Below are 139,523 nucleotides of genomic sequence, written 5' to 3' on the forward strand. Positions count from 1 at the left end.
ATTAAAATGTTTAAAATAGGTTGTATTTTTTTCAATGGTTTATTGTGTCACAGAATTACATTGTTTTGTCTTGATATTTAAAATAAATAATAGTGTACACACTGTGTGTGTATTTATATATATATATATATATATATATATATATATATATATATATATATATATAACCAACACAATATTGTAGCAGAGTTGGTGCAAAGACATTTGGAGGGAGAGAACCGTAGCTTTGCTAATCAGGAGCACAGAGAGGTGAAGCCTGTCCTATTATAACCATGATGTATTGAAACTTTGATTGATCACCCATTAGATTAAAGAGAAAATATAATCCCATCGTATGTCATTCATCTGTCGTTCAGCATTTTTGACTAGGTAGCATCTCACTGTTAAAAGCTCCATTTGTAATCCAATTACCCTCCAGTTGTTAATTTGGCAGTTTGATTTCTCACTCTCACTTGTTCAGGAGCCAAAGTCTATTTGTGCGCGTTCCAATGAGCAACAAGCCTTTTGAGATGAGAACCTAAATAAAAGCATCTTGGTAAATACCTGTGTAGTGAAATAACATGATTGAAATTTACTTTGTGTTTAAAGTCGTTTATAACAATAAATAAAGATTGAAAAAGTTTTCAGTCGCTATTTAAAAAAAAAAAAAACAATACAACATATTCCTCGTATCACTTGCCAAAGTTGGCACAAAAGTTCATATTGTGCATATTTGTGATGGTAATTCTCTCAAAAGCCTTATGAGGAGAATAACTTGGCTTAAAGAGACTAGAAAAGCTGTCAAACGTTTAAATCCCCACCACCCACATGCATATTTTTACTACGGGCATAAATTATCTTCTCATATCACACGCTTTTTCACTATCAGATTAAAAGAAACTCTTGGCAGTGCCAATGATTAAATATTAATACTTTCAAGCATCAGGCAAAGCAGTACACATTTGATTCCAAACAAGCCAATGAATCCACAGGGATTTAGAAACTCCTTATGAAATATGGATAATAATATTCAGCTATTAAAACATATGTATGATTTAGATGGCTGAGCCTAACATATTTGAGCAATATAAAATGTAATTTAATTTCAATGTTTTAAGTTTTTTCTTTAAGAGGTTTGGTGGAGTCCAATGATGTTTGTTTATTAAAGAAATGTATTTATTTAAATTGAGTTTTTCCTTCATGTGAAGTTAAATAAGCTTACAGTAGGTCATTATATCTGTAATGAGTCTGGGTCACATTTACTTTGGGGACCATCCAGACTTTTTAAAATGTGGGTTACTGTTTATAGTATCTCACTTAACCAGTGTGGCTTCATAGCCTTTCTGCTATTTTCAAGTTTCTGATAAGCAGAGAAATGTCATTTTTATCACAGGTTATTTTCTTTATTTCTTTATTTTAACTCTGCGTTTGTTGATTTAATTTACTTTAGCGCGAAGTTCATCGGCTTAGGCACAAAAAACTGTTTAGATGAAACTGTAAAATATGAACGTCACAATCAAGTTGTTAGTTTAAACTAAGTTCAGGGACCAAATATGAACCAGTTTGATTTCAAGTGGGTGACACATTGGCAGAGAAAACAAGTAATTTCAACGTTAAAGTGTCCAAGTTTGCAGTTCTGCATATACTGTAAGTGATGTGTAGATTATGTAAAGCATCAACAATATCCAAGCAATAAGTGACACATCAGTCCCTGCACGATCTTCATCTTCATTTCCTTGATTTTCTCAAGACCAAACTGCAAATGTTTAACTCCAATGTCAAATCCACCCTATTCTACGGCTCAGAAACATGAAAAATAACCACCAACATAATCAACAAACTCCAAACATTCCCCAACCACTGCCTCCGATGCTTGCTAGGTATAAAATAGCCCAACACCATCACAAATACCAACTTGTGGGACCTCACTAAACAAGAAACAATAGAAATCCATATTAGAAGATGAAAATGGAACTGGATAGGCCACACACTAAGAAGACCAAATACCTCAATAACAAAACATGCTCTAGCCTGGAACCCGCAAGGCAAGAGGAAGCAAGGTAGACCTAGAACCACCTGGAGAAGAAGCACAAAACAAGAGATGAATGTGCAAGGGCTGTCCTGGAGGACACAAGACCGCAGAGGATGGAGGAGTTTCATCAATGGCCATGTATGTTCCCAGAGAACTTAAAGGCCTAAAGTAAGTAAGTCTCTACTATGTTGACTTCTCTGTAGTATAAATATGGCACAAAGGAAAATTAGCCCACCACTTAACTACGTCTGTTAGAAACAAAAGTAGAAGCAGAAGTTGGAAGCTTGATGTCAGTCCAACATGGAAGAGATGATGAAAGAAAATGCTTTAATACCTGATGCTGATAACTGATAACTGTAACTCCCTCTAACTTTTGCCCAACAAAGCTATCCTTTGCCATAACATACCATGTAGTTCCTCTTGTCCATTTTTTGGTCACTCTTGACAACTTTTGGCCCATTTTAGTCACTTTTCACTCCTTCCTTGTCATGTTTTTTTGCCACTTTTGGACTATTTTTGGTCACCTGTTACTCACTCGTCAAAAAAAAAAAAAAAACAAAGCGGACCGGCCCGGCCCACTTTGGGTCGACGGCCCCGGATCTTTCCATACATGTTCCATATATGTTTCTTAATGCAATAATCCTTTGCGGGGGCATTCACAGGAAGACTCAAATTCTGATCGTTGTTTGGACTATTGGAGGAGATTTTAAATTTCAGAGCAAAAACACATACAAAGAATGAGCAATCCTCACAGAAAGACCAATAAGGTAAAAAAAATAAATATCAAAGAGTCTCAAAAGCAGACATGACTTCGAACAGACAGGGCAGAAGGTTATTGAGCAATCATTGAGTTTGTGGGCTTTCAAAGGACACAAACTGACTTTATCTTCATCGAACCAGGCACAAGCTTGTTGCATTCTACAGATAAATCTTAATACCTCAACACAGTTCAGACTCACTTTATCGTTATAGTTCATTTAAAGTTTTCTTATTAAATTGATTTTCTGCACAAAAAAATGCCCTCAATATGGTCTGTTTTGGTGGAATTTTCAAATCCCATTAAGTCTTTGTTATTGTATACAGTATACTCTCATTGTTGATTGTATTTTTTGTATTAAACTGTTAAGACTTTTGCCGTGAAAAGTGTCTAATGATGAAACTCCATTCTGCAAATTCATCTACTAACCAAGTTTTCCACTGCTTCAGCAATTGCCTCCAACTACTCTTTGTGAATCATTTACAATTTTTTTTTTTTGCTGAAACTTGGGTAGTTCTCATATTTAAATTGCTACTTAAACTCGAATTAACGCCTGTTCGGATAAAAGCCAAAAGGATTGATGAATATCTGATCGAAATGTCAACTAAATGCTCCCTTGTTAGCATTCAAACTCAGAGGTGAAGATGAGGTGAATCTCTCGATGGGTTATCATTGTTTTTGTTTTTTCAAAGATAGAAAACTGGATCATTATGGAAAAGTCACCTCATTAAAAGGGAAAAAATAACAACTTTGAATTATTTTGGCCTTGCTTAGCAACTTGTTTGTTCCGAACCAGCGAGGCTCTTTGTCTGTTTGTGGATGTCGAGGGACTCGTAGATTTGGTTACGTGCAATTACTGATTTGGTATTCAATAAAGCAGTGAAGCAATAAAATGGCTTTGTGTTTTAATCCACGATTAATTCTCATGAATATTAGATCAAGAAGTGATTTTATACTGTGGGGATAAAATAATGAAGGACTCATCCCCAACAATAGAAAGCTCATAAGAGATGGCTTAGCTCAATTTCTCTGCAGCTGCTTAAGGGATGCCCATCATATTGTGAATATAAATAGAGCTTTAGGTAATATATAGCCGTCATTTTCAGCCTAATTTTAAAGGATTCAGATATTTTTAGATCAAAGTTATGAAAATGATGAAGACATAATTAGAAATAATTGACAGCAATGAGTGTTTTCCCAACAGCCTGATGCAAAAGATCATAATTGGTTTTGAAATCAAGAAGAAAAATCTTCTGCAATGATGGAGAAATGAATCAATCTGAAGAATCAATGACACAACCCTTAAGAATAACAACCCTAAAGAATACTTGAGAATTACATTTCAGATAAAAGTGGTTTTGGAGCAAACACTCACTAACCCAAGACACAAAATTTTCAATCACTACTTTGGGTAAAAGTAACAGACATATCTGTTAGCGAAGAAACCCTTATCTGAGATGTAGGCCAATAAGTCAAAGACTTGGAGGAGTTTCTCGTTTTGAGAGGTTTGATTGGAGATTGTAAATCAGAAACACCCGAGCTCAACAAGTTCAACAGCGTAATGCTTGTTTAACACCTTTTGTTTCAGGCGACAGTTGAGATAAGCAGATCACTTGAATGTTAAGTGTGAAAATTACACACTAATCTAGAGTCAAGGACTCAGTGAGACCAAAGCCTACATTAAGAATAACTGTGTGCTAAAAAAGAAAAACTAATAGATATAACCAAAATGAGACCAGTCAGTAGTTTTATTGTGTGCTATTTAAAAAAAAAAAAAAAACATTCTGCACCTTTATTTATGTAAAGTATATTGAATTTCCTTGTTTATGAAATGCCAATTCCAAATAATCCTTGCCTTACTTGTCCATGTGCTTTCAGAACTGATCCTGGCTATATGCGAACAATACAATTGCATAGAGATGTTGGAAATAAACCACAGCAAGCAGTGACGAGTGTTTTTTAATTTTTCTATGGTATCAAAACTTTAAATAAACATATTCAAACACTCAATATCTGTTTTGTTTATTGAAAAATAGATGGTTTTCTTTGTATTCTAATATTCGTAATTACTCATCTTGCTTGAGTGGCTCAGCTAAGATGTTCTTTTAAAAAAATTAAAAAAAGTAGTAATGACTGCATGTCATTTAGCCGTTCAAGTTTTATAGATTGTATTAGATTGTGTAGTTTGTCGTGTGTAAAAAACAGGCTTTTTAAAGGGCTACACCAGGCGTGCTAAAGTACGGTCATGAACTATGGGGCGCCGATCGTAAAGTTGAGCATGCTAAAATAAAGAGCAACTTTTTGCCACATTTAGCAACAAACCATGTTTAAAAAACGTATGTCATTTTTCAAATGTAACTTTTGACCAGATTTACAGCAATATTTGTGACATTTGTGATATTTGCTCTTCTCGCATAAATATAATGTCAACGTTAAATCTAAATCTAAATGTGAAATGTTAAAACTAAATGCTAAATGCTAAATATCAATGTTACATTTAAATATAAATGGTAACTCTAAATGAAACACTTAAATGTAAATGTTAAATCTAAATGCTAAATGTTAAATCTAAATGAAACATTTAAATGTAAATGTGTAATCTAAATGCTAAATGTTAAATGTAAATGTTAAATCAAAATGTTACATTTAAATCTAAATGTTAAATCTAAATGAAGTTTTATTTTGGTACTTCAGGCAAATTTATATTTCACCAGTGACATTTAGATTTAACATTTAACATTGAACATATACATTTAAATGCAACATTTAACATTTTATTTTACGAGAAATGTAAATATCACAAATTTCACTAATATTGCTGTAAATCTGTTCAAAATTAAAGTCAAAAAAGTTGTGGTACTAAATGTTGCTGTTTATTTTAGCATGCGCCCCATAGTGGAAAGCACCTATCCTGCACAAAGTGTTATTTTCTACCCTATAGCCCCCCACACCTGATAGTAAATCTGTATCTTATCATCAGGTATTCTGTTGCGCTACAGATGACCCAAACATTAGATCCAGGTGTGTTAGAGCAGGGAGACAACTAGAAAATGCTGGATTGATGCTCTCCAGGACTGCACTTCAGCTCCTCTGGGCAACGCAATCCGACATGAAAATTAATCAGTGATACATTCCACCTATTTTATTCAACATGTTCTCGTACACCTGGTTGGAAATCCCTGCTCCGTCTGAACCAAGGATTGGCTTTTACCCCAATGAGTTATCCGTCTGGGCTGTTGATTAAACAATCCCATCCCTGAAGTGATTAGCCAAAAATAATTTACCTGGCGAGCTATTCTTGATTACAAGTCACCCATCTTTGAAATTTGGAAGTGGCTAGAAATAAAAGCCGGGGATAACCGTGTACTTTCACTTTTATCTCCCTGTAACGTTTTGCATCCTCTAGCTCCACCTGCTTGCTCAGTAAAGCACAAAGTTGATCATTAAAAACACTCATTAACAAACACGCTGCATTTGGGATTCCAGCAGCAATGATCACAGTGACTCCCAGGCGTACACGTTTTTTTTTATTTTTTTTAATTATTTGACTAAAATTATGCCCTGTTATGGGAGGTTCACCCTTCTGTTGGTTCAGTCACACACCAACTAATGACGCTAATGATGCACACCTGCTAGCGTGATTATCAAAATAAAGATGTGGCCCATTTCTGGATCAACAAGAGGGAAATTGCAAGGCACACACGGGCTGTTGAAATAAACATTTTACAATACAGCAAAAGTATTGTTCCAGCCTCATAGGGTTTTTATATTAAATACTGTATTTCTCAAGCAAAGTTTTTATGACTCTTTTATTACATGTAATAAGCTTCGTATTCACGTCGGCTTGTTGTTGCTCACTATAAAAAAATACAGTTTTTGCATCATTTTCAGTGGAATCTACTATTTGTGTGCAAAACCTTATGAGAGCAAACATACTTTTAATGTTCCAATTATGCCTGAAATGAACCTTGATCAAGGGAAAAAGAGTTGTTGTTGTTGTTGTTGTTGTTGTTGTTGTTGTTGTTGTTGTTGTTGTTGTTGTTGTTGTTGTTGTTGTTGTTGTTGTTGTTGTTGTTGTTGTTGTTGTTGTTGTTGTTGTTGTTGTTGTTGTTGTTGTTGTTGTTGTTGTTGTTGTTGTGTGCGCATATTTAGCGAAGTGCGAGTTGGACATTGTCACAAGTGAAAAAGGAGTGTTTCCACCAGGGTTGGGGTCATTTATAATATTGATTGCATAACTGATAATGAGTTACAATTATGGCATATTTAGAATTGTAATTGTGCTTTTAAAAATCTGTTGCTGTCGTAAACAATTAAATTGCAATTGAGTTTTGATAATTCCCTTTGTAATTGTAATTTCCATGAAAATTTTACAAAAATTGTCAATTATATCACACAAAACTGGGGAACCATGTTACAGTTCTATCCATATGCCGTTATTATGAATACATACATACATACATACATACATACATACATACATATATATATATATATAGAAATCAAGCTTTCCTACATTTTACCATTTAAAAAAAAATGAAATCGAGGGGTATGACACAAATAACCCTCAGATGCCCTCACCAAAAATATCAAAACCAATATTTTCACTGATTAAGAAGCCTAACAAGGTAATCAATAAATAGAAAAGAAACTACGTGGTAGATATATATTTTTTAGTGTATTTTACAGCTGATTTAGGACCTGTTATCATAAGAGATGCTAACAGAAAGCTAACACAAGAGTAAGGTTAACTTTTATCTGGTTAGTTATTTCAGGCTCAGTAAATGTAATTAATTGTAATTGAACTTTAGTAATTGATAGCGTAATTGTAATTGACTGAGGATTAAAAAAATAATTATAATTGAATTGTAATTGAAAAAAATGCTGGTCATTGTAATTGTAACTTAATTGTAATTGAACATGAGTAATTGAACATGTGTAATTGAAAATGTAATTGTAACTGAAAAATGTAATTGAACCCAACCCTAGTTTCCACCTTAGACCTACGGAGAGAAGCTTTACTGTTGACAAACTTCTCACTTTGAATTAAACAAATGAAATAAGATGATACTTGTACTGCGCTTTCTCAAACTAACTACAACAAACACGCATTTTAAAGTAAAGGTTGTGTCCCAAATTCTAGTGGTCACACAAAGTTTTGTAATGTTAATGCTATTTGAAAAGAGCAATCCACAGGCCACAAAAGCTGGGAAACCTTCCCAAAAAGCTCCCAGCTCTGGTTAGATGTGGTTATGGTTATTATGGTCATTAATTCTCTCTCTCTAATTAGGTCAGAAACTGACTTTAGACCTATAAGATCGCCAAACCACAAAGAAAAACTCTCAGCGAAACAGTCAGGTGAATAATTCCACCCGCCCTTGTTCTGTCAGTGGTCCCAGCTGCAGGTGAGACTGGTCAGCATGTTCTGTCCTAATTACCAAGAACCAAAGGCCCAGATGGACTGCGACTCTCAGGTCATTATCAGCACAGTTCATCTGCATCGAAAAGGAAACAGGACATTCACACACACACACACAACAGTTTGAGCAGCACGAATAGAACTTTAGAACTCAGAGGCAGTTGGTCCGGTGTTAGATGGGACTGTGTATCCTTCCAAGTCATTAGCCCCCGACTGTCAGTGTGAGCTGAAAAAGTGGAGGTGACATGTTCTTTCCAGTTGTGCCAGATGGGCTGCTGCCTCGATTGACAAGACATTAAAGGTTTGAAAAAGTGAGAGGACACACTGAAAAATCCTTTTATGCAAGCAATTCCAAAGAAGGAAAGGTTTAAACTTTTTCTTTCCGGATTGTCCAAAAGGATTATGTTTGATAACCTTGCCTGCAAGATGGATTCTCCTGGTGTTCACAAACACCAGAATCCATCTTGTGCTGCTCCCGCCTTTGCCTTTCAAACCCAAACCAAACCGGTTCAAACCAATTGTTGTGGTTTAGGGCAGGATATCCGGGTGTGACGAGGGCAGAAGCGTGAAAGCGAAACTTGCACATGCGCAGTTAGAGGAACTAACTGGGCTACCGCTATTAGCATAGCTCCGAATCAAAATAGAAAGATGTTGACGCAGGATGATGAACGTGTGGAAGCTGCTATAAACTCCAGCATTTCCTTTTTGAAAGATCAACAGAGAGAGGCGTTTTGTGCGTCTTTGGACAGTAAAGACGGCAAAGTGGAGCCTTGTTGCTCTAGCAGCGTCTCTGCGGCACATGCCGATGACGACGACATCATTTGTTACCGTGTGATTGGCTAAAACAAATCATGGTGGACAGGCGCTTCGTCAAATCACCTTCAAGCATTCTGTTCATGTGCCTCCCTGGTTCCGAAAGGATTCACGAGACACAGACCCAGATCGATGTGGAGAACTCGAGTTAGAGGGAGGGGCTACACATCAGTCTGGCTCTCGCCAGGTTATAGGTTTGATTTACGATTTACCTTGGGAGGATTTTCCATTTTCCATTCTCCATCAATACAATTGGATAAGAATTTTAGGCATTTAATATCAATATACTTTGATTAGTTTTCTTCACATGTAGTTGCTTTTATTAGTCATAGTCTCATCTTCAGCTGAGTTTCCATTAGCCTTGGAAATGCGCAAAATCTAAATGGCACAATAAAAACTGGTAATGAAAATACCCGAATTCGAAAAAAACACTCAAATATTGCCAAAATGTTTTTACGCTTTCATGAGGAGGAATTTCAGACGTTGCGATATTGAAATGAGTCGCAAAAGCGCTATGGAAACACTTTTTTCGCAAATACATGACACAGAACGTGACGTGCGTGGTAACATGACATAACGTACATGGTCACATGACCACTTCTCTCCAAGAAAACATGGCGCGGTGCGTGCAGACAGAAGAGGAGACCGGGACATTACTTAGCATTATACTTAAAAATTATAAAAGTTAGAAGGAGGTTCTGAGCGTCCATCTTTCTGCAGAGAAGTCTCGAGGTATGAGATTTCACAGGTACCTCGACTGATGTTCGGGAGCACATACTGGCGTTATGTAATCCTGCAACTCATGAATACTCTTCAAACACTTTGATTTTAGAGGGATTTGTTTATTTGTAGAATTGTTGTCCTAGGCTTAGACTTCAACACGCCAATCCTTGCCATTTATCAGCCAATAACCATTGCTACCATTTACCATCACTGTTCATTTCATTGACAAAAGATTTTCATCATAGTTTTCATCGGCTACATCATAGGTGAAAATAGCTGGGTAAAATCTTGGAAAACAAACCCTCAACTCATTCGTCTTTGAGTATCTCAAAAGGAGTGCAACCCAATTTGAGAAGCACTGGTGTGGGGAATGAGTGCAGACTGCATGTGGGAATAAAATTATTTGGCAAATTTGTACCTCTAGGCCTCAAGCGGCTGCTTCAGCTCTGAAATGAGTTAAGTTGGCTGGAGCTCTAGGAAGGACGACCAAATCTTCAAACCCTGGACATGTTACAGTACTGCATTACTAACTCACCCAGTCCTTTTCTATTATCTTTAGCCACTCCCCCTCCAGCTCACCCCACTCACCTGAATCATACCTGGCCCTCATTAGTAATCAACCCAGTAGAAAATCACTCACTTATTGCCAGATCATCATTGCAGCTTGTCTTAGGCTGTGTTCGAAATGATATACTCTCTACTATGCACTACAAACTCAATGACTATCTACATATACTATAAGTATGGTTAGGATGATAAGGATGATGAGCATTCCCACCTCCAAGTTTCCCAAGACACATTTCAAACCTACATCAACAAAAAGCAGAAACACACTGAGGCTAAATATCTGTTAATTTGCCACCTTTGAAATTTCAAAAAGCATTTTAAGCGAGAAAGTGACCAAGTAGAATATCAAAATCTGGTCACTTGATCCATTAAACTCGCGGAAACGCATTTTATGAAGACATTTTGGAGATTTTCGGAGACCCGCTACTGACGGTTAACTTCAAAACAAGAGCCCTATTTACAAAAGTGTTAAAAAAAACGAATGGAAGACGAGAAAAGAAGCTTTTATTTTGAAAAGGAGATGTTTGACTTTTAGCTTGAAGCCGGTCAAAGGATGATTTTTCATTCAGCTCGCAATGCATCATGGGGCGACTGAGTATCACTAGTGTGCCCACTGTGCATACTTCAAAAATGTCCCAATAGAGTATAAATCCAGGTATTTCTTGCGTACCCAATATTTCCATACCATCTAATGTGAACGCACAACATACTAATTTAGGTATGTGAAAAGTAGTGAAAGCAGGGACTTGTAAAAAAAGTAATTTAATACAAAATAAGATATAAAAATTATATATATCGATATAGGCAATATTGCAATTTTCTATATCGCCAAAGTAGAAAACTCGATATATCTTGAATCTTGATATACTGTATCATCAAGCCCTCGTTGCAATTGAGTCACACCCTTGTGACAGAACAAATATGTTCCACAAATGCCAAAATAGTGCAAATATGCCGACAGGTTTGCTTTTTATAAATAATGTGTGTGCCTTAAGCACATATTAAATTAAGTCATTTATATTTATGATGAGAGATGTATCATAGTTCCAGCAAACAAATTCATCTGAAAAATAAAGAATGATTTTAATATCTCGAGTAATTGTATTAACAGATATATTGGGGATATGTTTTTGTTAAGCATTTGTTTTAAAAAGCGAAATTTCTGCCAAAAGTATCAGTTGTATCAAGCTCTGATTTCACTCAGTGTTACAAAATAAACGCCCTTGAGGAGAGAAGCTGACAAAAATGTTACTTTTACACAAATACCACACAGGACAGGTGGGAAATTTCACAGCCGGAAATGTTCAAACTGAGAAAAGTGTGAAGTATGAAGCATTCTCACAAAACACATTGAAGTTCATTAAATCCCATGGTCGTAACAAAAACACAACCAACAAAAGGTGTGATATCACTGACGGCGACAAATTCAAAGTCACTTCTTCAAACTCAAACAAATATAAGAATTTACTTTACCAAGCGCAACAACACAGTCTTGAGGTCGTAACTGTTTAATCGCACCCATGTGCAAAAACACTCTGCAAAAACCTTCAAGTAAGCAGCTCGCTTTCTAAATTGAGGAATATAATGAGACCCTGACTTCCTCCCCACCTGCTACCCAACACACAACCACACCTGCACGAGTGCACCAACTACTGATGGAGGTGTGGGTTTCTCTCCCTCATGTTTATCAGGTCTAATTAACAAGCAAGCTTCTCACTAGAAGGGTTGCTATCACATCAGAGTGTTTAATTAATATTTGTAAGCAGCAATGCGTAGTGGTGTGTTGGGATGTGCATTTGGGGAAAAAAATGAAGAAAACGATTAAACAATGCAGGCGGAAAAAAGGAAAAGTGAGTTGCTCGAGGTTATTAGATTTTTTTTAACAAAAAAAAAAAAAAAAAAAGTGTTATCGAGCCACTAATATCCAAACAAAAGGTATGCAACACCTCACTCATTGTTGGAAGTCTGAGATTAAAGAGTAATAAACCCCCCTGGTTTCTCCTGACCTGCCACTAGGAGAAACTTAAAAGAATGCCCTGATTATGGGCGGGGCCAGGGTTGGGCTCAATTATAATTGTAATCACATAATTGATAAATAATTACAATTTTGGAGTAATTATAATTGCAATCTAAAAAATGTGTTGCTGTCATAATCGTAATTAAATTGTAATTGAGTTTAGATAATTTAGTTTGAAATGACATACTACAATACATATGCAGTTAAATGTGTTTCATATCAAGCTTTCCCACATTTTAACATTAAAAAAATATATATACTGTATACTCACAAAAAAGGTTCAGATGGCCACACCAAAATGATTAAAAACCTATATTTTCATTGATTAGGAAGCCTAACAAGGTAACCAATAGATAGGAAAGAAATGACATGGTGAATATTTGTTTTTAGTGTATTTTACAGCTGATCTAGAACCCGTTAGCATAAGAGATGCTGACTGAAAGCTACCACAAGAGGAAGGTTAAGTTTTATGGGGTTATTTATTTCAGACTCAGTAATTGTGATCAGTTTTAATTGAATTTTAGTAATTTATAACATAATTGTAATTGACTTTCTGAGGACAAAAAACGAAATCAAATTGTAAGTTAATTGTAATTGGAAAAAATGCTGGTCTCTGTAATGATAATTGAATTGTATTTGAACATGGGTAATTAAAGACGTAATTGTAACTGAAAATTATAATTGACCGCAACCCTGGGCTGGGCTCCTGGAGCAGTTAAGACACGCCCTGGCTATACTATAAAATCTCCAAAGAAAAATCTATGCTATGCTAGCTACTCAATCCCCACTATACTTATACCCCACTCACTCAGTCCAACCTACTCGCCACAGATTGCAGAGTCGACTGGGGCTAATCCTCATAGGAGGGGCTGAGCCAACAGTGACACACATGGTCCAATGACGCCACAGAATCTCGTTTTTAGCCAATAGCCAAATTCAATTGTAATAGCCAGGTTTCAACCCATAAAGGGCAGTCACTATACATTTTACAAGAAAAGACACCAAATTTCAATACTTTGACTAAAATAATGAGAGTTGTTCCAGGATCAATCAACGGCACTTCTTAATGGCCAAAATTGGGGTTTAGTTACTCTTGAAATGCTCCTCTGTGTGTTCACTTTTTGGTTTGACTTCAACATGGAAACTTTCCCTATACATAGCATGTCAGCCTTAAACAATTGACATTTTAATTTCTCTTCGGCAGGGAGAAAACCTTTAGCTTGTTGTTGGAATTATAGAAACCATGTTGGGGAGCCAACTTTCAACTCTTTTTGTGTCACTTGACAGAAATTAATTTCAGATTGAATTTTTTTTTTTTTTTTTTTTCATGTTTCATGTTTCACAAAGGAATCCATAAAGTAGACCCTACATGTGGTATGAAAAAAACAAATGGTAAAAAAAAAAAAAAAAAAACCGAAACAGAGTGAATGAAAGGAAAACAAAGAGAAAAAAATGATGGGATGAAAAGAAAAGCAGTGGAAAGTGTGTGAAATAAGTAATAACCAGCAGTGTACTTGAGGGAACTAAGCAACAGGAGAAAAAGTTCACATGCATGCTTGTTGGTAGATATAAAAAGCATGATTATACACTCTTTCAGAAAATAGCAGGATTTCAACAGACTAATCATTGACAAATGCATTAAGTAGCGCTTTCTCTCTTCAATGCACCAGCAAGGCCAGCACTGAGTCAATTATAGACTGTGTAGAGAAAAATAAAACATCAATTGTTCATATGTATCAACCGTTGACCAATCAAACTGTCACTGCATTGAAAGAAATCTGCATTCTCTCTGGGCAAAAGTATACAATAATAAAAAGTTATTGCAGACAAACACCTGATTTCAATGTGAATATGTCACCAAACCAAGTATACCATCATAAACCTGAGAGCTCCGCCAACAGGCACATGGAGTCGCTCCATTCTCCTTTATAGCTCCATTTGTTTAGTCATGAAAGCAAATTTTTGAAAATTGACACTTGCCGTAACAAGCATCTGTTTTTGCCATCTGTCAGTGGCCAACATGAATATTCAGACAGGAGTGTGTTTGCAGGCTTAAGTCCTCTTGCCCCGCTCGGTTTGGTGAAGAGAATCATCTTGACTAGTGGGACAGGTGGACGTGGGGATTAAATCTTCAAGCCTCACCTCGTTCATCCTCCGTTTTATTTCATTTAAGTGGGTATAAGCTAAACAAAATCTCTAGTTTGTGTTTTCACTACTTCATTTCCTTTAAATCTACGTTTCCGACTAACTCAAGTTCTTTTTCCCAACAAGTTAATTTCCATCCTCCTCCTCCTCCTCTCTTCACAGCCCCCTACAGCAAGGGCAAACCATGAATAATTCAAAGAGGTTGTGGGATGATAATGGGAAATTAGAGGTGAGCCTATGCGTAGCTTGTGCTGGTGTCAGATTTGTTGATTCATTCTGGCCAGGAGACAACTGTAAGACCTCCTTATCCTCATAAATTATGTCAATAAAGTGACATTCCTGTTTAAAGCTGTGAAATGCAGACGAGTGACAGACGGTTTAATGATCCCCGGATGATGAAGTCATGACTGTCTTTCATGTGTTATATCAACATTAAAACAACCTGCTATTGGAGGAATCAGTCAAAAGGGAAAAAAAGGATGAATATCATCTGCTGCAGCCTCTAGATGCTTGATTCACCTGCGAGGAAACCAAGGCTAGTTCACTTCATTAAAGTGACATATTTGGCTATACTTTAAAACGTTGCCTCTCAGTATTAAATGATATTCATCGTTTGTGGCCGTACCCGTCTGTCATTGTCCAATCTCGTCAGATCTCGGAAGCTGGGCAAGGCCGAGTCTGGTTAATACTTGGATGAAGACCACTGAGAATTCCAGGTGTCACAGTGGCCACGTTTACATTGGAGTAATTCAGAGTAAAAGTTAAATCCTCTTCAAACTGACCTTGTAAACACTTAATTCTGAATGCAAATCCGAATTAGGTGGCTGGTTTATTTCGATTTTAATTCGGAATTAAATAATTCCATTATCTTGTAAACATTTAATTCTGCTTTAAGTTAATTACGGTCGTTCTGCGCATGCTCGGCCAGTCGCGATGAAGCTCAGGTGATGACATAATCCAAGAATATTTATTTTAATAAGAGCCTTAAAAGACATGGACAAAAAAAGGTTTGTTGTGTGTTTTTTTCCTGATAGACGTGAATAAGTCACGTTGTCCCCCTGTCCAATCTGAGCATTCCTAACCCACAAACCGAATAAACCAGTTTTCCATGTAAATCTCAATTTGGAATTACTATTTCCATGTAAACACAAAGCAGAACACTTTAATTCGGAATAATTTAATTCGGAATAACTAATATCATGTAACCATGGCCAGTGGGGTGGCAGGTGCTCAGGTGCAAAGATGAAAATGATCTAGAACCCATTCATTCTGAATAAAATGTTTTCTTGTGTGCATACAGATCATTTTTATTCTTTTAATTATATATTATTCCTCAACAGGATAGGTATAGTTGAGAGACAAATGTCACTGTCGGCTGATTTCACTGTAGTTTCACCTGTGGCTACAATAGTAGCTTACCACCACTGTGTGTGAATTGAAGGAATAATGCAATGCAATGTAAAGCACTTTGAGTGTCTATAAAAGGTGCTCTATAAAATCCAATGCATTATGAGTAACACAATTTTATGGGCAGAGGATTTTTTCTAATTTACAGGATTTACATTAGCATCTCAAATCTAAACTTTAAACTATAAATAAATAAATAATATATCAGTCTCGACAATGTTAAAAATCCCATGCTCTTACTCTTCTAAACTTACACAAAGTACACACATTTATCACAAAGACTGACCTGATTTGAATATAAATGAAATGATTTTCCTTTAATGCATAAATGCAGCAAATACTTTATTGAGAGGATTTAACTGATTAAAGTAATACATTTTGTGTGAGTGTTTCTGCAGTTATCTATTATATATACTGTTATAATAGATATACTGTTTGTACATCCTAGTGCAGCTTCGGTTATTATTAATGCTGTTTTTCTGGCTTCTATCAGCCGCTTTACTGAAATGATTATTCACATTCGCTCAATAAAAGTTTTAGATAGCAAACTGCAGTTCTACTCAGTGAAAATACATTATTTAAGCATCACTTTGTTACTGTGCTCAACAACAGCACCAAAGAGCAAAAACACTCTGCAAATGGCTGATGTAAAAACTGATTTTAAAACGTGCCTAATTGTGCACACAGGTCTTGTTCATGTTTACTGTCCTCAGAGGTGACAACAGAAAGTAAATAACTTATATTTTTTTTTGGTTTTTTTATTTTTTTGCTTTTAAATTGATGAGTTGAGTCAATTGGCTGCCATTTCAGACTTCAGGCAAACTCATTCACATTCCTTTAGGGTTTCATTTACCTTACTTAAAGTCTAAGCTTTGCAAATCCATCCAGCTGGAGGTGAGCGGCAGTGCAGGCATCTGTCAGTAGCAGGCTGGCCACCGTCCTGCTGGATCCAGTAGCGCTAACCAGCAGCAGGGAGGCAGACACCAAGAAAGTGAGCACACACGCCTGTCCTCAAAGGCATCATCCTTCAAATGTAAAGATTAAGTCCTTATCTGCTCAAAGAGATGACAGTCATGCAACATACAGATAAATAACCAGCAAAAACACATTTGGGCAAGCACGCACTTATCAGAATCAGAATATATTATATTTTCCAGGCACAGTTTAGAACAGTACAAGGAATTGAACTTGGTAGTTGCAGAGGAAAGAACACACATCAACACACAGCGGCGGCCATTTTCGGCGCCATCTATCTAATCTCTTCTCCTTTTATCTTGAACTTGTGTTTGCTTATTTTTGTTTTTATGATTAAAAAAAAAAAAAAATAGACTTAGAATCATTTGTTTCTCAGGCATGTGACATCTAAAAAGCTTTTCCATTTTTCTCCCATAGCTTTATCTATATTTGAATCTATAACACAAGCCAACTAAAGTTATAATACTGTAGCTCTATTTCTATTTATTACTTAAACAACAAAATCACAGCCCATGTGAAGCAAAAGCTGTTTTAACTAAAAGACATACCGGTCTTTGACAATAGTTTTTATTTTCTTTGAGGAAACACATAATGAGCTGTCTGTTTTACTACTACATAAAGGATGTTTTTTCTGCATCTGTGAATGTTAAACTACAAGTATTTATAATTTGTTTGTATGAAAACTACAAACCAGTGTCTCTCTTTTATCTAAGAACATCATTTTAATAAGTTGAAGCACAATGAGCTCAACAAACGCTCAAGTACTGTATATTGGCTTGTGGTTTTTTTTTTTTTTTTTTTGTGAAACAACTCTGACAGCTTGTCATTTCATTATCATAGCTAGGGTCTTTAGAAGTCTGCTGCCTCTTTAGGTGGTATACCTCTAGTTTACCATGTGTGATGTACATGCTTCAGCAAGTGCAAATGAACACCTGAACACACGAGACTGTGAATTCTGGCGTGCTGTGAACATCTCGCTCTTTGCTGCATCATCAGTCAGTCTGCTGTCATTTCAAAACACTTCCTTCTGTTTTGATGCCTTCAACAACTCTAGGGGGTTGAAAGATAGATTTCCTAACTGTCTCAGGACACATCACTGCGACGCATGTTAGACATAGACATCTGTCAGGATACGAGATTTGGGCTTCAGGGTGGGAACACACGTGCATACAGATATAGACACATGCAAACTAACTTCTGCTGTGAGGCTCAGCCGGTGATATTGAAAGAGAATTACAAGAAGCAGAACTTCATCCTTTCTGGTGTGCACAGTGACTTTTTGGCTTCGGCTTTGTTCGTGCAGGGAGAGGGAGTTCCTATACGTTGCCGTCACAACCTCTGAATGAACTTTTCATGCATAGATTTGTGGCAGCACCACTGCATCGCCAGCAGAGTCACAAAACAATACAGACATCATACGAACACTCATATCTCACACCTGCAACACTGCTCAGGTTTTCATCTTTCTATAAGCTTTCTGTCAAAGTCAGCATGTACAATGTTAGTCATTCCAACCCTAAAACACTATCGCCTGGCGATTTCCACCTGTGCAAACATATTTGCATGAATTTCATCATGTTGCATTTTTCTGAGTGTCATGGGTCTCTGGGTAGCTTCAGCATTGTCTTTGACGTCTTGGAAAGTGTGGTATTTTCCTTTCTCAAAATTGCGCTTTTTCCTACAGGCACATATTTGGGTGATTTTCATCCTAACCTATGCTAAATTATCCTTGCAAACAAATCACTGTGGTGCACTCAGAAGGCAACAGTTAAAAGGAAATTTGAATAGGGATTGAAAGCAAACGTCAAAGAAAATGCTCATCCTACCTCGGGACTCATAACTAAAATTATTAACACCATCACCGGGTGAATTTTACCAAATATAACAAACCCAATAAAAAGTACTGGTCATAAAAATATATTACTATTTATTGTGTACATTACATTGGGTACTACTCTAATTTGTCATATTTTGATACTTTTTATTGGGTGTATTGTGATAAAATCACCCGGCCTTAGTGATGGTGTTACCGGATTTTAGTATTGTAGAGTAGCTAGCCGTGCGATCGGACACATCGACTCGTCATGTGCACTAGGAAGCCTTGGCTGCCAATAAGTCACCAGTATGCTTTCCCTTCTAAGCCATTTTTGCCAGACAGATCTACAATTGTATGGTTTTCTCAACAATCATATATGTTATTTTTACAATTTCCTAACACACTATCTTCCAGGTGAAAAAAGTCATATAATCCCAGATATGACCAATCAACTGAAAGTTGTCTTAATAAAGTAAGAAAAGTGGTTTTTCTCACATCTTAAAATTGTTTAGATGAAGTCAAAATCTAGTACAAATCTGAAGTCCATCAAGCAAAGCTACTCATAGGAAAATTACAACTTCAAAAACAATCCAGTGAATAAAACAGTTTCTACTACTTTAGATAGTGAGCGAAGACAATCAAGAGATGAGGCACACCTGAGTGAAAGCAGGAGGGAGTCTAATCACTCTCACAGCACACGCACGCTTACTGACAACATGGGGTGTGATGACACAAGCAGGAAAAACTGGAACCACTAACAAACAAAATGACTACGCGTGGCCAACTGAAAAAAACAAAAATAAAAACAAAACCGGCCGACTCAAATATACAAAGTGAAAGAAAAACTAAACAAAGGTTTGAACATTTCACCTTCAATATACAAGATCGAACACTAGCTAAACACAAATATAAAAAATAACCACAAAACTGATCCCCACATAGAAAATATATCAGAAACCCAAAAACAGGGTCACATCGTTGACACAAGGCTTTAAACCCAAAATGACTAAACACTAATAAGTTGTGAATTCATTGTGTAACATTTCTACAAATATTTGCAATTGCTCAACCTTGATTAGTTGAAATGATTGTCAACTGCAGATGTACTTTTTTTACCTTGATTTGATTGATGATCGATATTAGCAAACACTCCCAAGTTCTTTTTGTTTTGTTTGGATTGTATTTGCTCTGTCAGTAGCGGGTTGTCGGCTGTAAGCATTTCATCACTTATCAAATATCCTGCAACAGTGAAATTAATGCAAAATGACATCATTCAGGCTGCGTTTTGAACATTAAAGCTTGCATCAGTGACAAAGAGGGAAAAGGACAGAGCGAGAATAATGTCCACAGTAAAATCACATTTATTCCCATATAAAACAACCAATCTAGATTTAACCATACATTTATTCTCTTTGGTATACCGCCCAGCTTTCATGAAACTTAAATTTTAAAAAAAACGTCAGCATTGACCTCTGAGCAACAGGAAAAAGTCTGAATCATCTAATTCTTTTTGCTCTTTACTACAGTCATGGTTTAAACATAAAGCCTGCTCAAGGATATTTTTGTACCACTTTGGAATATTCATGCATTGAGAGGAGGGCTCATCAAAATGTAGAAGTAATTAATCTAATAAGCTCGAACATGATTTCACTGGACAGTACATTAAATCTGTCCTCTTTTTTCTCCTGAGTGAAGCAGGAGTAAAGAGGCCTGCTGATTATTATTCAGAGGGATATTATTCATGATTTTGAAGCATTACAGATTTGAGATGAATATAGATGAGGCCAATGTGAAACTGCAGTCAAACAATGCCTGTCCTGGCTGCTTTACTGGTACTTATTGTGCAGGCATTCGTACTGAAACATCTGTAGGGACTCATTTATATTTCATCCGACATCTGGAGTTTCACGGTCATAGATCTTCTTCTTGCCGTCGTGCTAAAGTTTAGCAAATATCTTTCTAAGGTCACAAAATTAGGGATAAGATAAAAATAAAAAATGTTAAGCTCTTCTGTCTCTCATTGTTGGAACAGACTGCCTACGTCATGAGTTTCATTAAATACAATTAACGCCCAAAGTTATTTAAACTTTAAGCTTTGCCCGAGGCTTTCGGAGGAATTAAGCAAATACCCTCAGTGGGCTCCTGCAGGAGCTCGCACTGTTGATCTGTAATTATCTTTTTTTTTTAACTCCTTTCTGTTTCCTTGGTATGCATGTATTGTAATGAGAATGGGACAGTCAAAAAGGAGTCCGCAATTCAGTTTTTGTTATTCCGGGCAAATGGTCCTTCTATCCTGAGAGTAGTAATTACATTCTGTAATTAGAAAAAGGAACAAAAAAGTCAAACCTCTGTAGCAGCTGAAATCCTATGTAAAAATTCTGACCAATCCCTGTTTTTCGCCCCGAATGGAAAGAACCAATCAGATGCCTCATGTCTCATCCTGCCCAACCCTGCCCTCCCGCCTCTGTCTCTTCTTTCTCCTGTCTCCTTGCTCACTTGTCACGTGACACAGTTTCTGAACTCTATTTATTATTTATTTGATTTGGACATCACAACTACATTGGACGACCCAGATGTATTATTAGTCTTTTTGAATTTCTGCTAATTTGTGACCAGTGATGGGCAGTAATGTGTTACTGTAATCTGATTACTTTTCCAAAGTAACGAGTAAGGCAAGGGATTTGAATTGAAGGAACAATAATTAGATTACAATTATTTTCCCACAAGCAGGCTGCATTGCTGCGTTACTAAATTAAACCGTCTCACTACTGTTTGTTGGGCGTCTCAAGTTTTCATTAAACCCCGTCTTTTTTTTCTTTCTTTTCTTGCATTATAACCCAGTCGGCCATCGTACTCTCAAGCCAATGATTCAAGCGGTGCGACATAATTGATAAACAACACACACAAAAATGAAGAGAGCTTGTCCAAGCAGCTTGGAAGTACCAACATTACTTTGAGTTTGACTCCGTAGAAGACGACAACAACATTAGCGTTCGTTGTGCACTCTGCGTCAATTAATTCCACCTTAAATCTGAGTAAGAACCTAGCAAGCTGGCACGAGAATGTAAGAGTCAATGAGAAAGCCCCAGATCAACATCAATTCCACCAAGCCAAATTTCCGAGGGCCCTGCTTAATAGGTGAAAATAGATTTAAGAGTGACGGGAGTTATCAAATCAAATCAAATCTATCTTTATTTGTCATTGCACGTTACAGAGCAACAGAGCAACAAAATTACGTTTCAGTTTCATCCCGTCCAAGAAACATGAAAAGACAATCACATATAACATGGGAGGACAGAACTGTGGGTCGCCACATTGTCAAAGACTTAGCACATGTGGGACGAGGGGGGAGAGGACATGTGGAGTGGAGGATTGCAGCCAGCCGCTGGGGGGGCGGGCAAGCAGCCGCACAGGCGCATTGCCTCGCCCCTCCTGTTGCCATTACGTGGGAGGGAGGGAGGACGGGGGGGGCAAAGAAGGCATTGAGTCATGATCCCGTTTGCTTCATCTCTGCACAGTTCAATCCGTCGTCTGACTTTAAACGACGTTGGATAGATGTGATTCAGAAACAAAATTCCCAGGTGGTGGCAGTGATGGGAAGAGAAGGAGGGGGACAGAGCGTCATTCTGCACAACCATCCTGGAGAATAGAAATATAAACCAGTCTTGAACGGCTGTCTGTCTTGGGGAATCAATGTAGATAACAATTGTTTTTGTCCAGGCTAAGCACAATTTCTGTCAGCCTTGAGTCCGAGTCTCGGAGCAGTATATCCAATCCAGTATAACTGCTCCCCAGGGATGGGTTAAATTGCAGAGGACAAATTTCAGTATATATGTGTAACAACATATATACATGACGAATAAAGGCTTACAGCCCAGTTTAATTTAAGTTAATATGGTGGCCCTTTGACTTTCAAGCCAAGATGTCAACTTCTCCAAGTTAGATTCCATCTCGCGTAGACGTTAAAAAGTTGCATTTTGCTTAGCTTTGAGTTTGTTTACCGCATTAGTCTGAGTGTTAAGAGCCGTGCACAATCCGTCAGTAATGACTGGCAGCCTTCCCAAAACAGCTGCCAACATTTTCCGAATTTTGCGATAAATCAGAAAACTGCCATCTCCGATCAGCAGCATACCTGTTTTCATAATTCCAATTATGTAGATGTCTTCCACGTCCTCAACGGAAAGGATAGACAGGCACACAGTCCTTTACGTATCCCATGAGTCCATCGTGTATCTGGCAGCAAACATCACATCAGGACTAGCAGGCACTCCTCTGCCCATTGTTTTTGTCGAAAAAATTTGGTCAATTGAATTGAGAGACCAGCTGATCAATTCCAGAATTTCAGTATTGGATAGAGATGTAGAGAAAGGCTCCTATTAGATTCTGACAAAAGACAGTACAAAACAAAGGAGCAGCAAGCAGGGCAGATAAGGGGAGGGAGAGGGAGTGAAAAACGCATCCGCCTTTGTTGAGAGCAAGTTAACTGACTATGCTTGGCTTTATTGTCAAGGATGTTTTGCCAATTACCACCGTAGACTCCTAATTATTCCGACTCATCGTAGAAAAAATACCGGTCAAATCTGGTGTCCAGCTACCACAGAGAAAGTCAAAAATATAAGTTATGAGAAGAAAGTGTTTTAATTTGTCAAAAATTGGTTGAATGTGCGGTAAATACGTTTCAATGTTCAACAATTTTCTTCAAGTCAGAAACTGTTGCATTTAATTTCAGTTTTGCCTGAGCATAGTGTCAAACTTTTGAATAAAACAAGATTTTATTCAATGTTAAATGTGGAACATGCCAAGTACTTTGACTAACACTGGTGGTGACACTTTTCTTTCTCAGAAATAATTTTAATAATGAAGCTCATCTATCAGGTCAAAAGTTATTCAGGTGTAATGTTTATCTTGAGAGTCCGGCACATTATTTTAACTGTCCTTCTGGAGGAGATACTGAATGTAATTCTTCTACGCTCACAGCTCTGAGTGCTCCAATGACCCCAAGGACCACTGTTGCCCTCACTCATTATCCTCTCCAGCTCGTCCTTCTGCCCCCGGGGCTTCTCTAGTTTCCCACGTTCCTTCTTCCTAATGGTATTATTGCTTGGAACTGTCACGGTCTGTCACTTTTTCTGCTGGTTGCACGTCTGGCTGATTGGCAGCGAGACATACCCATCAGTCTGGATGTGGTAGTGCCACAATATCATTTTTAACACCTTTAAAGGTGTTTCACTTAATGACCTCAGGCCCATCGGCACCAGATGACATAATACACTCTGAAAGCTAACCAGTTAGCTTTCAGAGTGAACCTTGCCTTCCTGCTTCTTACACACTGATTTTTGGGCTGGATTCTTTTTAGTGGCACTGTGCACAGCCTGCTTTTGGAGTCAAAAACAAATCATCTTTAAAGGTGCAGTCTGCAACTCTTATAAAAGTGACTTTTTGTCATATTAGCTAAAGCTGTCACTATGTAAGGACAGTTTACATGAAACTAATAGTTTGTGTGAAAAAAAACAGGCTCATTGAGCCCCCCCTGCTGCTCCTGCAGCCTTTGGCAGATTTCCAGAATGCACCGCGACCGAGCAAAAAGAACCAATTAGAGCCAGGATTGTGTTTGATGGACTGTCTGACAACTGTTGCTCACAGGCCCCGCCCCTTTCCCGTGCTGGAGCGCCGTCTTTTTTACAGTGTATGGTCTGGAGGAGTAGAACGTGGAATTGGTGGCTTTTCTGCTAGAAAGGTAATTACTGCTGCTTGATTTACATTATGTTTGATTTGTAATTGTTTCACTAGAACATTGAGAGAGAGAAACGCTGCAGTAATATGCATTTAACAGAGCATGTTAAATTACTGTGATGTTACTGTCGGACTAACGTTAGCTTGTTAGCTCCTCTGGGGGAGGGACTTTAGAAAGGGCAAGAGAGCTGCGGGTAGGGAGGGGGAGAGAAGGATCTGAGAGTCGCGGACTGCACCTTTAATCTTTTTTGTTCTATTCAATTATCCCAAGCTGAGAAATCATTATTACCATCAATTTGCAAGTTATCAAGTTTTTGGTCCTGACACCCTAATATTCACTACCTTTCTAACCTAAAAAACATGCAGAGGATCAAACCTTATTTGAACATATGTAACAATAGAATTTAAAGTAATTCAGCCAATCTTTTTTTTTTCCTTTACCAAGATTAGATTATGTAAAGCAAAGAAATATCATACAGTATCACATAAATTACGCTACATTTAATTAGCATATTAGCACCTAGTTCCCCTCCATCTTTTGTATTTATATTTACTGTGGGACTCTGGCAGCTCAATTACTGCAGGTCAAGGCCCAACGCTGGGGAAAAGAGATTAACTCTGAGCGATTAGATGAGTGCAATTTTAGATTAATGTTTATTATCCCACTCTTAAGTCTTTTCCTAGGGCTGAAGGAGTGAAATGTGTATGTATATTCAACGCTTTACCATCTAGACATAAAAATACAAGAAAACTATAATGATAATTCTAATAAGGGCATTCCAAGGTGCACCATTACTCTCATTGTATTCATTTACACAGGAGGTCGATTCTTACCCATTAAAAGCTCCCACGGTTCCAGTTCAGAAAATGTGAATACCAAACTTTTGCGCTTGTAACAGATATTTGATTAGACTGTTTATTTGTGTTTAAACTTGTAGTTATTGTTATGTTTTTGTTTCTGTGTAACTTGTATTTTCAAACTTAAGCGCACAATAACAGATCTGTTACAAAGGACTTATATTTTCAAACACTTTCATCTTCTAAGAAGACAGTGAACTATAGTTTCCCTAAAATGAAACAACTTGTTGGAAAGTTGCTGAGCATTTGAGGTTGTTTGTTGGTGGGGGAGATGTCCTGTTTTCTTTTCAATACAGATAAACTGTCAAGTTCTGAGCTGAGATGAGGGCTCTACTATGGTAATGGATTGGTGGAGCGCTTGCTTGGTTTCTCCAATGTACATGTCCGTGCACAGTATTTTGTTCAAAAGATGAAGCAGTTTTTGTGTTATGGAGTTCGCCTAGAGTAAAATCAGGTTGAAGATTTCTAAAGGACACAGCAAAACTATAGAAGGAAAAAAAACTCATACATTTCCAGATATGCGTCCGATGTATTTCTGAATCTATGTTGATTTGCAGTTGCACACATTTTTTCTGTTGTTTGACTATTTGGGGATGTGACAATGTACTTGATTGTGTAGATGGAGACAGAACTAGGGGTGTACCGATCCAATATCGATATCGGGCCGATATCATCCTGAAAGCAAATATCGGTTGAAGGTTAAAATGTATGTAAACAATTGGTTAATAATAAATGCTTTGGTGCCGTGTATTACGTTTCATCTGATTGGTCGGCTATGATGTGATGCCTTTGATTGTTGTCTGGTCATTTCATTTTTTTGTAGTTTCAAAATGTCTGTTGATCATTTTAAAACTAAAAATAAGAATTTGCTCAGTAATTATTGGGTTTAGATATATACTCAAAAAAATACAAGTACCCATAAAAGGAACTCAGTTACAGTAACGTGAGTACTTGTAATTCATTACTTTCACCTTTGCTAGTGTTTTTTTTTCCTATTTAAGTTTATAACATGAAAACTTGCATTTTGCATATTTATACATTAAAAAGTGCTTTAAAGATGGCTTTGCTTCTTAATAACATATCTTCCTAGTTATAAACTTTGATTTCATGCTCCCCTGACACACTAATCCCTTTGCACCGTGAGCTTCTTATCCACTGAAACTGAACATTTCTAACATGCAACATGAAAGCAGCATCTCGTGATGTAATATCACATCTACCCAAAGCCATGTAAGCTCCAACAGTCCTTCATAGCAGGTACGGAATACTTTCTGCCCAATAAAAGGTAGAATTGTTCCGTCAACCATGTGTGTGTAGCGGGAGAAGAGATGAGTCGTATTTGTGTTTACATCAACTCCACATGCCGTCTCCACACACTGCCACACTACGCCACAGATTAACTTAATCTCATGTCACCACTGCAATTGTATGTCACTTGAAGAAAGCTCATTTCAACCGAGATATTTCTTTTTCAAAAAAGGGATATAAAAACCATCTAGGATTCTTTGGATGCCTGTGACATCCAGCGGTACAGTGAAATCCCTCCCAATGCTTGCATAAAGAATTGCTTGGAGGTTGTGGGTCCTGCGGTAAATCTGTATAACTATCCCTCTCATGCTGTTTCTTTGCACTTCTTACTTCATATTGCTACATCTACAATCCCAGATTGCAATGCTGACCGTGGTGCCATATTTTTTGCGAGTGTTGTTATCTATAGCTGGTCATGCTATAACATTTGAGATGCATCAATTAATTCTATGGTTTCTATATCTTGTTATCCCAAGTCCTCTATTTCTGGTTGTCCAAACTTTTCCTCATTTCGATCAAATTCGTTTGGAACAGCCATTCTATTCAACTTTTTTATATTCAATTCCCTTTTACCACATTTACCAGGACATCATTTTACACGGTAGTTATCTATCATGGACAGCGGTCTGAACCACATGACTCCAGAGCTGTGAGAGGGTCATAAGTCTGGAAGTAGGAGGCATGTTTCAGTGCTAAGAGGGGTCAGGGAAACAATGAGCATTGAGTTCATTGTGATAGGACTGCAGATGGTATGCATAAATTCAAATTCAGAGGTAATCAGAGAAGTGCGCTCATGCCATCATTGTGGGAAACAGGAATGAGTCACTGAAATGCTTGTGTAGTTATTTTTGCATCAGTTAAAATTGATCAGATATTCAAGGCCATAATAGTGGAGTTATCTCCATATATAACAGTGAAAACAGGCATCAAGTTCTACTTGTTCTACACACAAGCTACATATGGGTTAGTCTGACAATACTTGGTATGATATTTTTACCTCTGCTAAGGAGGTTGTATTTACAGTATTTATTTGCTTGTTTGATTGTTAGTTTGTTTGTTTTACTGTTTGCAGGATTATGTCAAAAATATTGACAAATTTTGAAAAAATCTTAACCAAAAATAGACCTTAAAGCTGCTATCCAGAGTTTCTGAGAAACGTCTTGATGCCCCGCCCCACATTCACGTTGATTGACAGTCACAAAAACAGGAAGTCGAAGCCTATTGGCTGGGCGCACTCGGCGATCGTTTCCATTTGTGTAAGGGTCTTTAGGAGAAAGGAGGGACTTACTGTATATACATTAATGTATATGAATGACTACCGGCAGTAGACCATAGTAAAAGACTAGTTAGGTATTTTTTCGCATTTCAAAAGAATCATGAATAAACATAGATTTCTCAGAAACTCCAGATATCAGCTTTAAGCTATGGATGATTTCATAACATTTTGGAGGAAATGTGGATCAATACTCTTATTCTAGCTCATCATCATTGGCAAAATTCCAACACTTCATATCTAAGGGTATGAAATTTGTTTTGTAAGGTTGGTTCTTCAATAACCCCAACAAGTTTCATCCAGATCGGATCTAGATTGCGCATTTCATGGCAATTTTTTGAAAAAAATTTGGTGCCCATACATTTGGACCTACTGTATCGTTATTAATGGAGACATTTCTTCCAAGCCTTTAAAGTTTGAATGATCATGGTCAGTTGTCGCACTCACTCATCCAGATAACTGCCAATATCTGGCAAAAAAGAATATCAGGTGTTTGGCGAAGGTTTGTTCTTCATTTCTAAATCATTTTGGAAATTTACTTTTTTTTGCTTTTGGTTGTATGGTCGCCATTGCATATGAAATATTCCTTAATTCAATGCTGTGAACTTTGCTCTGTGCATTATGTTCTCTGCCGTCTGACATCCATTTAATATGTGATTTACACCGCAATGTGCAATGATACCCAACCTTTAGGGAAGGGTAGAGCCATCATTTATCATGTGACCCAATGTCACACACATCCATTTTGGCCACATGTCCTTGTCCGAGTTTGGGTTAACAACGCTGCAGAGGTCACTAAGAAACATATTTTCCAACTAATTTTGACTTTGTCGTTTTCCATGTGTTTTTATAAAGTATGTGATGTGAGGTCTAAGAAGTTTTGTGAGAAATATGTATTCGGTGCTCAGACATGCATTAGTCTACTTCCACATAATGTCAATTTAGCCACTAATGAATCCTTTGGTGAGTCATTTTATCTCACAGACCTCCGTGTGTACATTTCAATATGCAACTGAGCTCACACTCTAGGCTGAGTACATAATCAGGAATAAGGGTGATCTCATTTTGCTTAAAGAACCAAGATGAGGGTCAGCAGCTGAATGATAAACACTGGATTAGCCGTGATAACGGAAGGTTGATGATGATAAAACCGTGAGGTTTGCTGTGATTGTGGAACACTCTGGATGTCCTGTGAACAATCTGTTCGTCAGCACCAACGACGGCATCTAATCAGGAAACAGACGCCGCTAGGTACCAAGAATTATTCTCACAGTATGCATTTTTAATTTGGTATTTAAATTTGTACATTTTGGCACACCTGCCTAGGTTGAGCACAATCCTATTTGAAGGCCAGCGTGTGCTTTTGTTGTGTGTATAGATCCACTAACCTGAGCCAGATTAACGACCGTCTTCCTTTCTCAGCAAACCTACACCTGGCAGCTATTGTGGATGTACGTGCTTGTCTGGGCTGTGAGCACAGCTTAGCAGCGTGGGGGCTTCAAATGATGAGTTTGCGAGGGAAAAGAGCATATCAGCTGCCGCGACTGCACGATGTCATGCAAAGCTTTTCTGATTGTTTTTGTTCACTGGGAGAGCAGACGAGATGCGAGTGGAATCGAAAAGTGGATTCTTTTTTGTGAAGAAAAGTTTTCTATGAGACAAGTGTTTTAGAGTTTGTTGGTCTAAAGCTGGTGGGGGCTGCATCTGTTCATCACATTACAGTAGTAGTAGATGATGTCACTTTGTTATTAGCCGTGTTTTTTCCAATAGTAGCTTTATGAGCATCATAGAGTAGTATCAAATATAATGATCTACAGTTACTTGTTAATCAATGGTCTAAACCAGTGATTCCCAAACTTTTCTCAGTCCCATAAACATTATCAAAAGCTAATTCTAGAAAGAAAGAAAAAGTCAATGTAGACGCCATTACAATGGGGTCACGACCCAAAAAAGGTTGGGAACCATTGATGTAATGTCCTATAAAATGGAGCCCTACAGTAAAGTTTGTCTCTGAATTGTACCTATCTTATTGAGAAATAATACATAATAATGAAATAACAATAAAGAATTTAGGGAATGTAAATTGGTAAAGAAATGTAGATCTCGTCATATTTGTGCTTTTTTGATGAAATTTTGTGTAATTTCTGGCAATGCATGGAGGCTCCATTCATAGTCTAGTTTCCAATTTTTTATCTATTTTTTTATTCATGTAGCCCCATGACAATTTGCGTACCCCCCTTTGGGAACCTAGTAGGGATGGGAATTGATAAGAATTTAGCGATTCCGATTCCATTATCGATACTGCTTATCGATTCGATTCCTTACCGATTCTCTGATCGATTCTCATTGGGTGAGGGAATTAAATAATGGATTTGTTTGCTTTAACTCTTTATTATATTATCTTTGTCTCTTTAATATCCTGCAGGGATATCAGCTCTCTTTTAATCCACCAGGTATATAGTGTTTTCACTGGAAAATAATAAATACAAAAGCGCTGTATAAATTTGATGAATTATTATTATTATTATTACAACATACGACACATTTTGGCTACAAACATTTTAAAATATTTACAGTGCTCCTTTTGAACTTGAACAACTTGATCCAAAACTAATTCAGACATAAAACAAATCATTCTTCTGTAAAAAAAAAAGAACATATTAACCAAAAGTACAGCTGTGGAGCTCAGAAAGAACCGGTTGTCGATTCCCATCCCTAGAACCCAGGGTCTAAACCTCCTTTGTACAGCTTTGGAGGATGAGTAGTTCTGACACCAGCGAGGAGCTCAAAGTAGAGTTAGTGTTCTACTAGTTTAGGCCTCTTGTGTTATGTTTTTGGCCATATGTGCCTGTTTTCGTCTCCCTCTTGTGGCTCTTTGTTTTTCTTTTAGGCTTGGTCCTGGTGGGGCGTGGACTCCAAGCAGGCACACCTGGCTCCAATTACTCATCACTGCAATACAAAAGCCTCAGACTCACCTCCACTCATCGTTGGATTGTTCCGTCTATGTTGCGGTACTTCTGCTCTAGAGATGTCATGAAGTCTATGCCTTTTGCCAAGTTTTATTTTTGATTCTGGACTTTTATTCCTCTAGTACCCGAGCCTGCTCTGGAGCCACTCCCAGGATCAAGCCAAGCCAAGAGGACACTTTTTGTTAAATAAATTCACGTCGACCCACACTTTGGGTGTTGTTTTTGTTTATGGGTCCAACTTAACAAACTCTAACATCTTGTAAAGATTCCTCACACGTTCATGAGGTTTTCTGTGAAAGTCCGTCTGGGAGGAGACCTCAGCGATGGCCTCGGACACGAGTGTCAAACTAATTTTAGTTCAGGGGCCAAATACTGAGCAATTTGATCTCAAGTGGGCCACAGATTTTATGCAGGAAAATTAGTAATTTCAACATTATCGTGCCTTAGTTTACACATTTACGTATATGTAAAATACTAAATATGTAAGAAACCAACAACATCCACGCAATAAAAGATAGATATCTGTTCCAATAGGATCTTCACTTTAAATTTCCTAGATTTTGGGACCAAGTTCTATTTAATTGAGGGAAATGTTATGTAATAAATTGAGGAAAATTGTTTTTCATTTTTTTTCAACATTTAAACATTATAAATGACTGCAATCATGTGATATAAGCACCAGAAAAACTGTGAACGCCTGTAAATATTGTTACGTTTCATTCACACACTGATTCGCGTTTTCTCCGGGCCGAATTGGATGCTCCAAAGAGCCGAATTTGGCCCACAAGCCTCGAGTTTGACACAAGTGGCCAAGGACATACAGTAACTGTGAGATACTTACTCTTTGCTGATCTGGGAACATGTTGGAATTTTCCCAGAAGAGTTAGTGACAGCGATATGACAATGGATTACTTATGTTTTTTTTTCTGATTCTATTTTATAATTTGTAGCTCTTTCTATCATATATTTGATAATTAGTAAAAATGTGATTGTGTGTATTCATATATTTTCCACAGTAGGAAGTTTCATGAGATACAGAACAACACAATTAATTATGACAAGATAAAATTATTACAATCCAGTCCAGGATTAGAAATAAATATGTCAGGGAAACTTATTATTGTTATAGTTATGAAAGATCCAGGTCAGGGAAACACACACAGGGAGGAAATGCAAGTATTAATGAAGTCACAAAAAACTTGTTATGAGGGATTACACCATATTTAGAAAAAAATTAATACAATCACTTTAATTAACTCACTGTCAAAGTGGCTCACTCCATGTCTTCATGTCATCCCTTTTCTTTTCTCCATCATATTTGACATTTTCCCTCCCAAGCTTTCCCTCTTTTTGTCCCGCTAGAAAAAGATGAAAAGGGTTTTAAATGGAGGTTCAAATTAAGCAGCGTGCGGTGGATTCATAAATGAAGGAGAAGGATGGAAAGAGGAACATGAAGGAAGTGCACATGCTATTCGTGGAAGGAGTGTAAAGAACATCATAGTTAGGGAAGGAATGGAGAAAAGAGGATCACAGTTCACAGATGAGAGACACGTGGGAAGAAAAATGAAAAGAGAAATTTGGACAAAAGGAAAAGGCAATTTGACAAACGGAGCGAGAAGAAAAGAAAGTTGGCAAAAAAGACAATTAGGAAAGGAAAGAAGTGCTTGCATAAGCAGAATGAGAGCAAAGGATGGAGTTTAAGGAGAATAGGGAATGGGAGTTAAACTAAGAAATACTGCAAAATGCATTAAGGAGGTATGAAAAAGAAGGGAATAACTGAAAACCAGGAAAGACTTTAAATAGTCAAGAATAGGAGTGAGGAAAATATCATATAGGGCACCGATTGTAAAGTTGCAGATGCAAAAATAAACAGCAACTTTTCGCAACATTTAGCGACATACTAGGTTTAAAAGCAGATGTAAAATTTCTGTTACTTTTGACCAGATTTACAGCAATATTTGTGAAATTTGTATATGGTCTATGTTAATCTTATGTTAAAAGAGCTTTTATTTTGGTACTTCCAGTAAATTTGCATATTAGCTAAATATGTATTTCACCCGTGACATTTAGAAATAAACATTTAACATTTAGATTTAACATTTAAATTTAACATTTAGATTTAACATTTAAATTTAAATTCAACATTTAAATTTAAATTTTACATTTAAATTTTACATTTAGATTTTACATTTAGATTTTACATTTAGATTTGAATTTAACAATTAGATTTAACATTTATATTTAACATTTAGATTTGGATTTAACAATTACATTTAACATTAGGATTTAGATTTCATATGTAATATTTAGATTTAACACTTAGATTCATCATAGACATATTTTTACGAGAAAAGTAAATATCACAAATATTGCTCAAAATCTGGTAAAAATGAAATGTAAAAAAAAAAAAAAATCACATGTTTTTTAAATGCGGTTTGTTGCTAAATGTTGAGAAAAGTTGCTGTTTATTTTACCATGTGCAACTATACAATCGGTGCCCCATACTATCAAGATGTGGTTACTTGGAAAAGTGTCAATGTTTTTTAAGGTTACACAAGGACACATCTTTCATAATACTTCATTAGTCCAACGATGGAGGAATTTAGTTACATAGAGGAAAGAGAAAAACAAACAACTTCAAAAACTTGGAGACTTTCAGGGGAGCCATGAACACATGTATACACACGCATGTGTATTATTGAAATCAGCGTAAAGTACTATTGGTTACAGAGAATAAGGCAGAACATATTCCAAACCATAATCAATTGTCCGACCTGTTTAGAATCGCATTATTTACTGTTCTCACTAAAGTGACTAAAGTTTTTCAATCACTCATGATATCCATTTCCTACTTGATGTTGCTCGTATTTCCTGGATCTTTCATTAAATCTACTAAGTGCTCCGCCGCCTGACTAAAATGTTTGAACATTTCCGGCTTGTGTTTGGCTGCCTCCCATTTGGCATGAGTAGGATGAATAATGTCTGTTAAGAAATGCATAGGGACTCTAAATCTCTTAACAAACTGTCCTCAGTCTACAGTATATAAAAAAGAAAAACAGCAGGTCCCAAAAAGAAAGATAACATCAATTATTGACTGTCACTGAAAATGCTCCAGCATCATTATTGCATCCAAATACATGATAGAGTGAATATACTGTACACTAAAAGCAGCACAATTTCTGAAAACATTTTGATTAATTTAATAAAATTGTGTCAGTCTTTTTTATGATCAGAACAATTTACCACTTGACAGATTACGTTAGGGCTGCTCGATTACAAAAAATTATAATCACGAATATTTTAGTCATAATTGAAATCTCGATTATTCCATCGACTATTTGTCAAACAAAAAGTTATTTATTTTTTGTACAAAACAATGTAAAATATATTCTTTAAACATAATTGAATCCTTTAAATACTAAAATCAAGTTCACTTTTGCACAAAACAAAAAATAGTAAATATATATATATATAATTTGTAATAATAAATAAAAAGGTGCAAAGTATTAATCAAAATATTATTAAAGTATGAGTGCCAAGCTTTATTCTTTATAGATATCCTAAATTGTGGAAGTTGGTCTTATTTAGCAAATAAAACAAATGTATATTTAAAAAATATCAAATTTTGATTCATTGCCCGGCCTTAGATTACCTGGTGTTGGCTAATTTATCTGCGTATGTTCTTGTTACACTGACAGCAAGAATATTATGAGAGACAATCCTTTTTTTATTTCTTTTTTTTTACTTTGTCTGCACATGCTTTTGAAAGTCACTATACACTACAAGAAGTGCAATCTTTTTAAGACAACAATGCATGTTTTGTTTAGAAAATGAATGTATTTTATTGCATAATCGTGTCCATCACCAGCCTTCCCTAAAGAAAGGTAAGAAACACTTTATTAAAGAGAGGATAAAAAAGAGAGGGCAGTGTTACACTAGGTGAGGGGGAAGGGAACAGGGAAGAGGGAGTCAGGGTAGGAACATGGAAGGAGTGGGGAAGAGTTGACTGTTTTAAAGTGAGAATGAGATGTGATGTTATAGTTGTGCATATTGTGCTTATTGTGTTGTGTAATCAGTTCAGTCAGTCTGGTGACAAGTGTGGAAAAATTGAAGCGGGTGACACAGCACCCAGCTTTAGTATAATGGTGGTGGCCGTGAACAGAGGGAAGGAGTGAGTGGTTATACCTACAACTGGTATTTGGGATCATTGTGTCTATGGTTAAGCCCAGTATGAGTTTATCCCACAGCCTAAGACATGCCAGTGCGTCCATGACCAATGTTTGTGCAAGAACCGCTTCTGCGAACCCCAGCACCTACCCGGGCCCAAAGATGCAGCCAGGCCGGCAGAAACAACGGGAGCCAAGGAGCCCCAGGCCACCGCCCGACGACCGAGCAGCCCCCCCAGATGGGCCATAGATCACAGGCCGAGAGGCAGCCTCCACCCCCCACATACACACCCGAGAAAACCCCAAGGAGCCGACATCCAACGCCCCAGCACCCAACCCTCCTAGGGGAGGGCCCAAAGAGCCCCCCGCCTAAGATCCCAGCAGAGGAGCAAAGCCCACGCCCAGGATTCGGCCAGAACCACGCCCCCATGGGCCACGCAAGCATATTCTAAATGAACTGATGACAAAAATGCCAACTAATTTTGTTATAGCTATAAAATTGCCCTGTCAAATTTGTATTTAAAAAAAACTTCTGACAATTACAGCGTAATTATAATTGCAAATGTATCTTATCATAGTAATCTTAATTGAATTGTAATTGAGTTCAGATCATTTACTTTGACAATAAACTGGGGAATCATGTTGCAGCTCTATGGCTTACACACGTGTAGTTAACAATTATTAAACTATGTTTCATATTAAGTTTTCCTACAAATTGTGAGTGAATCTTCACACCCATACAGGTAGTAAGGGTTATAGGAGTTAGGGGTTAGTGGGTTAGACTTAGAACATAATTTATTTAAAGTAAAAAATGAAAAAAAAAAAACATTTAAATACGGAAGATACAAAGAGTAACAATACTGTCCCGATGTTTTGTACAAATAGTTTATAGCTATTGCTAAATTCTATCTCTTGTCCCTATTTGGGCGTTGACATAAGACATTATAATCAATGCACTAAAATGTTAATGTGAAGATGCTAAACTATAAAATACAAACACAAAAGCACATACAATCATCACAACAGGCCTATGAAAATACATACTAGATTAGTAAAGCACTTTGGTCCCATCTGGGCTGTTTTTGAGCGCTATATATATAAAAATTCGCAAAATTGTAATTTTACTAACTTTAGTAATTAGAAAATAATTGTAATTGACTTTCAGGGGAAGAATTTAACTGTAATCAAAAATAATGACGCCACCGTGATTGTAATAAAGTTGTAATTGAATGTGGATAATTGAATTGAACCCAACCCTGATATTCACTTTGAATGTCAGTCATTTCAGTTGTTGCCGCTTGCCGACACACAAACAAGGAGACAAACTGATATTTGGAGCCATTCCTAACATACAGTACAGATCAACTACGCACACAATATGCGTATATACTATGTTTTCCTCCATCAGCCAATACAGGGTTTGACAGAGTGAAACACCAGCTCACATGAGTCAGTACATAAACGCAAACATCATCCCATCTCCATCTTCTATTCAGGCTCTTCTTGCCTCTTCTCTCAGTTACATCTTCATTCTTGATATTGACAGTCTCTCCAAATATCTCCAATTTTCTTTTCAGCTTCCTTTATTTCTTTCTAAAATACATTTTCTATTCTCTTGTTTCAAACTCTTTGCTTGAAACATCTTTGTTGGCCTGAATGTTTGGTCAAGGTGGTGGATGTAGGCCTATGCCATCAATATGCAACACTGTTGTTTTCTGACACAATGAGTGTATATCCATATTTATAATGTATATCCATATTTATAATATATCTACTTCAGTGTGAATATGTCAGTGTAGGTTTTTGAAAGTTTCTTTTGAAATGACATACCCTTGATTCTTTTAGGTCATCGAAGATTTGAAAAATGTTCTGCCATAATGACCTGACATAAACCACACTTATTCTAATGAGGTCATTTATTAGGTTTAATGATGCGTTCATTGGTGTGTAATAGAGTTGAAGTTGTTTTTGAATGATTTCATGAAAAAAAAATATGACACAAAGCAGTTAACGGTTAATCTGTTTAGTTTCTGCAGGTACTGGTGTAAACGTGTCACACAGGAATACTGATGACATAGTGTAATAATAGTGCACCGTGCATGTTATTTGTTATTGTAATTTGATTTACTTATGCAACTGTTCTTGGTTTGGGTGTTCTTGCTCTTTTAAAATCTTTGTCATTTTTCATTCATATACATTATGTACTGTGTTTTCTATTTAGTTATTTATTGGTTTATTTAACAGGGACAGAGTACATTAATATCAATACTGAAAATATACCAGAATTAGCCTAAAGGCTATTTTTCATCTGCAGTCCCTGGACAGAATGTTCCATTGTCACCCTAAAATAATGCCAATTAGACAAATTGAAGTAAATATACTGGGTTATATTTCTCTTTTAAGCATTTTATTGTTGATTATAAATCTTGTTTATTGTTTAATGATTGTATTGATTCCTAAACTGTTTAATAATGCAAAGCACATTGATTTGCCTTGTGTATGAAAAGCACTATACATGTGCTAACTTTTAATACTTGTGTAAAATGTGTCCGCATTGTCCACAAAGTAAACCATGTTGATGATGCGGTTGATACAGAAGACGAACATCTGTTGCCATTTTTGTAAAGCAAAAATACTTCTTGCTATGTAACGTTAGCACCTGTAAGCACCTGGCTTCACTGCAGCTGGTTTGCTCGTATAAAAATCACTATGTTTGTCATGCAACAGTGAGTTGGAAGTATTACAGTGTTAGTTTAACGCACATTTACTGCTGATTGCTTACTTGGTATTCACAACAAAGAGAGAGAAGCTGCTTTACAATGTTCCATTAACAATAAACATGCAGCTCATGGCCATGAAACCTCTGCTTTAGACAGTCGGTCATGTTTGAGCTGCAGTAGCAATTTTACATCCGTAACAGTTTGATGGATGCCACTAGAATGTCCTTGATGGTCATATAAAGAAGGGTTTCAAACACAAAGGCTGTAATGTAACGGGAATCGAGCCACAATCCCTCCCAGTGAGGGCTAGACCACGAGAGCTACTACAGCCCTGAATAAAGTATTCATATCCTTGTCTGATGTCCTATCAGACTTCTTGTATGCACTTAGCCATCTAATGTGCTAATAACCAAGTTTAACACTGCACACAGCCTAATATACAACATCCACACTGGTGTAATCATTCAAAACTAATAGCACTAAAAAACAAACATGCAATATGCATTGGAAAAGATTAACTTTACTTGACGATCTAAGAGGAAACATCTGGATGTGTCACACTGGATCTCCTAATTCATTATAAACAATGGTCGAACTGTTTTGTTAACAGTTATTTCTAATTGATGGCGGAATTAAAATGTGTCCAGGACTTTTTGTATTATTTTTTATTAATAGTGTAATACTACAAAAATAAATGAAAAATTAAAGCTGCATTATGTAATTTTTTTGGTGTTATTTGGTCAAAAATCCATAATCATCTTTGAGCACATTGTAATCCAAAGTGTTCTGAGTGGACAGTGAATCTCGGCTCTTTCTCCTGGTTCTAGAAATGAGCTTTAGAAATATAAGAGCGTGATGCTGGACTTCAGCCAATCAGAGATCTTTCTACCAACAGGGTGATCCATGAGCTGTTTTAAGCATTACTATTGCTTGCTGAAGCTTATCGTCAAAAGTCGATGCATTTTGGTAACGCAAAAGGAAAAAGGAATACTAAGGTGGAGAAGCAACAGAACAAAGGTACAACCATGTTCAGGAGGAACAGAGTCCGCGGAGGTCCCTCTGACTCGGTGTGTGGGCGCGATCCGCTTTCAGTCCAAGTCAGAGAGAGATAGTGATAACAGATGGGATAAATAGCTTGTAAAACTAAGAGAAACATTATCTAAGGTGGAGACAGAGAACAGGCACATTTCATGCTCAGTGTGGAGTGTGTCTGCTCTGATCAGCTTATGTGTGAGCCGCAGCTGTGAGCCGCTTACTGTCCTCACAGCAGCGAGTGATACGTGCTTTCATATCTCTAACACAACAGAATACTCTCCAATAACACAAGATAAAGTCCCGATATTTGTTACTAGTCTCTATGGAGAAAACAGTCGCAAAGAGTTTGACAGTTGTGCGCATGCACGCAAGCGTTGCCATGAAGACCGGTGAGTTTAGTTCAGGAGGGGAGGGGGGAGCATCTCACGATTCTGCAAACTGCAGCTTTAACATATAAATTCAATGGTGTCATTTATTTTTTTTTAAATAATTGTACATTTTGACAAACCTTTTATTTTACACAGATGCCTTTGTGGAAAATAAATTAAGTTCCAATTGTGCAAGATTTGGTCTCTTCCTTTTTAAGCTGATATATGAGATGTTTACTGTATGCAAGTGAACCGTGGCAAGATTTATTACCAAAAATAAACAAGGGGGGTGAAAGTAACTAGTAACTTTTACTTTGAGTACTCTTTCATTGAGCTACTTTTTACTTGTACTTAGGTATTTTATAATGACTTACTTGTACTTGAGTACAAGTTCAATCAAGTAACAGTACTTTTACTTAAGTAAGATGTATCAGTACTCTTTACATCTCTGTGCGTATATATATATCCCATTGACAAAACCAGCTGTATACATTAAACTATTGATAGTAAATGAGTATCAGACACACTGGAGCACTAATAGAGAAAACAAAATGAATATTTCCCTTTTAACTCACTGTCAAACCCCATTTGCAGGCTGCTGTTTACCTAACTCCCTTTAATAGTGACACCTGTCCTTAGGAGACCAACTCTTGGCTCTATTCCTGTTTCTGACCCGCATGCTCACAGCTTTACAAATGTCAACCCATTTCTCCAACAAATTAATTCCATTATGAGCATCTGCCGTTGGCTTATAAGTCAGCCACAACAGCTTTCCTGTCAAGTCCAAACCAGAATAGCCTAATTTCTTATTGACTTGTGTTCTTTGATATCAGCTTTGCTATTAAGAGCTTATATGAAGCACTTGTTTTGGAATTAGTACTAGGGATAGACCGATATGGATTTTTTTAGGAATTAGTAATTTAGGAAAATTACACAAAGATGAAAACAAATGGTAAGAGTCTCAATAAAAAAAAAAATGAACATTTCCTGAAATTGACAAAGGTGAGGTAGAACGACACCAAGTAAAAAATATTTAACAAATATTAAAAACAGGTGATGTAGAACGAGAACGAGTAAAAAAATATTTCTCCTCTCTGTAAATAATGTGGATCGGCGAATGCAGCAATATTAAATTCCTGTTGATGGAGGGAGCACGACACGTTCTACTAATATTGATATTTGTACTGAATTCCTTTTTTATACACATCTGTGTAGTCTGCTCACTGGGCTTTTCTGAGAAATTGGAAATTAATAAAATAATTAAAACCCCTGTATAATAATTGAATAAAATATACTTGTACTTCTTCTCCCGTACCGCAACGGTATGGTACCAGGGAAAAATATAAGTCAATTTTTTTTTTTACAAACAAGATAGATATTTTTATGTCAGTGGAAAAAAATTAATAGCAAAGTAAATCTCTGTGCGGTAATGTGAAAAATGGAATTAAAGTCTACAAATAAAATGTTAGGTCCAGACACAAAAAAGGAAGCATCAAAACTACCAAACCTGATTGAATAGTGGTCAAACTAAGTTTGACTCGCACGTGGATTTGCACACTTTAAAAAGGATCATTAGCATGAATTTACTACAACAATGCAGTAAAAACACAACAAAGAAAAAAACTACTTAACTGGCTTTAAAGAAAGAAAGTTTGATTAAAGTGCTGCTGTATGTCGATGACTGGATGAGTTCTATGCTCAGGTGAGACAGTAAGATTCCTTAAGAGAAAGAAAATGCTGTGAAGTTCACTGGAATTTCATTTAATTTCAAATAAATAATGAATAGTTGCATAATACAAAGGGTTATAATAAGAAAGCGACTGGAATTAATTAGCAACAGTGAAACAATGACAATAGGAATTGAGGATAATACTCTGTGAGCAAAGACTGTCTGGGACCGAGAGCAGATTAGAGAATGATTAACTTCTTTTCAGAGGCAATTTATCTTCAAGCACGAGTTAAGAACACACTCTGATTGCGTCTGCAGTCTCACATAGCATCCAGCAATCTGGCACCGAGCAAACTAAATTGCCTAAACTCAAGTCTGATACACATCCCGATCGGTGGTAATTAAAAACGAAAGATGGGATGTTCAGAGACAGACCGAGTGTGCAAATCAGACCAAAAATAAACAAATAAATAAAAAAACATGGCTGCTGACTCTGTTGAAGGCCAAATACTACTGAAATTTTACTGCTAAAGTTTGTGCACTGTGTACATGCAGTAGCTATCAAGCTCCACTCAATCAATATGGCTTATTGATTTTTCACCTTTCATAAAAAACAGAAATATTTTTAAAGGTAAATGTTTCATTTAAAGCTTCGCCATACCTTTGATATGAAAAGAAAAACACAAAGCAATAGAAACACTAATAAGTAGGAAACGATTTCAAATAATAATAATAATAATAATAATAATAATAATAATAATAAAGGAAAATGCAGGAAAATAATTCTCGCAATGTGTAGCTGCCACGTCAGTAACAGTACAATATTTATCTTGTTTGTTACACAAAAAAAAAAAAACTTTGAAGTTTCACAGGATAGGTTGTCAGTTTTTCTCCCTCATGATCCCTCCCTCTCCGTCTGCCCTTTGTGTGTGTGTGAGTTTATATATATACATATATATATATATATATGTATATATATATATATAACTGTTTCATCATCTCCTGCTGCTTATGCTGAACAGTAGTGGTCCTGGAGAGCCCCTATCCTGCCTGCCCTTACCAAAAAGAAGTATACCTAAAGTGCATTTTACTAAGTATACTTAAGTAAGAGTTTAAGTATATTTTTTTATGAGTACACTTACCAAATATACTAGCAGTATACTTCAAAATGTGCTATTTCAGTACTTCTTGGGACTAAATTTGCCTAATTTTAGTTAACCAAAAGCTTTATTTCATACTGCAAGTAAACGTATAGGTATATTAATACTATACTAGATTTAGTATACTAGAATATAACCCACTTTCATTTAAATGAGCACTTTTTGTTCTAATAAACACTGCGGTACACTTTATTTCACGAGACTTGTTACACTTAACTATCCCACAATCAGACCTGTGTTTTGTTTTCTTTTTTAATAAAAAAGTAAGAATTCACACCAAAAAAAATGTGTTGCATTTTATCGCTATGAAGCCATTATGGATGTGGGGAGAAAGGTATTTATTAGGCTGCAATCACTAAAATCTGCAGTTCACACGATGAATATACTTAAAGGTCATTTAAAGACTTGTACTATATCAAAAGTTTGAATGCAAGTATGAAGTAAATATACTTGTACTTTATTGTATACATTTCAGTGTACTGGAAGTATGCTAAAGTGATGCACTTTTAAGTGCATCTCTGATAAGTACATACAATGTAAACTGAAAGTAGACTTTTTAATTATTAGTATACTCTAAGCACACTTATTTTTCATAAGGGTGTTTTTCATACACCTGATTGTAAAGGAGTAGCTGGATTTCTTCTCACACTACAGAGATAAGAATTCCAGTATAAAAACATTGAAGCCATAAAAAACCCATTTTGGAACAGAAACATTTTTCTGTATGTTTTAATTGCAACAGAGACCCTCGAACCTGCCTCTACCTCTACAGGCCTGATGCCCTTGACTCAATTTCTTCCATATTTTCCCATCACTGGCCCTTCATCCAAACTCCCACTGCTGCGTGACTGCCATCAAGTGATAAAATGGTTTTCTGTGACCAGAGCGAGCCCAGGCTGTTGTTTTACTGTTTGGGTTGTAGCAAAGCAATAAAACATTTGGAGGTAACCCCTGCTGACAGTGAGCTATATCTAATAGCCCTGTCACTCCGCTGCCAAATTGCTTGGTGCATTTTTATTTAGGACTCGTCGAGAGTAAAAAACGGGCAGTATAACAGACACAGACAGAGGTTCAACCAGTAAAACAGCATGAGTGTACACGGTGCACGTCCTCCAAGTGGAACGCTTGGTCAGTGTTGACTAGCATTAGTAATAGCAGTGTTTGCAGTGCTGATAGTGAACATTTTTAGCACTGAAATTGTTTTAAAAACCTTCTTAAAACTTCGATTTGGAAATTAAACATACAACAACCCTTGTTAACCTGGACTGATTGGCTTACGTACTACTTGTTTAGCATAAAAATAAAGACTTTTATTACCTTTATTGGCAGATCTGAAAATGATGTTGGATGTCCCATGATCTAAACCAGGGGGGTCAAACACATTTTAGTGCAGGGGCCAAATACGGAGCAGTTTGCGCTCTAGTCCACAGATTTTATGCAGGAAAACAAGCAATTGAACATTATTGTGCCCTAGTTTGCACTTCTACGGATACATAAAATACAAAATATGTAAGAAACTGACAATATTCTAGCAATAAGTGATATATATATCAGTCCCAACAAGAGCTTCACTTTAAACTGTACTAAAGTCTTTTTTTGTTCATTTATTTTTTAAACAAAATTTTAAAAAAACATGGTTCAATCTGTTCATACTGTTTTTCGAGGCTCGTCTTCAATTTAAACACATAGTATTTTCTGAGCTAACTATGACCCTAAAATTCAAAATCACTTTTTGATTCAATAAAGAACCAAGCCAAATGCCATCAGGACAAAAAGAAAGAAAAAAAAATTCCCATCTTCATGACAAGGTCACCCAAGTTTTCAGAAACAATTAGCTCCTCTAGCTGCGGAATGTACGGTGAAAATAAAATCCCACAGGAATAAAACTCATCAGAATATGAATGATGAGTCAGATTTTCACTGGTTGAGACTCAACGGTGGCACTTTCCCAGCTCGACTAAATGGAAAGAATAGATAAATAGTAGTGTGAATGTAGGATTCAGGGTTGATTTAATCAGACAAAATTAGAAAATGTGCACAAATTCTGACATTTTTCTTTATTTTTTACGTCTTTTTTACCCAAAGAGTTTATGTAATGAAAATAAAGGATCCTGATTCTAAATAATCGTACATCAGTGAGTTTTATTAACGTATTAAAACTATGGTTCCCATATGTCCCGTTTTTGGGAGCTTAACAGCTTCTCTCATCATACATTTTGAAACATTAACAAGCTATTGATTCGCTGTCGCTTCGCAGTAAAACATGGATTAATGAGGCTGTTTCCCAGCTGGGAAGTTGTTGGTTCAACAACTCTGATTTGTTTTTTATGGTGGTATTTCTGCTTCCACTCATAATTTTTAAAGTCTTTAAATTGACCATAAGAATAAATGTTTGCGGTCCTGTGATTGTCTGTTTAACCCTGTCTGGGCCAGCTACGTTTTAGCGTCTCAGGATGTGAGTCTCTATGTGGAGGTACATTATTAGCCTGTGCAGGTGAATGGCTGTACACTATCCACAACAGAGTGTGAGCAGAAGAAATACATTGTTTTCCGTCATTGATTATGAACGTATTCACTCTACAGAGGTTATAAATTATACGTAATGGCATATCATGTCAGTACAAAGTTGGGAAACATTTGTTGACTGTGTCAGCTGCTGCATTTAAAAGTTTTTGCTTTTAGTTCACTGGCGCACTAAGCAGATAAGACAACTTTGAATCAACTTAATAGATCCATTTGGGCACATCACACGCTCTAATTTGATCAGAATGCAACTTGACATACCTGATCACTATCAATTAAGCCTGGAAACACCAACCTGGGACGACATCTGTGCTCCAAATCCCAACTTAGTGTGAAATATTGTTTGTATCGTTAGCTTTAAAGTTATTTATTTATTCATTGAACATATAAAAAAGTGCATTTTGGGTAAAGACTTCATCAAATGTATAGTATTTAACACCCCCTTTACAACAGAGCAACCAATTTGATGTAAAAAAAAAAAGTTACTAAACCCAGAGGTTTAGAATGATATGCATCTGGGGGTAAATTATAAAATCTCCAATGAAGAATCTATGCCAGGGTTGTCAAACTCATTTTAGTTCAGGGGCCAAATATGGACTAGTTAAATTTTAGGTGGGCCGCAGATTTTAAGTGGGAAAATGAACAATTCTAACATCAATTGTGCCCTATTTTCTAATATTAGTCTGTGCCGGATCTTCATTGAAAAATGATTCTTGATTTTGTAACCAATTTTTGTGTAATTTAGAGGGATTTTTGTGGTTGCAAGATTTGTGGTCAAATTGAGAGTTCTTTCCACGATTTGCAATTAAAAAACACTGCATTTATTCAAACAAAGGAAAACTGCAAGCCCCTAAAAAAATTGTAGCGTTTCTTATACATTTCTGGATTTAAGATATCTACAACTAGATTATTTGTGAATTTACATAATAATTCATGTTTTTTCTGTCATTTTTACCGTCTCCTGCGGGCCCAATAGGATGCTCTAAAGCTGTGTTTCTCAAATGGTGGTACGTGTACTACTCCTAGGGGTATGCAAAATTTCTGAAATATTAAAATAGATTTTTGAATTTTTCTAATTACTACTTTTTAAACAATCTTAAACAACTGTGTTTCTATACTTTCACTTAGTGAATCTAGTTAAAATAAAATACAGTAAAAAAAAAAAAAAAATTATATATATATATATATATATGAGCTCAAACAGGATTATAAACTAATTCTAGAAGAAAAAAAATGTTTTTAGGGTTGCCAGAAATTCTTGATATAAAAATGGAGCTACGATTCAAAAAAGGTTGAGATTACAAAATTAGAATCTTTAAAATGTCACTAGTTTATTCCATTATTATGATCAAAATGTTGGCGTCGGACAAAGGAAGTACTTGGATTCAGAAAGCAAGAGAGCCACTGCTCTAAAGGGCCGGATTTGATCTATGCTATGCTAACTACTTACTCAATACTCACAATATCTCTCTACTCACAATTCTCTCAATCCAACATATAATCCCCAGAGATTGCAGAGTTTGCAGGTGCTAGTTTTTATAGGAGGGGCGGGGCCAACAGTGACGCGAGAAGCCACCAAAACATCACAAACAAAATTGATTGGAATATCCAGATTTAAACCCCATAGAGAGCAGTCACTCTTACATTACATTACTAAAATCAAATCAACAACACTACTTCATACCCAAATAAATTTGTTTTCAGTGGGGTTCAGTTACTCTTTAAAATCCAGTATTTCATTTCATTTATGCACCCTAAGTAAGACAAATATGTGTACTACCCTGTTGTGTGTGACTCTAGAATCTCTAAGAACTGCATATTAAAGTGTTATCTTTGCTTTCTCCCTGCATTTTAAAAGCCTTAAGGTATAATTCTTCAGTCAAAGAATGTCAGGATGAAAATGTTTGTTTGAAATCTCTATTAACGCAAAGGATATACCTACACACACACACACACACACACAAAACCACACACTAAATAGGCTGCTATTAAAGGCCGACAGAGGGAGATCAAAGTGCTTACATGTAGAGGAAATGTATATGATGGACGTAGGGGAAGAGAAGTAAAACACATGATTAAATGTACGAGACAAAGAGGGATTTCTTCTCTTGTAGAGGCAGAAAACCGACAATGATAAAGATAGGTAGAAACAACCTAAGACCAAAACAACATGATCAACTATCCAAGAATAAGAAATGAACAAACCATCAAATACACGAGTTTGAGGCTCTCAAGCTGATGGACAGACAAACTCCCTGAGGAGGAAAAGATTCACATGTAAAAGGAAATGACAAGGAAGTGATAAAACGCCGGAAGTGCAAAGCATAGGAAAGAAGAATAAAGCATTGTGAGGTGGACTGAGACAAGGGCTTTGAAGAGGACTTAAATAGGCCGGCGTAGTGAAAGATCCAACGTGCAGGGGAAAATGGAGAGACATCAACGCTTTAAACTGCTGCTTTGAGCTTCTTGCTTGGAGGGACGAGTGCACATCAAACGTGCATTTCTGCACATGACGTGTAGACACTGAGTACATCCACCATAACCAGCCATAAAAAACAAGCAGGAGTAGATCATTAGAGTTGAACTTTTGGAAAACGTGTTTGAACCCATATTATTGAGATTAACACACATATTTTCGTTTATAGATTTTATTATTAATGGTAAATTGTAGAGATGCTACAATATACATGCTTTTGATGTCCAACCTTAAATTCCAGTTTTTTTTTATATCAACTGATACCGATATACAGTATCGTAACCGATATATACACACATACTGTATATCTCTGTAGAAATAACAGGTGAAACCTACTTTTAATGTCAGTCCCTCTAGAATTTTACGATGCTGCAATCTGCTTCCCAAGTTTTTTTTTTATGGGCGGGGCTTTTTTGAATGGCTGTTGTACACTGGACTATATGAGGAAAATATTACAGCTATAAAACAATTAACATATTCGTTTTTCTCAACAAAACCATATAAAGTTGATGACCAATGTCCCAAGCTACTTCAGCTGATGACCTCACCACGCCCAACGGTACCTCCACATAACACAAAGCTCCACGTGAACTTGTGTGTTTTACGATCTTTCCATCTTCATCCTGGACAGACTTATCTTGTCTCCCAGTCGAACGCCGCTATAAGCCTCTGCTTCTTTTTCACTCACATAAAAATGATGGTTGCTGTATTTTCTCTGTGTTCCACTTCAAGAGGAAGATAAAAGACAGGAGTGGTTAAGCTTTGTCAACGTACAGATGCAAACCCTTGGAAAAGCCGAGATCGGACAAGGCAAACACAAAGCATGAACTGACGAAATGAAAGGCTTCCGTTGAGAGAGAAACAAAAAAAAAACACACACAATAACTGAAACGTAAGCCCGGCTTATGGAATAAGGCAACTACCACTCACCTGTTTGCTTTAAGGAAAAGTCGAGCCATAGATGCTTAGTGGTGTCTGAACTGCTTTCTAACCCTAAAACACTAGCCATAAAATTAGCAACACTATCACATTTCACCTTTAATAAAATATACTCAAAATATATCAAAATATCACAAATTAGAGTAGTACCCAATATATTATACCATACATAATGTACTATATTTGATGTCTACTGGTAGAAAACAGTGCTGCAGCCCAAAGATTACCCTTGGCCAGAGGTGTAAAGAGTACTGATATATCCTACTCAAGTAGAAGTACTGTTACTTGATTGAAATTGTACTCAAATACAAGTACAAGTAAGTCATACACAAATTACTCAAGTACAAGTAAAAAGTAGCTCAATTAAATAGTACTCAAAGTAAAAGTTACTAGTTACTTTCACCCCCCCACGTTTATTTTTGCTAATACATCTTGCCACGGTTCCCATGCATACAGTAAACATCTCATGTATAAACTCAAAAAGGAAGAGACCAAATCTTGCACAATTGGAACTAAATATATTTCCACAAAGGTATCTGTGTATAATAAAAGTTTATCAAAATTAATTCAATTCAAAATTAAAAAAAAATGATCAGGCTTTAAGTATAGCTACATTTATTAACTCTAAAATTGAGAAGAAGAAAAAACCCTCCCTTCATTGCTGTTTTTTGCGCGGTGCATTATATTTAATCTGATTGGTCGGCTATGATGTGATGCATTTGTTGCTGTCTTGTAATTTAATTTTTTTGTAGTTTCACAATGTCCGTTGATCATTTTGAAACAAAAATAATCATAATTTACTCAATAACGGTTGGGTGTAGAAATGTAACAAATTACTTCTTTTAAAACGTACTTAAGTACAAGTAAAACTACTGATTTCCAAATATACTCAAAAAAGTACAAGTACCCATAAAAGCAACTCATATACAGTAACGTGAGTACTTGTAATTCATTACATTCACCTCTGCCCCTGGCCATGAGTGTTTTATGGTGAAATATGCGCCACTAGGGAGCCTCAAAGCTGAGTCCTAGGCCTCAGCCAAAGGGTATGAAATCTGCCTGACTTTGTCCCTAATATCATTGAAAATACATGTCACAAAGTGGTGATTTCCAAGGAAATTCATACTGTAAAAACATTTTAGTAAGGTGATCATTTTTACCCAATCAAATCATGCCATTTTTGTTCCATGAGATCTCCTGCAGCTGTTTGTGTGTCAAGGAGACATTGCCTTCAGTAGAGAAGCCTCAAATGACCAGGAAATGGGTGGACCAAAGTTCTGACATTCCTAAGTTTTCAGTAATTTTGGCTAATATTTTTAGAGTCCACCCATGGTAGTTTTTTTCCCCCATTTTGTTTGGCAAGGCATAGTACAAAATAAAAGAACTTTGTCCTGTATTGTCATAATTTGATGTATATATTTTGATTATAATTATCTCTATTAGGGTATAATATAATCAGATAAAAATCACCCAGCAATAGTTACTAATTTTGTCGATAATGTTTTAGGGTTAATGGACACAACATTAGCCAGCAGCAGTAACTGAGCAGTGTTAGCCTCCATGCTAACATTACACTGACATTTTAACAGCCAGCAGCTTATCATGCTGGTTAGACTTATGCAGTAAAAGAAACACAAAATGATATGGACTTACATCTTTCCCGTTTGTGCATGAGTCATGAAGTGTTGGTACCTTTATCCAGAGTTTTTGAGCTAAGCTAGCTTTGCACAGGCCCATGTTTTCAAAGTAGTCCTCTGTGAAATGCCAGACACACACATACAAACATTTGGGAGTGTTTTTAGGCACATAACCAGCAAAGAACAAATCCAGCCACAGAGTCCTGAGAGGCAAATAAAGCTGTAAAATAAAGTTACCATGTCTGGTAACTAGTGAGGGTGGAGCTCACCTCTCTGCATGGGGAGGGGCAGGGGGAGGAGTTATTCCTCATATGACATCATAGAGGAAGCAAACTCAAAATAGCTTTTGTTTTTTTCTCTTTTCTTTATCTGCACATGCTATCGAAGGTCAACATTACAAGAAGTGCGATCTTTTTAACACAGCAATGCATGTTTTGTTATTGCAATTAAATAAATGAATTTATTTTATTGCGTAATTGTGGCCATCACCAGCCCTCCCTAAGGAAGGGTAAGAAACACTTTATTAAAGGGAGAATATAAAAAGAGAGGGAAGTGTTACACCTAAGTGAGGGGAAGGGAACAGGGAAGAGGAAGTCAGGGTAGGAAATGGAAGGGGTGGGGAAGAGTTGACTGTTTTGAAGTGCATCCATGATGCACTGGCCAAGATTATGGGGAGGACGTTGTATTGAATTAGTTTCATCTTAAAAGTATTACAACAAACTGTCCAGAAATCAGCGTTCGTGTTGATTGAGAGTTCAGCCTCCAAATTGCCTTTCTCAGCACACATTTCACAAAATGTGGAGAAAACAAGGGATGAGTGAATCATACATATTGGCTTTTGGAGCCTCCTAATGAGAGATGCATAGTAGTGTTAGAAATCTATTAAAAAGTGACATTTGTATAATATGGGACCTTAAAATCATGGACTCTGAAGCAGTTTGTGACATCAGCCAATAAATGTTATACATATTTCATAGAGATAACCATTATGCCAATATTGTCCAACACTTAATTACTGATTTTTGATATTAACTGATATCAATATATACATAGTCCTCCTCCCCTGAACCTAATTTTAGCTGACATTATATGTATCTCGTTGGAATTAATAGGTTATGCCTACTTTTAATGGTAAGCCGAGCTTGATATATTTCTGTGCAAAATAAATACTTATTAAACTTCAGTTGTGGAAATAGCGCAATATCAATTTTTGACGTCAAGCAACAGCTCTGTTTTTCAATATCGGTGGAAAAACCAATACCGATTGACCACTTTTTAAAAAATATCAATTTGGTGATTCAATCTTTTATTTTTACTGTTTATTTTCTTTTTTTTTCATCTCCAACAGTTAATTCTCTACATTGTTTATATCCCATCAGAATGAAAACAATCTTGTTAAAGATGTCCAACTCCACTCCATCATGCTGACCTGACGATGAAATACATGTTTTTATAAAATAAATAAGTGTTTTAGTGCCTTCTCCGTGGCGACAGCTAATAGTTCTGACCACATGGTTTGATCACAACAGCATGCTTTGATAAGCCCTGGCTTTCACCCAACTGTTATATCTGATGCACCTCCAGCTCTCCTGCCGTTCAATATATCGACATCCCTGTGGGAAAAGAAGAAGAAAAAAACCCAGATATGTACCTGCTGGAATGAGGTTATGAAAAGCAAACCGATCTAATCCAGCCTATATGCTGAAAATACAGAATTTATGACAGGGAAGCTTATCAGTCGATACCTGTCAGTATTGTCCTTGATGGATACTTTCAGTAGAGCTGCACAATTGGTCAAAGATTTATTTCAGTTGATTCCAGTGAATCATTGGTGTAGAATGTAGAGGCGCTAATGCCTGAGGACGCTTTGATTGCTTGGCTGGGTTTTTATTAACCACGTGAGGAAGTGTGTGTGTGGATCCATAGACAGTAAATCTGCTGCTGTTTAAGCCATTGTTGGAGTTGAGTGGGTTTTCCACCTCACAGCTTCAGTGGAAAGACTTGCATTCTGACAAACCTTACCAGATTATATGAAGTATGGAAAAAAAACTTCTGTATATTTTACCCACAATCTCATTAAAAGGGTTAAAAGTGCATAATCTGACAGTGTCCAATATAATACGGTGTTCTTTACCTGATTAAACCCTATCGTCTCTTGGGAGATTTCCTTTGAAAAGCCTGTGTGCAACCAGTGTTTCATCGCAATCAAAAGAACTTGTACCATTACTTGGCTCGTATGTTTTCTTCTGCTTCCGTCTCGGAGAAAATCAGGCAGTGTAACATTCTACAAATATTCCACAAAGCTCTGTTATCTTATCTGGAGATGGCACACAGAAGCTGTGGCTTCTTGGGATTTTTTATTTTGACATTTCAGCCACTTTAGTTGAGTTGACTTGAGCTAAAAAATAAAAATAAAAAAAATCAAGAATAAAGGAGGTTTTGATAAGCAATGACCTTTGATGCTCTTCTCTGACAAAAGTATGAAAATACAAATGTGATTGTAAATAATGCACTTTGTGTCAGACAATAAAGGTGTTACGGATCATTTTGGGAATAAACTTCATAGATAAAATATGTGCTTTTTATGGCTTTTGTGAGAAAAGTGTGTTTGTTTGTTTTTCATTTAAAGAAGATTTTTAATTTATGGCTAGGTTTGAATTATGATTGAATGTTTAAGTAAGTGCTGTCTGTTTTTCAGGTGAGGTGGCTCACAGTTTACATAGGCTGCATATAGCCAGAAACGGCACATTTTTGTGTGAAGTAGGTACACAATTGAGAACACCCCTAAATGTGTTATAATAACATTAACCATTTGTTCATTTTAAATTATGAGGGGAAGCAATCAGTGATGGAAAAATTGATAACATTACATCTCTACTCAAAGACGAGGGTTGGTTTCAGGTTACTAAAAGGAAAATCCATCCCAAGTTCAGCGTTCACATTGTTTTATGTCTGTTGTAGTACTTTTGAGTGCTCTATATTTGTTTAGAGCAAATTAAGATTGTTGTATGTTCTTTCTTTATGACGCTTCTCTCCCTATAGTAGTGAATATAGCAGGAAATCTTGTCCTTCCTCAGTTTACTAGATCCACCTAAATATGTGGTTATGCTGCCCTCTTGTGGTTAAAGATGAATATTCACCCAATTTACACAAGAAATAAGCCCCTCACTTAAACGTTTTAACAATGGATATTTATTTCCATTATTCAGAGGTGTAAAGAGTACTGATATTTTCTACTCAAGTAGAAGTCATTCATTCATAAAATACTCAAGTACAAGTAAAAAGTAGCTCAAATAAATAGTAATCAAAGTAAAAGTTACTAGTTACTTTCACCTCCCCATGTTTATTTTTGGTAATAAATCTTGCCATGGTTCCCTTGCATACAGTAAACATCTCATGTATGAACTTAATAAGAAAGAGACCACATTTTAATTTATTTTCTACAAAGGCATCTGTATAAAATAAACTGTTTATCAGGCTCTAAGTATAGCTACTGTGCAGTTATTAACTCTAAAACTGAGAAAAATAACCATCATTCAATGCTGTTTTGGCGCCATGCTTTAAGTTTATTCTGATTGGTCGGCTATGATGTGATGCATTGGATTGTGGTCTGGTTACTTTATTTTTTGTAGTTTCAATGAGCGTTGATGATTTTAAAACAAAAAAAATAATGCTTCTTATAAAACATACTTAAGTACAAGTAAAATTACTGATTTAGAAATATACTCAAAAAAGTACCCATAAAAACAACTCAATTACAGTAACGTGAGCACTTGTATTCCATTACTTTCACCTCTGCCGTTATTTATTTTCTCAGATTAGTTTTTTTTTTTTTAAAAAATAACTATCTAACTCATAGAATATGTCACACTGTGACAGATTACAAACTAATTTCCTTCCTAAAACTGATCAGACAGGAATGTATCAATAACACTTGCAGAACAAGAACTTTAGACAATGTGTGCTTTATTGTCAAAAAGAGATTGCACAGTTTTCTACTGATTGATCGATCCATCACCTCAACAAGGTGAGCTGCCACCCATTGTTTTAAGCACAGTGCAAATCTGTATACCGACCTACAACTGAAAACCACTGTCAGAAGGCAATGAGAGACCTCAACCAAAATATAGAGACTGACATGGTTAACAACTGAAGGCGTGAGGCAACGGAGAAAAGCATGTGGCAGGAAGAGAAGCCATGTGTGAGTTTAAAAGCCAAACACACAAGAAGACGTATATATAAACATCTAATCTTAGGAAACATAAAAAATCTCTACACGACCGAAGAGTCTTGACGTTTTTACCCCTATGAAGCTGAAAAGGACTTCATCGAAGTCATAAAGTAAAGATTTGTGCAACCAGGGTCATAGAAGACGTACCTTTTCTCATTGTTTTTAAGACAACCCAAGAATGACAATCAGGGTCCAAGTCTGGAGACATAATCTTAATTTGTGCATTGTGTTGCAATCTGAGCTGAAAAATTGGCAACATGTGACTTCATTAACTTGGCTTAAATTTGTGACGTTAGCCTTCACAGAATCAGAAGTTACAGGAAACACAAAACTGAGATCGTCAAAGTGGGTTCATTTTGACACAGTAACGCCAGACAATAATTTCACTTTCTATTGCCATTTTCCCTATTTTATATTTATCATATTTACCTCGTGTGTCTCAGTAACTTTAGGTTTGCTGCTTTGCTCACGAACTGACATATTCACACTAAACTGACATAATCAGCGCTGCGTGTACTCACTCTATTCTATGACAAACAAAATCTGTTGTTTGTGGTGTAAAAATGAAATAAACAAGCCTATTAAGTGTTGGGTTACACGAGTGCTCAGTAAAGTAAAACATCCCACAATAATAAAAAAAAATAAAAGCTTATAGTTAACCAAAAGGTTTTAAATCTTCAGAATGTAAACATAAAGTAATAACCAATCAAACTAAAAAAAATCCCACATAGTTGTGATTATTATTGGTTTTTTTAAAAAAAGAGGAAAATATCATTTAGCTAAATAACGTAATAACAATAATAAGACAAATTCCATCTCCTGCTCTCCACTGGGGCAGCACCAACAGAGAGCATTAATCAGGCTCCTTGGTGAAGCAGGTTGGGTTCTGCTGAGTGCAGATCAAAAGATGTAATCTCGGGTTATTTTAAGCGATGGCATAGCATCATTGACATTCTGGTCGAGGCGGCGATATTCCACGGTGTTACGGGAACACAAAGCTTCCTTCCACTTTCGAACCTGCGCCAGGGGTAAGATCTGAAAGAGAGGAGGAGGAGGAGAAGTTGGAAATGCCAGACAAATAAATCCACCCATGCTGTCTAATGTTGTGTACAAGCTCCAATCAATCTCACAAACTAACAATACAACCTGTTAAAAGAATGCTGTTCTGAGCTTGAAGACTTTTCTTCATAAGTAATTTTAGATGATGACAATAAAGCTAATGATAAAGCAGGAAATTCAAGCCCCACACCTTCAATAGTTTACCTGTGGCACAATTGAAACTAGGCTTTGTTTTCTATTGTGCTGAGAGAAAAACAGACCCATGTCTGAGGCAACACAAAGTTCAAAAACATTTCATATGAGCAGATTTTTATCAACTTGAAGAAAAATAAAGAAAACCTATATTTATTTATAATAGATTTATGATAAGAAATCTGAGAATGACCGCTATAGGAAACAAATAATGGAAAAAAACAACAACAACTCGGGCCTCAGATTTTCCGTGTTCGTAGAAAACGGCAAAAAAAAAAAAACTATGGTAAAAGCAATCTAACCCTGTTTTTTTCTCTCTCTCTTTAAAATCAAGCCCCAACATAACATGGAAATGCTTCACATGTATGTTTTAAGACAATATCACACATTGACATGCTACTTTTCACTGGAAAGTGAGACAGACAGACAAATACATCCAATTCCGCCCATAATCTACATGTTTCGAGTAATGATCAGATTATACAGTGATTGAAAATGAATGCAGATCTTCATCTGAAGTGTGTTTTTAAAACAACCAGTTCAGATTATTATGGCTGCATTCAAATCTGAAAAAGGCACAAAGACAAGTTAATAAAAACATAAATGAATAAAAGTAGCTAACTCTATTAACCTTATATTAGCATGTTTGGTATGTTTTCAGTACGTTTTAATAGCCAATAAACTAATCTAAACAGGGAAAGATAATGAAACAAAAACAAAACAGAAAAGCATTGTTTTGTGGTTTACCCTCAAACTAAATTTGGGAAATTCTGAAATGGAAAATTCAAGACCCCAAAAATCTCTTACCCAGAATGTATGCCAATATTGCATTTATTGTATATAATCTCTGTTTGTAAAACATTTTTTCTACCATTAAACTAGTTGAGCATGTCACCTTGTTTGGTGGAAACTTAAACATGTTTTCTTGAAAGGGGACATATCATGGTAAATCCACTTTTTTAGCCCTTAAATGCATTTTGTTGTATATTTAGAGTGCTAAGAAGTACAGAAAAAATCAAATTAGTCTCTTCAGGTGCTCCGTAGATATCTTTATATTCTGTTTCGCTCATATTTTTCAATCTGTTTCGATTTTTCTATTCTCTATTACGTTTTTTTGAACTATTACATCACAGTATTTGCAGCGGAACTGCCAAATTAGTACATCAACTCCAGGTCCAACACTTCGAGCAATCCGCCATTTTTATTTCTCGCTTTTATTTTGTAGTCCAAGCTCAAGGATGTCGAAGTTACGAGAGGATAAGTCAAAATGTTCGGTTGTTGGATGTAGTAACCCACACGCTTCATTACACCGTCTCCCAGCATCAGAACCTTTTCAAAGTGCCTGGTTGAGTTTTATTTTTTATGGAAATGTACCCACATCTGTGGGTAAGGTCATTTTTGTGTGCGCGAAGCACTTCAAGGATGACTGCTTCAACAACCTCCGCCAGTATAAAGAAGGATTTGCCGAAAGACTTTGTCTGATTGAGGGTTCAATTCCTTCTATCTTTGGAGACGATGAACAGAGCACTTCAGTAAGCTGTAAATAACGCTAAAAAGTGTGATGATAAGACGTCCCTGTCATTGTTTTGTTAGCATTAGCAGTTGCACCGTCTTCAGACTTCATATGTTAGCGCTGTGTGCTCGTTTTAGATCCTTGATGATATGGCCTACGTGATTTAATTTAAGTCTAAAGTTTTCATTAGTCATTTCATTTTGCCGTTTTTGTCTTTGAAAAGACTGTATTAAAATGCATTTCGTGACGTTAGCTTGGCGCTAGCGTTAGCTCAGTGCTTGTGTTAGCTCACTTGTTAGGGTTCTGCAGGTTCATCATCTTCATTTTCATATCGCTCCGCCGGGTCCGACTCTGGCTCGAACATGTAAGGCTGGATGGACAAGTCTTCTGTTGTTGACATTTTGTAAATAACCTCTGAATAAAAAGTTAATGCGCCGCTACATAGCCGTATCTCTTCTATCAAACTACAAAAATGGCCGAGCAGGGTGGAGTTGAACCGAGTGTCACCTGAAGAGGGGGCGGGGTATGGAGTGTCTCATTTGCATTCAAAGAGACCGCACCAAAACGAGTTGCTCTCAGAAGCACATCAGAAAAGGGGTAGAAAAGGGGCCTGTGGAGCTATAATAATGAGGAATTCAGACCCAAGCATTGCAGTTCCGCTTTATATAGACCACAACTGTATGATTTATATGTAAAAAGGAAGGATTTAAAACCATGATATGTTCCCTTTAAGAGAAACATGCTACCATACGTGTATAATATATTGACCAAAATTATCATCTGTAATTGGAATCATTCTGGATCCCTCAGATATTAAACACTGCTGTTTACTTTCTACATCAAACCCAACTGCACTATCCAAAGTAAGTTGCTCTGTTGAGCAGTACATGTTCTAGAACACTTACCTTCCTCTTATTGTGATAGGCGATGTAAAGAACTGCCACAATGACGATCAGAATGACCAGATGATAGAAGAAGTGGGAGTCCTCTTCCTCTGTGGTGTAGTCGTTCTCTGGGTAAGGAATTATCTTGATTTCTTTATTCAGTTGCTGTCTGTCTGTTGGCTTCTCATTAAAGGTATTCATAAAGATCTCATCATCCGTATAAGAATCTTCATCATCCTCCAACTCTTCATCGTCGTAACCATTGTCTGCACTGATGGGGGGACTTATCATCTTCTCTGTGATGTCAATCAGCTCAAGGCCAAACGTTACGGTGGTTGATGTGGCAGTGGTCTGTTGGAGGTCGGAGTCTTTTTCAGCTGTTTCTGGTACAGTGGGACCTCGTGTAGGTCGGACTGTCTTAGATTCTGGTACAGCAGGTGGTTCTGTTACAGCAGGTGGTTCTGTTGCAGCAGGTGGTTCTGTTGCAGCAGGTTGGTCTGGTGCAGCAGGTTGGTCTGGTGCAGCAGGTTGGTCTGGTGCAGCAGGTTGGTCTGGTGCAGCATGTTCCTCTAGTGAGGAAGCAATGACAGTAACGGTGGAGTCGTTGTCAGTCCCTTTCACTTGGTTTGGGACAAGCTTTGCGGTTACGTTGGCTGTGCGATTGTTCTCCAGCTGTGAAAGGATGGACTGGTTTTTGACTCTCTCGTCAATGCTTGGGGAAACTGGACTTTCAGAAGTTATAGTTGATCCTGTTGAAAAAAAAAAACCAGTGCAATTAGGTTGAAATATTTTGACAAAGTTCTCATTAAAAGACCTGAACTTAAAAACCACACAAATTTTCCATTTTCTTTGAGAAAAAGATTGGTTGGTTTGGGTGTATAATTTTATTAGGCAAAGTGAATGTAAAGGAACTGGATTAAGCGTGTATATTTAAGTTGTGTTATCAAGTGTTACTCCATAGGGCCAGGCAAGATATTGATATTCAAGATTAGGGATGTAACGATTCACTCAACTCCCAATACGATTCGATTCACGATACTGGGTTCACGATACGATTCTCTCACGATTTTTTCATTTACAAAATGGGACTGTAGACAAATTTGTTTTTTGGGAAAAAATACTGTATTATTTTCCTTATATTTTTCATTGTCAAAAGAATTCCTTGATAAACTATTCAAAACAATGCAATTTAACTAAAAATAAATCTTGAATTAAATAAATAAAGGAATAATACAAATGAAAATGAAGCCTATTAATTTAAATTCTGGTTCTATAATAAACAATGCAAAACTGCATAATAGTTCTTTTTCTTTTAAAAGTGCAACTGAAAATGTGTTTTTTACCTTAACAATTGGACTTTAAAAAAAAACACCGCCATTGCACTGATTTACGTCATATTTGTTTGGACCAGCAGAGGGCGCTGGTAACACAGTGGTCGGTTGGCATGCAGATATCTTGCAGTGAAGAAGAGAAGCTATGCTAGCAGACAGAGCTAATAGAAAAACGTGACTTTTACAGATATTCAAGTAATATTACAGATATTCTTTCGGTGCTAAAGTGGTAATGAATCATTTATTAACATATTTAAGAGTAGAAGGCAGCCAGAAAGAAAGTATTAGCAGACTCCGCTCTCCGCCAACACTTCCGGCCCTCTGCTGGTTAAAAAAAGTACTGCGATTCAATTGTCAGAAAATCGATATCAACCGTGATACCTATGAATCGATTTTTAACTGCCTTACGATTAATCGTTACATCCCTATCCAAGATATATCAAGTTTTACATTTTGGCGATATAGAAAGAAATTACAATATTGCCAATATCAATATATATTAAAATACTCGTTTTAGGAGTCCCTGCTTTCGTAACTACGTTCAGAACAGCATGAAAACCACAGTTAACTGAATTGCCGAGTGCTTCCTAACCCTAAACTTCCCCTAAACAAGCCACACTCTAGCACTCACTCACACGTGCTGTTCCTTATAGGAAAAATCGCCACACATATTGTGCAGCTGTTTGTTTGCATCAGCAAATTTAATCCGGAATTGGGTTTTTTGGTCTGACTCTATTTAAAAAAATTGAAAACATCAAGATTTATAACGTATATCGCCATTTTGAGAAAAAATGACTTTAGGTCTGTATATCCTATCCCTAGTTACCAATGCCTTTTTGATTTAGTTTGGCTTGATTGGACCAAACACGACCCCAGAATATCAACTGCTTCCCTGGTTAAACTGGCACTCGACCTGAGTTGGTGTTTGACATGATGGTCTTTCTTTTCAGTCTGTCACTGTCCCTTAGCATGCTGTATGAGTACGCCTGTGAGACAGTGGTCACTTGGAAATATAAATTAAAAAAAATCAATCGCACTGTAGGCATAGTCGGTTATACCAGTGCTGCTTTTAAGCTAGTTTTTGTAATCTGAACTTTGAATGAAATTACAATTTGTTACAGTCAATTTTATCAGTTTTTAGTGATTCCTCTATAAAACATCATACTTGTGCAGATTTTTGACATTGTAAGTGAATGGCATCCATTAACCAACAAATGTCAACATTATTTCATGTTCTTCTGAGAGTAGAAGGCGTTTCTTAGGTTGTGCAGGACGTAAACACTGGGGACTTGAAGAAAAAAGTGAGACGTAACCCGGGAGAATAAAGGCTCTATTCATACTAATGGGCCTCGGCCTGCATAAATAATCCCCACACAGGAGGACTCTGTGGTAGCAACACGTTTACGCTTTGCCACTAGTACAGCACGTTGAAAAATTCACACTTCAAACAAAGAGGAATAATTGCATAAAGTTATTTAAATAAGCAAGTTTGTGATGAAAAGTGTTTTATCATCGAGAAGTCGTTTGTTCCTCATTGTGCACTGAAACAATCTGCTTTGGAAAAGTAAAATAAAGCACAGCTAGTGAACACAGACTGATGATTTTAATTTAAATGCCTTACACAGCTCGACATTTGATGGGAAGATGGGACTACCGGTAATAATACAATTTCACAAAGCTTAGCTAAGCATTCAAAAGCTTTTTTAGGGAAATGAGCTCCCCATACCCATTTTTCTGTGTGTGATGTGTTGAATTACAACATTCTGTTTACGATTTCACACCATGAAATAGACAGCTAAAAAAAGAGGGGGAAGGCATTGGCAATAAGATGTTGTGGTCAGAATATAAAGAGCCCTATCATTTCCCAACAAACTACGGTAATCTTATTAGTCCTGCAGCTTCCATTACCAAAAAACAAATAGCACATAGCTGACCTTATCACAGCAGATTAAAAAGCCACGGCTGAGGGGCATTAAGCAATGGTCAAACTTCTTGTCGCTTAACTTAAAAAAACATTTTACTGACAGGAGCTCATTACCAGCATAGATATACAACGTGCACATCTGAACTAACACACTTTCTTTGCTTACCATAAATCATAAAGACTAAGGATTCACAGATGTCACGGTACAAGGAAATAAGATCTACACATCCAGAAAAACCTGATCACAAGTAGATTGTAAAGTGCATTTACAGAACCCCCCTCCACCAAAAAAAAAAGTATTACTTCAATATCAAAGACTTCTTTTTATTTTGTGGCGCAGTAGCAAATAAGCCCCATTTTTAAAAAAACAAACAAACATTCAATTTGTAAAAACATCCAAAATTTGCTTGACATTTTTAAATTGAGCCTGATTAATTGTATGACTCATTTCTGTGAGCATTCTTTAACTTAAACTTTATTCTAACCATTGGTTACCTGTCAGAAAGTAAACAAAAAACTATAAAAATGAAAAAGAAAAAAAAGGAAATTTCTTAAATCTTGGCCGTGTAGACTGTTTTAGTTTGTTCGAATTTTTTTTTTTTTTTTAAACTTGCTATGTATTTTGTATCATTTATTATTATTTTTTTTTATTCATTTATTTTTTTAAGAATGTCATGATTTTTGGTTTTGATTTTAGACTGTCTTTGCATTGTATTTGTAATAAACCCGTTAATTTTACGAGCTGCATTTTTTTTTTTTTTTCCCTTATCATAAATATTGTCTCGTGTCGTTATCGTGAGCCCATTATCGAATATCGTCTCGTAAACTTTGAATATCGTCCCACGTTTAATTAATATGGTTTCTTGGAGTATTTTTGCTCCATATCACTGTGTTGCATTTGACATTTAAAGTGTAAAGAGCTTAAACCAATATGACTATGAATGTTAATAATATGCTACTGGTTAGCTTACATTCTTAAGATTAGCGATATAAAGGCAGAACAATAAAGACACACAAAGATGTGAAGGAACCGGACAAACCGGTTAAACTACATATTCAAGGACATAAGGATTTACTGGGGTTGACGTGCTGACACGTTCAAGAATACGTGACGTTTAACTGTTTGAACAAGAATGTGACAGCCAAAGTTTGCTTTTCAATGAGCCCATTAACACCTAAACTACGTACATTGAAGACAATATACCAAATTTGCAACACTTACAGTACAACATTTCAACGACCAACATTTTTGTTCCATTTATGACAGTATTTACAATAAATAAATAAATACAGTTGTGTCACTTCTCGAACACATTCGTGGTAACTAACTAGCAATGGTAATAGCTAACTGGCTAACAACCAACCAGAAATTAAACAAAATACACATTTAACACATAATGTAGTCTACACAGCGATGACATACCATCTGAAATCGGGAATACGGGAACAGAGAGGGATCTTTTGACGAATATGTGAAGCAAAATAATAAAAAGAAGAGAATAAACAGTTCCGCTTCGTAGCGTACTTCCACAAGGCGCCATATTGGTTTGTGATGTGAAGGGGGCGTGGCTTTGACTGGATATAAAAGGAAAAGGCGTGGTCATAAAGTACAAGCGTAAAAAAAACTTTAAAAAAAAACTGACTAACTTCCTTTTTGCTGGTGTTTTTAAAATAAATACTATTTATTCTTATTATACGTTTTACAATGAGACGTTTAAAACATTCTTACCTAAATAAAGATGATTTAAGTTGTTATTTCTTTATTTATTTTCATTAATATCATTGTTTTAACTTTTAATTTGTAAGTACAGCTATTGAACGTTCATTTATCTTGTAGATAATGAGCAAAAAACCCCTTTGATATGGAGGTAGTTTTGTGTCTTTATTATTCAATAGAAGAAAAAGGTGCCTCAATTAAATTAAAAAATAAAAAATAAAAATTTAAAACTTCAGTTCAATAAAAAAACCAACCAAAAAAAAAAACAGCTAATCTAAGAATAAAGGTGACTGAATACAAATACAAATTTGACACCCCAAAAAATTGTATTTGATAACTTATTTTGTTGAAAAAGGTTTTTTGATTTAAATCTTTTTTGTATTTGGTCCATAATATGGATAGGACATTTATTTAATTATTCAATCCAAATAAAAATACTGTTTTTATAAAATAAACTTATATTCAATCAAAATGAAAAAAACACTTTGTTTTATTTGATTGGTTATGTAATGATACAAACATCTCGCTATACCTCATAACTTCCTCGTACAGAACACACTTTTGCCTGCACCCTTTGTTCTTTATTTCAAGGTGTGGTTTATTTTGACATTTGACTTCTTTGTTTTTAATTCATTTGTCATGAAAGATGACAACAGGTAGACACGTGTTATGCAATAATAAATATTTCCAACCGGTTTCTTTTAAGGCTTGTTATGACCAAACACTTGCTGTTCAAAAAATACCTGTCACTACCCTTGTCCCAAAAATAAATGAAATCATAATCAAATGAGTGGAACCTACTTAATAATTTAATGGAAATCTTATTAATTCATTTGCAAGGGTCTGTGTCCACCCATGTCAGCCCACACTGAGCACAATGCTGAGTTACACCCAGGGTTAGAAGGCTTTCAGTAGATATCCACAGTACACATCAGATTACACTTTTCCTAATAGGGGGAACTTTAGAAAGAAGAAATTCAACCTTGTTATGAGAAGCTATGTTACTAATATTCAGGCTACAACTACAACTAAAGAGCAGAACAGTCACTCATTCATATATCTGTATGGTCATTATTAAGCTTATACTGTATATACTCTTTAATCTGTGAAGGTTAATTCTTATTTTAAATAATTTCTGTACTGTAAGACCTCCTTTTCATCCCCCACTACCTCCACTGAACTCTGCTAATTTCAATAGGACACAATAAGTACCATTTCATGTTGTGCTGTACATGCCAAGTGAAACTTCAAAGGAACCATCAAAGGCAATCAGCAGAACTCCTCTGACAAAGACTGGCAGTTGAGTCGAAACATGTCGGGAGATACAAAAAAATTCCTGAAAAACCTCGTCTGAATAAACTAAACCTAAACTTAACATGCCAATTTACATCAAATGATAAACCAACTATTCATTATTTATGATTTAATAAGTTAATGAAGTGATTGAATTGATAGTATTGCCCGTTACAAAACAATAAAGCTGAATGCCCCTCACTTAAAATGCACGTGACAATTTTTAGTTTAGAAAACTCTTAATTTAACTAATGAAAAAATGCATAAACTTAAGCAATAAAGACACAGACATCTGAATTAAGATGTTCTTTATTTAGATCAGGGAGTGCCATCTTTTGTACACTACGCATGTCTCATAACCAGTTCTGGAAGACTGCCTTCTCCTGGCCAATGAGTTAAACCTCCAACATTCCTTTCTTTTAGTTTTCTTGATCAGGTAAAGGTGAAGGGTCTTTGCCTTTGTAAGACTTCTCGGGTAAAATAAAATACGCAAAACCATCATTTAAATATTATCTTTGCTATATTCAACAAAAAAAACAAAGCACACCAAATGCACAGACACAGGAGACTTGTGAGACGAAAAACACAGGATGTCCACATTAGGGTGTAGTGTCTCATGGAGCTACTCATTAGGGAGCACCAACCCTTCCCATTGTGTAAAATACATGAAAACAAACATGGGAGCTTTTCTTTTGTAGATGTTTTCAGATTAAATAGCATTTACAAAACTGTGAGGAGTGCTTATTTATGGTGTTATTGCACCATCTTCCTGTAACTGCTTGCCACTTTTCAAGCCCTAAATCAATCCTTATTGTTGACTGCATTGGAAAGCAGACACACAAACTAAAGCAAAGTTAACAAATGTCCAAAAATGAACAAGTTAGGACGAGATTAATGATGATACTCTACACCTTTGAACAACAGGCTTTCTCATAGACAGGTTTCTTATCCAAACTTGACTCAATGATTTTAAAATGTTCCCTTATGTAGGCGTTAAAAAGTGGCACATTATCATGAGGATTTGTCCTTTATTCCGTCTTGCACTCAGCTGCAGGGAAAACGGGGTCTTTGTGAAGGAGGGCTAATCATTTCAGGATTTTGCTTTTTAAAATTTGTCAGTGGGGGGATACATGTATGCTGGGAATGATGCCCTAGTCCTATTACGCTTGGAATTCCAGACCCAGACCAAGCTTGTGGCCACCAGCATTGATGTTTTTGCCATCAAGAAGAGCAGAGAGCGTCAACTTGATGCCTGCAGAAAAAGAGACACCAGAATAGAAGATCCAGTTAGAACAGAGGTTCCCAACACCAGAAACATTTTTTTCTCTATTAGAATTAGTTTTGATGAAGTTTATTAAAATATGTTACAAATGCAGAGTAGCTACCTCATATTTTTATACTGCATTTTATTTGAACTAGATTTATATTTGAAAAAGATTAGGATACAGCTATTTGATATTTATTGTGCGTGAGGTGTATTTGAAAAAGAATAGTCATTAAAAAAAAATTTAAATATTTATTTTTTATTTTTATCAATTTCAGGGGAACCCATTTTAACTCCAGGCAATCCCATATGGGGTCCCGACCCCAAGGTTGAAAAACTTTGAGTTTGAATTTTCAATACGCAGTTTACGTGCTTCAGGCACTTGGACCAATAACAGGAGACAGATAATTTACAGTATGTTTCTCACTTCATCTATCACCTTTTTATGGCTGAAAAATGTAGATGGTAATTTTGGGAGGAAAATAGGGGCAAAGTCTAAATTTTTCAGATATTGAAGACAAAACTAATGAACTTAGAATTTGAAACAAATAAAGAAAACATGTTTAAAGGAGAATTGCAAGAAATGTGGCCAAAATATTGGACTACCTGGTACCATGGTTTTCATTCAAAAGAAAAACTGATTGGCTGGACCAAGTCCAAGGTCTTAAAACTCAAACTTGCAAAACAAATAGTTTAATAAAAAATAAAATAATGAATGAATAAATGATCATAAAACCTAAAACGTAATGTTGTTACGGTGCTCACCTGGCTTTAGAGTCTGAGTGTAACCCAAACCCACAAGGCTGGAATTGTTCACCTTGGCCTGTGGAAAACAAATGATTTAAATGACACACAGATATGAGAAAATGGTCAAATAAACACTTACTACACCTTAGCTTAGCTACCCACCTCTCAGCATATTAGGTTTGGATGTGTTTACAGACAGTGGGTTAAGAATTTAAACTACTAAACCACTCACAGAGAAGGATGCATCAGGATCAATCTGATACTTAGCAGCGATGCCAAAACGAGTGTTGCTGTTTCCAGCAGTCCAGGCCAGATTGACCGCAGTCTCCAGCTGGTCGTTCACCTTCTGATAGATGGAGCCTCCAAACTCAGTGCCATCATTTCTGTGGACAAGCAGCTGGTTTTAGTTAAGGTAACAGGCCTCAAACGATTCGTCGACTAAACTAAAAACAAAAAAATGATCCAAGTCAAACTGATTTTCTTGACTGCTGCTATTGAACTGTTGCTTTGGTACCCAAAGAAGCATGGAGCAGTCAGAGGGGCTTAGCAAAACTAGTGATGAAAGTTTACTGAGAAGAAAAATGTCTCTAAAGCATCATGGCATCATATAAAATTAGCTTTTCATAGCAGCACCTCAACAGAAAGCGTCAAATAAAAATAGTTTGGACAAGCCCCAAGTTTAACCAAACAATGTAAATGTAAGTTGTGCTTTATTTACTCTTTAATTTAAATGACAAATTTAATTATTTATTGAGTTTTCTTTCTTTAAACCTAAATTTGGCATTTAAATGCTTCAAATTCAAATACTGTATTTGTGTTTATTATCTATTTAAAAGGTTGTGCGTGTGTGAAAATGTTTTTGTTACATTGTCATAAGTTTCTTCGTTTTGTGCACTAAAAAGAACTATAAAGGATTTTTGTGTCAAATATCTATTAGTTATGGAATAAAAGATCATGAAGCATAAAAAATTCAAAACATGGGATTTCTCTTCAGTGATTAATGGTTGAAAAATGAATAGATTAATCAATTACTAAAATAATCATTTCTGCAGCCCCAAATATACACAGTATAAATGTTTATTTATGTGTGATGTATCAGACTAGGAGTAATAACAGATGAGTAGAGCTATTCCACCTTCTCAGCTGGGTGCCTTGTCACTAATGTAAAGTCCCTGTTATACTTTGTCTGACCTCATGTCACCGCTTCAGCTGCTGACTGCAACAGCCGGCCTTGGCTTGGTTCACAGCAGGAAACGGCACCAACACTGTGACCTCACTGTCTAGCTCAAACACACTCTGAACTCAAACTCTGGCATGTCTAGCCTTTACTTCATCTCCCTTTCAGTACATTCAATTCTCTCACCTGGGAGTAGAAATGACCTTAAATGCACTTGGATGAGAGGCAGAGAGCCAGAAATAGACCATTTGAGCACTCTCCTAAAACTGAATCCTGATACTTGAAACAAGAAAACATTCTCTTGAAACAGAATTTAAAAAAAAAAAAAAAAAGTTAAAACAGATACAAGCAGATTTTGTATTTTGTTCTTACACATTCGTATGAAGCTGGAACTCATCGGTCTTGAAGCCGACTGCAAAGTTACTCTGGGTAATCCTGTTCCTGCCAGCCTCAAAGGTCATCTGGTAACCGGCGAGCCAGCCCTCGTATCCCACGACTGCTGCACCGTGGACGGCCGTACCATTGATGTCATAGTTGACGTCGCAGCCGACGTTGACGTGGTCACACTTGTAGGCGGTCTTGACCTTGCCGCCCTTCTTGCTGGTATGGAGAAGGAAAGAACAAAAGGATGTTTCGTTTATATCCAGTGTAGCAACAAACCTATACACACACATTCCACCTATAACGAGGGATGAAAGTGAGTCAACAGCTTAACTGTATTCTGATTGGTTTCCATCCACACAAACCTCCTCACTGCCTCACGTCTGCATATCAGTCCATTTACAGTTTTTTTTATGTTCAGTGTTGACTGTAACCAGACTAATACGCCTTTTCTTTTTCTTACCATGCGCTCTGTCAGACGATCATTTCAGAACAAACCTAATGCGGTAATGTATTAACTTTATGTCATTAATTATTTCCAACTAGAGCTGGGAGATATTTTTACGTTTTAAAAATTACCCGCAATAGGCGAAATACGCAAAGTAGTCAGCTTTATTTCTTACAATTATTATACATGTTTTAAGGCTGTAAAACCCCTCCCCACACACTTTATACACTTTTCTCAGATAGACGTTGACATTGTGTGTTTTGTCTGGGAAAAAACTTGCAAACATACAGCATCAAGAGTTCTCACCCAGTGTTCGGTGAGAAGGAAGAATCAAACGTGAGCTTCAGTCCCTTTGTCAGCTGTGGAAAAGAGAGAATGGTCAGTATAAAGAGCTTTTAACTCTAGCTTCAGACCAAATAAAGTGGCTCAGGTGTGTGGAAGCGAGTGTGAATGAGTGAATGAGCTGATATTGTAAAGCGCTTTGAGACTACATCAGTGTGGGGACAAAGTGTTAAATAAATCAAGTCCATTTAAACATTAATTATTCTGAGTTTAAGGGATGTCCAACCACACACATTTTTTAACACAATTCTAGCATTCTTTGTCACATCACCTGGTCCTCCAAAGTAATCTCTGTTCCCAAGGTGTTGTCGGTGTTCCACTTTTCTGTGAAAGTGAGCCCGTGCTCTGCACACTTGTATTTGGTCTCCAGTGATCCGGTGACCTTGCTGGTATCGGTATTGGCAGAGCCTGTGCTGGTGAATTCCTGCAGATTCAAACAGATGTTTGAATTAGACATTTTGGCAAAACTTCTCTGTAAAGCTGAACAATTAATCAATTAATTATTGAAATTAAAACAGCTACTTACAAGTCCATTCTCAGACTTTGTTTTCAAGTCCAGCTTGATGAGTCCGAAGCCTGAACAAGATCAGAAGCAAAAATCATTCATTTGATATATTCAAAATGACCCCATGAGATCAGCAAACCCATTAACTCTAATCAGAGGTTTGAGTTGAACCAAAGCCACAGAGCGCATCTAAACTTACGTCTATAACACTTGCCAAATGTGTGCATCCATTATAATTAGATCCTATGAGGACGTTAGTGCTTTCAAATGTGAACAGCAACAATGCCAGCATGCCATTACCACTATCTATTGATGCTGTAATCATAACAGCCTGAATCACGTAATATATTTGATCATTTCAAGTTTAAATACATTTCAGAGAGGGTTCATTATTTCTGAACCGACCTTATTGGATTTAATATAACCTTTATTTAACAGAGTGCCACGACTGGATCAATTTCATAGTCATGTTTGACCGTAGTAGACATTACGAGGCTCGAGAACAACCCATTATTAGAGAGGCATTTGATGAAGATTATTTGAGAGATCTACAATGGACGACATTCAAACTAATGGAAACGCGTGCGGATGCATAGTTACATCTATTGCTGGTAGGGCTGGGCGGTATGACCAAAAATGTATATCACGGTATTTTTCAAAATTCTAACGGTTTCACTGTATTTTTTTTTTTTCATGCATAATCAGGTGTTCACAGCAATTTCTACGTGTTGAGAGAGGACTTACTGCAGTACATTGACTTAGGATGGTCTATTTTACTGTCACGATGAGTGAATATTGTAGAATAATTCCACACTAGTTGTAATAGAAGATACAATGAGACACAGCCCGACTTCGTCTGTTATTAATAGAGGTGTCCCAATCCGATATCGGTCCAATATTAGCCTGAAAGCGAATATCGGATTCAAATTTACAGATTTTCCGATTCTTTTTTTTTTTATATTCATTTTATTCAATTGTAGAATACTTGTTGATATTATGTTGAAGGTTAAAATGTAAGTAACCACTTGGTTAATAATAAATGGGTCAGTTTTTCTCATACCTACTGTTGCTGACTATTGTTCTCTGTTTGAGTAACATCACTTGACAAAACCCTTTCTAACATTCTACACTACAAAATAACTTTAATAATTAAAAAAAACAAAAAAAAAACAACGGATGTATGATTTATGCTGATATCGGAGCAATATCGGTATCGCCGATACGCAAGGCTGCAATATTGTATCATATCGGAAATGAAAAAGTTGTATCGGGACATCCATAGTTGTTAAGGCATCCACACATGTAACATCCACTGGCTCTTTGCCCTGCTAGCTTAGCTTTAGCTCTAGCTTCAAATGCTGCATACTCAGTGGTGTGCTGGTTTTCTATGGTGAATAAGGTAGTGTTTTGTTAGCAGCTCTACCAGGACTTATTTCCACGTTATAGGAATTACAAATTGCGAATCCTTTGCCCTCTTTTTTTGTGTATTACTGCCGACATGCTAAGCTAACCATGCCTCTGTGAGCATAGACATTATATATGTATATAATTATATACGTATATAATGTCTATGTCCGTGAGTGTTGTCATCCTGTAGCAGAGGCATGCACATGCAGGCACATGCAGCTTCAGAACTTTCAATGTATTTCTTATCCATTTACACTGTAACTAACACCAGAGCGCTACTGTTTACCTTTCCATTTAGAAGTGCAACTATGAAAAGGGTCCTGACTGAAACGCGAGGCAGCGTAGCGTTACGATTGTTGTGTAATCAAATACATCGGTATGGCGGTATATTAAAAATTTATATCATAATGAAAATATATACCAGTATTCGGTATGAACGGGTATACCGGCCAGCCCTAATTGCTGGAAAAAAATTGGTGCTCATTATTGTGCATTGTCTCTATCAAATAAATAAATAAATCCTGATGACCTAACAAGAAACCCTCTTATTTACCTTTAATTAAAAAGATAAAGACAACTTTATCATGGCAGGAAGAAACCTTTAAAAACCATAAAACTGTCTTCAAAAATAAAAATAAAAAATATTAATGCACAAAATATGAAGTGGATAATAAAACAGCCATCTAAATATCAAAATATAATTTGTGTAAAAATTCCCAGAAATTTCTGATTACACAATATCAATATAAAATACAATTCTAGCAATATTTTAACACATTACTGTATAAATACATCATTGGGGTATTTTAAAAATATACCCCTTAAAATCTAAAATTGATACAGTAAGTGTTAGTGATTTCATACCGTATCCCTTGGTGAAAAACATCTCGGGCAGACTTTCGAGGTCAGCATAGATGGGAGGTACGGCCATTGTCTAAAAATAAAGAAGTTGTTTAGAAATGAGAATTAAGGACTTCATTGCAGAACAACTGAAACGTTAGCATTAATTTAACATATTATGTGAGAGAGCAGAGGAAAGGGAATCACAATGACCAGTACTTATTAGGAAGAAACGAGTCAAATCAGTCCATTGAAGCACAGCAACGAGAACAAAACCACAGTACGCAGAGCATCAGCACTTGGCTTAACACCAATCTGATACGACGATATTCAGCATTTTATGCAATTATTGTGATTGGCTATAATGTCTAAAGTCGACGATCTGATCAATGGCGTCATTGTCATCATGACAAAACTTTCTGTAGATGCTTCCATTGCATAGTTAAAGGTGCAGTCCGTAACACCTATAAAAGTGACTTTTGTCATATTTGCTACATGAAACTAGAAGTTTGTGTGAAAAAAACAGGCTCATTGAGTCCTGCCTGCTGCTCTTGGCAGATTGAAAGAATGCACTGCGATTAGTTTGATTTGTAATTGTTACACTAGAACTCTGTGTGTATGTGTTTTTTCTTGTGTGTTGGTATCACCGCAGCCTCCATGTGGGCTGCTGTAAGTGACAATGTGCTGCTGCTGCTGATAGATTGGTGTGTGCACATTGAGAGAGAGAGAGGCGCTGCAGCAGCATTCATGACAGATATATGTGACTGAAGAAAGGAGAAAATGAATAATAATGTGTTGTAATGTACTCAAGGAAAAAGTTAGTCTACAGAGTGGACACAGAAGGGTTAATGTCAATGATCACGACTAATTAATATTCAGAAACGTATATTTTTGTTGTATGACACCGATACCCTCCTCGAGTTCTCACCTACATATTTTTTTAAATATATTATAAATGTAACCCTATTTGAAATGGGTGGTAAAATGTGTAGCAAGATAGACAAAAACAAATTAACTTTAAATATATAGGGCAAAACCTCACAATACTGTACCTGCTCAATCTTGCAAGATTTGCTGTAACATGAGCGGAACATTTAAACTTCTGAAGCATCTAAAAACACAATTATTTACCAGATTTAACCCCTACTAAGAATATTGGATGCTTTTGTGACATTTAGTATGTCAGTAATTACATCAAGAAGAAAAAGACTGATAAATGGAAATAATACAGAAACAGAATTAGGAAAATATTTAAACGGAAAACTGGAGGCCCTTGACCATTGACACTTAAACATTCTCCGAGACAAACCATTTGCTTTCCAGACACCTTCAACATCCATTTGGTGAAAACCCCATAATGCTTCTGCCTATTCTCCATCAGTAAACACCTCTTGTGCAAGTCTGTCTGGTTCAACTTATGAACAAATACAGCCTCTTGTTTTCTAATGGTAAAAAGCTATCAATGTAGATCTATTTCAGAAAAAAAAACGATAACGCTATAGTGAATATTTGTAGAAGATAGACAGGCCATAAGAATAGTGTGCTGGGTAAACGGACGGTGATCTTGAGCAACACTCAGAACAATGAACTTTTTTTTTTGAGTCATTGCAATATTTTATAGACGGGACAAGAAACCATGACCATAACAAAGCTTGTATTCCAGTGCTATACACAGGTTATGCTATTAAAAAACATACATGGGAAAAAAAAACATAATTAGAAAAGATTAATCTGTCTTTTTCTTGTTTGCAAGTATTCAAAGTTGAGCCATGCTTTGTTTTAGTCTTGCTGATGACCAATGGCAAACGATTATTGCTACTAGGCCTGGGCGACATATCGAGATTCAAGATATATCGTTTTCTATTTGGCGATAAAGAAAATTACAATATCGTCTATCTCAACTTATTTTGAATTAAAATGCTTGTATTAGGAGTCGTTGCTTTTGCTACTTCTCAGAGCAGCATGATAAGCACAGTTTGTTCTAACCCAGACCTTCCGAAAAACAAACCACACTACAGAACTCACTCACACGTGCTGTCCCTTAGAGGAGGAAAAGTTTCTTGAATGTGTGTGTGGCAATTTTCATCAGCAAATGTAACTTTGAATTGTCTATCTAGTAAGACTTCATTGAGTTAAAAATATTGCGTTTTATACCGTATATCGCCATTTTGAGAAAAAATATTGAGATATGAATTCTGGTCTATATCACCAAGCCCTAATTGCTAATAAAGAAAAACAAGTCAATAATATAATTGCACTTTTTAAGGTGTAGGTTTATCAACATATTGACAGGCTGGAAACTGAGTTGACTTGTCAGTATAGGAGGTTACAAACATTACAGCCACAAAGTGACTTTGTATAGATACAGGTCGCAATACAAACAGAAGATACCAGTGGACTACATCTTAATAAAAGTGTGTATTACGGTTTCAAAACTTCAAATGTGTGTCTGAAGCTATACACTGAGGTCTGGCGTTAAGGCGACCTTCCCAGTTAAGGCAAGTTTAAAAAAAAAAAAAATTAAAAAAAACAAAAAAAAAAAACAATGTTCGCTCCAACACAATGAGTTTCTTTCTTAGTTTGAAGCCAACACATGAAAGTTGAAGCTTTACTATGAGCTGGAGGAAGCTCTGAGTCATCAGTCACTATTCATTAAAAAAGGAAGCTAAAATTACAAAAATGCATCTTCAGTTTCATTATACAAACTTAGCTATGGGTAACTTATAGGTGAAGTTAACTGTTGAACAAAATAAATGTAACACTTTAAGAGATCACCAAGGTGGTCGCAGCTACAAAAGGTCATTGAGGCAGTGAGTGATCCCGCATGCTACTGTCCTCTCACGCTAACAGATTAGCATTAGCTAACTGTCAAGGTGGACTCGTCTCATAGTAGCGTGTTCACTTTAAGGGAACACACACCAAATAATCTGTCAAGAAATTAGCATAATGTGCACGCTAAATTTCTATTACTTTCCACACGCATTTCTATTCAACACACCGACCATACACTGCTGAGTGACCGCAACACTAGCCCTCTGACATGATTAGCCACTCGGCTAACAGCTAGTGGAAAAAGCCGAAGGCCTGAGCATCCCTGGCACTCACCAGGGCATTAAAGGGCTGAATGGTCAAATATCCAACAGTGACACATCTGTACGACAAGGACAAAAACAAGTTGTCCCGGAATTACCGGGGAAAGATGCTTTACGTACCTCAGTGTGGTGCAGTCCGTGCCAAGAGGAAAGTCAGCTGGACAAAGAGTGGAGAAAGAGGGAGGAGGCGCAGCATCACGCACGCTACGTAAACTACGTCACACGCAGCGACAGATACGGCACGTGACTGGGGCAAAATTAGAATAGAATAGAATAGAATAGAATAGAATAGAATAGAATAGAATAGAATAGAACAATCTATGACCAAAGGTAGAAGTACTAATACTAGATTGAAATTATACTTAAGTATAAGTACAAGTAAGTCATACATAAAATATCCAAGTACAAGTAAAAAGTAGCTAAATTAAATAATACTCAAAGTAAAAGTTACTAGTTACTTTATTTTTGGTAATAAATATTGTCATGGTTCCCTTGCATACAGTAAACATATCATGTATAAACCAAATCTTGCACAATTGGAACCTAATTTATTTTCTATAAAGGCATCTGTGTAAAAGAAAAAGTTTGCCAAAATGTACAATTATTTTTAAAAAAAAACCCACCAATGAAGTTAATTCGAAATTAAAATTAAAAAAATTCCCAGAACTCTAAAACTGAGAAAATAACAGGCATTCAATGCTTTTTTGGTGCTGTACATTACATTTAATCCGACTGGTTGGCTATGATGTGATGCAGTTGATTGCTGTCTGGTCATTTCATTTTTTGTAGTTTCACAACGTCGCTTGATCATTTTAAAACAAAAAAACAAAAAAAACAAAAAAAACAAAAAATTAACTCTGTACCATTTGGGTGTAGAAATATAACAAATTACTTATTTTAAGCATATTTAAGTACAAATAAAATTACTCATTTGCTTATAAAACCAACTCAATTACAATAACGTGAGCACTTGTAATCCGTTACTTTCACCTCTATGTCAGCTATCCATCTTGTTCCTACGTATAAATGTGAGGTCCCTTACTGTATGAGAGTAGATGTAATTCTTTAATAAATATTTTCTCAGGGGATTGATTTGCCAATTATGAACATTAATGCATTTGTAAGGTTTTTCACTACCTTTTTCCCAGATCTTTTAATTGAACAGCTACGAGGACAGATGACAAGAGTAATATAATTTCAGTTATCTTTATCGCGGTCACACGTCATAGTCATAATTAAATTACACACACAGGTGGTTGGAGGAAGAAACCTACGTATGTCTCTCTATGTCTGTGTGTCTCTATGTATCTCTGTCTCTATCTGCTTCTATCTGTGTATCTTCATCGATGGACGCTCCTTGTACCAAATGGAGGCTGGTACAGATGTGTCATAGCCATATATCTCAGGGCAGTCTAGCTCTGCTCTGCTCTGTCAGTCACCTTAAGGTGATTAAAAAACAGTTCACAGTTGTGACATACATTGAAAAACGCAGAAATACTCTTTCACATTGTTTGGTTTAAGCTCATTCCCTTCATCTTTATTTAAAAAGCGTGACTAGACCCCAAAACCATTTTTCCTGCTGAAAACAAATGTATTTAGTATAGTATAGTAAAGCAGTGTTGTATTAAAATGTGGTATATTTTGTTGTAAAACTGTAACAGTGATTACCCTCTATCGGGTAAAACCCGGCAATTACAATCAAGTTTTGCTATTGGTTGAGAATGGTGGTTTGTGACATTTTGGTATTTTCCTACGTCACTGTTGGCCCCGCCCTTCCTATAAAAACTAGCACCTGTCGACTCTGCAATCTGAGGCGAGTAGGTTGAATTAAGAGAATTGTGAACAGAAAGGTATAGTGAGTATTGAGGAGTAGGTAGTTAGCATAGCATTGATTGTTCTTTGGATATTTTTATTGTAGACTGGGCGTGACTTAACTGCTCTAGAAGCCCCGCCCATAATCAAGGCATTTTTTAAAAAAATTTCCAGCCTAGACACATGTCAGCCAAAATCATTTAGTTACTCTTTGAAGATCTAAAATGTCCATATTTAATGCACCATGTTGTTTCCAGATAGTGATTAACGATGCTCACTGTCTCTTCCTCTGCTAATAGCTTGCTGCTAAATTGCTGAGACAAAGCGCAGACATAAATTGTGGAAAATCCAAAAAAAAAAAAAAACTAAGGGGCATCAATAAATGCCAAGGAAACTGACAAAGTTGTTTCAAATATACCGAATCTTTATAAGCATAAAAGAAAAGACGGCACTCAGTGTGCATAATGCATTTTAAACCATATTATCATCCCATGAAAGAAAGAATGCCAGGAAACAGGAAAAACTACAATGCCCACAAGGGCACCAGTTCTGGTAAGTGAAAAATAGTGTGCAGGTCAGGACAATACTTCCTGTTGGTATCATTTCACTGCCAGCCCCAAACACATCCTGTTGATGGTCTTACACATGAAAAAAAAAGAAGCTTGCAGTCATTAGTTTGCCTACTGTTGCATTGTTTTGTCATTTTCCTCATCAGGGGAAGATGATTAGTGCTATATATCAAGTCAGATATTTCAAAGGTAAAAGTTCAGGGATTGTCTTCATCTTTAAATCCACAGGGATTGGGAAAAAAAAAAAACAACCAACCCAGTCTCACTCCTTTGGCGTCACATAGTCACATAGTGACGCCAAAGGAGTGAGAGTGTCACATAGTGACGCCAAAGGTATCCCTTAGCATCACTAAGTCCCTTAGCGTGACGCTAAGGGACTTAGTGATGCTAAGGGATACCTGTTTTTATGACATTTCTAGTGAGGTGTACAGATAACTTATCGCTAGGGTTAGGTTTAGTTTTAGGTTAGGTTAGGTTTAGGAAAGTAGTGGTGAAAAAAAGCTTATGGACCCTTAGCGTCACATACCCCTTTGGGTATGAATGTGTTGAAAAAAAACATGAGTTGGCATGCTGCATGCACTCTACGTGTCCACTGGGACTTACAGGTGTCACAGATGACCTTTGACAATCCTGATGACGCATTCAAAAGCATATGAAACATAATTGGTTTACAGGCCACTATGTGTGTAGAACAGTACCTATATGTCTATTATGATACTGTATATTTAATAATTACTTTGTATTTTGTCAAAACTGTATTTGTACTGGAAAATGGATGGACAGATGGATGGGTTTGTACTGGATTCATTTGTGTATTGTTTTTTTTTTTAAATTTTTTTATTTATTTGCAATTCAGAAAATAACACACATTACCATTTTTAACATGTGTTTAGTGAAATCTTTCCATGGTCTCCATATTGAAGTTAACATGATAGAAACAGTCCAGACATGTAAATGATCACTGGGCAATCACTTTTTTAAATTTAATTTTTTTATCATTTTTTTCATGGAGGCCTCGACCCCTGTGTTAGCTATGAACTGATTTACGACGTGTACCGCCAAAAGAGGGCGCTGTTGTCACGTTTTTAAACACATTAAAACACTGCCTGGGCTTCACCAAAATAGCTTTCATGGAAGGCTGACTTAATATTCAAAGTGATAGAATAAATGGAGATGGTGTCATGTGGCAAACACTTCATATTTAATAGGATGTGACGGCTTTGACGGGAATCGTGGCATAACCGAAGCCTCAAAGAACGCAATGAGTAATGTTGTACATGTAAGGTAAATTACAAAGAGGCCTACAATCATTCTTTGCTTCTTAGGTCATAAAAAGGCACCGTCGACTGCTTCACCAACATAAAAACCTATGTCATCAACATATTTGTACAATTTCATTAGTGTTTCTTGGCTCTCGTCCCCATAATTGAAAAACAATGCACAGGATAGGCTACTCCTTCCTATTGGCATAGTTCACACACTTCCTAACACTTCCTGCTGACGTTTCTGTACAAGAAAGAAAAACAAGTGGTTCGAATCGCTTGTTATATATTTGTGCCAACTATAAGTAGTTTGTTCAGTCAGTTCTTCTTTTCCTATCTTTTTTTCCGTGACAACAACCTTCCTGAACAAAATGGCTTTTTCAGTTGCTTCTGTCACGTTTCAGAAAGCATTAGATATTTTCTGATAGGGTAAATATTGCCAGAGTCACCAATTGATTTATAGTGTGCATGCCTATTGTGTCGCTGGCATGTGTCTTGTTTGGTGGGAAGCCAGAAGATTTCCATGAATTTATAAAAAACTCAAGATACACTCAAGAATAACATCAAAACTGTTCTGATTAAGACTCAAAGAAAGAAAAGTTAACCTCCTTAGTTTAGTCTGTTAATGAAATATATAATAGTGGTGGGACGATACACGGATTTCCCGATACATTATTTTTGGGTCTTTTTCTATTTTAGAAAGAAAAAGACAAAAAAATACATTTAGAAAAATAGCTATGCCTTTATATGACTTTGATCTCTTTTTTGAGAATTTCAAATTTGAAACTGAATGGAAAACAAAATAAACAATAAAATAAAAAAGACAAAGTTTGGATTTTTTTTTTTTTGATACAACGATACAACATCGGACCCTCGACGAGACATCTTGTGTTGTTTTAATTGTGCGAGATCTCGTCACACCCCTACTTATTGTTGTTGGGGTTTTTGTTTGTTTTTTTTTTAAAGCGCTATATAAAACTGGCATATTATTATTATTTTTATTACTCAATGGTAACAACACTACAGCTGGTGGTAGTGTTGCACTTTGGTGAGCGACTTCATCTTTAGTCACACTTTTATTGCTTTGGTCCTTGAGGTCAGGTTTGAGATGTTTCGCTATTTCAACACCTTGTCCCATTGAGTGACCGATTTTGAGTTCATCTGCAATGGTATACAAGGAAGCATTGAGTTGTGTTAAACCAAGAGGAAATTTAAAAGTAGGACTGCAATCCTAAACTGCTTCATTAGGCCTATTGTAACAACTCTTGCCCTGTTCCTCTGGCAGGTGCTGGTTGGAAATTCTCTCAAGAGTTTGTAAATATTTTTAAACAAATAATCAAAATGCATTCGATCTGAAATACATGTATTTTAAAGGAATCTAAAAAAAAAAAAAAAAAGAGTAGGCTACATAAAATGGTCCGACATTGGGCACAAACAAACCATCTCATACCTCTGTGACACTGCTGAGGTTCTCCTTTTATTTGTAGACACAAAACCCTTCTTGATGTGCGTCTGTGAAATGAATAAGCTAAGTTCAGAGTAGGGTTACGATAATGTGGAATCTATATGACTGTCTGCCCTCACTCTCCCTGATTAAAGAGGTATAACGGCACATAGTTCTGGAATCCTGGTCTTAACGAACAGATTTATTGTTAATAAATCCAGATCTCAAACTCAAGAGGTCACAGTTTAAACCCTTAATTTCCTCTGAATCATTTGTGATAAGCGGCTAGTGGATAAATTTAATGTGCTCCTAGTCATAAAGCACAAATTACATAAGCAACCTGTTTTCTGTTGGACTGCCAGATACCTGTAATGTGTGTAATGTTATAATGGTGTCATTTTGTAATATGTGGTTTTTATGCTTCAAAGCTTGTAAAATGTCCACACTTTCATACCATTATGAATAATAATATTACAATGTGGCATCTTCAAAGTCACTGAAGACAGTCAGTGCACATATACAACATATGCAGTGGCATACCTTCTTAGATCACCTGTTTTTGTAACGCAGAATATCATTTCCTTGTACAGTCCTGAATCTTGATGAATTCTGGATGTGGAGCCAGTTTTTCTTCTTCTTCTTCTTTTTTTTATTGTTTAGACACTCAGGAATCTCAGAGCTTTCATGGAGTGAAAAAAAAGAAGGTCAGTAAAGTAAATATTAAGTGTCTGTGTTCAATCTGCACCAGACTGGGGGACTAAATAAGAAGATCTGTCTTTTTTAAACAATAACTCAAGTCTTTCGAGGTTTTTATCGTTGTTTGTCATTGTGTTGCTATCCTTCATGGCAGGTTATGAGGATTTATTTCATTTATTGCTTGTTTGTCAGTATCAGAAAATGGGATTGATTTCATCCAGTTTTTCTTTTTGTCTAACACTATCTATACACCTACTGTATACTGTATATCTTAATAATTCTACTTACACTATTACACTATATACCTCATTTTATTTAAGCTCATACATTGACTTCAGGAATGAATCTACCGATATGTGTAATTATGTTGTTAAATCTGTCATTAATGGCTAATGATAACTCTACTTTTATCAGTATTTGTGGTTTTGGAATTTCACGTGGGAAAAGGAAAGAGAGGAGGCAGGTGGTGAGTTACAAACACCAGAGAGGATCTGAAAGAGGAGAGAGTGATGGCAGGAAATGGACAAGGTGATGGCGAAGAAAGAATGAGTGAGCGAGTGAGTGATGGAGAGCAAAGATGATTAATGGAGGGAGTGGAGGAGTGAATAAGGGGAAGGCACTGACTGGTAGAGAGTCCATCTCACTATTCATCTAATAGATGAAATCTTCTCAGTTCACGTCCACACGTGTCAACACACACATTAATATAATTTCTTTAATGTATATATCAAGGGCCTGTACTACAAAGACGGATAAGCGGGCTTCACTTAACCAAACAAACTGTCAGAGAGCCCCTGTCCTACAAAGCAGGATATAAACAACATTCATTTAAGCCAGGTGATTTTCAGTGCTGTGCTCTTGTGACAGGGGTGGGGATTGCAGCATCAGACCAATCACAATCATGGAGACACTTTGTAGAGAAATTTACATCACAATTGAGGAATAATTCTTTCAAAATATGAACAATTAAAATCCATAATTTGGACAGAAAACAACACTGTTGCTGCAGGAAAAGCAGGAAGAAAGGAACACAGGCAGGAAGCTGCCAACACTGTTAATGCATAAAAGCGTGAGATTATACAATATCAATGCATCGGATGATAGACGGACAGCACTCTGATCAACCAGTTTCACTTTTAGGCACAGACGTGTTTCTATTCAGGTAGTCCTCCTCAAATTATCACACACACACTGGGATGAGAGTGCATTGTCTCACTGTACTATGTTCTTGCTGCTGCTGTCTGCGTCACAATAGCTTATGTATATGAATGAACGACTTAATCATTCGTGATACGGAGAGTGCCCGACACAGGCTTCATCAGCTGACTATAGATCAGTCCATCACATGTAAATCTATACCAAGGAAGTTATCATAAATGAAAGGATTGCATCTACCCATTAATATTCCTTCTTTCCTAAGCGCAGCTGTCAAATCTGCGCACCAACCAGAATCTTCTTAGAATGGGCAGGTCAACTCCCAAGGGAATTGATTGGTCAGAAGGCGGGACATTTGTACTCCCTTAGATCTTATCCACTTCATAACCTGGTCCCAACTAAGTTACCACGGTGATTTAGCCCGATAAGACGTTAGCCAGCATCGTAGTATACAGCACACCACCCAATAAATCTCAGAAGTTAGTGCAATAAGAGGAAATTGTAAGTACGGGTTATATCTCTCTGTTAGCATCACAAATATTCTCCGTCACAGGGCAGCTGTAATAGAAAGCTGGTAATCAACACGTTAACTTAACCCAGAGCTTTCCAACCTGGATCAGTGTATGCTCACATAAAACAGGCAGAGATTGCAGCGTCTGATCAATCAGAAACACGGAGATTGAGGAGATAATTCTTTAATAATATAAAGAATAAAAATCCATAATTTTAACCAAAAACAACACTGTTGCTTTAGAAAAAACCAGGAAGGAAGTAATGCAGGGCACATACTTGAATGAATGTTAAATGTGTAAATTTGTGAGATTATACAGTATTAATTAATGGGAGAATAAACGGACACTGATCAGTTTCACTTTACTCAGGCACAGACCTTTGTCTTTGGCTGAATAAAGTGAAACGCGGTTGATGACGTGCCATAAAAAACCCTCAATAGGATGCCATTGGGTAAATGAAAGGATTGCAATTAAAGCCTAATCCTCTTTCTCTCCTGTCACTTGTCAGATCAGATCACGCAAACAATGTCTACAGAGAGTGACCTTTCTATTCTTTGACAGGTCATTTTCCAAGATAACTGATTGGGTCAATGGGGTGGTGCTTTTATACTGTCTCAGATCTTATCCTAGCACTGGTCACAGGTTTGCGGTTCAGCGTAAAATTACCATGGAGATCTACCCCGGTACACACGGAATAAATCAGTGAAGTTTTGCGTGATAAGAGGAAATCCAGCTTTGTATTACAGGCCAAAGGTCAATTGTCTTGAAGCTGAAAAGGACTCAACCAAGGTTCATTTTTCTCAGTCAACTGCATTCAGACTTTTTGTCATCTCTTTTTTCTTTGTACATTGTTTGGGTCTCTCAGATCATCCCGTCAGCACATCTGTCACAGCAAGTGACAGCAAGTATGTAATATAGCGATAAAAAACACAACGTATAAGCTGAGCAAGAAGCAAAGCAGCAAGCGAGAAAAACAGTGTAAACAAAAGAGATTTTTCCCCATCTGACAGCCTTTTTTGATAAATTTGAGCATGTCAAAACATATCAGCAGAATGCTTTTTATTGTTACTAAAACCCATTTTTGGAAGTGAAAAAAAAATCTGATTCAGCATCTCTATTATCCATCCATCCATTTTCAGACCCGCTTGTTCCTGCTTTTCAGGGTCGCGGGGGCATCTCTATTACTTTTTGAAAAATGGTTAGTTTGTTTTACTCTGTTTCCTAAATAAAAGTTAAAAAATCAAATTTCAACTTCTATAAATAAGGTAATGTTTGTATACGGTAGTTGAAATTGCATGAACTTCCATACACAGTTATTTCACCTAATAAAAACAGCATTGCTTATCTATACCATTCAAGGCATCATTTCAGCCAAGCTATCAACATGATCTTCTGCCAATTTCACCACTTTGAGAGGGTGAAAGCAGGAAACTGAGAAGAGTTCATATCCCTTAAGTATCTCTGAATAGCAATTCTCAGGCAAAGTAAACTGTTCAAAGAGAAAGGGCAAAAAACCAGACACCACATCGAAAACATGTGGTATGTCTACCATTTTCTTAGGCTGAAAAGTGTTGTCGTGATCAGTCATCAATAGTGATCAGACATCAGGGAATTTATTTCAAACTGAAACCTGAGCTAAAGCTGCTCATTTTAGATTTACTTTATCAAGATAAATTATTGTAATCAAAAAAAAAAAACAAATTCTAATAATCTTGTGACATTTAAGAGAGGTCAACGACAACGATGACAAAAACTGTTCTCAACCATCAACATTTACCGTAATTATAGCCTGTTTAATGCTAGTCAACTACTCAATGGACTAAGAAGTGAGACTTAGGTGGGACTTAGGTAAATAAAGTTGTATAAGCTCCCATTTAGCTTATTCTCACAATACGCTCACCTAAATCCAACGAATCCGCAAGTAATGGGTGTGGGATTAGGACAAAAACCAATAAACGGTTCCCAAGATACAGTACTTTCTAATTACTAAAGTGCAAACAAATTGACGATATTAATTATTTGAAATGCACTTAAATTCTTTAACACTTTATAGAAGGATTAGTGATTTATGGCATTCGAAAACAACAGTTTTTTGAAATGTGTGAAATCTAATTCCTCTCCATCAACATGTTCAAATGGAATCCAGGAGAAGCTTTGGATTTTTTTAAAATTCTCAGTGTCTTTTCTTCCTGTGACCATCAACGGTCAAAGTTGTAGATAGATATTGTGTACCATGTTTATCTATTACGACACTTTGACTCTCATGTTGATGCCCTCTACAGAAAAGCCCACTCACACCTCTTCCACAAACATTAAAGTCTTTTATGAAAATATGTTGCTCTTATTTCTATTTAATTTGTTTAACCTTTTCTGCAATCTGTCGGTTTGAGTCTCTATCAACCCAAAACTAAACAAAAAACAACTGCAGAAAGTTGCTCTTGGCTAACCCGACCCACCTATTACACTCCCGGTTCTCAACACTTCTTTCAGATTGAAGGTTTGTCACTGCATGGCAATACAAGACAAACAGATGTAGATTATAATTTGTTTTAGCTATAATGTTTCTTGTGTGTTTGATATGGGCTATTGAGGCAGTATTCTTTCTTTTCTTATTTTCTGCTTCCCTGCACAACTATTTGCTCCCATTGGGAAGAAAAAAAATCTCTCAAACTGGCGCTAAAGGTGAAAATATGACAAAAGAGAAATGTAAATAAAGAACAGACTGGAATGAGGAAATTGTTACTCTAAATGAACTAAAAAAAAAAAGGAATGATTTCAAGGAGTGGCAGGGAACAAACGGATAGCGAGAGGAAGAGATAGGTCAGGGACAGGAAGAGGCACAAAGAGGAATGCATTCAGGGCAGATGAGATGAGAGATTTTGACTAATTCGCACTGCCTTGTCTTGTTTTTCCCACTGGATAAGTTGTTATAGGATAAAGAAGACAAACAAACAGAATAAACACAGAAGAAGTCATGCTTGGGTGAGCTGCGCGTGCCTTCAGGTCACCTGCTACATATATGGATATATTTATCTGATGGATTAGTTAATGAGGCACTGTGAAGTCAATACAATAAAGATTCACACAATAAAGATTAAAAATGTTATTAGATTTTTAAACTTGGAGCATTATTTATGACAGATATAGACTGTTAATCTTTGGCGAGGTGGGAATAATTCATTCTACTCAAAAGAACAAAAAGGGTGAAGAGACTGCACTTAATGAAAACAAGTAAAAGATGCAAAGCGTGACTGGTGCAAATAGGGACAAAACACTAACTGTACACTTCCACCAAACACAATCAGTCTCACAATGGCGATCAAAGGGTTTTGTGTTGACTGATTTTTCAACAGGATGCACAAGTTTGCCATAAAAAAGGGGCGTCATAAAAACTGTCAAATAATAATAATAATAATAATAATAATAATAATAATAATACATTGTATTTAAAAGCATTTTTCCAGACACTCAAATAGACTTTACGGGTATACTAATAACAACAGCAACACAGTGATAAAAACAGAAATTTAAATCAGAAAAAGGAAAGAACATCAGCAAAAAAGGCAAGAAACAGGCATGAATGAGTGGATGGTTATATGGAAAAAGCAGAGTGAAATATGTGAGTTTTGGGAGATGATTTTAAAGTTGGGAGGGAGTTCCAGAGAGTAGGGGCAGCAACAGAGAAAGCTCTGTCTCCCCACGTTTTGTGCTTGGTCTTGGGGACAGTGAGGAGTTGTCATCTGAGGCTGCGGGAGGGAGTGTACGGGTGGAGCAGGTCTGTGAGGTAGGAGGGGGCCTGCTTGTGAAGGTTTTTATGTTTGAGAAGAAGGAGTTTGAATTGGACGCGTTGGGGATTAGGAAACCAGTGGAAAGTTTTGATGACAGAGGTGATGTGCTCACGGGAGCGGGTGTAGGATAGGAGACGGGCGGTGGCGTTTATTGAGAAGTTTGGAGGTTGTACCAAAGAGGATGCTATTGCAGTAGTTGAGGCAGGGTGTGATAAAGGCATGAATGAGAGTAAATTGTATTTAATTGGTGGAAAAATGTTATTTGCTTCAGATTAGTGTTAGTGCCTCTATGGCAAGATGCTAATAATTATTGATTAAATGTGCAAAGTCGGAATTACCATTACACATCAAGATTATTTCAACCTGCCTTGGTGAGAAGGTGTTCCTTTTCCAATTCATAAGGAGGACGTCATTACAGATGTGATGCCGTTTATCTGGGTCTAGGTCCTGGACATGCCCAGCACACCTCACAATGGGAGGCATCCTTGCTGGACGTCAGCTGGTTCCTCTTGATGAGGAGGAGCAGTGGCTCTACTTTGAGTCTCATCTGGATGTCCAAGCACCTCATCCTATCTCTAAGATTGAGTTCGGCAACCCTGTGGATATATATCGCGATTTTTTGGGTGCCGATTTTAAATCAATTTTTTTATTTTAAAAATCTTTTTTTTGGGATATTTGGCAATGTGTAATGCCTGCAATATGTATGTATGCACAGACATTTTATTTTCATATAATCTGTTCAGATCAGTGCTTAAACTGATACAATAGGATACATTTTTTTTTTTTTTTTTCTTATTGCCAATACTCACCCCTACTGTGGAGGGAGACAAATTGATTTCAGCCCCTTGCACTCGAGATCTTGTTATTGAGGTCATGAGACAAAGCTCATGAACATAGCTGAGAGTTTGAACATAGATCAACCGCTCAGACCTGCCGGTCAATCTCCAGCTTGATCCAACCATCACTTAAGAACAGGAGCCTGAGATACTTGAACTCCTCTTTGAGGCAAGACCTCTCCCCTCACCTGGAGTTTGCAATCTGACTAAGAATCGTGATCTTAGACTTGAAGGTGCTGAACTTCATCGATGCAGCAACACACTCGGCTGCAAACCGTCCCAGCTAGAGCAGGCAGAACTCAACCCCCTCCATCTTTAGGCTGGCCTAGATATTTTGTCCTTAAAAGTTATGAACAGAACCAAGTGAAAAAAAGGGCAGCCCTTGCTGGGAATACAATTTTGTCCCATCAAAACTTCGTTTCAGCTTTATAAAAAGAACAGAACAGATAAAATGTCTTTAATTAAGGAGAGTTGAGGACATCATGAGCTTGTGGCTGCAGCGATTTAGTTGTAAAGGAAGCAGGATTGTAATCGGAAGGTCACCCGTTGGAATCTCACCTGGGCCATCACTGTGGGATGTCGAGTAAGTCTCTTAACCCCAACTGCACTCTGGGCGCTACACTGCGGCAGCCCACTGCTCCTCAGGGAGGGGTTGAACACAGAGAACACATTTAATGTATGTAGCTCTACATCATGTGACTAAGGTGATCTTTCACCCTTGCTTATCCTTATCCTTACAGCAGTCATTTCAATATTAGTATAGATAAAGGATGTAACTCATAATATTTTATCAAACAGGATCTCCAGATGTTCTCATGTACCCGCAGTGTTTTGTATATTTCATTCACAAGGGCAGCATAAAGTGTAAACAACACTATTGATTTCACCAGGGAATACATTAAGGTGACACATTCTAAAATAAGATGAATGACTCTAGTCATCAGAGTGCTACAGTGGCCCATTTTCTGGCAGTTGCCACATGTGTGTGTAAGCTTTGACAGGATGCAAAAATCTATACTGGTCAGTTTTCAAGGACAAAGTGCTGATCCCAGCCCTGAGGAACTGTCTGCTCTGCATGTTTTGGATGTTTCTGAGCTGTGTAGAAGCTTGATAGCAGCAAATAACATTTAAACTGCATGTGTTGAACAAAAATCTCACACATTTTATGTAAACTTCATTTTGACACTTCAAAGCAAGAGAAACAACATGTTTTCAATATGTTTCATTGAAGGCTTTCCATCCTTTAGGGTAATGTAAAGACAACAAGGAATATGTCTACATTTCGCCACTCTTCAATCTTCAGCTTCAAACAAAAATGTGCTTTGATGAGATAAAAGCCCACCCCCTGGAATAAATCAGAATAAATGGTATTTCTGAAAAATGCAAAGAAGAACAAACAAGGCGAGTAAACAATTTTGATGCATTCCTTCTCTTTGGGTAATATTGTCATGGGTGATGAAAAAATGATTATGAAATACAAACATTTAATGAACGACGCTTGGTTTCCTTTCTGGTCAACACATAACAGCACAAATGTATTGATAATGAAATGGTTGTTTGACAAACCTTTAACACAACTTAAAAGAACTTAATAATAATGATGTAAATTATACCATTTTTTTCATGTTTGTTGTGAACATGTAAAGTTGTATATGGATGGACGCAAGGTTGGAAGTGACTGAAATACTAATTTGAGCTAATCAGTAATTACAGGTGGACTGGTGTGTTAACGCTTAGCTGTCTGCAAACAAAATGCAAATGACCTCTACTGGTAATATCATTGTTACATTAATCCTGTGGAAGAACAATAATAGAGATTTGGGGTTGAGAGATTTCCATTCCGACTCTCCCGCAGCAGAACTCAAAGGTTGGTGGGTTTTTATTGGCTGTGATTTATTGGAATGGTAAGGCTGTATGAGTGTTGCTGAGGATACACACTAAAATAACTGGTCAAAACAAATATATTGAAGAAGACAACAAAGGATTCTTGGTAATGGCTGGATGTTTGGAGGTGTCAGGGCATTAGACATGCCATTTAAACAGAAACAACCTTCTTTCTCCTATAGGTTACCTCCCTGCAGTGATGTCACCAAGGCTAGTCTATAAAAGGGTACAGAGCTCTGCTGCCTCAATGAGGGCAAGTGTGGTGGAAGGCTGAGAGCGTGTTTATTACATGAGTCAGGACAGAAAGAGCGACAGTGTGTGAGTGTCACACACATGACCAGATGTTTCTGCTTGGTACAAACAAGGAAAGCTGCTCAAAAAAAAAAACACACATCTCGATATTGTTAATACTGGGATTTAAATGCTTTTGAAATATGAAATCTATGGGCTGACGCAGAGGACAAACCCTGAAGGTAGGAACTGCTCTTATGCTTATTACGTATGCAGCGTTTCTGAAATAAAGCATGTAATTCATGATCACAAGCACCTGTTTGACAGTTATCTAATAACACAAGACAAATCTGAAGTGTTTCGATCTCGTAATAGTTTATTTTATGCAGTGAAGCAGTGAAGTTTTGTGCATTATAAACTCAATATATTATTATTATAAGTTTTCAATGTTTTAGCTCTTAGACCTGAGTTTATTCTCACAGAAGGAAAATGAAGACGAGATCAAAATCCAAGCCAAATGAGTGCAATTTATTTTAAGCGAAGCTATTTTAAATGTTGATATGTGAGTTCGGGTAGCGTATTAGCCACCACATAAGCTGATGGATCCCTGTGCATGAACACTTGACACATTTGTAGTTGTGGGTGTAGTTTGTGGGTTTTGGTTACATTTGTATACAATTTGCTCAAGACAATCACTGTTATCTGATTTTTCTGATAATCACGATTGCCTTTTTGCAGCCTTGACAATGTACGTAACCATTTGGATTATTGATCCGATTGGTTGGGACAGAAAAAAGCAATAGGCCCCTAAAAGAGTCATAAGTGTAAAGAATGACAGAAAAAAGTGTGAGATAAAAAGCACCACTGAACTTTGAAAAATCAATCAATCAAAGATATTGATTTAACCTTAAGGTTAGCCATAGAGGGAACCAGGTAATGCAGTATATTAATGATGCTATACTGTAGCAATGTAAATTTGTGTTTTTAGCTTTTAAAAAATATTAATTAAATTACATTATTAAATACTCTAATGTATATCTGTAGCCCAATTGTGCAACTTGCTGCTACCTACTGGTATGGAGTTTATTTACCCTGGTAGTCCTAAAAAGGAAAACATTCGTAAAAATGTATAAATGAATTATACTGACAAAGTGACATAGCATACTTTCTGTGGCCCATGTATTTTACAATACACCTTATGATCTCCTGCGGCACACCATCCCTCATGTAGGATTGATTTTTTTAAATTACCTCAAATGTCAGTCTTTTTAATGGTGACAGTTTATAGTGCGACTCTTGATTAATAAGCAGTGGTTTACAACAGTCTTGTAATGGAAACCAGTGGATGAATTTATTCAAAACAATTTACTCCACCATAAAATAATGTGTGTGTGTGTAGGGCTTTAATTGTCATTTTGAAAAGCATCCCAAAATTGGACACTTGGCTGTCACAGACTCACAGCAGTGATGGAGGATTGCCAACATATATAAAAAAAAATCCAGAGGGTGTCTACACAGGATCTAGTAAATTAAAAAACAAACCCTGGATGTGCATTAAATGGAAACAGGAATCCACCATTTTCTGTCACTAATAAAAGCAAACCTAGAGGAAATGCTTTGGTACTTGCAGCAAACAAGGTAAAAAAAAAAAAAAAGAAGTAATTTCTTTACACCCTCTTTTCTACATTGAGCACAACTAATACTTACTTCTTAGACCCTCTTACTGCTCAGCTGTCAACAATGACCAGCAAACAGTCAGAAGCCAGTTCTACGCCTGCTTCAGAGGAACAGAAAAACACTGGATATCAATGTTTCCATACACTCTGCCATGAGCACAACAGAAAGGTTTATTCAAATAGCAGCGAAAGATCATTTTCAAGGTCACTTTTGAGTGCAGCACTCAGAGATGATGCAAATGTGTATTCTGTATCCAACACCCTTCTGGCTGTTTGTTTTTTCTGTTGCATTGTGCTCTTCAATTTCTTTCAAGTTTCTCATAAGCTCCAGCTCTAACCACTGCACCTATCTGAGGAATTTACTGAACACAGTTGAGTTTACGGAGAGTTTTTGCCTGAGGACTTTTCACTTCTTATCTATGAGAATGACGCCTTTAACATAGTCCGCTGCCTCTTAACGCAGAATTTGTTAATCAAGTCTTTTCAAAATTATATTTACTGGTTCCTCCGCCAAGGAACCAGTAAAAATCACCAGCGTTTCTTTATTTGTTTGTCTGTGGGAAGGATTACCTCAAAAATACCCAACAGATTTGTGACAAGATAGACCTAATGCCATGAAAGATTCCATAACATTTTGGAGGGGATTCGGATCAATACAATGATTCAGGATCAGTTTCAAAAATCTCTCATTGGCGAAATTTCAAAAATTCAATTGACCAATCTTTATGAAATTTATGTTGAGTTGGTTCCTGAAATACCCCACCAAGTTTAATTGAGATCGGATCTGGATAGTACATTTCATTGTAATTTTTATCAAACAAAATAAGGGTGCCCATTCATTTGGACCTACTGTATCATTATTAATGTAAATAGAAATTTCTTCCAAGCCTATAAAGTGTGAATGATCTTGGTACCATGATCACTGATCCAGATAACTGCCTATAACTGGCAAAGAGGAGATTTGGCACTTGTCAGAGATTCGCGCTTTTGTTTAAAATGTTATAATAACAAGAAATAAATGAGTCAAATCAAAATTTCTACACTTAGTTCGAACAGAAATACAAAAAGAATTTCAATACATTTGAGTGATGTATTGGACGTCATCCATATGTTCATTCATTTTTGCTTATTGGGTCGTGGGGCCAGCAGTCTGAGCAGATATTTGCCTGGACTTCCCTCTCCTCGTCACCTCTTTTAGCTCTTATGTGGGGACCTCAAGGCCATAGCAACTCAGCCTAGTGACAGTCACCAGCATGTCCTGGGTTGTCCCGTGGTGAGAAATGCCCGGAACACCTCCCTAGTGAGGCGACCGGGAGCCATTTGAAACAAATGCCCACGCCACCTCAGCTGACTCCTCTCTACATTGAGGAGCAGCGGTGTTACCTTGAGCTCCTCTCGTATGACGGAGTCTCTCATTCTATCTCTAAGGGCGACTCATTTTAATTGCTTGTATCTGAGATCTTGTTCTTTCGGTAAAGGAGCATGTATGTTTACAGCAAGCAGCGCAAGATGGTTAAACAAATAATTTTATTTATTTAAATGGTCTATTGTTCATCTAGATTTAAGGTTTCTTTAAGTGTTTTCTTTAGGGAATATTTGTGTTACATGGCAACTGCAAATAATTCACACAATGAATAAATTACTGCAAAATGATTGCAGTCAGTAAAAAAAACTCATTTACCAGATAGAAGAACATCAACCTTTAGTACCTAATGAAAACTTGCACTATCTTTCTGATTTCAGTTTAATATTGAAAATGCGAGTGTTTGACTGTTTTAGTCACCTGTTTCAAGTAAAGAGGTTTTATTTAAAATTACCTCAAATTTAAGAACAGTTATTTTTTGTTATTGTTTTGTTGTGTCTCATGTTTTGGACTTTTCCTCAGGTACCTGTATTTTCTGTCTTCCTATCTCACCGTGCTAAATATTTACCTTTTCTTCTGATAGTCGACCATGGAGGAGGCAGGGGCCATGTCAGTCCTGTCCAACCTGTCACAGCACATCAACTTCAGCTTGACATCTGATTCGTCAGCTCATTCTACAGAGTACAGCGAAGCCGAACTCGTGTTGCTCGGGGTTGCGATGGCCATCCTTGTCATGGCTATTGTATTTGGTGAGTCATAATGCCTTTGTTTTACGCAAATCAAACATGACTTAGCAGGTGAACATGTGCGTAATCTTTTGTACAGGTAATGTGATGGTGATCACAGCCATCTTGAAGTTTCAGCGACTACAGACGGTCACCAACCTCTTCATCGCCTCGTTGGCAGTTGCAGACTTGATTATGGGTGTGGTCGTCGTGCCCTTTGGTTCCACTTACATCCTGCTTGGTGTATGGAAGTTTGGGAATTTTATGTGCGACTTCTGGACGGCAACTGATGTGCTGTGTGTGACTGCCAGTATTGAAACACTGTGTGTGATCGCTATGGACCGTTATCTCGCCATCACCTCACCGCTCCGCTACCCAACACTGCTCACCAGGTAAAAAAAAGAATTTAGATCTTCAGTAAAATACTTCTCTTAAGGGTTTACCAAGACATATACTGAACTAGAATGTTGTGTGTAGTCAGAGAAGTTCTTCGTAGTTTTTTGGTGAATGAAACGAGTGATGTGTCGTCATATTTGTGTTTTTTCACCACTGTGGAAAATGGGAGCCTTAAAAGAGGACGAAAATTAATGATTAACCTTGTGTAACTCAGCAGGAATCTGTTCCTTTACATGCAAATGTAGCTCCAGTATGTCAGCCCAGTCTCACGAAGGGGCTCATGAAACTGTGACGTAAGCTAATGAATCTATTGTTCCATGCGTGCCTAAACAATTTCCTTGTATTTCCCGTGCTTCTAGGAATTATTTATGTTCATGCTGCTTGGAGGGAATTTCATTCTGATGTATTTAAATTGGAAGCTATTTCCCTAAACATAAAGCAACCCATTTACCGCAGCCCTAATCCTGCCCAAGCCCTTATTATAAGCTGAAGCCTGTATCGCTCCAACTCCAGTCAGTGCATGGGGGTTTGATGGCTTGTGTAAATTTATTCCATCTGAAGCATATTTTCATTTCAATAAATATGAAAACAGTAATTCCAAGAGCACGAAAAAAAAATGTTGGCATGTACATAACATTAGATTCCCCTGTGAAAATGGGTTGGTTGATTTCACAACATCTTACCTGTGATGGATGTACAGTATACTTACTTCTGTTCATGTACAACCCTCTAACTCTTTTAAAGCCTATCAGGGAGTTTATTCTAATCTAATATATTCCCCAGGTGCTGAGATGAACACAAACTTAGAATTCAGGCCGAACTTAATTATCCTCACCTCAACCATTCTGATCTCAAACTGTATGAGCTCCCGTTTGTCCGCCTTCATTTTTTCTATCCACATTCATGCATTCTAAGTAAATTAAGTTAGTCACACTTTTTTTATTCCAGTAAGCTCCTTGCGGTTCGCAGAGACCTGAGTAACATGTGCCAATGGTGCATCGCATTTGTGTACCTCTCCAAAGGATCACATTCCAGCACGTTTTGGATGCTACGAGTACATTGAATCTGAAAGTGTGACACGCTGTAACATCTGCAACAATTATCAACAAACTTTACAAAGTCTCTCCCTCAGAGGAGCTAACAAGCTAACGTTAGTCCGACAGCAACATCACAGTAAGATAACATGCTGTTAAAAGCATATTACTGCAGCGCTTCTCTCTCTCAATGTGCACACAGTACACCATTCTAGCAGCAGCAACAACACAGTGTCACTTACAGCAGCCACACGGAGGCTGCTGTGCACACACAAACAACACTTGCACTACAGAGTTCTAGTATAACAATTACAAATCAAACATAATGTAAATCAAGCAGCAGAAATTACCTTTCAAGCAGAAAAGTCACCAATTCCATCTTCTACTCCTCCAGCCCATACACTGTAAAAAAAAAAAAGGGGCGGGGGCCTGTGAGCAACAGCTGTCAGACAGCCCATCAAACACAATCCTGGCTCTGATTGGTTCTTTTTGCTCGGTCGCAGTGCATTCTGGCAATCTGCCAAAGGCTACAGTAGCAGCAGGAGGGACTCAATGAGTCTGTTTTTTTTTTCACACTCATACGTTTGATGTAAAGCTGTCCTTACATAGTGACAGCTTTAGCAAATATGACAAAAAGTCAAAGTTGCAGACTGCACCTTTAACCTTTCCATTCTCTCATGTGTGTTAAAACAGGAGAGATTTCTAACACATGCAGGACTGTGGTCCTTGAGGATCGATGTGATACAACCCTCAATGCTTTTTAAGGGCTGTTATTGTGAATGTAATAAGGGAAAAATGTGTTTCTGCTTGAAAACTTAAAGCTCTGTGCAGTTTCCAGACCTTTGGAAATGTGTTTTCAAATATGATCTAGGCCACAGAGTAAAAGTCTATTAGAGATCGGTAAATCCTGCAGTGTATAAGTTGAGCTATACTTTGGTTTATAGAAACAAATATTATATCATTTCACCTCAAATCACTCAAGTTGTTAGGGTGGCAATACCCTTTTGAACACATTATGTCTCCCCACTTTACTAACGTCAGAGATCTCTCTTTTCTCCTGTGTCAACAGAGGTCGAGGTTTTGCTGTGGTGCTTGTGGTCTGGGCAGTGGCCGCCCTCATCTCCTTCCTGCCAATCTACCTGAAAGTGTGGGTTTCAAAAGAAGAAAAAGCTCACCAGTGTCTTATAGCAGAAGACTGCTGTGAGTTCTACACCAACGCCGCTTACGCCGTCGCATCTTCGATTGTGTCGTTCTACCTCCCACTGGGGTTGATGATCTTCTTGTATGCTCGGGTTTTCCAAGTGGCTCGGAAGCAGCTGGAGAAAATACAGGGAAGGGAAAGGCGATACCATAAATCGCATCACACACCCCAGATGGCTTATCCAGATGACAGTCCTGCACTGAATAAGCTCCGGACAAAGGATGAGGTTGGTGATCAGTCAGGAGAAGATAGACATAGCATGCAAAAAACCGGAGGTACAGATGAGCTCAATGGTGCAGAAAGCAGACAGAAAATTGGGAAAGTGGATGCAAAAAACTCTGCAACAAAGCGTCTTAAGTTCTCTCTGAAGGAGCACAAGGCTGTGAAAACTCTGGGGATCATCATGGGAACATTCACTCTCTGTTGGCTGCCTTTCTTCATCCTTAACATCCTCATGACCTTTTTTGACCTCGGTGATATTACAGTGCTCTTCAGACTCCTCAACTGGCTTGGATATTCCAATTCTGCATTTAACCCACTCATCTACTGTCGCAGCCCTGATTTTAGACATGCTTTCCAGGAGATACTTTCTCTGAAGGCCAGTGGAGGCTGTGGAGGGTGTACAGATGTCTGTGCTCACAACAAAAATCATCATAAACCAAACAGGACCTTAAACCTGAAGGATACTAAAGGGAGGGATTTACAGCAGAGATGTCAATGGAAAGGCAGTCTTGACAGCTCGATTCAGGACAGCACACAAAATCTAGGTCCTCCTGCATCTTCTTCTGAGCAAGTTCTGAATGTAGCACCAGGTTCACTGACTAACTGGAAGGCTAATAGCCCCACAAACTGGGGCAATAATGGAAAGCTGGCTTCCACAGCTTGACACACTTTTATTTACATTAAAGTACATCTGTTTGTGTAGTAGCCAACTTCATCCTTGACCTTACAATGCTTCTGTACATTTCTGATGAATATGACAAGTTTACTGGTCCTCTTTGCTGCTTAAGCTTTTACATTTGCGGCCACCTTCATCACAATGTACAACACAAAGGCAGCTACAAATGAAAAATACGTCTGACTCCGACTTGTCACAACAAATTGCCTCGTTTGAGCCTCTCAGAGCTGGTACAAGGGGAGATAAGGGAGTTATGGTGAGTGAATGTTTAACAACATCCAAAGGAGACACTCACATTTAACATTTTGTACACACTGGTTTAGAAGTTTCTTTCTTTTGTACCAAATATTCTTTAACACTGCAGGAAAAAAAAGCTGTGTCTCGTTTGTAATTTATCAGTCCCTCCAGAAATTTGCAATGTTGTGATCTCAACTATTACTGCAAGTTAAACCAAACCCCGCAAATTCTGCGTGGCCCCACAATTATGTCCAATAACCACAACATTATAATATTTTGACCAATCTGACTAAGCCAAGAGTGTATCACAACAGCCGCTACTCTAAAGATAGGTGTGACAAAAGCCATGACCAAACAAAATGGTGGTTCCGGTCAATCCGGCGACACAAAGTGCCTGAAGTCCATGAGTTAACGCAGACTCTATCGGCCTTGTTTAAGCCACCATTAGCTACCAACTGTCTATTTTTTAATACTTCTGTGAGGATTGGGTTGTTACCTGCACTGCAGTAAATATTCCCCCTTTCAGCGTGACAAACCTCCATTGAGGAGATTCTTAGAGGAAAAGTACCAATTATTTTTATTAAGGAACCACAGTCTTTGTTCAATATTATCTGCACTGAAAACCTTTCAAATGTGATGGAAATTGCCCACATCTTAAATTGTTGTGAATCATAGCCCTTTTCTGTACCGTTCTAAAAGAATTTTAAGGCAATCAGCGTTTTTGCAAATCAATCTGTTCATGCAAAGTTATGAAAAACAATAAAGCCTTAAAATGCCAAAACTTTTGCCATGATTTTTTTCAAAAAGCTGCTGCAAAATCAGGCGTTTTAGGCCGCAACAAATACACAACTCAGCCGCAAAATCCTGGAGTGACTGATTTAGGTTTGTGAAACTTGCTCTCAGGAAAACACACAACGGATTCCAATCCAGGCATTGGCCTTTCTAAGTAGCATTTTTGTCTTCTCTCCAAAACCCAACCAGAGTTTCCATGCCCACCCTGTCCCTTGCTAATACCATCTAAAGTCTATGACAAAACCTGCCTCGAAAGGTTTGAAGGATGTCAAACTAGCCTCTGTTTACCTTATTACAGTAGAATGTCCTTAACAAACAAGTCTCTTCCATCGATGTCTCACCTCACTACTAACAGATCTGTTGCCAAAGTCTTAGCGACAAATACACCCCACACAATCAGAGGTTTAAAAGACTTGTGAGCTCATAACTCAATGAGCTCATAACTCCATGACACACTTCAAATTGGTTTATAAGCATTACCTTAGCAGTTAGCAGTGCCAACTAGTGGGATCACAGAAATCCATCAAACAGAGCACAACACACTTTTAAAAACAGGACTTGGAAAAAAAAAAAAATGTACATTTATATAGTATAAAAACCAACAAATAAAAGCAAAAAAATTGACAACAATGTATTTGATTAGCCAGTTATTTTCTGGTTCAAAAACTGTTTGTATTTAAAAATACATATTGTACTATGAATTGTTGATTTTTAAATGTGAGTGTATACATGTGATTCCAGTCTAAATGTGTCTCACTGATTAATGTGTTGTTTTTTTTTTTTTTTTAAAATGTTTGTTAGTATTCGATTCAAATTAAACTCAGACATTTAATAAATCAAGTGAGCCCATGATTAGCATTGGTTAAAACAAATATAATTAGCTTTAATGATTCCGCAATGGATCTCATACACGTGTTTGAAAAAAATATATTTGTACAAAAAGTTATTCTAAATTCTAATGTGTAATATGTTTATCCCAACATCTTGTAATCTATGGATTAATGGTAATCGTGTGCATAACTTTTTTCCTGGTTCGGTTGCAAAATTAATAGTAAAAGTATCTCTGAAGAGTAAACCTTTGGCTTAAATTTGGGTATTAAAAGATTAATTTTGTTTTTAAATCCTAATAAATTCAATAAGAATAGCTCTTATGTTTTAAAGAATGTGTTTACAAAAAGGCAGCACTTTGGTGTATGTTTAATAGCGAGCACAATGTGTGTAACTTGCATTTTCTCCAGATGCATGTGGGTTTTTCTCAGAAGTTTCCTTCCATAGTCTAAAATGTCTTTGTAACTGTTTGTAAACCATGTGAAAGATGCCCTGCTCTGCTTTCCACACTGGCTTTAGCGCCAAACATCTGGATTAGAATGGATATGATAGAGACTTGTTCATACATTGAAAAGTCTGATTGAAATATGACAGATTTGTATTCTGTTTTCGTCCTATTTCAGAGACTAAACCTGAGAAAAGAGTTTAAAACTTCTACCTCCACGCCATCTTGTAGCTGTAAATATTTACACATGCATCGTTACGATTTCTTGTTGGTAAAAGAATGAGGTGAAAAAAATGCAGTTTAAGTCTGTTGTTTGGATATATCTGTGTCTGTGTGACAGTTTGTTATTACAAAAGAGTGTCTGTATATGAGATGTTAAGAAAAAAGAGGCACAATTGGAAAAAAAAAAAGAAAGCTAGGATATTACGATGGAATTAGAAAGATTTGGTTTTTATTTTGTTAATCTGAAATACAGCAAGCTAAAGTGTCAGATTAGTTTACTAAATAACTGCATTATGTTATCTCAGACACCAAATGTGTTTAGCTTCACACTGATTCGGGGAAAGGTTTTTTTTTTTTATTGCTCAAAAGTGTTTTCGGCTGTGTGCCTTTGTCATGACGTATCCTGTAAGCTCCAGCTCTTCTTTCATACAGCTCCAAGTATTGCCCTGCAAAGTTTTCATTCTGGCATCTGCACTAGTCAAGTATTTATAATGGAAACTGCAAATTGTCACATTGCCAATTGTGGTCAAGAGGCTTGCAAGCACACGTCTCTGACAGCTTTAAGTACATGTTACATGGGAAATTTCCAAAACTGAGGCAAAACAAAAAACTCTTTGTCAATAAATAAATGAACACTACCCACTATGGTCCTCGTTGCACTCCAGCTTTAACCATTTCAGAAAACCACGTGGGGGCAGAGGGTTTTTGTGCCTCTATAGTCATCCAGAAAGACTGAATCTGTTCAAAGTGTACGAGTGTTGGGTGTTCTGTGTGTGAGGCGTGACACAGAGTGGCAGGTGCGATCAGTCACAGAGCAGCTAAAGTATCAGCTGCTGCAGAAGTAACACAATCAGCAAATACACACCCTTGTATACACACCTACGCAAACGTGCCAGTATCTTTCCAAGTCAAACTTCCATTGTAAATATATTTATGTTGATATACTTTTTTACATCCTGCTGCCTGTAAGTTGTGTCTATTTGTGCGACAGTGACTGTGATTTTGTGTCTGTTTGTATTAAAGAGATGCAGAGGAATCTGTCTTTTGTCATGGCACCTGAAAGCTTTGCACCTATCTGCATTATAATCAGGGCTTCATATTAACACCCGCCAACCCGCCAATTGCGGGTAAAAATTAACTTTAGCGTGAAACATTGTAGCGTTTCTAGCCGTTTTGGCTGGTAAAGAAAGAAACACCACTGCTGCGTCTGCAGAAAGTCATTTTTGCCAGATTGGGCTGTTTTCCGCCAAGAAATGTGAGGGTTTGTGTTTGTGTTTAGACTTTAAAACATAATGTGTATCTGGCAACACTGCTTGTTGTACGAATCTCACTTTTCCCATGAACAATGTAGTGACGTGTAATTCAACAATTGGCAACGTGCTTACGATAGATGATTGGTTATCGGAGAAGACAAACAAAATGGCGCAAAATAAACAATAGGAGCTGAAATTAAGTTGTAAAATGAGCTGGGAAAAGCAAACAAACATTTATCGGGTGTTGAAAAACCTGAACTGCAAAAAAGGAAGGTTGCTGCGGACACAGGTGAAAATGTAGATGAAAGAGGATCTGAAAAGAAGAAGAAATTGGACGTCGGGTCTTGAGTGGCTGGTATTCAACCATTTGCTCACTTTTAAAATGTGCACTATACAGTTTGTGGGGAGTGGGATTTGTTTCGGTTATCCCGTGCGAATGTGCCACATAAAAAGCAGACGTTGGGGGGGTCATTTATTTATTACATGAGGTCCCCAGATAATATTTATCCCGTGCAAATAGGGCTTAAGTCACTTCCTTATCAACATGTGTGTGTATGATTCAAGCATTTGGCGTGAGAATGTTTCTTCCTGTTCCAAGGTGCTAAACACCATCAGTGCAGACAATGGGCAATCACACATCCTGTGATCATTCATCTAATAACACAGTTGTAAGTGTGCACAGTGCACACCCCTGTTGACGAGCAGATCCGACTTAATCATAGTAGATCTTTTGGGTCAAGCTTTTGTACACAACAGACAGCCACAGACCACTTTAGGATTAAGGGACAAACAAACTTTTGACATTGGTAAAATAACATGCAGCAACACACTGTTGCACCTTTGGCCATGCGGAAACACAATGTCCCGAGTGAGTGTGTGTTACAGAGGCATATGCCAAGTGTACCTTATGATCACAGATTGTTTATAAGGGGTGAGATGCCTGAACCAGTGCCAACCCAGTATCTCCCGCCAAAAAATCAGTTCAGACTGTGAGAACTGATCGCTGGTGCTGTTTGTGTGACCGTCCATCTGCTGGTGTCACATTATGAATACCTTTCCAGAAAGTGTAAATGCACATTGAACGTGTTTCCATTGAAGGCTGTTTTAAGCAACAGCCTCATAACTCCTGTCAAATATCATCCTGCGAGACTTCGCTGCAGGAAGATGGACACTCAGAACCTCCTTATAATGTATTCCTTTGTTGTTTACAGTCTAATGCTAAGAAATGTCCCGGTCTCGTCTTCTGTTTACACATACCTCGCCATGTTTTCTTGAAGTGAAGTGGTCATGTGATCAAATCATGTGACCTTTTAAGTCACGTTCTGTGACGTGTACTGTATTTGCAATATTTGAGTGTTTTTTTGAAATTCAGATGTTTCCATTACTAGTTTGTATTACGCTATTGTGTACGATAATCTCTGACCTCATGTGACCACCGCTTTAATCCTTAATGGTTCGTTCCCAATAGAAGAATCATGAACGGTTGAAGGTGGTTTTGTTCCAGTTGAACTTAGTTTTCCTTATTAGTATTAAACATAAATATATAAGTTTCATATTCTAAATAGTTTAATTTAAAGAAACAATGGTAGCCATTTGTGCGTGCAGTCTGGGACTCTTCCTCTCTTCTGTAGACTGTTGTTTGTGCATAAACATTACATAATATTTGGCTGTCCTTGGGTGGAGGCTGATCATGTCACTCAGCACATGTACCCACTCTGACGTGTGTGGCAAAAGCAAGGAAGAGAACAGCACGAGTCATGCGTCAACGCGCTTTGTTAGCAAAGCATAGTTTGTTTTCATTAGCGAGCCATAAATGAGTGAGTCTCTACTTCTGAATTGTCCTAATGCGATGCTGTGGTCACGCTAATCTTTGCTGTTTCTATCAAACTTTGGATCTGCCTGCAATAAACTACTAGATACTTGTTGCATAAGGGTCATGAATAAACTGTGGTGGGCCTTTGTTGAAAACTCTATTTTTCGATACTGTTGCATAAACTCTAGGTCACACTACGTGACTTAAACACTTCCAGGACAACTGTATGAATCTCTGACCTTCAAACTACGCAAACCTACCTCATCAACAAGAAACTGAGAGGAACCCCCTACTTAACTAGTGGGTGTCATTTGGGGCCTAGGAGATATTTTGGTAGCTGAAGCATGTGTCCTGCTGAAGCCGAGCCTACATCTTCCATATCAATTTACTTGACAGACTTGAAAGAAGCAGGCAACCATTACAACTGCTTGATAAAGAGCAAGTAATGAGATTTTCTTTGATTTTTAGACTTATATTTGACTTGTTTTCATTGACTGTTTTTTTTTTTTTTTTGCAGAAGTAGATACAACAGCACACCATGTTTGTGCTTTTATTATATATATATTGCTTTGACTCAGTTTGTGCCACCAACAATGGAACATATGTTGTCACACCAGTTGATTGGCTTGCTTTGGCAAGTACATGGCAGCCACTCACAGGCATTTTCTTGTACCCAGTGGACGATAATGTAAACTCTGTGTGCATCCATGGTATGGTTCCAAGGAAGCAGAGGAGGTTAAATAGCCCTGATTTGTCATGCTGTCAGTCTTAGCCCCACCGAGCAATTGTAGGATAATGGCACTGCAAAAGTCAGGTGTTGGCCCAGTTCATTGACTAAATTGCACAGTGTGCATGTATTGATACTGTATGTGCGGGATAAGAGTAAAATGAGAAACACTTCAGTCAAGTTGGAGGTCTTGCCTGAATTGAGAAGACCTAGCTCACTCAATAGCATCATCGTCAAGTACATTTTAAAGTAATTTCTCATGAAGTTCACACAAAGACAATTTGAATGCACGCGTCCACATTCAATAGTGTACTATCATATCTCATATCTTATCTTTCTTATATACTAACTGTACTAGCTACTAGGGATGGAACGATTAATCGTAAGGCAGTTAAAAATCGATTCATAGGGCTGGTGATGCCATTATGCAATGAAATAAATTCATTTATTTAATTGCAATAATAAAATATGCATTGCTGTTAAAAGATTGCACTTCTTGTAGTGTTAACCTTCAACAGCATGTGCAGACAAGGTGAAAAAAAAAAAAAAAAAAAATCGATTCATAGGTATCACGGTTGATATCAATTTTCTGAAAATTGAACCGCAGTCCTTTTTTTAACCAGCAGTTATCCACAAGTGTAGGCGGCGGGCGGAGTCTGCTAATACTTTCTTTCTGGCCGCATTCTACTCTAAAATATGTTAATAAATGATTCATTACCCCTTTAGCACCGAAAGAATATCTGTAATATTACTTGAATATCTGTAAAAGTCACGTTTTTCTATTAGCTCTGTCTGCTAGCATAGCTTCTCTTCTTCACTGCAAGATATCGGCATGCCAACCGACCACTGTGTTACCAGTGCCCTCTGCTGGTCCAAACAAATATGACGTAAATCGGTGTAATCACGTTTTTTTTTTTTTTTTTTTTTTTTAAAGTCAAATTGTTAAGGCACAAAATACATTTTCAGTTGCACTTTTAAAAGAAAAAGAACTATTATGCAGTTTTGCATTGTTTATTATAGAACCAGAATTTAAATTAATAGGCTTAATTTTCATTTCTATTATTCCTTTATTTATTTCATTCAAGATTTATTTTGAGTTAAATTGCATTGTTTTGAATTGTTTATCAAGGAATTCTTTTGACAATCAAAAATAAAGGGAAAATAGTACAGTATTTTCTAGTTTTTTTCCCCCCAAAAAAATTTGTCTACAGTCCCATTTTGTAAAATAAATCGTGAGAGAACTGTATCGTGAACCCAGTATCGTGAATCGAATCGTATCGGGAGTTGAGTGAATCGTTACATCCCTACTAGCTACTGTAATTTGTGCAAGTAAGCTAGTTTTGAAAGACTAGCTTAGTGTTAGCTTTAAGTTACACAGATTAAAATGATAATTTATGGAAAATATGCCACACAGTCCCAAAGACGGATGCATAAAAATGTTTTCACTTCATTCTTATGATGATTTCTTGTGTTATCCCCAAAAACCCTGCCAATGTCACTTACCAACACATTTCTGGAGGATTTGATGGTAAGAATGAAGTAAAAAACTTTAATAAATGATAAAAACAAACTTTCAAGGGGAAATTGTAACCTTTTCCTCCCTTTGTTTGAGCAAACGATCTTAGATTGATTAATCTATGAGGCCTACACTATGTTTTTATCTGACAAAAGTAGAAAAAAAGTATTTCATTAAAAGATTCATTGATAAAGCAGTGCCCACCCTTTTGAAGTTATGCATCTGAATACAGAATGTAATTATTTCTCTGCAGTGACTTGTAATTTTTTTTTACTCTGTGAAAGGTGCTTTTGAAATAAATTTGGTGTGAGAATCAAATAAACCTCACTGTGTTTAACGCCAAAGTTGCGAGCGACATCCTGAAAATCCAGCACATTAATGAATTGGATTACACCGAACCCAATTAGACATAATTAAATTAGAATTAGGAAACCTTCTTAGTCAGGCAGACGGATTGTTTAGTCAACCAAGAAAAAAGAGAAATGTTGATACTTTACATTTTAATTCCAATACAGTGGAAATAATTCTGACAACCAAACTCGCATCTAATAATCTAAAAAAGATTATAGTTACTGAATGGCATTCAAACTGTGACAAACTCAATTGCGTGAAACCTTGCAGAGGAAAGTAAGGTAAAGATCAAAGGGTTTCTCATCTCTTCAGGAAGGGAAAGGGTCCTAAAAACCTGAAAGCTTTTTAAATTCCAAATATTGTTTTAAGGGAAGCAAGACTTTTGAATTTCTTTAACAATCTGTGTATGATTTTTCCACAAACTCCTGTTTCTATTTAAACATGTCAGATTGAATAGGCTGATTCTGTAAGTGTTTGTCGATGTACGCAGCCTCTGAAAGTAAGGTGGTTTATAAAGGCAGGTGTGGTGCTTGCAATTCAGGATATGTCCATATCTTTCTGCAAAATAAAGAGGGCACCTAAAAATTGCTGAGAAGCGCCCTCAACTTAAGTTATTTAAATTTGAATGACAATTAATGTGGCAGATCAAAAACATTGATACATAAAGTGCCTTTATAAATTCATTTATTGTTTTTAACAGATGCAGGCGGAGCCATTTACATTCCGCATTATTTGAGACCAGTCCTTTTGTCAATCTCCAAATAATAGAAAATACAAGTGAAAGAAAACGTAATATGTAGTGCTATAAGTGAACACATCATAAACAGTGAGGACACATTTCTGACACCAAACTTGTTGCTTTTTCTCTTTCAGATAATATATTTATCCAGTGAGTTTGTTCATTTGTCAGTCACGGTGTGCTTGCAGCATGTAGCAGTTAGCACTGTCCGAGTGTCCGTGCTAGCAGCTACATGTTTAGCATAGAGGGTTTTCACCGACGTCACTTTCGGGACAGTAACTGGGATGCGCGGCCATGTTGGAGGTAAGCGGATGTGGACACTACATGTTGGAGGCTCACAGAGGTGTACTCTGCGATGGATAAATCACAGAAAAGCTGCATTATAGATCCAAAGGCAGACAGGGAAGGACTTGGTCCGCAGGAACGTGCACAATATTTGGAAAAAAATATGGTTTATTGATGCTGCAGATCCATACGAGTTGGCTCCCTCGTCTTGGATCAATGACGACCCGGAGAGTCTTCCGTCTATTATGTATCCTGATATCATCAACTACCTGGTTTTCAAGCCCATACACAGCGGATGACCTTAAATCTTATAGAAGTTTGGAAGTCGGCTGCAGCTTCTGAGGCTTGCGTTAGCAACGGATATACTGTATATCGGCAGGTAACTCAGTCAGTTCTAATAATTTCACAGTGAACCTGCAGCATACTTACTCTAAAATAGTATATGACCACCAGGCAATCTTAGATTTAGGGAAATCAAACAGTTCTAGGTTGTTTTTTTTCATTATTAATCGCAATTAACGCGTTAAAGAGACAGCCTTAATAAAAAATAACATTATAGGTATTAGTTGTGGAAAACAAACAAAAGAATAATTATCATCTGCCAGAATGTTAAAAATAAATAAATAAAAAATTGCATTTCAAGTTTTTCCTCTTAAAATCAAATCACAGCACATATCCATTTTGTCCTTTTCGGTGAATATCTGAAGCTCTGCTCTCCTTGGTTCAGGCTGCCAGCAACTGTGGGAGCTGAGCCGTCACATAAACAAATGACCGTATGATTTTTCTAATAGCCAGCTCACTATCACAGCTGTGTCCTTGTGAGACCTAAGGTACGTTTGGAAGCTTTGAGTCTAGTGTTTATTCTGTCTGTGCAGCTGAGGATTAAGCAATAATAATCTTTTAACAGATAAAAGACATAAAAGTCACGGCCTGTTTTAATTTACAGTCACTTCCAGTCAGCTTACGGGGGTGTAATTCCTAAGAGAAACAACTTTAGCCCCTTATTTGGAAAAAAAGAATGACAACAATTGCTTTGTGTTTATACGTTTGGTATTCACATTATATTGCTCCCTGCAAAACATGTCAGATGGAAAGTAGTAACTGGTAACATTCTGCCACAACATTTCCAGTTCAGGGTGGGATGATGTTTTGGGTAGAAGTGAAGCTACATCGACGTCACTCTTCCCCAAATTCTTTTTTTCTTCCTTTGTTGTGCATTCAACAACTTAATGATTTTGGTTTCATCTGCAAATTTGATTCTTTTGTTTTCATCTCCTTTACTCGTGTGCCAGCTCAGGAACAAACACTTCCTGCATGTAATCAAATGATCACATGTTGAGGTGCGGAAATGGCTTCACTTCATAGTCAACTTCACGTTTCATGAGGTGGAGGAAAGATGTCACATTATTTACTATGAACAAATACTGATATACCCCCACGACCCTGAAAACAGGAGCAAGCGAGTCAGAAAATGGACGCATGGAATTACCGAGGTTACGCACACTGTGCTTTAATGCAGTGGTTCTCAAAGTTTTTAGGCTCAAGTGCCACTTTCTCTTACTTTTGAATCCACGTACCCCCTTTATGGCCGACGACTACATGTTGCTCAGAATTCTGTGAAAAACCAACTATAAAGCATAATGATGGAATGACTGAGTGATAACACACATTTTAAAGAATCCTCATTTTGTAAATAAGTGAATAAAACAGCATTTAGTGCCTCCTAAATAGATTTGCTGTCACTCCCTCCTAACGCTAACCTTTGAATTTTCAATTCATGTTCTCATCAAGATCATTTCTATCATTTTATGCATTTTTTGTGACATTTTCTGTGGTTTTAGTGTCATTTTGTGAATTTTGTTGTTATTTGTCTGTTCTTTTTATTATTCAGTATTTTTTCTCTTATGTTGTGTGTTGTTGGTATTATTGAAATGCTTCTCTCTCAGTGTGTGTGTTTTTGTTGTCGTTTCGTTGTTTCTTATGTCGTTTTGTAGTGTCTCTGTTATTACTGTGCATTTTGTGGTGATTTTGTAGCGATCTTGTGTATTTTTCTCTCATTTAGTGTCTTTGTTGTCGTTTTTGTGTTGCAAGTAATAGTAAGTGTTTTTCTCTCTTAGTGTGTGTGTTTTTGGTGTCATTATGTCTATTTTGTTGTTATTTGTCTGTTCTTTTTATTATTCAGTATATTTTTCTCTTATGTTGTGTGTTGCTGGTATTATTTAAATTCTCTCTCAGTGTGTGTGTTTTTGGTGAAGGTTCCTTGTTTCTCATGTTGTTTTGTAGTTTCCCTGTTATTTTTGTTTATTTTGTAGCGATCTTGTGTATTTTTCTTTTATTTAGTGTGTCTTTGTTGTCGTTTTGTGTGTTGCTAGTACTAGTAAGTGTTTTTCTCTCTTAGTGTGTGTTTTTGGTGTATTTTGTTGTTATTTGTCTGTTCTTTTTATTATTCAGTATATTTTTATCTTATTTTGTGTGTTTTTGTTGCTGTTTTTGTGTGTTGTTGGTATTGTTTAATTGTTTCTCTCTCAGTGTGTGTGTTTTTGGTGTCGGTTCCTTATTTTTGTTTATTTTGTAGAGATCTTGTGTATTTTTCACTTATTTAGTGTGTCTGTTATTGTTTTTTGTGTTGTTGGTAATAGTAAGTGTTTTTCTCTCAGTGTGTCTGTATTCTGTTGTTATTTGTCTGTTCTTTTTATTATTCAGTATATTTTTATATTATTTTGTGTGTTTTTACTGTAGTTTTGTGAGTTGATGATAATATTTAGTATGATTATAATTTTTTAACATTATAAAACACCATTTAGGAGTTATGCGTGACATTTTTAATGTTTTCATTTGTTAATTTTCCTCTCTCTCTCTATCTCAAGTACCCCCTGTAGCACCATCGCGTACCCCCATTTCAGAAACACTGCTTTCATGTAAAGGCGGTTGAGATTCATAGTCTCTTAAAGGCAGTTTGTCTGTTTATTCAAGGGATGAAGAATATTCCAGACAGGAAAAAAAACTAAATGCAGCATGAGTTCTATACAACGGACTTTACCATAACAAGTCAAGTCCATCTTTGGACACGCACACGCGCAGGCACGCATACACAAACACAGAGGGAGGATGAAAAGAGAAAGGCAGACAGTGGACTGATAAGATATACAAGCACTAGCTCTGCTGCAGTGATGCCCAAAATTAGTAAGAGGAGCTCAACCTCCGCCGCACCTTCTTCTCCTTTTACTAACAAACTTGGTCAGACACTTTAGTCTCAAGTAGTAATTGAAGCAATTTCAGGTTTCATTAAGGTTGTGTTGACATATCAAAAGGACCGTTTACTGACCCATTATTGTGTCCTGGCTGAAGACTCAGGAGATATTACTCCGATGACATGAAACAGAAGAGCCTCACAAAGCATCCTTTGCCAAGCTGTACTCAGAAACACCCTGAACTCTTCAACTCTCACATTTCAAACAGCGACTTTTACAAATACTAAGGAAATACCTCCCTTTGTGCCACTTCTGAACAGCCACAGTCTTATTATTCAATTTTTAGGTGTATGCATGAATGCTGTCATGTATGACCTTGGGTGGAAGATCTGACCAAACTCCTTCTAAACATTCCTGACTAATTGTATTTCCCAAAATACACGTGAACAGGGTGACCTTGGCCTTTGGCAGCCTAAATCTGACTCATCACGTTGTATCGACTTTGTCTGATTTCCCAAGACATTTGTGTAAAAAAAAAAAAAAAAACAAAAAAAAACACACATTTTAAATTACTGTTAAAATGACTTTTGACTTTAAACTATAAGCATCTTTTTTTTTTTTTTGCAGGATTTCTTTAAGTAAGAGAGGAAAAGTGACGCTGTCTTAGTTTTAACTACACCTACAGTGATTAATGTGCTGTCAACACATTAACACATTAATGTGAAGATTTTTACATGATGAAAAAACCAAAGAAAAACTAAAAGTATATCAACAGTGAGCTATAACTCCAAATATACCACTATAAATAAATACCTATGTGCCACTGTATACCAGGAGCTAAATATACATCAGTTATTTCCCATCAAAGGTCAAACCCAAGTCTTGGGATGTCCAACGCTGCAGGGTTGGGATGTTTTTCTTGGGATTGCAGCCCTCTAGGACAGATTAAGGGTGTGTCCACAAACAGGAGATTTACAGACTTGAGAGGTCCAAGCATGGACTTTAAGACTTTGTCCAGTAATAAAAGAAGCTTAGAAGTCATAGCATGTATTAAATGTTTTGTTTTTTGTTTTTCTATTAGTTTGTTTTTTCATTCGGAGCAGTTTTTCTGTAATTGGTGAAATAAATAATTGGTTAGGTCTGAATTTGAAAGTGATAACATTTGTCTTGTCTCTGAAGCTCATGATTATATTAAATTGAGCCTTGGGCATGTGTTAAATGTGTTCTTGAAATTAAAAATGTATATGGGCTTTCTGATCCTGCTGTAACACAGAAAACAACAGAAAAAATAACTGCACCATGGTTACATCTTGACTTTTCCATATTTCTAATTCTTTAATTTCCTTTGTGCTCAAAAGATTGCCATCGGATCATCCTGACATTTCCACTAGAACGCGATGCGTGCGCGAAAATTAAATTATTGACATTATGAGTCCACGCACTGACAGACGTTTAGATGAATTGGCTTTTGCAAAAAAGATTGAGTCAGGATCCTTCCTCGCTGCTCTATGTATCCATCACCAATGCGGGTGCCAATAATAATAATCATTGAAGTGCATAAATTATATTTAAAACATATGTTTACATCTTCTAACTCTGCAACACATTATTGTTTGTCGTAGCTTATGATTTATTTTATTTTTGAATTTAAAAAAGTTTAATCCAGGGGTCTGCAACCTGCGACCCTGGAGCCTCATGTGGCTCTTTGACTCTTTTGTAATGGCTCCCTATAGCTTTAAAAGATATTAAAATAATGAACTGTTATTTCTCACAAAAGGTATTGATTAGTGACATTGACTTCAAATCAAGTTATGATAAAACAATTTGTTAACCTAAAAATAAATGACATTGTGCAATAACTTCACTTCTGCAGACAATCAACTTTCCTTGCACCTGTGGCTAACTGTAAGTTTTGCATCCCTGGTAAAATAACTAAACTAATTACAACTACATTTTTGTACCCCTTCAAATACATGAACTAAAAAAAAAATCATGTTTACATACAGTAAAATTATTTGTTATAATTGTAACTGTATAGAATTTTATACACTGTATTGTCTTCATTGAGAAGGTATTTTTTTCAGCTCCGGAAGGACTTTAATCCAGGTGAGATTAGGCAAAAGGGCTCTTTTGACAGTAAAGGTTGCAGACCGCTGATTTAATTCAATCAGTGAGACTTTACGCTGTTCGCATTAAAAAAAAAAAAAAAAAAGTACACACAAATGTGAATTAATATAAATATAAATTATTTCATAGTACCGTAGGTTAAAATTGACCTTTTGTTCTAAGAACCCAAACAACATAGTATTTGAGGTTTATTTTCCCAAACTCGCCTGTTTACTGTAGTTTTAGTCCTCTGAAAAGTCATTTTCAGAGCACTCTTAAAAACAGGCTGTTTTTTGGGCCTTCATATATTTGCATGAGTAGGCATGAACACACACACACTACTTCAGGCACTGCTCCAGCATCTGTGTTTATCACAGCAGCAGCAGTAAATCATAAACAGTCTTCCTTCTCCTCCTTACTTGTCTAACCACAGAACTAGTCCATTTAAGACGATAGTCAATGATTTTGTCCGACCGCTGCGTCACATCGGGTCACAAACACCTCAGATCATCCCATAAAAGCCATAGGAGGCGATATAACTGCTACTAAAAATGAAAAGAGTCAGCTGTTTCAAACAATCACGAGAGCTGCTACGCCGCTTTCTTTTCATCCGCACCTCTTCTGGTCACAGAAATAGTCCATTTAAGATGGTAGTCAATAGTTTTGTCCAACCGCTGCATCGCATTGGGTCACAAAAACAAGTCAGATCATCCCATAAAGGTGATACAAGGTGGTATACATAAGTCCCACAGGCATGTGACCTCCCCGGAGATGCTTGTATGGTTTACCTGCTTTGCTGCATTCTACTCCACAAAAGACAGTTAAAATGTCTTACAAAACCAACACAAATGGCCGGTAAACCAACCAAAAAGCGGTACAGAGATGGTTTGGATAAACAAACGCGACACAGATACGACAGCAAGACGGAATGCATCAGGATTGATCCATACATAGTTTGTCAAACCAAAATACCGCTGACCACAAATACCTTCCTGCTATAACGTACATAGTATAAGCACTTTTGGACCAAACCAAATAGTTTACATGCAGCAGGTGGCACGATGCAGCGAGGTGGCAATGAGAGGGTGACGGTAGCGGCTGCTCCTCCAGCCTCGGTGCGAGCCCGGCCCCGCTTCACACCCTAGCCCGGCCGACCCAACCCTGAGAGCCAATCCTTATACCTGAGTTACGGATCTGACTTGCTGACTTCCCTTACTAAAGAATCCACGTTTAACTCAAATATCGCGGCGATTAGTGCATCCATTAACCCAACACGAAACTACCATATGTGCTCTTTTGGCTGTGAACAGAGGCTAAACTCGTTTCAGCTGCCCACAGCAATGGCGCCAGGTCGGAAAATGCCCGTATGTTGTATGGGAACTATGTATAACCGCTACTAAAAGTGAAACTGTGAGCGCTCTTCGGTTTATCTATATACTGGATTATCTATACACTGAACATAAAGATATTAACTGTGATATTAACTAATACCAACCTGCTGTCATTTGGAGCTGACTTTTTTACAAAATGTCAAATAACAAGGGAGGGAGGAAACATAACTTTTTCAACTTTGGTCCTCTGAATGAGGATAAATGACTGTATATCACTGTATCAAAACCATTATAAAGTGATTTTTTTTTTTTTAATACTACCCCTTTAAAGTATAATATTCTACATGCTACACAACTTTTCAAGGGATCATTCAATCTGGACTGTTCTATGTGAGAGCAACTTTTCACCTCACGGCCAACTCCACATCAATCCCTCACAGCCAGACCCCTATTATCTTGCCCCCCCAAGTCTCCCAATCGATCCTCAACCTTTTCATCTGCACACTCTGTTGTTTGCTCTATCCAACCCTCATGTGCTTCTTTTAGGGCGATAAGAAACCACAGTGAGTTGATAGAAATGGAAGGTAAATGGTAATCAATGCAAAGATGTTTAACTGCGTGCAAACCGCTTTCACGCTCAGCTTGATTTCAATACATTTCTATGCTCACAGCAGCCTTGTTGTCCTTGTTCATCGAACACTGGCTCAGTTCATCTTGATGGAGGGGGAATGATAGACTGGCTAGAGCATCACAGGTAACAGGAAATCAATGAATTTGCCAGCAGTCTGGTGTGGCCAACAGATAGAGAGAAGTAGAAAAAATTCAAATAGAGAGATAACTGAAACCTGGACATGAGACAGATAACACAATGGAAATGAAAACATCTGGATTACAAATGTATAGTAGCCCATCCGTTTTTCACTTTTTTTTTAATGAGTTTCAAATAATCTAAATCTAAATATAAATAATCTAAACCTGCTGTTAAGAATTCCCAAGTATCGGAAATGTGTCTTTAGTGCAACCTCTGATTTCATTTGTTTTTAGTTTTTGTTCTTGATTGTCAACGTCGTGTATTGTGTTTTGATCAGTTTTTGTATATTTTCTAAACATGGCGGTTATTATTTGTTAAGGAAAATGTTTTTAAAAACTCTCGAAAGTTGATGTGTACAGGGTAAGGTTTGCTGGTTGTGCACAAAAGTCATTCATCATTGTGTCAAAATGTTTCTGTGTGGTAGGAGAGGCTAAAATGGCTTTTTGGCTTGTGTGTGTGTGTGTGTGTGTGTGTGTGTGTGTGTGTGTGTGTGTGTGTGTGTGTGTGTGTGTGTGTGTGTGTGTGTGTGTGTGTGTGTGTGTGTCTGGCAACATAAGAGGGAGAAAGACAAATAATTACTGCCATAATGCTGACATTTATGACAACAACTTCAGGTATTCTTCCTCCTTTTGCAGTGAATGTGAGCTGTAAGAATAACAAGGACATAAATATCATAGAGGATGTTTCACTTTGGCTTAAAAAAAGAGCTTAAAAAAAGGTCTTTTTAATGCAATGTCCCGAATAAGACTTTATAATAACACTGCAACGATAGTATCATGTTACATTTTATTTCCTTCTTTCTATGTTCTGCACATCTTTAATTTTTATTGCAAATAATAAACTGCTATCACACAACACGTCATCAACCCATGATGTTTTGATGAAGCCCATCTTAAAAAAAAATAAATCAATAAAATGAATACGGTGCATAATTGAGCTTTTTCCTGAAGCTGCTGGATACTAAACATTTTGTCACATAAAAACATAGAGAGCACTCATTGATCAATAAATCGAAGATAATTTGCTTGAAAAAATGTTGAAATTGCCGCTCGAATGACTCGAAGGACTGTGTTGGGAAGTTGTTTTGAAATAATGCTGCATACATCATTCTACAGGATTCCACATCCCACAATGCAATGTAGATCAATACAGTGTGATCAAAACAACATTTCAAGCGATAATTTCAACTTCTTACTTTTTTCAAGCAAATTATCTTTGATTTATTGATCTATGAGACTGACTCTATGTCTGTATCTGCATGATTTCCCTTTCTGCTGTTTTGTTTTTTTCATTTTTTGTGTTTTTAAGAGTCATTTTATGTAATTGTTTTGTGTTTTTGGAGTCATTTTTGGTGGTTGTTTCTTGTTTTTGCAGTCATCTATGTGTGTTTTTTGGAGTTATTTCTGTGTTTTGGTTGTTGTTTTGTGTTTTTGGAGTCATTTTTATATTCTTTTCATGTATTTTTAAAAACATTTTCCTTTAGCAATGAACATAAAAAAGTCATGAATATCAAGGTTTTATAACAGACAAATCCTCACATATCCGGTCCGACACTATGTCTTTATTTGATATTAAAAACAAAAATTGTGTCCAGCAGCTTTTAGTCCAGATTATTTAATAAGTACATTTAGAAGCCAATCTCACAAAAACAGAGGAGGGTCCCTTTAGCAACAATGAGAAGAGTTTCTGTATTATAATACTGATTCCAATTCCAATTCTGACTTTAATTTTATTCAATTTGATTCTAGTTCTGATTCTAATTATGTCTCTAATTCTAAATCCCATTTTCATTCTAGATCTAGTTCCGATTCTAACACCTCTCACCCCCTGCATCAGACTGTGGAGGGTCTGAGCAGCTCTGTCATCAGCAGACTCATACACCCATTCCTCCCATCGGTCATAAGAATGTACAACATTAGCATAGCCTGAAGTGTTTTGTTTTTTCTCATCTGTCAATAATAATCCACAGGCTTACTATGTGCAATATTACTCATCCTCATTGTGAAACCCCACTTACCGCTTATTTATATACATATATATACTGTATATTAGAGATGTCTCGTTATAACTTTTTCAGTTCCGACATGATAGCGATATTGCAGCCTTGTGTATCGGCCGATACCGATATTGATCCGATATCAGCATGATTCATAAATACTTTTATTACTTTTTTTTCTTTTCTTTAATAAATAATAATAATATAATTATGACTTATTTTGTAGTGTGGAAAGGCTTGATCAAGTGATGTTACTCAAACAGAGAACAATAGTCAGTAACAGTAGGTATGAGAAAAACTAAGCCATTTATTATTCACCAACTGGTTACATACATTTTAACCTTCAACATAATATCTACAGTATGCTACAACTGAATAAAATATATGAAAAATGAATTGGGAAAAAAAAACCGGAAATTTTGAATTTGATATTCGTTTTCAGGCTGGCATAGGACCTATATCCGATATCAGATCGGGACACCCCAACTGTATATGTATATATACATATAAATATTTATTTATTTTTTTCTGTACTGTTATTTTGACCAATATCTATTATTTATTTTATTGTATATTTTATTTTTGCCTTAATTTTTCCTTTCTGTATTTGTATTTAGCTTTCTTATTTGATTCAGATTCCAAATCCAATTCTAACCCAGATTGCAATTGCAGTTGCCTTTTTTTTTTTGCACTGCACACGGTGAAGGAAAAGAGAGACAGAGCTAAGAAAGTGCAGCAAAGTGGAAGCACCACCAAAGCTTCCTCACAGTAGCTTCTGAACCACAGTGAGGATGAAACAAATGACCCCCCCTCAGCGCACTGATCCCAATGACCCACAGCCCTCAAACAGTGCTTTGGTGCATTGACCGCAGCAAGCACACATCCTGGAAACTGTCCTTTTCTTTACATCTTCCTCTATTTAATCCCTGCCCCCTTCCTCCACATCCATTACTTTCCACCACTGCCTCTCCATCTCACATAATCCCAAATCTAATATGAAACCTGCAATATATTCATTGTGAATAATGCAATAACACATGCTTATAGCCAAAAATACATTTTTGTCTTATATTTTTGGGGTGCATGACTGGCTGGGATTTCAGCACTATTATTTAGAATGTATTATTGTACGACTCCTGAATGGCAGCAAATGAAAAGTAAAGTCTTTGAGTCCCCAGAGGTTTTGAAAGCACCTGACCTTGTCACCATTGTCATGCACTAATACAGAAATTATGTCAGGGTCTTTTATCACGTCGACACACAAACACACACGCACACAAATCAACGCTGTCAACCACAGCCAGTAACTTAAGCTCTGCAACCCCATCTGCTGTTGGAGCAAAGGAGAAGACGTGTGAGTAGAAACAACAGACGAGTCAAAGACAAAGACGTGCAACACAAACAGTAATGCAATATGTCGAATCTGATACTCTGTGTATTTTGGCTCTTTATTTTGAAACAGTACTTTTACATTACCTGAATACAAATGATCTCTCTTCTTGAATTTGATGCTACTGTTACAATCGTGGATGTGTCTGTAAAAGTCCCCATTTTTTAATGTACAAGGTTTGAAATTAAAATAAAATGTAAAAAAAAAATGGTTCAAGTATTTGGGAAGGAAGTTTATTTTGAAAGGAATCTAACTGCTTTTTGTATTGGTCCCAGCATTAATAAGAGGAAAAAAATGGTCGTTAAAACGGTATTTGTGATGGTAAAAATAGAGAAAACAGACTTAAAATATAATGGGAGACGAAGTCAAAGGTGTTTAGCTCAACAACAACAACAAGGTATTTCATGAAAATTTGAAGTTTGGGTTTGCTGAACAATTTATATTTTTACCAATCAACTTGATGAAATTCGATTGTATAATTGTGTTTTGTTGTTTTTATGGCAGCTAATCAACCCACTCTTGCATGTTTTCTGCTCATCTCTTACCTTGTTTTGATGTGGCTTCATTTATTGTTGAAATCCATGGAAATTAAATGGAAATCTCAACAAAGGTGGATTTGGATTTCACATTATTCGACTGGCACGCTACAGCATCTTACTGCTTCCATAAGCTCAAGCTATGTTGTTACTTACCATACTTAAAAGTGATTTTTTTAATTAATTTTTATCTAATCTTTGTATTTTTTTTTTTTTTACTTTGTTCATTATATTGTTTTTATTCTACTATTTATTCATGTTTTTTTTTTCTTTATTCATCTATTAACGACAATGATCCCAAACACACCACCCGGGAGATGAAGGAGTGGCCTCATAAGAAGCATTTCAAGGTCCTGGAGTGCCCTAGCCAGTCCCCAGATCTCAATCCCATAGAAAATCTTTGGAGAGAGTTGAAAGTCCGTGTTGCCTAGCGACAGCCCCAAAACATCACTGCTCTAGAGGAGATCTGCATGGAGGAATGGACCAAAATACCAGCAACAGTATGTGAAAACCTGTCTTGCCAACAAAGGTTATATTACAAAGTATTGAGATGAACTTTTGTTATTGACCAAATACTTATTTTCCACCATAATTTGCAAATAAATTCATTAAAAATCCTACAATGTGATTTTCTAGATTTTTTTTCTCATTTTGTCTCTCATAGCTGAGGTATACCTATGATGAAAATTACAAGCCTCTCTCATCTTTTTAAGTGGGAGAACTTGCACAATTGGTGGCTGACTAAATACTTTTTTGCCCCACTGTATGTTTAATTTCAATCTAATTTTAATAGGAAAACTATTTCCTGAAAAGCACAATCTTTCTAATCTTACCACTAGAGGTCCCTAAAGTTCTTGATCTTTCAGAAAGCGTGTGCTGCTTGGAGGCATATTCAGGTCTGTAGCAGTAAATGTGGGTCATTTTTCCCAGATTACAGAGACGTCTTGTAATGCACCAGTTAGCAATCAGCTCTGAAATGAAGCTTCTAATTGACGCCACAGACACTCGTGTCTTTTTCTGGCACACTGCGAGTTTCAGGTCATTCATCTGCAACTCACATATTCGTACAGGAGCTCAAGATGTGATGCAAGTTAAGCACAGTTTTGGATGTTTTATTGATCATAGAGAAAATATAGAATTGGTTAAATATCATTCTATTATACATAGTTTTACATGGTATCATCTGAATGCATTTACGTCTTCTCTCAGGTCCTTGGGATACAACTTCATTGTAATTCCAGACAGCTTTGTTGTAAAATTACCCACCCTATCCTGTTGCTGGTTTGTATGTGTGTCTTGGTGTTTACAAATGAATGTGTGTGTGTGAGTGTGTGAGTGTGTGTGTGTCAAATTACACCCAAGTCTCCTTTGGGCACTCCTAAAGATAGAAAGATAGTGACCAGGTCGATGTTTGGGAGAAGAGACGATAAGACAGCAAGGGTTGAGTTTCTCTTTGAAACTAGATTTGCAGGATTTTACTTTGCAAAGCAACATGTTGTGTTTGAACTGTAATGTTCACCCCAAGGTTTTCTCCTTCTTTTCTGTTTGTTTATTCATTAAACTCGCACACCGCTATATGGGAATATTACACATGCAGGACTACTTCAAACACATACGTGGAGCTTGTTTCCAAGATGTAATTAGCTCAGGAAATTAAAAAGAATGAAAGAAAGTTGTAAACATGTAATAAAATGTATATATATATATATATATACAGTATATATAAAGTAAAAAACAAAACTCCATTTTGAACCAAGGTGAACTATTTCATTTACCTTTCTGCTGTCTTTAGTGTTGTTGTTGTTTTGTTGTGTTTTTTAGTGTTTTTTTGGAGTCATCTTTATGTGAGTTTTGAGTAATTGTTGTAGTTTTTGTTGTTTTGTGCTTTTTGAATAATTTTGTGTACAGTATTTTTGTTGCTGCTTTGTATTTTTGGAGTCATTTTTGTTGTTGTTTAGTGTGTTTTTGGAGTCATTTATTGTATGTTTTTTGTAGTAATTGCTGTGTTTTTTTGGGGTCAGTGTGTATTTTTGTTTTCGGAGTCATTTTTGTTGTTGTTTAGTGTGTTTTTGGAGTAATGGCTTGTGTGTTTTTGGAGTCTTTTTTTTTTTGTTTAGTGTTTTTGGAGTCATTTTTGTGTGTTTTTGTAGTGATTGTTGTGTTTTTTGGAGTCAGTGTGTGTATTTTTGTTTTTGGAGTCATTTTCGTGGTTGTTTAGTGCCGTGTTTCCGTCGAAAAAAATTAAGAATTTATTTCCAAGATAATGAAAAATATTCTCAGTCATTTCAAAGCTCCGTTAATAAAATGGTACGTGTGACTTGTTTTTAAAATTTAAATGCCTGTTTAAAGGGGACATATTCAAAGATGCTCCTTTTGTGGTAAATGTCATAAAAACTATATATAACACAGGCAGGTTAATTATTTGTTTTTTTATTTATTTACATATATTACTTATTTTTATTTCTTCCTATTTTTTTCTAATTTCAACAATTAGTTTTCTTTAATAACAATACAATCATAATATATTAGAATTAATAACACATTTACTATAATATTTATTATATTTATCATTTTTATTGCCTTGAAGGCAACATAATTTCATGTTTAATTTGAGTTAAATAAGAAGATAATGCCTGAATGTTAATTGTTCAATTTATGAAGATGAAATAAAATGATGGCGTTGAATATTCAGTTGTGTTATGTTCTACTTTTGGAGAATCATGAACACGTATGAGTGAGGGGGTACTCGTGGTATGACAAAAGGGCTCAAGGGGTACACAAGACAAGAAAGGTTGGGAACCACTGGTCTAGTGTGTTTTTGTAATGATGGCTGTGTGTGTTTTGTTTTGTGATTTTGGACTCCTTTTTGTAGTTGTAGTTATTTAGTGTGTTTTTGGAGTCATTTTGTATTTGTTGTTAAGTGTTTTCTGAGCCATTTCTGTATTTTTTTTTTTTTTTTTTTTTTTTAATAAAAAATGTTGTTCCTTTGTAATGAACATACAAAGTCATGAATATCAAGGTTTTATTACAGAGAAATCTTCACATTCTGAGTAAAACTATTGAATTATTCTGATCAAATCATTGTTTGTCTTACGGCACAAGCGGCATGAATAAAAAGATTACTGTCGTGTTAGTTGAGGAACGGAAGAGGACGACAGAGAAGGTTAACGGGTGTAGTATCGAATGTAGATTGTGCGTTAGTATTGATGACGCAATAGAGGAAATTGAGGCAGAAACCTTAAAAGCCTATTTCTGCCAAATTGGAAGAGATCTTATTTAATGTAAAAGCCAATAATATTCCAGCTCCAACACATCTTTAAGACTTGATGACATTGAATGTTCCACGCAGAACACATCTGGCCTACAGCTGTTTGATCTCACAACAAATCAGCTCTAACTTGCTTTGAAGTTTAGGATTAAAACTGGAGGGCATAAATCTGCTGTCATATATATTTAAACTGCTGGAACCTTTTATTCTGATGCATTCACAAAAGTATTTCATTTTCTACTTTAAAGACAAATATTGAGTGTTTTCATCATCTCACCTCTCCATTTTGACATTATATTCAGATTAGATGTTTGTCCAAACAGATGTGACGGCTTGACTGATGTCCTGTTCATTTCTTTCCTTATTATCCACTCGTTTTCTTTCGACGTGATCTTTTCGATGTCTGTTAGTGTAAAAATAGAACAAAACAGACAGAAAACATTTCTTCAATAAGTGTGTAATTACTACATTATAAAGTCAGATGTGTCTTGTTCTAAACCAGTGGGTTTATCATGTTTGTTATACTGTGTTACAAATACAGAGTAACCAGGAATAGTGCACATGATTAGTTATATTTGAGAAAGTGAACGTATAGAATACTTTTGTTTGAGATTGTGTGTGTGGTAAAGAATAACTATAAATAACAATATTATTTTATTTATTATTATTATTATTAATAATTAATTAAAAACTATTATAATCATTATTATTAAAAAAACAATAATATAATTTTATTGAGTTGTTTTTTAATCAATTACTAGCCACTTCAGGCGACCCCACATGGGGTCACGTCACAATCCCAAGGTTGAAAAACACTGCCCTAAACACTATTAAAACCAAACTTTAGAACAGGGGTCACCAACCTTTCTGTAACTGCGAGTTACCAGTTTGATATAAACTTCTTAAATACTAAATGATCACGGTTGCTTTCACTTTAATTAAAGCTAAAATAATAAGGAAAAATAGCAACTAATTAAAAAGGTAGGACATGTTTCAACCTGCAACACTTTATTTTTTTCTTAATTCATGCAATTGGTTCATTTTCATTACATTTCATCAGAAATCTTTATCTTCCTATTTTACTAGCCACCAACTAGCAACTGTGTAAACTAATAATGAAACATGTAGCATTTGTACAATTTACACAGATCCACAACTTATCACAATCTGTAGCTAAATCCCATCTGCAACACTTAAACAAATTTGTCCCAGTGTCTTAGTGAAAATAAACTATTAAAGATGTCTAATTTAATACAAAAACTCATCAAGTGCAGTGTGTACTTAATTCTGTTACTTGTATTAATCTTTGTGAGTTTGAAGCCTGGCAAGGAAATCAGATTTAGACAAAGCTCATTGGTTACTAGTGGTCTGAGGACACCACTTATGGTCCATGTGGGCTACCTGATAGGGCTGCACGATTATGATAATAATCACAATTATTTTGATCAATACAGTATTGTAATTACTATTATAATTACAATTATTTATCATATTAGGGAAAAATCTGTCTTTTTATTGCACCATTTTTAAACATATAGTCTACAGTGCAAATGTAAGCTTTAAAAGGGAAATAGAAGAAATATGTAATTACACCCAAAATTTTTAAATTTACCAAACTAGTACAGTGCCCATCAGAAGTACTGTATGTATTCATATAGTGGGAGCTTAAGTAGAGTTGTCAATTATGGCCAAATGAGTATGTTTGAAGGTTGGATGTACAAAGAGGTGTACATAATCTGTACTCTGTAGTGTCATAAAGGGGTTTATTTGTGGGTGCAAAGTAAAATAGCATGTGTGATTTCCCTGGTTTATTTCTATGGGACATGCACATGATATATGTGTTTGTTTTTGGCGTTTTTTTAACTAATTTTTATCGTTTGGTGTATTTTGCTGTAATGTATGTTTATTGGAGTCATTGTGTGTATTTTTGTAACTTTCTGTGTGTTTGTATAATTATTGTTTTTTGTTGCCATTTCAGTGTGATTCTGTTGTCATTTTGTGTATAAATATTTAGTTTTTTACTCATTTTCAGATTTGTGTTGTCATTTGGTATATTTTTCTGTAATGTATGTGATTTGGAGTCATTTTGTGTGTTTTTGGAGCCTTTTTGTGTATATTTACAATTATTTTGTTGGTTTTTGTTGTAATTTTGTTTGTTTCTGGAGTCATTTTGTATATTTTTGTGCATTTGTGTTGTTGTTTTGTGTACTTTTTGTATACATATTTTGTTTTTTTGTTTTTATTTCCTCATTTAGTAGTTTTTATTATAAATACCTATGTGTGGTGGGGGCGTGTGTGCGCTCGCTCTCCCTCTCTCTCTCTCTGCCCGCGGTGATGGTGGCTGGATGCACACACTGGGACTATGTGCAAGCTGCTAAAAAAAAAGTTTAGAAACAGCCAAAATGATGCATGCACACACAAACACGCTCAGTGTTGGCTAGCTCGGGTGCGCACTGGGCTGTAGTGCACACGTGACTATAGGCTCTAGCAAAAGATGACTTTTTAAAAGAAAATATTCATTAAATGGACCATTTCAGTCCAAACAAATCGCACGTCGCACAGCTTTGAACCAAGCTGCAGCTATGTAGCAAGTATGAGCTCTGTCTGTCCCTGAACACCAGAGATATTTGAGGCACAAACACACATACACACAGAGATTCCTTGCTTTAATATATAGACGCTAACTGAATAAATACACTATTACTAGGGTGACCAGACGTCCCCATTTACCCGGAACAGTCCCGGTTTTCAGAGTTATGTCCCATGTTCCCGTCGATTTCCCCCAAACCCAGTCCCGTTTGTCCCGTTTATTAAGAAATTGAAATCTGGTCTGTTGCCGCTGACAGAAAAGACCCTGAAAGCAACAGCTCATTTCTTGGTGGCCTGTGAGCTGTCAATCAGATCAGTTTCGATAGTAGCGCTTGCACTTTAAACCAATTAAAAAGCTCAAAAGTCTTCCACGCATTCGCAACACAATGCTGATTGGTCGATGGCATTGACGATATTACCCATTCCTTCAACATGCCAAAAAAAAAAGTTTTTTGGTTATTCGAAACAATTTTATGTTAACTTAAAATGTAGTCTTTTGCTATGGTCCACTGCCGGTGGTCATACATATACATTAATGTATACAAGTCCTGCCTTCGTCCTATCCAAATGGAAACGATCGCCGAGTGCACCCAGCCAATAGGCTTCGACTTCCTGTTTTTGAGACTGTCAATCAAAGTAAATGCAGAACTGTGCACGGAAACAAGGCCACGCGTCACGACAGCAAACAGGTAAATATGATTTTGGCTCTTAGATGACCCATAGACCTACATCAATTCATCCAGAATCGACCTTATTATGTTCCGCGATGCGCATGCCGAAAAGTAGAGGCGTGGCTTCTGACAGATTGGAAGAGGCAGTGAGGCTGTTTAGGGCGGGACATCAAGACGTTTCACAGAAACTCCGAATATAGCAGCTTTAAAGTGAATACGAACTAAGATATCATTGTAATCTCAGTATGAAAATTTGCGCATGGCAATTCCAGCATGGGTACAATCGTAGTACATGACTGCTGCATGCTCAGATTGTCTAACAATCTCAGTACGGTTACAAACTATCAAACTAACTATTACAGAGTGCAGAGCTCCTATTTTGAATGTAAATATTGCCGACGATCAGGTTAATTTAATCGTGGAAAACAAAATCACAACCACAATTAAAATGTGATTAATTGTGCAGCTCTACCTGTTGTTGGTGACCCCTGCTTTAGAACATGATGTTCTCGTGTGGACCATCATGATTAATGTCTGTGACATTCGAGGACAGGGTGAGGTGAAGCTTTTTGACAGCACAGAGTTTATTCTCACCTAATGTGACAGCAGATGTGTCAGAGTGCTCACGTGTCTGAAGTCTCACATGAACATTTGATTGGCCTCTTCCCTGTAAATCCTTATTTATTCATGGACAGAGCACCTCTCTGGTCCCGGTCACCTTGTAACGATGTGAACCTCCGTCCCTCCATGGAGGAGGAGGAGGAGGATGGAGAGAGAGAGGGCGAGGGAGAGAGAGAGAGAGAGAGAGAGAGGAGGGGGTAGGCAAAGAGGGGGGGCAGTGGATGTAGCTGTAGCAGCGGGCCGGGGGGTGAAGCTACCGAGCCCGGGCTGCTCTGCCGGAACACCCATGGGTGGCTGTGTCGGGAGCCACCACGACTCCTCGGGCAGCCTCAACGAGAACTCGGACGGCACTGGAGGTGAGTGAACGGGGCTCGTCTTCCTACAGCCTCACGCTCGGTTCTCAGAAGGGCTTCCTGGCAGCTTTCAGCCCGATAGAGGGTCCTCTTCCCTCTGTATGCGAGCCAGACGGATGTGCAGGCAGCTCGGCAGCCTCGCTGGGTGTCCGCCGCCGCTTCGCGGGCTTTTTAATAAGGGTAACGACGGCTCGCCTACTCGCTGCTTAACGCACCGGGACATATCTCCAGCATGCCGCTGCCTCCCTTTGTTCTGTACGGTTGTCTGAAGCTAGTCGGCTAAAACGCAGCTAGTTAGCCTGCTAGCTCCATGCATAACAAATATAGGTCAGATACAGCAGTGGGCTCGCAGTACGGGGCTCACAGACTGGACTTTCTGCTGGACTGTCTCCAATACTGGCCCCACGGTGAGCCTGGCTCATGCTGCGTTCACGGGACTCCTGTACTGTTGTTGCTTGTTGTGGAGCATTTATGGCACAGTGGAGGCAAAACTTTAAAAAGTGCTGCAGAATGGAAACGAGCTCAAATGAGTTGTGAGCCCTAGAGTAACATAGATTCAGGGTTGGGGGCAATTAATTACAATTATGGCGTAATTATAATTTGTAATGTATTTTATTTTTTAAACTGTTGCTGTCTTAATCGTATTCAAATTGACTTGTAATTGAGTTTATATATATATCAAGCTTTCTTAACTTTTAACATTTTAAAAATATATAAATTGAGGGGTATACTGACACACACATAAAAAAAATATGTGATACAAAATGTATTTTTGTGTGTTTGACAGCTGATTTAAGATATGGGTCAAACATAACCTGCTATCATAAGATATGCTAACAGAAAACTAACACAAGAGGAAGGTTAACTTGTGTTAGGTTATTTATTTCAGGCTCAGAAATTGTAATTGAATTATAATTGGAAAAATGCTGGTCACTGTTATTGTATTTGAATTGTAATTAAACATGGGTAATTGAAAACATAATTGTAACTACATGTGAATGTTATGCATAAAGGTCATTTTTCATGATATTTGCAAATATTCAGTGTTTATACATACAGTATGATGGGGTAAGTATTGTTTTGTTTTGTTGTTGTTATACAACTGAGCTCATATCCCACTTCCTCCACCCTCCCTTTAAAAATAACACCCCCTTTACTGGTGAACCACAGGCTGTAAGATGACTTCACTGTCAACTCAATTAAATGCTATTCTTCAGCTTGTTGTAAACACATCAGGCATATAAACCCAAGGCCATGAGTCTAACTGGAAGCTGACAGGCCAGGGTTGCTAGAAGATATCTTTCAACATAAGAGGCCACATCTTTATCCTTCATGAACCCAAAACAATTCCTATCATTTGGTTTTTACTAGAAAAGAGAGACGCTAAGAAAATAAGTTCAAGAAAATGATGTTTGACTATTTAAAGGTTTCATAAGATAGATTATTTTTAACAGGTTCGGCTGAACTACGGCCGGGCCCGTGGAACGTCTCGGCACCGAATAGTATGTACCACGTTCCAGAGAATTCGGTCAAATGACTTGGTTCAACAAAGGTCTCTGAGAGGCTCTTGACATCCGCTTATAGAATATCCATGTCAAATTACAGCCCGATTAAAGGAGGAGCAGTTGTAAAATGGGAACCCCCTGGCGCCCTCCTGACACGTACGGGGTAATGGGCCCCATTTATATATTGGTATTTGCCAATGATTCGGTTCCACCAACCATCGTAATATTTGACTCGCAAATAAATGAGAAATCGACTTTCTTTTTTTTTCTTTTTTTTTGGGGCACCAAATCAAATATTGGGCTCCGAGCATCGATGCGTACACATCCTTAGCTACCAAATTTCAGCCCAATTCGTTCACAAATAACAGAGGAGTAGCGATTTTAACTAGTGTACACAACAACAAGAACAAAGTGTGTGGCGTTTTGCGTCCGGTAGCCTGGCCTAAAATATTAATTAATTTGTATTTTGTAGTTCTTTAGATGAAAAAGCAGTTTGCTTACTGGTACTTAAAAAAACAAGTATCAAACCAGCACCTAATCTGCTTTAAAATATCTCTCTAGTGCATGTGTATTAGATGTTTTTAGGGCAGTTTGATAGTATTACAGACTTGACCCTGATTGTCTTTGAAAAACTCAGATTTTTGGCCATTAAATGCCAAGGTTTAAAGACATCACGGTTGAACTGTGATTAACTAAAGCTATCTTTTCTTTTTTCTAAAGTTTGTTTTTGGTCATTTCCTCTTTGGTAGATCATTTTAAATAATGTTATCAATAGACTGATTAGACTACTGTCATGAATAGATATTTCTTTATTTATAAATATCCACAGGGAAATAGAGATCTGTTACGACTCCTGAGTGGTTTGTGCCTTAGCGAGAATCCCTTTTTTTAAATAAAGACTTTAATGAAGTTGTTATGTGGTATTCTACTTTATAGTGCCATTTCCTGTTTTGTTGAGTGTGACGAAGTCTGGCCACTTGTTTATTTTAATTACAGCCTGAAATAGGGAGGGGAGTGGAGGGTGGGCCACGGGATGTTTGTGGGTGCTGAGATAATTCTTGCTTTCTCTTAATTCACTCTTCATTTTACTCGTTAATTTTGCTCAAAAAGCAAAACGCAGGGTGTAGTCATCATCTTTACGTAAACGGAGTGAAGTTTAAGACCAAGGGACTTTTTTTTGCCACTCTATCCAGGCCGGTTAGAAAGTTTAAACTTCTACCTACAGCCTAGGTTCCCAAAGTGGGGTACGCAAATTGTCATAGGGAGTACATGAAAATGAAACTAGAATATAAATTGACCAGTAGTCCTCCATGCATTGCCACAAATTACACATAAGCCAATGTAAGACCACCCATGGTTACACATTATTATTCTTTTTAAGGGTGTACTACAGCTGGACGACTACATACATACTGTACATAATTATATATTATTCTTCAACAGGATAGGTCCAATTCCGAGACAATTTTCACTGTAGGGCTATATTGTATATGACATTACGTCAGTGGTCCCTACTTTTTTTGGTCGTGACCCGATTTCTTTTAATATCACAAATGTTTTGCGTCTCCAGATACTTTTTTCTTCTTGTTGCCAGGATTAGTGCAAAAAGTGACCAGATGCACCAGCTCAGATATTACACATATATATATATATATATATATATGTATTTATATATATATATATATATATATACTGCATTTTCTATGAACAAGATTTATTGTTGAGAAAGTGGAAATATAGAACAGTTGTTTAAGATTTCTATTTATTTTTTTTTTTTTTTAGTAATAATTTATTTTAAGTTTGTTGGGAGTTTGATTTACCCTAAAAAATGTCCAATTGGTTAAAGCAGATTATTTCTATAGTATGTGTGATGTTACTGACTGGATCTCAGTAAGTTTTATTTTATATATATATATATATATCTGTTTATTTTATTTATTTATAGACTGTTCTGTTAAGTTCGGAGTGTTTAAGAAGTGCATGAAACATGAAGTTAGTTAGATATGCTGGAGAGGTAAAGCCACAGATTTGTTTGCTTTATTGTTGTAATCTGTGCTTTAAAATGTATATTATATATTTATTTAAAGTTTAAATAGACTGAAATTGTTTATTATGAAACAGATTGATTTATTGCTTGTGTTCATTGAAAAATACATGACAGGAGGCCCTGGAAAAAATAATCGCAATCGCAATATTAAGGAATAAAATCACAATTAGATTAAATTCAAATATTTAAATGAAGAAAAAAAATACATTTTTGATCAGTATTTTTTTAATAATAAATTATTAGACATTTCAAGGGACCCCACATGGGGTCACGAGTCACGACCCCAAGGTTGAAAAACACAGCATTACATTATTGTGTTTTTTAAGTGTGCAGCCGTGGTAGGGGGTACATGGCTTCAGGTTAAATGGTTGAAGGGGTACTGGACTGGGAAAAGTTTGGGAACCACTGACCTATAGTTTTATGTCAAAATTCATCCTCAACTTAAGATTTTTTTGTTTTCTCAAAGCACTCAGTGTTTGTAGGATTGAAATGATGTGCTGTTGTGAGAGAAAAGAGCAAAGTATTGGTTTGGTCATTTCATTGTTTTTTTCCCAACATTAGCACAAATCATAACCAGATCTAACTAGTTTAAGCACAATTTCGCTTTTCGTTTAAAAACAATGGACATTTCTGTGAGTCCGCAAGTGAGCCAGAGTGGGATGTACGCAGATCCTAAAAAAAACAAAATAAAAAATAAGTGTTCGTGACTGGGCCAGATAGAAGTCTTGTTTACTGCTAACAGTGAGTTCATGACTCTGTTGTTTTGACCATCACAGTAAGTACGGTACATGTGTACCAGCAGCCAGTGCAACTCAACACCTTGATTTTGTCTGTGTCTGTGCTGCACACACACGTCCTGTACCTGATGTTCCCTACAGCAGTGATCCAGATGGTGTTCCTCATCAGTGGATCTGCTGCAGATGGAGCTTTGTTAGATTTTAGCCCCACTTTGGTTCACTTTGTGCCTGAGGAGCCTATTGTGTCACAACTGGAGCCATAAGTCTGTGTAATAATCTGTTAATATCCGTCATTTGTTAGATGCAGACTTTGAAATGTATTCCTCTAATTACTGATTTGAAGTCACATTGAGACACAATTTTGTTTTAGTAACAAGCAATGGCTGTTTGAATAGTCCACTAGTCACACATTTTTGTATTTTATATATAATATCTATAACATTAGCTTAAAAAAATTGATAATTTTTTTTTAGATACTATTATCATGATTTTTCTGAATAATTTCTAATCCAATTTAATCCATTTAGAATAAAAATAAACTGCTAGAGAACATTTATTGTATTATTTTTGTAGAATTTTTGACCATGTGGCCATCATTATTTTTAAATCTGGGCTCATGTACCTAAAAAGGTATTTAGTTTCAGGTTTTTGTCTTAATATGTTATATAAAATTATAATTCCCATCTTTTCCTTCTTGCTCTCTCTTATTTTGACTTCTATCTGTTACACCTTATTTATCAACTTATTTATAAAACATTCCACAGCTTAAAAACCAATAAGAACATTAAAATCAGCAGTAAAAACATGAAATCAACATTAACACGATTAAAAATCTCCCCTTCAATCATACATAGCAGAAAGTAAGAGTGTCTTTAACTTGAATTTTAAAATGTTCACTATTACACTGTTCCTCTGTCTATCACTATTCTCCATTAACGCCTTTGTTCTTCATCTCTGACAGTATCATTTACCATTTGTTTCCTCAACTTCTTTCCCCACCCTGTCCTCCTGTCTTTATCCCTCCATCCCAGTGGCTCTTGGGCGTAATCAGCCCCTGAAGAGAGAACGACCTAAATGGAAAAGTGACTACCCAATGACCGAAGGCCAGCTGCGCAGCAAGAGGGATGAGTTCTGGGATACGGCGCCAGCATTTGAGGGCCGGAAGGAGATCTGGGATGCGCTGCGGGCTGCAGCTAGCGCCTTTGAAAGCAATGACCACCTGCTGGCTCAGGCCATCCTAGACGGGGCTAGCATCACACTGCCACACGGTAAGACAGATGCACCGTATCATCTAATCAACTCCTTGTGTTAGAGATTCACGTCAAAATTGCCAAAACGAAATCTCGACACAGTTTCGGTTCGGAAAGTTTCTCGTAATTTTTCAATTTTTAAGAATTTGTAGAAAAAGAAGATGCAACGACTGTGAACATAACAGAGGAAAAATGTCAATCACACACTGTAAATTCAAATAAGTTACCAGAATTCCAAATTATTGATGAGATGATTAACTTAAAAGTCAAAATTTTCCAGAACAGAGACTGGAGGGATTATCAGAGTGGGGGATGGGATTTCCGGTTCGAATTCAGCCATGCCCCTCTGTCATGGTTCAAGATTCAAGCAGTGCAGCTTTAAGTTGTGTTTTTAAGTTATTCTTACTTATAAACAAATAGAGTTCCATTTATTCAAAAAATATTAGTTAAAGTTACCCAACAAGGAAGAACATGTTACACCAACTTGACATAATTAAGATAGTCAAACCTTTTCTATAACTTTGAGAATAAACTACTTAATCTATTTAATGACTTTGAACGTCCGGGTTTACAGTGCATGGTTACAGTTGTGTTCAAAAGTTTCAGAGCAAGTGTTTCCCATTGTAAAATATTTAGAATTAACATTGAGGTACTGCTCTCAAATTTGGAGATAATTATGGTTAGGTTTGAATGCCATTTTAAAATGACGTTTATTATTGCTCCCACATACTGTATGAGCAGATTGACCGGAACTGTCACGGAATACCCTAAACGATGCAGTAAACCCAGCCCAGGCTGCAACTTTCACTTTTAAACTTGTCTAGAAGTTTCCAAAACAGGAGGAAAACTCTACCACCAATTTCTTTAAGTTGGATGGCTTTTCTGTTGTTCTGTCTTGGCTCTAATCGATCTTTAGCGTAGATGGAAATGGTTCCAAGCAACAAAGTTATCCAGTCCACATTTAATTGCCTTCAAAGAGCCTCTGAGTGAATCTCAATGACCACATATCAGAGTTTTGACTAGAAGTAGACAATGAAGAGGTAATCAATAAATAATAAGGGAAAGAAGGGCGTGTTCTTAATCCCCATGAAGAAGAACACAATGAAGTAATCACAGTGTAACAGTACAAAAACAGTTTATCACATTGACGCAGCAACTCCAACCCACTCATTGATCATTAGCAGGATGAGCAGGCTCCTACTGGGCCGTGCGTCATATCTTCATAATTGCAATTGTAACAACTTGAGTAATGTGTTATCTAGGTCAAGGAAAGAAATTGTGTTCTTTTGCCAATTTTTGGGGACATTTGGAATTGTGAGCTATCAGACAGTATGTAGGGTATCATTACATTGTACCCCTTTAGGTTCCCTAAAATAATATTTGAATGTGCTCAATCCAAAGGAGTGGATCATAAATTATGAATAAGGAGAAAAGAAGGACATATCTAACTTTATACTCCATGTAGTCCTGCTCTTTCTCTCTCAGTGGGTTTTCTAAGGTCAGGTCAGAGCCTGCTGGCTTACAGCTGTAGAATCTCCAGAACTGACATCAGCACTTAATTCCTCCAGTACTGCTGTCTAGCTAAGTTACCAGGCCACGACTCTTGTTTCGTGCTTTTACTGCATCAGGACCTTTAAAGTTTACTTTTGATTGGTTGGTTGTGATTTAATGCGCTGGACTTCAGTATCTGCAGGTAAACATTTTAAATTTAAAAATAATATATATCAAAGAAGAGCACGCAGCACCAAACATCTTTTTTTGGCAGATATTTGCTCCAGATATCCAGTTATCTGGATCAGTGACCCTGATCATGGTACCATGATCATTCACACTCCAAAGGCTTGTAAGAAATGTCTGTCTCTATTAATAACGATATAGTAGGTCTAAAAGTATGGGCACCCGCATTTTTTGGGGGAAAATCGCAATCCGGATCCGACCCGACCTTGACAAAACTCATTGGGATAATTAAGGAACCCACCCGACTGGGGATGTAACAATTCACTCAACTCCCGATACGATTCGATTCACGATACTGGGTTCACAATACAATTCTCTCATGATTTATTTTGCAAAATGAGACTGTCGGAAAAAAAATATATATATATTGTACTATTTTCTTTTATCTTTCATTGTCAAAATAATCTCTTGATTACCTATGCAAAACAATGCCATTTCATTAAAAATAAATCCTGAATGAAATAAATAAATAAATAGTACAAATGAAGAAAAAGCCTATTCATTGAAATTCTGGCTCTACCGTAAACTATGCAAAACTGCATAATAGTTCATTTTCTTTTTAAAAGTGCAACTGAAAATGTATTTTGTGCCTTAACAATTGGACTTTAAAACAAATCCCATATCAAAGAAATAATATAAATAAACTATGGCTTTCATTGTCTCTCTCTTGTTTCTCCCTTTCCTCTCTGTGCCCCTCTTACCTTGGATTTCACATGTTCTTTCTTTCTCACCTCTTTCATTTTGTCTGGGGGAAGCCAAGCTTCCACACTTCTGATTTAAAACACAGTGGTGCGTCCTAAATTTCAAATTCTAAATAGATAGCGCCCTCTGCTGTTTAAACAAAGTACTGCGATTCCATTTCAGTATCGATGTGAACCATGACACATTTGAATCAATTTTTAACTGCCTCACGATTAATTTTTACATCCTACACCCGACATAACTCTGTAAAATTTCATAAAAATCAGTTAATTACAAACCCACATTAGAATTTTTGAAATTTCACCAATGATGAGATATAGTGATTTTTAAATTGTTTTTTAAACTGATCTAGAATTTCTCCAGATCCCCTTCTATGCCGTAAAATCTATCTTTGGTTGAAATGTTGTCAAAAATCCATTAAGTATTTAAAAAATAAACCTGCAAACAGACAAATAAATAAATAAACATCAGTAAAAAATATGATTTCCTTTTCAATTTTTTTAAGCTGAGTACAATGTGGCATCATGTCAAAACTCTCTAGATCACTGAAGTTCTTTCCTTATTCCGTTAATTGCATTTCAGTCTGAATTAAAGTGGTAGATAAACACTCTCAGTACAAAAAGCATGTATTGTTTTAATGGTTTAATGGCCTCAGTTCAAATGCTGTCCATTACTGTTGTAGTGAAGAACCACTAAATTCATCATGGAACTCTCTCCATCAGTACTGATGCATCTGTTGGCCTGGTTTTCAGTGTCCGGTTTGGGGATTATAGGAAGAAGCTGTTCCTATTTTATTATGTTTTATACAAGAATCAAATCTTTATGAATGTGATTTTTTTTTTTTAGATTTATGTCCACACAAATTACAATACCAAACAATGTTTTGTATTAATCATTAGAATAATCTGTGACATATCAGGCAAGGCTCTCCCTCTCAGTAGAAGCATTTGTTTTTCAAAGAATTCCCACAGCCAGAGAGATCAGCACCACCTGGTAACCATTAGCATTCTGCAGCTGAAAGACAAACACAGAGGCGGGGCCATCCAGAGAGGTGAATCATTGTTGAGACACAGACTGAAATTCAGATTCCGTACTGCCAGATGACTGATATTTGACTCCTGAAAGTTATTCTTATGACGGTGGCTTTTAGTCACTTCCACATTTTTCTCTTTGTAGCTCATCTGAAAGTTTTGTGATTTCCAAATATGACGTTTCAGCTGGCCTGAGGTAATGCTGATAGATGGATGGATGGCTACAAATTACGTAGGTAGATAAAATAAAATCACAACATTAAACTAAACTTGTATAATCTAAATAATTATTTTTTTATTATAGTTTTAAAACTCCTTAATCTCCAGGTGGCTGTTCCAAAAGAATTACCGAGTGAATCAATGAGTTCAGCCTTCAGGCCTGAGGGCTCTGGAACGATACCTGCCTGTCTTAATCACTAAGCAATGGAAAGAATGGAATGGGAGAATAGTGGCAGGCCTAAACAAGCTGTCTCGTGCTATTCTGGTGAACAGTTACTCCTTAAAGTGAAGCTTTTCTCTTGACATCCCTAGTTTCTACCATCATATATGATTGTTAGCTTTGGATAGACTCTGGATTTCCCAAGTTAAGAAGTGGACAATTCAATGTGGATCACAATTGGACTCAGTTTTACCGGAGAAAAAATATATTTTCTAAATGTATCCTCAAATATTATAAAATGCTGCAAAAAACATGTTTCTTTTGTTTGTTTCTTTTTCACTGCAGTCCTATTTGAATTAAGCAGGTTTGAAGATAAATGAAAATACTCTGAACAGCTGTAAAGCCACATTGTTTGATATTAAAAAGTATAACCTCCAATTATACAAACACACCTTTTCTTTCAACTTACGAGACAAAATGAACTTTCGGTCAACAAAGAAAAGGTAAGCCATACCAGGTTATGGAACAATTTGTGTGTTGAAATAAAAAAAATATCTGAATTTAAAGCAATTTAAACATAAATACATAAAGTTTATCTTCTCGAAGCATAAGTGTGAAAGGGATAAAATTGTAAATAGGTGTATGTACATGTGTGGATAGATTAATGTATAGTGGATTACATAAATTATATACGTATATAGATATATATATATATATAGATATATATATATATATATATATAAATGTGTCAATAATGCCTTATAATAAACTAAATACACATTACAAAATAAAAAGTTTAGGTCAGAGATTAAAACAGTTTAAAAAAACAGAAACATAAAAACAAGTTAGAAGTTACTGAAAATCAGGGAAGGATCTCCGATAAAAGTATGTTTTAAGAAGTTATTTATTAGGCTTCATCATCCAAAGCAAAATATACAATTTTTTCCAGCAAAAAAAAACAAAACAAAATGCTATATTAAATGTAAAAATCACTCATAATGTATATTTATAGTGTAAATAGGTGTATATTATAAGAAGATTATATGTATAGTACTAGATATTACAAAAGGTTCAATCATATAAGTTTATACTTCCTCCTCCTTTTCAAACATGTACAGACTTCACAAGCAGGATTTTGTACCATTTGTTCTCTCTTTGCTTTGTTTGATTTATTATTTGGTATTTGGTCGATACACTGCTATGTTCATGTTCAAAATAAAATCAATCAATTTCAGTATTGTATTTTAAGGGATTATTAATGCCTAATATTCACTGAAGCATAGCATTTTTGTGATTGCAACTACAGCAACCTATGGTGACGAACTAGCAAAGATCCTCTTCAAACCATCTATGTGGAGCTCTCTCTCTCTCTCTCTCTCTCTTCTCTCTCTTAAATCCACTGCTCTCAATGTTTATCGACCCCCAGCCTTGCTTTAAGGTCGTCACTTTGACCGAAACAGCTGTCATCGAGAGCAACGAGCAGCATCCTGTAGACTTCAGCTGACTCGTCCTCGTCTCTGCTACCACAAAACTCACAGTTGGTCTCGAGCGCTTCATTGGATACCATGAAACGATGTGCAGACGTAAGAGGGACGTGTTCGGAAAAACACTAGAAAGAAGCTTTTGTCTTTAGAATTCAGCTCTCATAATGCACTGCGGTATCATGACCTCATTTTAATACCAATTGGAAAAACTATTAGGAGGAGTTGTGTGATTTGTAGAACTCCTGAGTCGTATAATCAATGGAAACAAAGCCAGTGATGAAAATTACTTCCATAAAACTTCAACTTAACATTTTCACTCATAAATGCAGTGATAATCATTCATGTTAAAATCCCCCTCTAAGGCCCCCTAGCAACCCTCCACCCCATCACAAACCAAGTTTCTGTTTATGGAACAAAATGACCTTTTCTCTATATTTTATTCCCCCTCCCTCCACCATCTCTCTCTACTTTCAATGAATCACAGTTGGTCAGAGGAATTTCTTCGTTCATAGTCGTACCCCCGCCACGAGATTTGCTTCTCACCTGCTTCCACCCCCACAGCCTGAGTTTTCTGTTCAGTTTGATTTTCAGTTCTCTATTTCATGAATTGTAAAGTAACTTTCAGTTCAGAATTGCAGTTTTTGAAAGAGTGGATGTGATCAGAAATCCTTTGATAGGATGAAAACCAAAATGTTGATGTTACTCTATTGTTCACTTCAGTTGCGTAAGGCTTTGATTGTGCATTGCCGTCAGAAAACATTGCAACTCAGACGAGAGATATAGAGGATAGTATCACTGGAAAAAAGAGAATAAGGATTACATTCTGGGGAAAAAAAGTAAAAGAAACAGATGATGGAGTTGGAGGAAGGGAGGGATTCAGAAGAAAATGACACAAAATGATTTTCTTATTTTCTAGACCTTCGGTTCCAAAAGTGAGATACAGATACCCATAGGGGTATGCAAATTGTCATCGGAGGCAATTTGAATGAAAATTAAAAACAGCGTGACAACATAAAAAACTAAAATCTAAATATACCAGCAGTCAGGAGCCTCCATGCATTGCCACAAATTACAGACAAAAAGAGAAACAGAGAAACACTGCATTTCACTTTTTTTAAAAAAAGAGCAAATCCCAACCTCACCCTTCTCCTGGTTGGAGCTAGTTGTATTTCTCAGTGTCAGGGTGATGAATATGTTGTATTACTGTTATATATTAAATTGGTAGATTTGTTTTCCAAAATAAGAGATTGTTTCTCACTGAAAATACCAATAAGCTAATTAATTAAAGGTCCTAAATCATCATGCTATTTTTCACCCGTCTCCATTTGGTCTGAGAACCCCAACAACATAGTATTTGAGGTTTATTTTCCTAAACTCGCCTGTTTTTTTTTAGAGTTTTAGCCATCTGAAAAGTGACTTTCTGGGGCCTACTTATGCCTATTCATGAGTAGGCGTGTCTGTAGACGCTGACTTCATGCCTCGCACTAGCAAGGGAGATCAGTGATCACCAAAGCAATTTTCTTTTTACTATCCACACACTGTTTTTATTGTTTTCAGCCAAAAACTGCACATTACAGTGAAACACATGGATATTTAAGCGGCTATTGTGATTGTGAGTCTGTCTCAGCGCTTCAGGCTGTGTGTGTACTTCAACTGCTGCTGCTGCTTCAACCACCGGAGTGTTAAGCTGCTAAGTCACTTTCTTCTCCTCCTCATCTCTATTAACTACAGGAATAGTGCATTCAAGGTAATAATCATTTATTTTGTCCAACCGCTGCGTCGAATTGTGTCACAAACACGGCAGATCAAGTCAAAGGCGATACGAGGCCATATAACTGATACTAAAAATGGAACTGCTTAGCGCATTGAAAAATTGCTCGTGTGGGTGTGGTTTGTAGGGAGTGTTGCTTGTACTTTACCCACTGCTGCAGTTGGATATACTTGCATCTGGTACTTACACCTACAACAGGCACTTCTTGGAGGGGGCGGGACCGCTTGTTTTTCAGAAGAGGGCAGAGCAGCAGCTCAGAGAGCAGGATTAGTGCGGATTTCTCAGAGATGCAGGAAGGAAGCCCAATAATAATTTGGGAGTTTTTTTTATAAGGAATTAACATTGTAACAAAGTTAAAAGCTCAAAAAAGTTAATTTAGCACGATATAGGTCCTTTAAATAAAGCAAACAAGTTGTAATTCTGAATAAGATATTTTACTTGTGTCCTTACAGATTTTTTTAATCATATATTATTCCTCAACAGGAAAGGTACAATTCAGAGACAAATTTTACATACATTATTATGTTTTATAAGTGTGCAGATGTAGGGGGTACATGGCTTTAGGTTTCATGTCTGAAGGGGTCCGGGACTGGCAAAAGTTTGGGAACCACTGTTCTTGATCTTTGCTTCAAGACATTTGTGCTTACTAGACCTTCTCGAATATTAGTTGAGTAGTTCTGCTTTAGATCATTAGATCTATAGCTAACCTAAAGTAATGGGACAATGTTTCAGTGAATTTGACCATATTTACTCAAACTTTTCTTTCCACTCCTCCAGGAGCTCTGACTGAGTGTTATGATGAACTGGGTAATCGATACCAGTTGCCAGTTTACTGCCTTTCCCCTCCTGTCAACATGATCGAGGAGCGTTCCGATGAGCCTGACGGTTCGGATCCGGACTCCTCAGCGGCTGACCCGTCCTCGGGCAGCGCCGGCGATCCGGGCTCAGGAGGCGAGTGCCAGCTTCGACTCCGACTCTCCACGGGTCGCGACCTCCGCCTGACGGTCCGTTCCTCGGACACAGTTGGCATGATGAAGCGTCGCCTGCAGACCCAGGAGGGCGTGGCCGCCGCCACCCAACGCTGGTTTTTCTCCGGTCGACCGCTAACAGACAGGCTGCGCTTGGATCAGCTCAACATCTCCAGGGACTATATAGTGCAAGTTATTCTCAGCCAGCGCCCGCCGCCAGAGCCCGTAACAACACCAGGACACACACCAGAAGAGACGCCGGGGCCTGTGGTGGTGGAAGGAGTGGAAGCACCGCTGCAAGAGCCCACACCAGTGGAGAACTGACTAACCCAATCTGGCAAACTGGTGTTGTGAAACAGGAAATATGAGCACTGACTCTTCCCAATGAGACTCTTGTACAGAGAAAAGACTCCAACATTTTAGTTTTACAAATTGAAATTTTGACCTTTTGAAGTCTTTTTAACTGTTCCTATGGAAACCAAAATGGCAAAAAAAAAAACAACTTTTGTCTGCTCAAAGGGTGTTCTTAGAAACACTGAAGTTTGAATGTTTCTGTGTTTTAGTATCCGAGCAAATTCTGCCTAACAGAAGGCCTTCTGTTATGAGGCTACAGGGTTGTATACACATTATCAAAACACAATCTTCACATAGATTTACTACAGACAGTTAAGAAGATCCAACACATTAATAAATCAAATGTTGGGGTTATTTTTAAATGAAAACCAAGGTTTAGGTCAGTGCGTCAAGACAATACTCCGGTAATCCTGAGGAAAAGCTTGGACACTTTCTCGTAGCAAAGAGGTATTTCCTCACTAATGTGAAAAGTGTGCAGTAAGGGAGCATGATCAGATAATTTCACCAAATGCTGCTGGATTAGATACTTTCAGTCTGCTTCACGGAACAATCAAAACAATCATGTAATTAACATTGAGTCATCAGCCTGTGTGTGTGGGGGTGGGGAGTTCATAATTGTTCAAGACACAAGCCAAGGCTTTTCATGTGCAGAAATAATTGAAATCAGATACACAGTTGCATATTTTGATTAAAAATAGAATGTTTTTAAGTAAAATCACTTGTTTGCTTGTGTTTCTTTGTCTCTCTCTTATGGATTGGTTTGAAAAATTTCACAATGTAAAATTTCTTTGTCTAATTCAACACACAAACAGGACACCCATGCTTTGTCTGAAGTTTCTCAAGTGGAAACAGCCATGACAGAGGGCACCCTTCATTAAATACAACACGTTTATTGCCATCTGTGTTCCTAGATTGCTAAGGAATGATCTGGGGTTTTTTTTTTGTTGTTGTTCCAAAAATGTAATTCTTGGCTTGCCAAATTTATCACTTAACCCCAAGCAGCTTTCAACAAAGGACTAGCTCCTTTTTTAGCAGCTCTGTCACCAGTGGTGCGTGAATGCAGAAGTTTACGGCTCGAAAGCAAGCGGAACTTCATGTAAGTGGATAATTTCAAGGCTGGGGTTTTACAATCAAATCCTCAATGAAAAGTTCTTAGAAGTGCCTCCATATAAACCAGACAGGACTACAGTCTGTCTAAAACGATACAGTCTAAAAACACAATGGTGCAAAGCAGCATTCTAAAAGCACTTTAAGCAATGACTTTTAAAGTCATTCTACCAAATGGCATTACCAGTATGAAAGCAAATAAACATCATTCAACTAGTGATGCAATGAAGAGGAAACTTCAGCCTGACTCCAGGCTAACAAGCCATCTGTCTGTAACTCACGTAAATGGAGGAAGTTGGAAACCTGCAGAGCTGCACGAAAGCCGTTAAACATAAAAGGTCAAGCTGTACGTTCACTTCCATGTGGATGTGGTTTAAAGGTCAGTGTGGTATTAGATATTCAGTTCTCATTAGAGGCCCAAAAACAATAGAGAGTTTCCGGCGATAAATCCCTTTAAACTTTATTGTCTGAAGTTGTTCATGTTTTTGAGTCTTTTACACAATGCAAAGGTCGCGTGCACATCAGGTATTCTACATATTTTGGGGCATTTAATGAAACAGTGGTGATTTGAGAAATATTGACTTCCAAGCATCTGTCAGTGGTTGTGATGGGATGGCTTATTGGTGTAAAGCCCACTCCAGTTGAGTTGTAGCCTTTATCACTTGTTCAATTCAATTCAAGTCAACTTTATTTATATAGCTCCAATTACAACAAAAGTCATCTCGAAGCGCTTTCAAAATATAAAATTTGTAATAAAAAGGTAAAAAACAAACAAACAAATCCACATGAACAAGTATAAGCGGGAAGAAAAACAGTGGGAAGAAAAACAAGATAGAGAGATAGACCGTCCGAGTGTCCCAGACTAGTTGAGCCGTGAACCATTGAACAGAAACCGCCAGCACCAGCGTCAAGACACATGAAACAGAATGGTAAATGGTAAATGGACTTGATTTTATATAGCGCTTTATCACCACACTGAAGCAGTCTCAAAGCGCTTTACATATCAGCTCATTCACCCAATCACTCTCACATTCACACACCAATGGGACAGGACTGCCATGCAAGGCGCA

General features: G+C 36.8%; 4 protein-coding genes across 4 annotated transcripts; 2 read left to right on the forward strand and 2 right to left on the reverse strand.

Annotated features, from left to right (window-relative positions):
- Positions 1-53,430: 53,430 nt before the first annotated feature.
- Positions 53,431-62,163, reverse strand: c14h5orf15 (chromosome 14 C5orf15 homolog). The gene is made up of 3 exons (XM_028466945.1): positions 62,039-62,163; positions 57,382-58,109; positions 53,431-54,747 (listed from the first exon to the last, which is right to left on the reverse strand). Exons 1-3 carry the CDS (start codon positions 62,154-62,156, stop codon positions 54,613-54,615), a joined length of 981 nt encoding a protein of 326 aa, XP_028322746.1. The 5' UTR covers positions 62,157-62,163; the 3' UTR covers positions 53,431-54,612.
- Positions 62,164-64,126: 1,963 nt separating this feature from the next.
- On the reverse strand, positions 64,127-74,039 carry vdac1 (voltage-dependent anion channel 1). The gene is made up of 9 exons (XM_028466950.1): positions 73,949-74,039; positions 70,761-70,830; positions 68,511-68,560; positions 68,256-68,408; positions 67,949-68,001; positions 67,186-67,413; positions 65,869-66,019; positions 65,655-65,712; positions 64,127-64,877 (listed from the first exon to the last, which is right to left on the reverse strand). The coding sequence occupies exons 2-9, from the start codon at positions 70,825-70,827 to the stop codon at positions 64,786-64,788; spliced, it is 852 nt and encodes a 283-aa protein (XP_028322751.1). The 5' UTR covers positions 70,828-70,830; positions 73,949-74,039; the 3' UTR covers positions 64,127-64,785.
- Positions 74,040-88,046: 14,007 nt separating this feature from the next.
- Positions 88,047-96,717, forward strand: LOC114475814 (beta-2 adrenergic receptor-like). The gene is made up of 4 exons (XM_028466931.1): positions 88,047-88,259; positions 91,640-91,805; positions 91,882-92,173; positions 94,281-96,717. Exons 2-4 carry the CDS (start codon positions 91,646-91,648, stop codon positions 95,296-95,298), a joined length of 1,470 nt encoding a protein of 489 aa, XP_028322732.1. The 5' UTR covers positions 88,047-88,259; positions 91,640-91,645; the 3' UTR covers positions 95,299-96,717.
- A 26,507-nt stretch (positions 96,718-123,224) lies between these two features.
- On the forward strand, positions 123,225-138,064 carry ubtd2 (ubiquitin domain containing 2). The gene is made up of 3 exons (XM_028466946.1): positions 123,225-123,384; positions 128,702-128,938; positions 136,802-138,064. The coding sequence occupies exons 1-3, from the start codon at positions 123,315-123,317 to the stop codon at positions 137,314-137,316; spliced, it is 822 nt and encodes a 273-aa protein (XP_028322747.1). The 5' UTR covers positions 123,225-123,314; the 3' UTR covers positions 137,317-138,064.
- Positions 138,065-139,523: the final 1,459 nt, after the last annotated feature.

This window comes from Gouania willdenowi, chromosome 14 (assembly GCF_900634775.1).
Source record: "Gouania willdenowi chromosome 14, fGouWil2.1, whole genome shotgun sequence".
NCBI lineage: Eukaryota > Metazoa > Chordata > Actinopteri > Blenniiformes > Gobiesocidae > Gouania > Gouania willdenowi.

Excerpts from the sequence above, each read along its gene's own strand:
- LOC114475814 (XM_028466931.1), top strand. The coding sequence starts at position 91,646 with ATGGAGGAGGCAGGGGCCATGTCAGTCCTGTCCAACCTGTCACAGCAC. Across the intron at positions 91,806-91,881 it reads TGTCATGGCTATTGTATTTG|GTAATGTGATGGTGATCACA; the intron begins GTGAGTCATAAT and ends TCTTTTGTACAG. Across the intron at positions 92,174-94,280 it reads TACCCAACACTGCTCACCAG|AGGTCGAGGTTTTGCTGTGG; the intron begins GTAAAAAAAAGA and ends CTGTGTCAACAG.
- vdac1 (XM_028466950.1), bottom strand. The coding sequence starts at position 70,827 with ATGGCCGTACCTCCCATCTATGCTGACCTCGAAAGTCTGCCCGAGATG. Across the intron at positions 68,561-70,760 it reads GTTTTTCACCAAGGGATACG|GCTTCGGACTCATCAAGCTG; the intron begins GTATGAAATCAC and ends GATCTTGTTCAG. Across the intron at positions 67,414-67,948 it reads TCCTTCTCACCGAACACTGG|CAAGAAGGGCGGCAAGGTCA; the intron begins GTGAGAACTCTT and ends TCTCCATACCAG.
- c14h5orf15 (XM_028466945.1), bottom strand. The coding sequence starts at position 62,156 with ATGGCGCCTTGTGGAAGTACGCTACGAAGCGGAACTGTTTATTCTCTT. Across the intron at positions 58,110-62,038 it reads CGTATTCCCGATTTCAGATG|GATCAACTATAACTTCTGAA; the intron begins GTATGTCATCGC and ends TTTTTTCAACAG. Across the intron at positions 54,748-57,381 it reads CCTATCACAATAAGAGGAAG|ATCTTACCCCTGGCGCAGGT; the intron begins GTAAGTGTTCTA and ends CCTCTCTTTCAG.
- ubtd2 (XM_028466946.1), top strand. The coding sequence starts at position 123,315 with ATGGGTGGCTGTGTCGGGAGCCACCACGACTCCTCGGGCAGCCTCAAC. Across the intron at positions 123,385-128,701 it reads GAACTCGGACGGCACTGGAG|TGGCTCTTGGGCGTAATCAG; the intron begins GTGAGTGAACGG and ends CCTCCATCCCAG. Across the intron at positions 128,939-136,801 it reads TAGCATCACACTGCCACACG|GAGCTCTGACTGAGTGTTAT; the intron begins GTAAGACAGATG and ends CCACTCCTCCAG.